The 142,578-nt window shown below is 50.2% G+C and overlaps 1 protein-coding gene across 5 annotated transcripts; it reads left to right on the top strand.

Annotated features, from left to right (window-relative positions):
- Positions 1-30,760: 30,760 nt before the first annotated feature.
- ELFN1 (extracellular leucine rich repeat and fibronectin type III domain containing 1) lies at positions 30,761-141,175 on the top strand. Of its 5 annotated transcripts, XM_072878195.1 has the most exons (5): positions 30,761-31,331; positions 54,988-55,100; positions 91,035-91,169; positions 132,268-132,426; positions 137,636-141,175. In XM_072878195.1, exon 5 carries the CDS (start codon positions 138,072-138,074, stop codon positions 140,460-140,462), a length of 2,391 nt encoding a protein of 796 aa, XP_072734296.1. In that variant the 5' UTR covers positions 30,761-31,331; positions 54,988-55,100; positions 91,035-91,169; positions 132,268-132,426; positions 137,636-138,071; the 3' UTR covers positions 140,463-141,175. The 5 variants fall into 5 exon arrangements, with proteins under 5 accessions (XP_072734296.1, XP_072734292.1, XP_072734295.1 ...); XM_072878191.1 differs by lacking the exon at positions 132,268-132,426; XM_072878194.1 differs by lacking the exon at positions 132,268-132,426 and having other exon boundaries at positions 137,633-141,175.
- Positions 141,176-142,578: the final 1,403 nt, after the last annotated feature.

Here is a 142,578-nt window from a genome sequence, read left to right as displayed (position 1 = left end):
TGATGAGGGCATCTGGTATAGAGGCCAAAATCAACGTGCTAAACCAGAGCTGGTACTGAATCACCCTGTTGTACATCTGAATGCAGACGGGGCTCTTGTTTAGCTATGTGGTGGTCCCACGTTTCGGCTGTGCCACCGTGTGAGCACTGTTCCTGGGGGAAGCTGGGCTCAGTGCTTGGTAGGCAGGTGTTTGGGACCACGTGCTGAAGACTTCACGCCCTCTGAAACGCAACACAGGGCTCCTTGGCAGGGTTCACTGGTGGGAGGAGTACATCTTGGCGTTTAGCCTTCAGGGAACCTGGCACTTCTCACAATTTGTCCTCAGGGAGGGCACTCGGGTGCCCTTGACAGGTGGTTTAAATGGAGAAAGCAGCACTTTGTGGCGGGGAGCCAGAAGAAAAAGCAGCTTTGGCAGGTAGCCTTTGTGCAAGGCAAGCGCTTTGCAGTTCTCCTTTAGAGGAGGGAAGCATGATGCAGTAACAGATAGAAGGGTCAGACCCACTCCAGCCCCTTTGGCCTTGCACTCAAAGTTGGAGTTCCATGTTCCCTCCCTATGTCAAGTGAGAAACACCTACCGTTTCTCCATCCTTTGAGGAATTCTTACCAAAATCCCCCCTGTATAACATATATATATGTATGTACATACATGTGTAAAATCGGTTACTGGAAGCAAAAGAACAAAAAAATTGTGAAAGTCAGCTGGATCCTCCAGAGAGAGAGATGCAAAATATGTATCCAATAAAGCTTTTCTGATGATACCCATAAATACAGAGCTGAAGTGCTGGCCCTGCTGTCCTCTCCAGTACCATTCCACCAGAAATGTGTAGCTCACATCCTGAGTCATCCCCAAGGAGAGCAATAGATGTTATACACTTGAAATAGTTTAATTTCTAACTGGCCCAAGCACAGTTCATCCCTCCTTCATCAGGCAAGAGGAAGATAGAGAATTTTAATATCTTCTGGTGAGATCATGGGACCTCTGAGTCCCTAGCCTTATTCAATGCAGTCAGTGCATTTTGACAGTTCCATGCAAGAAGCTGCAGGTGAGAGAGGTTGGGCTCCTAGACTGCACTGCAAGGACAGGAGAGTGACGATCATTGTGTAGAAAGTTTGATCTTTCTGGTTGCTCTGACTGAGCTGCAGGACCTTGAGATCTCCATTTTCAGCCGCAGGAGACCCTCTTTAGGTTTATAAGTTTGTAGCAAGGTACTCAAATGGCTTTATTTCCAGAGGCAGAGGTGATGAATTCCCATTTGAAGAAACAGTTCTGTAGGCAGATACGTTTGGTGAGGATCTAACACTTTATTTATCCTGAAGACCTTAGCTTTCTACATCCATTGCTTGCCTAGGGCCAGCCTAAGCATTTTGTGTGTAAACTGAGGCAGGGGAATCACAGGCTCTACTGTCCCCTCCAAAACAGTTGTCCCAGCATACAGAGAAGCGTTGGCTCCCAGGAACCTGCCCTCACCACACACCAATGCCTTGGGCACAAGTTTCCCTGGGAATGAGATAAGTGACTGATGGCTGCTATTACAGGAGGAGATCTTTGGAACAGATCTGGCCTCTTCTGTGGTGGAGTCAAAGGGCAAGAAAAATCTTTCAGACAGCCTACTGCTGCAAGGTGGCTTGGCTTTGAACATAAACAAGAAATACATTTTCAGAGAGCATGGAATCCACAAGCAAAAAGGAAAAAAAAATGAGGAAATCAGATGTCTGAATTACTAACTCATCAGAGGCCAGTAGGGACTGCGGTAATAATACAAGCTATATTATATTGTCAATATGTATTGTACATTTGGAACAACAACAATCATGTTGTTTTGAAATTAAGAATAACCTGGAAGGGGCAAATAAACTAACGGTGTACCACATATTGGAGAGTGAGAGAGAATTTGTACTTGTCAATAATCAATATTCATGTACGTCTTCTAATTGAGTCAGCCCAGCCTTCCTCTGGGATGTGACAGTGACAACTGAACTCCTCCTCCCGTTTGATGGATTTGATTGTGCTGCAGCTGTAAATAGGGGTACACGAAAAGTGGCTTTGGTTTGTCCTCAGCATCTGAGCACCAACCCTGCTTGGTCCAGAGCATCAATCAGCCAGTGAGGACGTGGGCACCGATGCTGTCTTGCCTGGGACAGTTTGAGGGCACAGCCAAGGATAGGTCCTGAGGACCTTTCGTAGAGGAGGGCCTAGTCTCCCCAGCTTTCAGCTCCTTTGCAAACATGTAGAGCAAGCATCTTCTTTAATCACATGACAATTCTGCTGGCTTTCTCAACAATTTGGTCCTTGTCATGTCTCTTAAAATAGTCTTTTAAAAATACTTCGCTGCCAGAGGCACTTGCGTGGGTTGGTTGATTAGCATGACCCAGTGCTTGGGGATCCACAGCTGAAGTGCATATTGTTCCTTTTCAGTCTGAGGTCCTCGCTCATGTGCACAAGTTTGTAATGGTTGTTGGATTCACGACTGGGAAAGAATTGCGTTGACCTGGGACTTTCATCTGGCATGTGTCCAAGGCACACCGCAGGCACCCTCGGCTCACATCTCCATGTCTTGGCATTTCCTAACTTGTATTTCTTCCTCTGTCCCTCTGCTATGGCTGGAGGCACATCCAGATTGAAATGAAAGGCTTTCCTTTTACCTCTTCAAACTGCTACTTGTGTTGCCAACTCAAGCTCTTCACTTGGTTTGTATTGGGGGATGAGTCAAAACCCTGGCCTATTCATATTTCACATCATGTGCACGTTAATTGGTGCTTTACATCCCAGGGAATTCCTAAGGAAGCACCAATTTGGTCTCCTAACAATTTTACTACAACCCATTTCCCCCCTGCCCCCTTCTTTTTTCCTTTTTGTCATAGATAAGATTCATTTTTTTCTGGACATGAATCCATTGCCTGAGGTTTCTCAAATCTCTGCTCTGGGACACTGAAATCTTATCTCTGAGGCAGAACGGGAAAGGAAAAGTAGTACATGAGGGGAACTGTGACTCATGCAGAAACTGAAATGATGAAGCTGACGCTGCTATTACGAAGACCCAGAGGTGTTCAAAGACCTACTGGTGGAAAGGCAAAAGCCTGGGCTTTTCAGCCTTGAAAGGCTTCTGCATATTGAAGCTTTGAGCACCAGCTGAGGATCGCAGACTGGTGAGCTCTCCGCTTGCCTGCTAAGTCCCTTCCATGTCAGCAGCAGTGCAGCAGAGCCGAGAGCTCAACTGGAGGCAGCACGCAGCAGATTTAAGCCTGATCAATAGAAGATTTGTTAAAACTTGAAATGGTGCTGCCTTCTTCCCCGCAACAGAAACTTTAATGATTTTTTTTTTTTTTCCCTGGAGGGGCTCAATCTGAATGAAAGAAAATTAGGAGAAAATGTGCCTGATTTTTCTATTTCAATGAATGAGCTGAAGGAAGCACCTATGTGTCTGTCATCCTGAAAAGCTCCTTGTTTTGATGGAGCCTTAATGGATTTTTCAAAAGAATCTTTGAATGCCTCGCCCAGCTCTGTTGGAAACAGTTATGCTTTGAAGCTGGCACCTTGCCATGTCTATTTATGTTCAATATTGCCTTCAAAAATGGCATCACTGCTGTCTTTTCCCAATATTCAGAGCAGTATTAGTACATAGGACAATGATCGGGCCTTGCCTCCCCTGTGCTAAGGAAAATACTTCAAGGGAACACAGACTAGCTCTCCTCCTTGAGGATAAGTAAAATTCCCAAATTCCTCTTGCCACACCGATGGAATTTTAGACACCACAGAAAGGAGAAAAGACCTGTAAACTAAGAGGAGAGAAAAGTTTACATCTCTTGTACTATTAAGTCCCTCGACATGGAGACTCCCCAGCACCCCAAGGTTATCTGCTCCAGAGCCCTGTTCAACAGTCCTCCGTGTCTAACCTGATTTGCTCTTACTGCAGTTTAAACCCATGACATCGTGTCCTGTGTGCTGCAGCTACGGAGAACAGACCGTTCTCCTCCTCCTGAAGGTTATCTTTTAAAGGCCTTAAGGACTTAGCAGTTAAGCTGGGGGAGAGACGAGGCTAACATCCCTCCTCTGCTGCTTCTTGGGCTACGTAAGGAGAGGGACCATTCCCCGAGCTGGAGCTGCAGGACTCCATGCCTTCTCATAACAGACCCTTGCCCTGTGTCTGCTGTTATCCCAGCTCCTTTCTGGAAGAAAGGCCATGCCTGCATTCATTCCCACCCTGGATGTGAGTCTGTGCCTCCTGCTGAAATGCAGTGCCTTGCTGTTGTCCCCAGTTTGCATTTCACCTCAGTATTTGGGGCCATTTCATCCAACTTGTCTAAATCATTTTGAATTCTAGCCTTGTCCCCAAAGTGTCCTTGCCATCTCTCCCTGATTGCTCTTGTCTGCATGCATAATAAATCTACTCCTTCATCCCTCACCCGTGTCTTCAATGCAAACTCAAGATGGAGCGGGAGCCAGGAGAATGTGCAGCCCAGCCATCCATACAGACACAGAACCATTGGAAACAGCAGGTCCCCAGGGATCTCCCATCCCATTGTGTGTGTGCCTGGGGCCACAGCCCTTTCACGACATGCTCTTTAACCAAGGAGCCCTGAAACAAAGGGCAGAGGCTTGTGACCCCAAAATTACAGTTACAATGCAGAACCATTACAGCATGTTGCTGAGAAAGTGGCAAGGTGAGTGGAGGGCTCTTTCCCAGGAAGATCTCCCCTCCTCTGTGAGCAGTTGGCTGCAGGACGAGTAAGGTGCCCAGTCATGTCCCAACTCCTGAGAAATCCATTATCACAAGCCATTTTTCCCTTCGAAGTATCCTGAACTCGATGAGCGTGCAGCCTTATCTCTCCCAGTGCCAAATTCTCCTTAATGAGGTTTATCCAGCTTTTCCAGCATGGCTTAACATTGTCCGTCCAGTCCGGCCAGAAAGGATCCTTTATTTTGCTAACATAATTAATAGCAATAAGCTGTCCATGGTGTGCGGTGATAATGGTATTGATGCTGTAATGCCCCGCAGACAGAGCTTGGGATTTAGAGAAAGTTTCATTCAGTGTGCAGCGTTAGCAATTTCCCCAGCTCCCTTCCTGAACAATTTCTCTTTCTATTTCACATCCTATGCTGGAATTATGCCTCCCGCTGTTTACATTAAAAATGCATTATACATGTGTTGAAAACATTGAGTTCTATGTTGCTGGCAAGGAAGGAAGCTGTTATGTTTAAGAAGCACTCTCTTATATTATTATCACTTTTGTTTAATTTAGTAGGATTATTTTCTCTAATTCCAAAGCTGGGAAAAGACTCCTGTAAATATTCTTTCCACTAGCCAATTTCTTTATCATCCAAACCCACGTATAAGCTGACTTGCTTATGAACTGTCACATCACCAAGTTAAAATGCTGATTTCCCTCTGTTAGCTTTCTCCTGTGCTTTGGATCAAAAATATACAAGGAAAGGGTAATGTCATTTAAAAGAGCTCTAAATGGCTTGCTGCAGCACAGGGGAGCTAGGATTTATGCTAGCAACATAGCAGTGCCAGGCTGGGGATGTATTGAGGTTTCTAAACTCCACAGAAGAGCCGTACGGACTAGGAAAATGTGGGATTGAGCGACTCTACACCTGTAGGGACTAGATGTTCATATGCAGCCATCCTCTATAAATACGCCTAGGAGGGATTTTCTATGGGACTTACTGCTGTCATATCTAAGCACCTTACTGTACAAACAGAATGTGGCAGGGCTGGGAGTTAAACCCATATCTCTCACACCCAGAGCTTTAACTACATGGACATTTTTATTCTCGATAATATAACTTGATCCAGGTAAATTAGAGGCCTAAAATGAAATGTAGTAAGAACGGGGCAATAGGACAATAGGACAGAAATGGTGACTGTAGGTTGAAAATCAGTGCATGCAAAGGAAATGAGGTATGAGAGAAAAAGAAAGAGAAGAAGAAAGAGAAATAAAGAGAAGAGAAGAGAAGAGAAGAGAAGAGAAGAGAAGAGAAGAGAAGAGAAGAGAAGAGAAGAGAAGAGAGAAGAGGAAGAAAGAAAAAAGAAAAGAGAAAAGAGAAAAGAGAAAAAAAAGAAAAATTAAAAGGAAAAGAAAAGGAAAAGAAAAAAGAAAAATGGAAGAAAAGAAGGAAGGAAAAGAAAGAGAAAAAGAAAGAGAAAAAGAAGCGTGAGAGAGAAAGAGTGAGAAATAGCGCAAAAAGGTCCTGTGGCAGGTGATGTGCCACTTGGAGGTTCTGCATGTAAAAGCCAGGAGCTGTTTTGCCTTGTACAGCACAGGGGAGATCACAGGGGAATCCCATCCAGCTTGGGGCATGGCAATAAGGCACCAGAGTGGGAAGCTGCAGGGAGGAGTTACAGGACAAAAGATTAAGGAAATTAAATCCATGGAGGAAACGAGGGGAGATTCAGGCTAAGATGCAAGGCTGTAAGGAGCACTGCCTTAAGGAAAGAAAGACATGATTTTCCTTAATTAGTGACTGACAAAACTGTACCTTGTGGGCATGCGCTGGAAGAGAAAAAAATCAATTTACATAACCAAAACCCACTTTTTAGCAGTAAGACTGGCTGGGCCTTGGGGCTCGGAGTGGAAGTAGGCAGTGGATTGCTCGGTGCACAGCACTCGGTGTGCTCAGCGGATCTCTGGTGTGGGCAGGAGGGGTTGCTGCGGATAATCGGTGGATGCTGTTGGTACAATTTGTATTTGTTCCCACAGCACTTTGCAAAGTGATGGAGGATTTGATGCCAGCATTAGGAAACAGACCTCTCAGGGGAGCGAAGTGGCAGCTGTGCAATGGCAGCTGGCAACAGCACGTTGGGAAGCCCAGCAAAGCCGTGTGTCAGCGCAGGTGAGCTGGGAGAGGAATGCCAAATATTGGAGGCTGGCCAGGGAACAGGGTCCCTTCCTTCCCAGGGCAAAGGCAGGGCTTGGGGTGACTTCCTTCAGCTAAGAGCTCCGGTTTGTCTTGTTCCAAACCCAGTGTGCCCAGCAGCACAGAGGCAATTAGAGACCAGCACGGGTTGTTGGTGATCCCTCAGCCTTCAGGAATGCAATAACATGTCTGTTAGATCTCCTTAAGCATTCTCCAAGTCACCACTCTATCCTAGAGGGAAATAACCTTGTGCTGAACAGTTTGATTGTCTAGTGCTAATATAACAGGAGAAAGCCTATTAAATGTTGTGCTGGAAGGGTCCTTTGGGTCTGCAATAGTTTTTCTCTTTTTTCTTTCCTTTTTCCCTTTCCTTTTTTTTATATTTTTCCCCTTTCCCCCCTTCCTTTCCTTTTCTTTCCCCTTCCTTCCCTTCCCCACAGACCAGAAATGGGCAACAGCAATGAACTGAGGGCAGGGAAGACAACGTCTGTATGAAATGAGATTGCAAACCAGCTGGTAGCATTGCCTGTGGCCATTCACCCGCTTACTGCTGGGGTCGGACCTGCGTCCTGCCTCCCTGCTCTTGCACCGTGCTGCACACTCATGAAGGCTGGCTCTCCCTCATGTCTTGCCTAGAAAAAATCCCTACCAAACATTTGAGAAGTTTTGCCAGCACTTGTGCAACAATTTCTTTCTTCTGCTCCTCACAGGAGAAACCTCTGCAGCAGGGCTGGTCCTGCATTGCCTCCTGCTCTCTGTGCACTGGCAGCTGGCCAAGAAGAGCTGACTGAGACCACCAGGCTCCCAGGCCCGGTCAGTACCCGACCAAGGCTCTGCGAAGACGAAGGCGTCCCATCCAATTGATGTGTTGGGCAAGGTAACATCTGGACCAGCTGTGGCTGATCTCTCCCTTGCTTCAGCAGAGGTTTCCTTGTCACAGCAGCACATGGCACTTCAAGGGGAGAGCCCCAGGGCTTCTCCTCTCCTGGCATTGCTGAAGCACCGGTGGTCTGTCAGAAACAGCAGGAGAGAGACACGTCGGACTCTACAGTGCATCTCCCTCGCAGGTGCGACTCTGAGCACTTGCTATTAATTTTAAGCGCAGAAAAGAACAAGAAGCCTATTCATTAATCACCTAGGTGAAACACCCAGTGGAGAAGCACCACACTGACAGTCCGTTTCCCCTGTGAGCTGGAGAGAGGCAGTTTTGAGGCCCATGCAATTGTTAAACCATGGACTTGCCCTGCTAACAGCAATGGCAGGAGGCACCCTGGCAGTCATGCCTGGGTGCAGGGCCCCCTCAGCAATCCTCTCCAAGGAGTAAGGAGCGTGAACAAGGCCATCACAGCAACCAGCTCACTGAAATGAAGGTGCATGAGCGCTTTGTAGACTGCGATAGAAACTGGTGCAGTTGGTGCTGGGGAAACGTAAGCCACTGGGGAGAGCACAGATCATGCAATAAAGTGGTGACCTTAATGTTAAGGTGGCTTTTTAAAGAGGTGATTCCTTAAATCAACTAATCTTCTGGGTCTCTGACTGTTCATGGCTCTTTGCACATCTTCCAGGGCAGTGAGAGATGCCTGTTGACCCTCTGCAATTAGTACCCCTGGCTTAATGGACTTCAGCATTCTTCCAGGCTCCTTTGAGATTAATGGCTCCATCTGCTAATCCAGGGCAAAGGCGGCTCTTCCTGAGATGCAGTTACAGCTGAGATGAGAAGCAGATGAGAAGCAAGTCGTGGGGCAAACCTCACACTCTTATCACAGCACATGCGAGGGAGAGCTTCATGGCTGCTGCCAAGGGGTGAGAGGCTCCTGAGACCCTGCCATGGCCATGGGCTGCACCCACATCGATCCCAATCGTCCAGTCCACTCCAGCAGCGATGTGGGGTGCCAGAGCCCTCGTGGCAAGTGCAGCCCCCATGGGATGCTTGGCCGCAGCCGGCAGTGCTGGCAGCCCGGTCTCTGCCAGCCCCTCTGCCAGCTCAGCCCATCTTGTGAGCTGCCGGGGCAGAGGCACTAGTGCTCACTGCTCCACTTGCATAACTGTATTCTTCACGTCTCAGTGACTTGCTCAGGGTCTGGGCAGGCGCACGTGAGCTGAGCTGCATTTGCCGCTGGAGCCTTGAGGGGAACCGGGGACATCCATGCATGTAAAGCCATCAGCTCCAGAGTGAAACCTCTGCCTGACCCGGTAATCATTGGCAGGGGTGAGCGGAGAAACCTCTCCTGACAGGCTTTGCCGACCTAGCTTTCTGCAAGGGATGCATTCAGAGACCCTAAAGACCCAACAGATGGGCTCTGGCTTCAAATAAATAATTCTCCTACCTTTGCTGTCATCATAGGATGTGATGAAGCCACTGTGGTGGCTGAGCTCCAGTCGCTGAGTCTCGTTTCATCCCATGTAAATCCTGCTGCTATGCTGTGCCTCAGATCCCCAAATGGTGTTGTCCCAGCTCCTGGTTTGGGCAAAAGGGACAAGAACTCCCTGTGTCTTGCCAAAGGCCCTGAGATGCCGCTTGGGTTTTTTTTGGGTCTGTTTTGTGCCTGCTTGGGAGCATGACCTTGCAGGAGGAGGGCTGCCAAGAGGATCTCCAGCCGCTGCTTCTGCAAATGCCACACACGCAGCCTGGCTGGGGCTGATGGAGGGACTCATGGCTGAGAGGAGATACTGAATCCAGACCATCTCCCCAACACCAAGGAGATGTGCTCCTGCCCACCATGCAGAGAAAGGCGCTTCTCCTATGCTGAGGTTGCTGGAGTTGAGATGTGCCCCAGGCATTGTCCCCTTCCCCATGGTGTACGTGCCTGGGGACCCCTTTCAGGGCAGTTGCTGACAAAGCTGTGGGGCACAGCAGTCAGTGTCACCCTTGGCTTGGGTACAGCAACACCCCACCGAGTTAGCCTGTGTTGGCATCCTGTGGCCCATGTACCCTGTCATGGGTTCCCAATGTTTCAGTGTTTCTGTGCCCTGGTTTCTCTGGGCACAGAAGGAGCTCAGCCTGGCCTCAAACATCCCAGCTCTTGTCACTCAATGCCACAAACTGTGTCAGTTATAGTGCCCACACTGCCTGACTTGCTTCTGTAGGTTGGTGTTCACCATATGTGCTCCTCCAGAAAGCCCGGGGTATGCCCGGGGCGGCCAGAAGAAGCAGAGCTCTTGGCTTTCATTCCGCTCCCTCCCTGAAATCAAGAGACTTTTAACTTCAAAAGAAGCAGGCTTAGGGCTTGCCGGGGAGGATTCAGCGGGAGCATGTCCTGGGAGCAGGTTCTCTGGCTGCTGGAGGAGCCATAGGGCTCGTCCTAGTGCTGTTCCTTCCAGGTGTGACAGAAGCCTGGAGTGACCTGCAAACAACTCTCTCTGCTCCAGCCCGTCCCACTTCAACACCCTTGAGCAGCGACAGGACAGAGGATGCTCATGCACAATTCCTCTTGAGGACTAAGCTAACCAGCCACTGGATGTCATTATTGCTCCAAACAAATACATCAAAGTATCTATTCCAGACCTCCAAAAAATGTGACTTTTCAGTATGGAAAGCTTAAAACGTGCTTCCTGAGGACACAAAGTCGTTCACCTCTCCTCCTGCAGCTCTTGCCTTCCCCGGCACACCTCCACGTGCCTGGGGACAGAGTGCCTGGGGTTTGGCACAGGGAGGACGCGATCCTGTGTGACCTCTCTGCCCTTCCCGGGAGCTCCTGCGCTACCTCCTCATCTGCGGGGATGACATCATGGCTGTTTCTGTAGCAACAGAAAGGGGCACCGCAATTACCGAGTGATGACACCGTAGCAGGATTGAGCAGGAGGGAGACAGTGTCCCATGGGTGCCCCTGACACAGTCCCGGGCTGGAGAGCAGAGCTGGCGAGTCAGAGGGCTTTTGGCTGCTGTCTGTTCCAATAAATCAGGGGGAAAGAATTTGGTTCAGGTCCCCCTCTCTCCTCTCCCCTCGTCTTTCAGCTAGGGACCACAGCTGTCTCACTGGACCTGAATTGAAATGTTTTGCTTTATGTTATTCGACCTGTCAAAAACTTTTCCTGCCTTCTTCCTGCTTTGGTTTTAAAGTGAGGTCTGGTCTTAAAAAACCTGCCTTACCAAAAAACCAAAGTGGAAAGTTTCATTTACAAAAGGGCAACATCTTCCCTCTGCCTTACTCCCCCAGGAATTTTCATTGCAATCTTCCCAAATTAAGCCTCATTTCACCAATGATTTTGCGTCTTGGATTGACAGTTTACTGGCTGGTTTGATATTCACCGAAAGCATTGTGCCTGGTTTGATGGAAGTAGGGGATCAGTTCAGCTGATGCTGGACCCTCCTCCCCGAGCTGCTCGCAGGTCCTCTCCCAGCACTCCTGATGTAGCTGTGCCGTCATGGCCTCCCATGAGCTCTGCCTATATCAAACGGGAACAGACTTTTCCCAACACACTGGGAAGTCTTGGGCATCTCTTCCTGCGTGTATGATCAGGACTTTATGGGGGAGTGGAGAGCAACTGCAGAGGAGGACTGGCGTTAGCACCGCAGTGCAGCGTGGAGAGGAGTGGACAATCCCTGGGGAAATCCTGGCACGATGCTTGCTGGGGAGAGCTTCCATATAGCCTCACTGATCTGTACTCTTTCATCTTTATGTGCCTGCTTCTAACTTGCCCTATTTCAGTTATATCCCTTTCATTGGCTTTTCTTCTTCCACCACAGCCATAAAACAAGCTGGGGAAACACCAGCTGCTGCAAGCCTGATGTAAAGAAATAATTCTGAAACAGCGGAGCCGGATGCACGTGGGCTGTGCCTCATCTCTAGCACTACCTCGGGTCCCACAAACAGCTCCGGCCAGCGTCAGCATCTTCTGCTCATGCTGCAAACCATTGCAGGGAGCCACAGCCCAAGGGGAAAAAATAATAAATCATTCTGCTCAGCCTTGCTCGTAAGCTTTTGCAAAGAAGAGCTCGGGATAGGCCTTGGGTGCATGTCGGCAGAAGGGAAGCCGTCTCACAGCCCTGGTAATAGTGCTCAGCATATGCCTGCGCTCCCTGCCTGTTTTGACTTGCGTGGGAATCTTTGCAATCAAAATGATACGACAATTCCAATCACTGTTGATCGCTTTAGGCAGGTGTAATTCAAGCTCTGGCTGCAGACGGTTGTCATTTAATTAACAAGGAAAGAGCCAGAATTCTGTGTAAGACTGGGGAAGGCAAAGAGAAGAGCCTAAGGGGGACTTGTGATAATAGAGAGTGGAGGATGCCAGCAGACTTACTCCGAGTTTAGCTGTTCACACAACCGGGTAATGCCGACATTATTCCCTGCGTCACAGGCAGAGACATGTGCTCGGCAAGCTGTGGTAGGCAACACAATTATCCACTTATTTCAGTCCAAATCATGGGGAATGACTTGAGGACAACACAGAGGGAAGCCCTGCGCAAATCTCTTCTTGGTATTATTACCAGCTCTAGGAATTCACAGTCTCTTAACCCTCTTTTCTCTTGCCGTTTTACCGCTTTGATTTCATTCCTGGCCCAAGCAGCACTTGCTCTCAGCCCTCCAGGGCCGAGCTCAGCCAGGGTGCAAATGGCTGCAGCTCTCTTTGGTCGGTGGAGTGGTGCTGGCCCTCCAACGGGGCAGAATTCATCCCCGTCGTGCTCCCTTTGCAGTTGCTGACTTGCCAAGGGTGGTATTTCTTTGCAGTTGGCTGTATACCGTGTGTGCCTCTGCTTTCCCTGCTTCCGACCCAGATTTCAATTTTCTACATCTCAAATAAAATTAGTATGTCCTGTTACTGCAGCGGGGGGAAGTAGTAGGCAGCGAAGAAAGTGCTTCAGTCCCGCTCATTGTGGGCAAATTGAGCATGTTTTGAAACCATTTTCAGTAACTTGTGTCCTGGTGTTGCAATGCTTCACCTTCTGCAGCAGCTGCTGTGCAAGGCTCTCTATCTTCTTGGTCACCAAGAGACCTCAGCACCTGGCTGTGGGATGTGTGTCCAGAGCTCACCTTCCTGGAAGGGAAACTGAGGCACGCACTTGGCAAATACCACGTGCAAGGTCACTGGATGGAGGTGAGCTCAGAGCTCAGTTCTGAGCTGTTTCAGCCCTTGGACCATCCCATTATGGAATAACTAAGCCAAAGGAAAAGGTCAATCTGTAAATATATAGGTAAGCCAGGTCACCTGGAGAGATACCGGAAGAATTTTGTGTCCCTGCTCCATCAACTGTGGCAACATCCCTTTGCTCACACAATCTCTATGCCTGGGATCCTGCCGGCTGCTGCAGCAGCCCACGCTGCCATGCACGGACGCTGCCATACTCAAGTGAGGGACCAAGGGGAAGACCTCCAGTGCTGGGAGGTGTTGAGCTGACAGAGGGATTTCCAGTTGCAGAGGTGGCAAGGAATGTCACTCTGCCGTCCCTTGGCCCGTGGGAGAGCCCATGTGCATTGGTACAACCTTGCACATGTGTGACTCAGAGTGTGCATCATGCGGGACTTAATCCAGCTCAAGAAACCCCCCCTTGGTGTCCCACTTGGTGTGCTGGCTGATGGTTTGAGGTTCCTGAGCTGCCAGGTCGTCAGGGCCTTGTAGTCTTTTAATTTAGTCCTGTCTCAGCAAATGGCTGAGAAACTAAGAACCAAATTTTGGAGAGAAGGGAGATGAAAATCCAGAGGAAATTGCTGGCTTCCTGCAGTGCTGACTCTGAGCTGTTTGATATTCTCTCTTTTTTAAGGTTTGCTTGTTTTAAAGCAACTTTAATTGGAAAGATGCTGGAGTGTCAACTAGAAACCACTCCCTGAATAACCTCGCTAATGAGCATGTTATTAAAGCAGGGTTAGGAGCTCCCTAGAGGGCTCTCGCTGGATAGGATTAAATTAAAAAAAAATAATCTAAACTAGAGAGAAAATCTCTGTTAGTCTGCAGTGATGAATATAGAAAATTCCAATGAAAAATGGCTTTGAAAGGTTTAAGCGTATGTCTTCCTATCTGGGACTAGTCTTCTCCATCCCTCAGGGCTTGCTCAGGCAGGGAAGAAGGTTTTAATGCAGCAGAGGGTGGAGAAGTTGCAGCTCAGAGCCTGGCAAGCCCACTCTCCAGGAGGTCACATCCCCATGCCCCTGGCACTTGCCCATGTAGGTCAGCAAGGGCAGTCCCTGCGTGCCACCAGGGTGGACAGGGTCTCTGCCCAAGCCACGTGGCTTGTAGGAGGCAAGGGCCAGCAGAGATGGAGCTGCTGAGGCCTTGTTTCAGGAGACGAGAGGGTGCCTGTCCTCTCTGCAAAGTGTAGCTTTAATCTGAAAGGTTTGCACTCACTCTGTTGCAGGGTTTCCCTGACAAAGCTCTGCAGTGCTGCGACCACCTTGATCCTTTGAGACAGCGGCATCTGTGGCTCCCCATTAATCTACCTCTCCCGTAGGTCTGGAAGCATCTGTGAGAGCAAGGAGACAGCAGTAGTTCTGGGCCAGATGGGGCCGTGGGATGGGGTCACACATCCACCCTCCCCTGATGGCAATGCGGGGATGCTGGTCCCCACCTCCACGTTCAGGCAGCAGCAGCGAGCACTGGTTGCTGGGGCAGCTTTGGGGAGGGATGGGGAAGGAGAGGCTTCATGGTGCCGGGTCCCTTCCTTCCTGCTGGAAAGAATGTGGGAGAATTTAGGGCAGGAAAACTGTTCTCATACTATCTGAAGACAGGCATGAAATGCTTAGCAAAGCTTCCCTGCAGGCAATGACGACTTCCAGAGCAACTCTGGCTTTTTTGCGGCTTGCCCTTGCTTCCCATGGATGGTGGGCAGGTCAGCCCTGCCCCAGCTGCAATGGAGGGGGGCTGGCTGTGGGACTGATTTACTGCACCTGCAGCCAAGGGGCTTAATAGCTTAAGGCCATTCCTTGCCTGCATTACTGTGGAGCATATTTTCAGGGGAAGCTTGGCTGCCTGAGCTGCTCCTGCCCAGATATTTGGGCTTTGCAGGCATGAGCATCTCTTCGGAGAGGATTTTGTCCGTGTGCAGAAGGAGGTGTATTGCCTGCCTTTGCAAAGCACCGTCTGACAGGCTGATGCAAAACATGCCAGCACCAAGCTGTGACTCTAAACAAAGAGAGGGAAAACACTGTATTTTTATTTTCTCTGCTGCTGCAGTGAGTTGGGATTTTTTTTTTGCTTTCTTCTTGTTTTTTATTGCTTTTTCTTTGCCTGAGACAGGTATTTGGATTCTCTGTGCTCCCCAAACTCTTTCCCCAGGCTGTCTCCAGCAATCAGACAGAGTGACAGCTCTGAAACTCTCCAAGTTAACAAGTTCAAGTGCTGATGATTAACTAGATTCACAAAGTTGATTGGAAAAAAATAGGGATATAAATAAATATTCCTGGAGATATTCCACCCCCTGTAGTCATGAACTTTGAATAATTGGAGGGAATTATGCTGAGTACTAATCAAAAGGTTTTTTTTTTTTTAATTTGCTAATTACTGCTGGGTTTCATCAGTGTCAGACTCTAATCATCTCAAGACATGTTAATTGACCCTTGGGAGTTGTTTATCTGATGCTGAAAGTTTTAGATGGGGTCATACAAAGAAATGCAATCACTGAGGTTACTTCTTGCCTGCCACTCAGCCAGAGGGAAGAGTTAAGGAGACTTTGGGCCACGAGGACGTGTGCGCTGCCCTTCCCATCAGCTGAGCTCCAGAACGGCTCCTCGTGGATACCGTGGCTTCCTCCATCTATTGGGGACCTTATCTTTCCTGTCCCTTGCACTTCAGTATCCTCTCTGTAGGCCTCCTTTTTGTTACACACACAGTTATTAACTTTGGTGATCCACATCCAGTGAGTGCTAATAGTGACAGCCCTCCGGGATGTGGCAATGCTGTAATGCTGCTCCTCACCATGGTGAAATCTGCTGGGAAGGGTTTGTGGTGCTCCAGGAGTGGGCTGAGGGTCCTGCTGTGGAGTGCAGGCATCGTCGTGGAAAGGTGTCTGCGAAGAGGAAGGTTTCAAGGTGTTTCCTAAGCAAAATCAGATTCAGACCTTTAAATCCAGACACTGCTTCCACCTCCTGAGAAGGCAGTGACCAGCAGGAGGTGGGAACGGGGAGTCACGCTGTGCCAGGCCATCGCTGGGACGGCAAATAGCTTTGGTCTGTCCCTGAGAGTGGCTGTGTGGACCCCTCCTCCCCACGGAGACAAGGCTGCTGAGATGCACACTTCAGAGTTGGGTCACCTTTGTGAGATGTGTGTACACAGCCCAGCCTCTTCCCTAAGCCGTGTCATCTTTTTCCATTATTACCCCAAAATTCACTTCCTGGGCAGTTTCACAGCCTGGCTGCCTCACCTATCTCATGTCCTGTTAATTAAACCAGAGGAGGGGTGAATTAGTGGGATAAAAGGTGGGGTGGTGTGGAGCAGGGAAGCACTGAGCAAAGGGCTGACAGTTCACCAAGTTTCTCAAAGACAGGTTTCGGGGATGACAATGCTTTCATCATATAATGTTTTAATTAATGACCTTGGCATGAAAAATAGTCTTATGCTAATGAAATGCTCTGGAGATGCAATGCTGGGAAGTATCCTCAATACAGAGGCAGGTAATGTCATACCAGAAGACCTGGGTGATCTCGACATGAGTAGAAGAGAAGTGATTAAATCTAAGAGTGCCAGCAGTGCAAGGTCGCACACGTAAGGGCAGATGATGAGAACTTCTGCTGCCAGCTGGGAACTGAGCAGCAGCTCAGGACAAATGCCTGAGTCACCTAGTTAATGATGGGTGACTACCATTGCGGAGATGCAACCCAGCCCCGGGACAGGTCTGTCATGTCCATCACACGGCGTCACAGCAAGAAGTGGATGTAAGTCAAAGCAGGAGGCAGAGGAGTATTCCCAGCTGGTGTGTTACCCCCATGGCATGCAGGGGCACCACCAGGAGCTGTACCAGGCTCACGGAGAGGGCTGAAGCCACCACATTGGTACTTCCAAGAGTGTGGCGTAATGGGGCAGTGGCCGGCTGCTGTAAATAATCAGAGAAATGCTCTGTCGGTACTCTGTTAGTGAAGTCCCAGCATGACTGCGATGGTGTTACTTTGAAGGGCTTTATACTGATCTGGTTCTTTGGCATTGCCCTGTGGAAAGAGCAGAGCTGGTACAAAGCACCTCTGATGGCTCTGGCTGCATCCGTGCTGCGCATTTCTGTGGGAGGAGGAGCTCTTAGGCAGGATCACGCTTCTGGAAGAAAAGAAATGGTGTTTCTGATTTACAAAGGCTTTCTGGTGACGGTGGGAGGTTGAGGAGCAGGGCTCAGGACCCTTGTGAAAGCTGGTAGCTGGATTTCCCCCAACTCACAAATGAGTCTTTAAAATGCATCATTGTGAAGGACAGGGATTTGCGCCCATGCCCCACGCTGCTGTGCCCAGCCACAGATGGCACCCAGGTGGGTTTGGAGACATGCAGGGGCTGGAGGGGAGACCACAGCATCTCCCGGGGCCCCTGGTACCAGCCCAAACCCTCGCGGTGGAGCAGCAGGCCCCGGGGCTGAGCTCTGCGCATCCGCTGGAGCCACAGCTTCCCGGTGACAGTGATGGAAGGACCCATGTTCCCATTCCTGACTGATAATATTTCACCACCTCTTTTGTACCCATTTTCATTTTGATTCCAGGATAATTTGTATCAGTTTATGAAATGTGGCCTTTCTTTCATTGCAGAAAAACACAAACCCAACCGCGACGTCTAGGTGTTATTGACTTAAGGCATATATATGCGTGTGTGTTTTTATCTGATCATCTTCATTATTCTAATTTTCCCCTTCCCATCTTCTTTTTCCTCTTTATTACATTGCTGGCGGTTGGAGGCCATTGGAATAGAAATAAACTTTCTAGGTAATATTTCTTAATAAAAAACATCATTTATTATTGTTTCTCCCTACCAGTAAATGCCAAGCTCCTTCTCTCATTTGTTATAAACCTAGTTTAACATCTTTTCTGGCAAGGCTGGGTTAGATACCTGAATACAACAGCACTTGTGCCCCCATCCTGGCTGTACCCAGCTGTAGGTGTGCTAACAGAGGTCAGGTCTCAGCCACCGACAGCGTGTCACGTGTGAAGACGTGGCAAGTCCCTGCTGCCATGGCAGGACACTAAGTGAGGAAGAGATTTTTTTTCAGGCTCCTGCATTTATCCGGTAGTGGTGAGAGGTGAGAGGCTCCCAGGAGCAGCGCCTGATCCTGCATCCCTTGTTATCATCAAGTCAAGCTGCTGCTTGTTTAATCTCAGCTCAGATCCTTCCCCTCTTGCTTCAACAGTTCATCTGAAAGTAGAGGTAGAGATGTCTCTGGAAGACACCTGAGCTGTTGTTTACTGTATTGCCATTTCAAGGAAAAGCCTTTTCTGTAAAATACAAGAAAATAACTAATGACATTAATATAAACATATACTTTAACTACTGTTTAAAGCTGTCACTGGGTTAAAAAAAAATACTGGTGCTGCATCCCAAATGCACAGTAATTATGTGGCGAATCTCTTTATTACAGGGTGTCAATCAGGCGACGATGTAGCAGCGAGTGAAATTGCTTTGTGTCTCCACTGATATTCCCAGCACGGAGCTGCAGGCTCCCGCCTCTCCACAATGCTTCTTGAGGTCTGCGTGCCTGTGCCCAGTACGTCTGATTAAAAAGTGACCGTAGGAAGGAGAATTGGGCACAGCATCTGCGCTTGGCTTTTAGGGAAGGAAAGGGTTCTGCGAAGTATCTGTCCATCTTCCTGTATCAAAGGAAAACACACACAAATACTTGTCCTAATTATGGGCATCGCCAGGTGATGCTCGCCGGCGACTGCACTGCAGGCCTCCAACCTGGATGTCCAGGCGGTTCAGGTAGAAGCTGGTCCTGCCTTTGCTAGTCCTGGCAAGCACAGAGCTGTACATACAGCCGCCCTCACCCGCAGCCCCGGGCTTCAGCTCGAGCGAAGCCACGGTGGTGCTCCCGGGAAGGTCTGCCTGCACCACCGGCCACGGCGCGCTGCCTCCCCTGTGCATGCACCGGCGTTTCTGGGACTGTCTTTTGCCGTTCCTCGCGCTGCGACAAATGCGTGGTGGCAGGCGCTGTCTGCCCTCGCAGGCATGCCGGGGACAGTGGCACGGCGCTGGAGGACTGCCAGACCTTGAGCGGAGCCGGCTGGTGGCAGCGACGGCATGGGGATCTGCCTGAAGGCTCCCGGCATCCCCATGCAAGGGCCAGGGGGGAGGTCAGGGCAGCCCGGGTTAATTCTGCAGAGTCGGGGTCTCTGGACCCGGGTGGGGTGGATTATTTGGGTTTTGGCCTGGAGGCTGCAGGGTTTGGGCTCCTCCGTCATTTGTTTTGGGAGAAAGCTGCTCAGTTTTGTGTCTAAACACAGTAGCGAGCTTCTGCTTTCCGTCACAGATCTGTACCCCCATCAATCCTCCCTTTTCTGGGCTGGGAGACGGAGAACAGATGCCAACACCTGAGCCCCTCGGAGTCAATGTGAGGGTGAGAAATGCAAGCATTTCCCCACCTGGCAAAGGGCTTTTGCTTCATTTTCTCCTGCTGCCACTGCTATCGGCTGCTGGGATCTCGTCTGCAGCTTTTGCAGGGAGAGAGATCCTTGGGGAGGGACATAAATGTGCATCCTCTGGGGATACATGGCTCAGGGACCGTGTGGCTGCAACGAGTCTCTCCCTCTCCCACCCTTCCTGGCTGTTGCTCACTGAGGGTAAACCTTTCCTTTGCTTTGCCTCTCCTAGTTTCACTCCTCCTCTCCTCCTGCTCCCCTGCCCCTCCACCTTTCATCTCCTCTTCCCTCTAACACCACCTTCCCTGCATGCATGCTCTAATATTGGTGGGTTAGGCAGTTTTTTGAGCAGAGGTTACAGAAATAACCCCAGGTTTTGCTGTGTGAGCGTCTTTCCACAAGGAGGGCTGGAGAAATGCATTTCCATGTGTTCTTGCGTGAGGATCAGGGATGGTGGCTTAGGTCCGGCATCTGGGGTGAACACAGGCTGCGTTCTCTGAGGAGAATGTGGGTCCGGTGCGGAGCAGCGAGGGATGGGTCAGGCTTGAGGCTGGAGCCGCTGCTTTTCCCGGGAGCCTCTGGTCCAAACCAGGCCAGGGTCAGAGTTTGCTCTGTCATCCCACCAAGCTAGACAGACAGAGCGGACTTTCTTGTATACTGATCTTTTGGGCAGGACCATAAATCCCACGTCCTTGCCGGTTTGCGAGGGTCTGAGGAACCAAGGATGTGGTTTTCTTGGTCCAAATTCCCCCTTTCCCCCACCTGTAAGTGGCGTGGTGGCTGCTCTGCTGCTGCTTCCTGACAGGGCCTATGTTTCAGCGGCTCTCGGAGGACATGATAGAAAATCACTTTGGGAACCGTTTGTGATAAAAAGTGCAATACAAACAGATAATATCATCATACTCCACTATTAACAGGCTTAAATCCCAAGGATGGGGAGAAGCTCCTGTAGAGAGCAGAGCTATCTCTCAAATACTTCTGCTGCAATTTAAAAGCACTCCCTAGCCTGGCAAGGCTAATTTCACATCTCTTTTTCTCCAGGGAATATATCTGGGTTCTCCCTGTTTGAGGCTGGAGCCCTCTGTGCTGATTAGATTCAGCTGGGAGTTTTAGTTATCGCTCTCCACGAGTCCCAGTGGAGCGTGATGGAGGTGCCCAGGTGGGCTGCATCCCACACGCCGACCTGCCTGTGCGTCGAGGACAGACCTGGGGTGGTAACTTGTCTCCTTTCACTGGACCCCGCTCAGCTCCTGGCACGAGGTGTCTTTGCAGGCATGTCCCCCTCCCCAGGGGAAAACAGCTCCAGGTTCCCACTCTCTCACCCAGGATTAATCCTGGGCCGTGGCCAAGTGTCTTTACAAGAAGGACACATCGGATGGTAGCGACAATCCCACTGCGGCCAAATCAGCTGTGAGCCAGGCAGAACGTGCTTGCCGAGTGGCGTCCCCATGAATGTGCCACCTCTGGGGAGGCTGGCTGCTGTCTGGCTTGTCCTTCCTCCTGCCCCAGCTCCCCACCTCCCTCTGCCCTCCCTTCCCCACAGGGTTTTGTCCCGAGCCATCAGGATGCAAACTTGAATTAGCACCACTCTTTGGTCTACGCCTTGCTGACCTGCCTCCCCATCTCCTTTCCCATCCTTTTGTGGGTCTCTTCACGTTCTGGTGGGGTGATTTAAGCCTCCTCTTTGCGATGTGATGGATGAGGCCACCTCTAACGCCCGCAGCGGCACAGGGGAGGGATAGCTTATGGGAGCACAGGGCTGCACCTCTCAGGGTGGGCACTGATGACAGCTGGACAATCATTGCCTGTTTTTATTTATTGCTGCTTCTATGGTCCTTGGCTGGTCCATATGGGAGAGTCTCATGGGTGAGGCAGGAGAGTCAGTAAAAATAAAATAGAAAAGGAGAAAAGCATGAAAGGCAAAAAACCTTTTCCTAATTAAGCCAAATGTCTCACCCTTTCAGTTTGCATTGAGGGATGGAAATTTCTTTCTCAAATTATTTCTCGTGGCTGAAAAGGAGGTGTTTATATCCAGATGTTGCTGGTGTGGATGGTGTCTCAATTGGGCTTTTTCATTTCGGTGGCCATTCTGGAAGAGCCACTTTTTCATACACTAGGTTTGGTTTCTGCTTTGAACGGTGACTTACTGAGCCTTAACCTGGGTCCTCTCCGGTGCTGCCCGTGGAGGCAGTGGGGATGTCGGGGATGGAGAGTGGGTGCAGGGATGTCCTTGGCAGGAGGAATAGGGGTAGTAAGTATTGAGGAGTTGTGCTACAGCTACAGCCCCGTAGTGCCTTTGGGAGAGCGTCTTCAATCCCAGCTGCTCACTCTCCTGCCAACACCAGCTCAATGCATGACTGGGCCCCAGTTCAGATACAGTTAGTTCTGACTGGTTTTACGTCACTGCACTTCCCTTCATCATTTCTTTTGCAGTGGGGGCTTTCCCCCCACTCAGTGTCATTTCCCTGCTCATCTCTGGCTCAGACAAGGCAGGAAACATATTTTCAATGTATTAATTAAAATGTCTTTGCAGCAGAACATCTGCATGGAGAGCGATAGATCACCGAAGTGTGTGTGTGTGTGTGCGTGCGCGTTGCAGGCTTCCAGATAATGCATTGCTTTGCATAATTTATTCCAGCCGGCACAGCAATAATTTTCATAGCCTGTGATCTTCAAATATGTGATTATCAATCTGAGACCCAGCTCCACGTGACCCAAACGTTAGATTATTGCCAGATAAACCTATCAGAGATGCAGGACGTTTGGATCTCCATCACCTCCAGCCGAATGGGTTGTATGGGATGAGATTGAATGCTCTGTTTTGTTAGATCCCACCGTGCCGAAGCAATGGGTCCTCTCAGGTATTCATCACTGTCAGCTATTTGGGGAGAGGATGGTCTTTGCCAATGATGCTATTCAATTTCCTGATTGTTCAGCTCATATCGGTTTAGCTTGAAAGATAATAAGATAAGAAACAGAGACTTCCCAGTCAATAAACGGAAACCTCAGAGGCTTTTTCCATCTTGTGTCTGTCATACTTTGTTGATATTTTAGCTGCAGAGCATTTGACAGATGCTTGTAAAACTCTTATTTCCTCCTTTGGGAAAATTAAATGAAGAACATTTAATTTATCCCATGGAGGTTTCCCCAAGTGACCCGCAGAACAGGTCCCTTTCTGGCAGCTGGACCAAAATGGGAGGAATTTGGAGCTTTTTCCACCTAGGGGAGAAAAAAGTGATTGCATTAATTCTCCCTTTCCTCTTTTCATCATCAAACCAATTCTGTGTTCTCCATCGCCGGTCCTGCCTCCCTCTGAGGACCACAAACCACCGCTGGCATCCGTGGGTCCAACCTGGCCCTGCCGGTGGCAGCCAGCACCTCCCAAGTGGAGATCTCAATGCAGGATTTAACTGGGGGCCATCCATCCTTGGGCACTGGTGCAACTGGGAATGGCAACTGGGAGCATTTCTCCTGCAACAGGCACATGGTGCTCCCCCCTTGGGACCACCTCGGGGTGGGCAGACACAGAGGTGGGTGCCTGGCCACATCACTCGCTACATCCCAGCCCGTTTAGCGGGTCAGGATGTTAACGGGCTAATGGTTAATGTCCTTAACCAATATCAGGCGAAGGCTCCCTTAACTGTGCCAAGGGCAGGCGGCTGCTCAAAGCAGCACAATAATTATGTATAGCCCAAGTAATTATTTTTGTCACATCTTCCTGGCAGGAGAATACCATTTGTGGGATGGGTTTAGCTACCTTCCGCAACACGCCTATGTCTTATTTATCCAGAACAATGTGCTCAGCGTGATTTTTCTGTCTCCTTTTTCCTTTTAACGTCGTTTCCAGCCCACACTGCTTTTAATTCAGCGAGGTAAATTGAGATTGGGAGGGGAAGCTGCAAAAATCCTCCAAACTCCCATTCTCCGAGCAAAATATTCCCCCAGGATCTGACGGCATTGCTGAATAGCAGGTCCTTCCCTTCCCAAGGGGCTTGTGAGTCTCAGTGGAGACAAATGCTATTTTGGATGGCTGTAGCCACTGCCCGGCCACGTCTCATTGTGGGATCTGCTTGCAGCTTTGCAGCCTCCCCGGCGGCTCCTTCCTTACCTGGGTACCTCTGAGTCAGCGGCCCTGCGTGCTGTGCTATTTTGAACATCGTGTCAATAAAAGGGAAATTACCCCAGCGCTGCCTTCGGAATCCTGGCGCTGTGGGTTGGTGTGGATGGAGGAGAGTTGCTCCCCACACTCTTATTTCAAGGCTGTGCTCAGCCTGCCTGGAGTCAGATAAAGAAGATGAAGGACTCTAAGGTCTCCGCTTCCGGGATCCTGGGGAAAAGGAGATGCACCGCATGACTCATTCTGAACCCATTTCCAAATCTCTTCTTGAATACGCTCGTGTTCTCTTGGATCTCTGGTCAGCCTTAAAATAAGAGAGGAAGTTGAGATGGTGTCATTAATCCCAGATTTGGTGTATTCGATAGCTGGATTCCCATCTGAATTTCCAGTTTGTCCACTGCTTTCACCCATCTTCGTTTGTTTCTGCTTTTCAGAGGCAAAGAGTTTAAGTGGCCATAGCTGTGGCCTAACCAACCCTGTCTTGTAGCTTCACCTACACATCTCAGCTGTTCTTTCCTTTCTCCCCATCTCCCTTTGGCCCAAAACACAACTGACCCTTAAATAGCCAGGTGGCCACGCACAGGAACCAGTAGCCAGTCTCCCTGGTGGCAGTCAGACTATTGCACTGCCATTTCCCCTTGTGGACATCTTGAAATTGCAGCCTGAAGGTCCTGGTGAGGTTTCCCTGTCTGGATTTAGCACCCCTCATCTGTTGTATCCGCTGTGGAGTGACACAGCCTTGAAAGACACACTCTGTTTTGCAAGGGGACAGTCTCCGAGACTGTTTAATCCATGAGTGCTCACTCAAAGGTGTCCTTTCATTTACTGCTTTCACCATCAGCAATCTATAAAAGTTTAGGGTGCCTTAGGGAATCGCTTGCTTTAACGTCTTCGCCTCGGTAACAGAGCGGCTGCTCCTGGTGTGAACAGGCATCTGCCGGCCCCCTCCCTGTCACGTCAGAGCATTGCCCATCCTCTCTGTCTTGGCTTTCCCCCTCCTCCTTCCTCTTCCTCTGGGTCTACTTGCAAAGTGTTTGCTGTAACTATTGAAATGGATATAGTGGCAGTTTGGGGAGAAGATGCTGTTTAAAGCTCTTTAATTTAAAGGATGCTAATTCACTCTGCTCCAGCCTCGGGTGAGTTACCCAGCTACATGGAAGCCTCCTTTTCTCTGGGTGTCAAATGGGAGGATGATTTTCCTCAGTCAATAGTTAGAGACTTTACTGAGCCCGTGGCCTGCGGGGCATCCCACCGAGGCTGGCAAGGGGAGCAGCGAGCTCTCAGGAGGCAGAGACACGTTGGGGCACCGTCCCCATGGAGCTGGGATGCTGCCATGGATGGTGCAGCCCTGGCCAGGGGTTCCCTGGGTCCAGCGCCTTCTGCTGCAAACTCTCCCTTGTCTGTCCTGCTTGGGGCCACAGCACAGAGGGAACCCGAGGTGGGGCTGCGTTCGGCAGCCAGGGATCAGTGTGAAGGCAGCTGCTGGGAATAATAATAAGAAACTTGGTTACAGATCTCCATCCCACAGCCACTGCTGGCCTCCAGCAGGTCGGGTGCTCCAAAGGCTGTAGCTAACCCATGTGAAAAATTGGCTAAAGACCTCCCTGCAAACCAGGTACTGCCTCCAAGACAAGCTGGATAAATAGCTCTTCAAGCCGGCGGCGGGCAGCTCCAGTGAGAAGCCGCAGGGTAATTCCCTGTGTTTAAGACTCCCCTGGCCACCATCCCAAATTATTCCTGTCCTGTGCCTGAGTGCATCCATTATCTCTCAGGTTGCTCCATGTGCCCCCGCACAATTGCTCTGCAATCTCCCCCCGTGCGATATTGCGGGATATTCCACCGCATTAGCAAGTTGAACTTGTTTTTACTGCCCAATGTCTCTCTATGCAATATTTCACTGTCTCGCTGGCTATTATCCTGGCGGCACAAAGTCCCATTGAAATTCATGGTGCAAGTCGCCCATTTGTTTCCTTTGAGCTTTGCAGGGTTGTTCTATGCAGCTTTATGCATATCATTTTTGCTATGCAAAGTGAGGGTAATGACTTTACCTGCTCTCTTTCAAAGCACTGAACAAAGCCTGTCCCCATGCTGTAGACTGATTTTGGAGTATTTGTTCTAGGGTTTGGGAGGGATGAATCAGAGCTCTTAGGGAATGTGCAATCTGATGCTCTGTAAATAAAAAGAAAGTCATGCTGCATCTACATGTCTCCAAGGCAGGCGTGTGCTCCCTGTCAACCTTTCTCGCTGGGGATCAGCTTCAGGGATGGCTCTGGCAAAGCAGAGTAGCTTCATCTCAGTGACAGCCCTGGAATAGCATCGCTTGGTTTGGCCACTGCCACTGCCGAGCCTTGAAACAGCTCTGCCTTTTGAGGGACAGATGAGGTCTCTCATGTGTGACAAGGTGAGACTCCTTGAGCCTTCGCTGGGTCTCAGCGTCACTGGAGATGTCCTTAGATGGACACCAGGAGTGTAGGAGAATTGAAGGCACAGCAGCAAAGGAAACGTTTTGCTGTGAAGACCTTCAGACCCAGGCTGACTTGCCTCCATCACTACCCCAAAGGAGACTAAACCTTGGGTACCAGTGGCATGCCTTGAATATCTTAAATGAGGCCCCCAAATCAGTGGCCACTTGTGAAAATGGGGTTCATAATGTCTATGCTTGGGTCTGTGCAGTGCGGGAAGGGCAGAGTGCAGTCTTTTCTCTCCATCCACTGATGTTCGGAGGTGACTAAACAAGCAGGGTGGATTTTGGACCTTGCCCTGCGACACATGGTTTGAAATGTATGTTTTGCTGGGCCATGGCCCAGATTGCAATTTGAAGATTTGATGACAGACTCCCCAGTTTGAAAGCATCCACAAGCTGAGAGTTATTCACCAAAGAGACTTGTGAATAACACCAAATAAGTGCATTGGAGAATTTCCCATTCTCTTCATGGACAGTACGTATATGAGAGGGGAAAAAAAAGACAAAAATCTTTAAAGAAATGACTCATTGTGAATTATTCACTCTGTTTACTCGCTTGGAGATCCTCAGTTGGAAGGCGCTGTGTAATCTGCACTACAATAGCATGTCAGCGTATCCAAAAGGAACCATCAACAGTGGGATGAGTCCCCTGGGGCCTTTGTGAACGACACCCAACCTTTGCTGCACTGAATCCAAAGTCATAGCTGTAGGATCCCTTATGCTCCGCAGGGATGCAAGCATGGTAGGGAGACAGCAATCAGCAGCAACGAGGAGGAACAGGACCAAATCAAGCCCATTTTCAAACTTTGGTGGTCAATACAAGCAGCCCATGGTGTAGGGAAGTGTCTCCACTTTGGGAGGTGGTTGAGCGGTTGAGTGTCTGCATGACAACTCCACCGTCCTCATGGACATCACTAGCTCCAGGTAGGAGGCCCTAAGCAGAGTGATTTGTGGTCCACAACCACTCTGCAGCTGGGCTGTGGGCTGGCAGAAGTCCCTCGTCCCCACCGCTGATACCTTTCCCTGACACAAAATTGACTTCAGAGTTTCAAAGACAAAAATGAAAAAGAAAATCGGAACAAATGGAAAGCTATAAAAACGCATCCAAGCTGCCAAGTCTACAGCAGATATGATTTGCAATGGATGAGGTATTAGCACCCTGAAAAATTGGGGTAATGATGTGCAGTAATATTTGTCATCACCAAGGCTGAGTATGTTAAACAAAAATGTTCTGAAATGCAGTTTCTGCCTGAGCCTGCTAACTCTTTCCCAGATGTAAATATCGCAATTGTTTTCCAAGCATTCTTTAAATACCATAAGGCCTTAGTCCACTTACAGCACTAACAGCCCGTAAAATGTCATTTTTTGTTTTCTAATTAGTCTGATGATTTTTAGATAGGATTTGACAACAACAGCTAAGAAGCATCGCAGGCTGCAAAAAATTACCCCTTGAATGACGAGTCACCCACAGCCACGCTGGTGCATCGCTGGGAACCGCATGGCAGCATCCCCTCGTATTGCTGGATGGTGACTCGGTGGTGGGGCAGATCTGCTCACCCTCCGAGCTGGGTTACACCAGCCGGTCTCGTAGGGACATGAAGGGGGCGATCATGCCCTTCCCGCAAGGATCGTTCTCCCTTTTTGCTGGTGAGAGCTCCCTGTCACAGCACATTTTGCAGGTGCCCGCGGCAGGAGCGGGGAGCTGCAGGCACAGCCCTCGTGGGAGCCCTGGATGGAGCGAGGCTGGTTGGACTTTCACCCTCTGTGAATGGTGGGTTGTTGCTGTTAGGGGTCTCACTGGGGGGGTTCAGGCAGTTGTGATTTTTAAGACACTTGACACCATTGCTTTTGGTGGGAGAGGAATGGTGTAACTGACCAAAGGACCCCAGACCTCCATCCCTCTCCCCACATGGGGTCCCACGAAGGTAGAGTGGGGATGTCCGATTCCCCCAGGCTCTGCACAGAGGCAGCCACAAGGCTGTCATGTTGCACCTTTCCCTCCAGACTCCCCTGTTTTTGGGAGCGCTTTCCTCTCTCGGAGGACACTGGGCTGCCGCCATCGCTGTGACACAAACAGAATCCAGAGTGAAGCCCTGCTGTCATGGGCACCGCACAGGGGACAACTCGGTCCCTGCCCTGAGCAAGGCCAGGAGGGATGTCGCTTGCCCAAGGTCACACCGCGTTTCAGAGCCATTGATGTCCTTATCTAACTTAATACCTCCCCGTTCTGCATGGACAAACGGAGTGCTGCCCAGCCAGCGCTCTGTCCCTTGGCCAGCATTTCCCTTCCAGGTGACGATACAAAAGGCAGCAGAAGAGCTCTCATTCCTGTACCACCTCCATATTGCTGGGAGAAGCAGCCAATGTTTTATTAAGCACCTCTCCCTCCCATACCGCTTGCCTAACTGGGTTAGGACTGCTCGAACCTGCTGTGTCAGACATCTTCTTCTGCTGGTCAAGGGGAAGGGCTCGCAGAGGCTCTCCTGACCCGAGACACCTTTCTCACAGCACTCCTCCCGCCGTCTTGTGTAAATAGATCAGTCATCCCAGCAAGGCTACGTCTTCTTTTACTCCTTCCTGTCTTTAATAATATTATCAATGTCTGGTTTAGATTTTTACTAAATATAGGGCCAGAGGCTGGGCTGGCATCACTTCCTCACAGATGAACTGGAACAGCTCGCTCAGAAGTACATACTTCTTTTATTAATTTATCTTGGTTTGCAAAGTTGTTTGATTGCACCAAGTCTTTCCACCCCCCCGTTGGCCTGGCAGCTGGTAGGAATGATGCTGCTTTAGAGCCTGTCCTTGATCCACGGGTGAGGCCCGAGGTCTGGGGGGGGCTGCCTCTCCCAAAGCAGCCCTGGAGAGTTGGGCGCTGCGTGCCAGTGGGCAGCAAATTTGCAAAGAGCCTTTTGCAAACCTTCCCTCGCTGCTGATCTCCATGACTAAAGACCTGCAATGGAGCACAGCACCGGTGGCATCCTGTCCCCTCCAGGCGAGTCTTCTTCCAGCTGCCAGGAGCCAGATCCAGCTCCAGGGCTGGCATGAACGCACAGTGTTTCTGGCTGCCCTGCAGGCTGTGAGGGGACTGTGCCCTGCACCCTGGGACACCCTGCTCCTGGCACTGGGAGGGACTGGGCAGTGCCCTTTCCCTGCCCGGGGAGATGTAACAGCCCGCTGATACAAGCCCTGGGCTCGAGAGCCTTCTCCAGCAAAGGCAGAGGAGGGATAGAACCTCTTATCTTCAGCCTCCCCAGGAAGACATTGACCCCAGAGCCACCCTCATGGTGGCCCCCTGCCTATTTCATGTCCCTGTCTGCACATTTATTAGTCCAAAGCAATTTCAACAGGAATTCCTTGACTTCAGGGCATCCCATGGGACATGGGAGAAAGGGGATATCCCTGCTCCAGGGAGGGAGGGGTCTCCCACGCTTCAAGGGCATGAGACCGGGTGGTGGTGGGGAAGGGGAAGGGAAGAACGCCAGAGCAACCAGCTCACACAGAGACCAAGCCCCACAGCCTCCCCGGCAGGTTGGGGGCCAGGCCAGGGCTGCGGAGCATGGGATGCTGGAGCCTTTCTCCTGCCCCGTCCTCTCCATCACGCAGGGCTGTCTCCCGCGTTTCCACGGGCGCTTCCCTGGGGCTGTGCGTCTAACGCAGCCGAGCGCCGTGCCAGGTTGCCAGCTGCTGTTTGGAGAGGGGCCATGGCTTGCCTGTTCCCAGGCTGTCTCCCAGCTCTATTACTCCACGCTTCAGGTTTTTTGGCTGTGGTGGTGGTGGTGGTGGTGGTGCTATTAAACTGAAAGGAGTGAAATTTCTCTCCTGCACCCCACCTTCTCTGTCTCTCCTACCACCTCCTTGCAGGGCTGCAAAAGGTACTCGCAGGCTCGAAGATGGTTTTGGAGATGGCTTGAGACACCTTGGGCCATCCCAAGAAATACAGTGGCCAGTCCTTACCTCAAATGACAGTGCCTGGGAAGAGAGAAGAATACTTTTATTCTCAGGGCCGGCTCAGTGCCAGCCACACTTTAATCACCCTGAAGTTGTGTGTTATGTTGCTAAAACAGCATAAACCCCTCCCCGAAAAAATGGGGAGGCGGGATGGCAGTCTCTGGGTCAGGCGAGGAGTGGTCTGGGGCAGAAGGATGCCTGGGAAGGGCTGAGCACAGGGGTTGGCAACCCCGGGGGGCTGCGGGCTGGGGTCCTGGCGCAGCCCCATTGCTGTCCCAGCTCTCCCAGCCAGCTCACCCCAGCCCCCGTGCTCCCAGCGTCACCTGGCACTGCCCAGCTGGGCCCAGTTTGACCCATGGAGGTTCAGGTTTGGTGTGAGGGGTGGGGGGGGGCTGTCATGCACACATGGGGACACACACAGATGTTCACATGGGTTCACGGGAGACAGACACATGTGCATAAATACAGACACACCCAGGCTCCTGCCCCCCCCCGGCCTGTCACACACACACACGCACAGATACCCCCCAACATACCCCCCCAACACATCCCTGCACCCGCCCCAAGGTGTCACCACACACACACAAGCACAGTGTCACACACAACACGCACACAGAGGCAGATACCCCCGACACGCACACTCACACCTTCACAAACCCCGACCCTCACCCCCCCGCTCTCACAAGGTGTCACACACACAGTGCCGCACACATGCAAGTGCCACACACGCAATGTCTCACATGCACAGTGTCACACCCAGTGTCACACACGCAGTGTCACACACACGCACACAGTCACACACACACACACATACACGGTGTCACACACACGGTGTCTCACACGCACACACGCCCTCCCCGCTCCCCCGGTGCCAGCCCGGCTCTCCCGGCCAAGCCGCTTATCGCTCCGTGCCGTGACAGCGCGGCCGGACACAGCCGGCTCGCACCGGGCGCAGGCGAGCCAGGCTCAGCCGAACCGGGCCGTGCCGAGCCGAGCCGAACCGGACCGTGCTAGGCCGAGCCGAGCCGGGCCGAGCCGAGCCGAGCCGAGCCGAGCCGAGCCGCACACCTCCGCCCGGCCCGCGCCGCGCCGCCCCACCGTGCCGAGCCGAGCCGAGCCGAGCCGAGCCGAGCCGCGCCGCGCCGAGCCGAGCCGTGCCCATCGCAGCCGAGCCGCGCCGATGGGAGCCCCCCGGGCCTGGCAGCGCTGCCCGGCGCCGCCTGCACGGGCAGGGCTCTCCGCCTGACGCAGTGAGGAGCTGCAGCCCTTCTCTTCTCGGAGGCCGGCTCCAGCGCTGGGATTTGCTCGGCTCCGGCTGCATTTCCCTGCCCGCCTCCTGCCCCCGGCCCGCCCGCCTGGAGGGGCGCGGGGAGCCGCAGCCGCGGGTGCGCCCGCCGCCCATCACCGCGCCTCGGGGCTGGGCGCGCCGCCGAGCGCCGGGAGCCGCCGCCGACGCCGACGCAGGTAGGTGCGCCCGCAGCCCCCGCCGCAGCCCCCCTGCCCTGCCCCCCGGCCCCGGCCCCGACCCCGACCCGAGCCCCCCGCCCCGGCCCCCGCCCGGTGTCTCCCCGCCGCCGCGGTGCCCGGCGCTGCCCGGGGGAGCCCCGCGTTGCCCGGCGAGCCCCGCGCAGCCCCCGGTGGCCGCTCCGTGTCGCCAAACTTTTCGCGGCTGCAACCCAGGTTGGGACTCCGGCGGGGGGGGGGACGGGACCGCGGGGCAGGCGGCGGGGGGGGAGCGGAGCGCCCTCCCTTCCGCGGGCGGGGGGGTCCCCGGGCTCGGCCGGAGCCGCTCCTGCTCCCCTCTTCCTCCAGGTGCGAGGAGGGGTCGGGCCCGGAGCGGCTGCCCCCGGCCGGGTTGGGGGCGCGGAGCCGAGGGAACCCCGCCGGCCGCCTGGCCCGTGTCCCCCTCCTGCCCATGGGGGATCCCCGTTTCGGGGTCTCCCCACCGCCTGCGGGGTGCGCCCGAGCCGGAGCAGCCCTGGGGGAGCCGCTGCGTGCCGCCGCGGCAACTGTTGCCAGCGGGAAGCCCCTGTACTGCGGGGGGAGAGCCGGTGCGGCGGGCAGCAGGGCCCCCCCGGGGGCAGGGGGCTCCCGCCCGCATTCCCTCCCCGCCGCACGGAGCGCTCGGGGGGGGGTCTCACCCACCACCCCAGATAACCCCGGCGGCCCCGGGCCTTGGGGTGGGGGCTGTGGTAGAGCCGCTCCCTGGCTCTGCTCCCCTTGCTCCCCCCAGTCCCTTCTGCATTCCCACGCCGGTAGTTTGGACCTGCCCCCCCACATGCGCTCCTTCCGCGGCTATTTCTGTCCTCGCGAAACGTGCCGCACCTAGAGCTTTAATTAAAGAAAATTAGCGGAGGAGGGCGGCGGTGGCTGGGGGGGGGGGGTGTCCGTGGTCCGGGTGGGGGACACACCGCATCCAGCCGGGGGCCGGTCCCTGGGGCGGCGGCGGCCCCGCATCGTGGCCCGGTGCGGCTGCGGGCCGGGCGGGTGGACGGCTGCCGTGGCTGATGGCTCGGGGAGGCGGGGGGCAGGAGCCTGTCCATGAGTTTGAGCCGCTTTCGCGTGCTTTTCTTTAAAAAAAAAAAGGTGGTGGGGGGACGGACGGGAGCGTGTTCCTGCCCGGTGGGTGTGTTGCAGTTTTAATTATAATGACAGATGTTGCTGTAAAGTTCCGTCTCAGTCCCAAATTCGGGCTGAGCCCGGAGGACCGGCGCACTCGCCAGTCGGCGGAGCCGGTGTTAAACCGCGGCCGGAGTTGCCAAAGAATTTTCTTGATTGCATTTTAATGAAGCCCGGCCGGGGCTGGGGGCCCGCGGGCGGCCTGAGGAGGGGTGCCCCGTCCGCTCCCCGGCGTGGGGCTGGGACGCTCCCCTCCTTCCCTGGGGGGGGTCCCTGTGCAAGGACCCCCCGCCCGGGTCCCGCCTGACGCTGCGGGCGAGGGGATGCCCTTGTGCCCAGGGATGGCAGGGCGGAGGGGGCAGACCCCCCCTCCCCGGGCAGGACCCCTCCAACCAGCCCAAACCCCCGGCGCTCCCCAGCCCCCGTCCCGCTCGATGCGGAGCGGGGCTGCTCCACCCGTGCGCGGCGGGACCCGGCCGGCAGCAGCGTCCCGGTGCTGGGGACGTGCCGGGCCCGTCGGGGTGTTCCCCCCCACACCCTCCTCTCCTCCTCCAGCTCTTCCCGGCCAGAACCCTCCGCATCCCCGCTCGTCCCTGCCTTCCCCGGGCCGGGCAGCCCGGGGGAGCCGCGATGCTGCCCACGTCCAGGCTGTGATTTGCAGCCCCGGGGAAGCCCAGCGGAGGGAGGGGAAGGGGGGGGGGCAACGGGACGACCGATATCAACAGGCTCCCCGGGGGGCAGAGGTAGCGGGGCCGCCGGGTTCAGCCGGAGGCAGCCGCTCCCGCCTTCCCCAGCCGGGGACTCGCCTCCTCCCGTCAGCTCCGTGCGTTTCGGGGCCGGTTTGCACTGTATTAAATATTTAGAAGTTTGCAGCGGTGAATAAAGCGATCGTTAATCGAAATTGATGGCAACGTTGCAAAGGGGGTGGCACCGCCTGTGGAAACGGCACGGCTCACCGGGGAGCGGGCGGGGCCCATCGGGGAGCGTTTTTAAGAGGTTTCACCCCAAATTAACGGTTAGTCGCTCGGAAGGCTCCGGCAGCGCCCAAACCCAGACGCTGCTCTTCAAATTTCCGACGGAGTCTTTAAGAGAAAAAGCGGATTTTTCCGCCCTGCCTGGCTGCAAAGAATAACCCCGTGCCTGCCCAGAGAGGAGGCAATCCCCCTGAAGTTTAGCACCTAAAATAACACCCCCCTCAGCACCTCCCGCCGTGCTGCCCGGCGCCTCGCAAGGCTTAGACCCCCCCAGACCCCCCGGTTTGCCCCGGCTTGGCGGGGTGTGCAGGCAGCGGGGTGCCGTCGGGGGGGGTGCGGGAGCGTGTCCCCAGCCCCCTCGAAGCGCAGCGGGAGGGCAGGCAGCGCTGGGCAGCGGAGGGACCCCCGTCCTGGGGGAGGCTGGGGCAGGGGTGAGCTTTGCCCGGTAGCCTGAAGAGCGAGCAGCCCCCGGGATGGGGACGTCCTCCCCGGGGCGGGGGGGGACGGGACCGGCCGGGGGGGGCCAGGGTCTGGCTGGCCGGGGAGCCCTGGCTCCCCACTCCGGGCTCAGCCGCTCCTCCCCGGGCTTGAGTCAGCGCTTTTGTAAGCCGCGTGGATCGGGCAGCGCTCCGCGGAGCGGGCTGCGGTCCTGCCGCGGGTGCGGAGGCAGCGGGAGAGGAGGAGGAAGGATGGGCTGGGCTGGGGCGGGGGCGAGCAGAGAGGGAAAGAGGGGGCGAAGGTTACCGGGGGGCCGGCCGGGGACTGCGGGCCCACCCGCGCCCTCTCCGCGGCAGCCGCTGCTCGGCGGCCGGGGAAGGGCCGGCTGGGAGCGAGCGGCGATGGGCAGCGGCGTGGCGTGGGATGGAGAGGGCGGAGGGCAGCACGAAAGCCCTGGGGGCGACCCGACGCCCCGGTGACGGGCGCCGCAGGCCGCCCGTACCCCCCCAGGGCGGGTCGGCGCCGTGCCCACGCCCGCCCACCCCCCACCCCCCGCGCTGGGGGACGCTCCCACGGCCCGTCGCTGCCCACGCGTGTCCCAGCCCGGCCGCCCCTCCGGGCTGGGGCAGCGCCGCTCTGTGACAGCAGAAAGTGGCTGGAAAGGGGCGAGGCGTCACACGCTCTGCCTCCGGGAGGCAGGGAAACGCTGAGGGACCGATGGGAAGGCATGAATGAATGAATCTCCATAAAGAGCCCCAAGCAGCAGGGAGAGGGAGAGAGGAGGAGGAGGAGGAGGAGGAAGAAGAAGAAGGAGGAGGAGGAGGAGGAGGAGGAGGAGAGGAGGAAAAGCCGGAGCAGGGAGGCAGCAGCAGACGTGACGCCGGCAGGTAAGGAGGTGCCGGTGGCCGCTCGGCCCCGCGGTGCCCGGGCTGGCAGGCTGGGGGGCACAGCCCGAGGGGGGGACAGGAGCCACCGGGACCCCGCGTGGGTTGCGGTTTTTTTTAGGGGGGATGTTTCCCTTGCAAAATGTGGGATTCCCCGAACTTACCGGGACTCCCCCTCCGGTGCTGCCGCCCCGCGTTCCGCTGGCTCCGGGGGGGGCTCCGCTCCCGGGCGCCGGGCTGAGCCCCTTCCCCGGGGCAGCCCCCTCCGGGCAGGGAGGCAGCGGCTCGGCCCGGCCGGGCTGTGCTCGGCGCTGCACGCCGCGGTGGGAGCCGTGCCCTGGCCCTGCCGAGCGGGGCGGCAGCTCCCCGGCGGGGACCGGCACCGGCGGCCGGACCAGCCCTGCACCGGACCCAGCCCCGAGCCGGGCCCAGCCCAGCCGGTGGTAATGCAACTGCCTCGGCCCGGCGTCTGGATTTACCTCCCCGGGGGCATCCGGCTTCTGCTCCGGCGCCCTTTGCTTTGGTAGGGGTTGCAGAGGGGAGCTCCTCTCCCCCCGGTCTCGGTCCCCCCTTTGCCGCTACGTCCCTGCTGTGGTTACATAAGGCAGAGGAGCGTGTAGCCAGCGCTAACGCCGGCCGAAGCATCGGGATCTCACCCAGGGGTGCCCAGAGCTGAGCCCAGCCCCGTCCGCCTGCTCCCCGTCCTTTGCCGCACCTGCCCCGCTGCCCGGGGTGAGCCACCCCGCTGCCTCCCCTGCCTGCCGCAGGGATTGTGCTTGCGGGTCACGCAGGCGGGCGGCTGAGGGGGGACAGGTACACACACACATACGTACACATGCACACCCCCTTCCCTGCCCTGCAGCCTCTGCCTTGGCTCTCGCACAGAGCTGCCCCGCACTCACGCTGCCTAAATGCATGTAGCCCTCGCTGTGCACACACGCACGCACACACCGTTTGATGTAGCAGCCTTGTTCTCGCAGATGGGTCCACTCCAAAGCGATGCACGCTAGAAGTGTTTGCACACAAACACACCGCGGTAGGTAGCACACGGGTCACGTTCTCGCACACACGTGGGCTAGTGCACGCCGTGGGTGCTCACCGGTGCCGGCACAGGGGTGGTGTGCGCTCTCCCTGCCTACACGCACAGGCAGGGAACTCACGCTGGACGTGGCCGGCTCCCAGCCCGGGCGAGCGCTGGGAAAGCTGCAGGCCTGGCAGGGCAGCCCCGGCTGGCTGCGGTGGGCAGCTCTGCGGCTGCCCGCAGCTTTCCCCTCCCTGACCGAGGTGCTCCGAGCAGGGATCAATAATGCCTTTCTGATTGGCTTCAATTCCCCATTCAAAGTAGTCACTGCATTAGGACTTGATTTTTCTCCCCTTTGACTCCCGGCCAGATTAGATTGTGAATTTGGCTGATTTCAAGCAACTGGGGGAGGGAAGAGTCATACAGCGAGTGAGAGAGAACTGAAATATCCTACAGGATCCCCTGGAGGGGAGAGAAATCAGGTCTAGATAAGAGCTTGTTCTCCCTGTCTGGCTAATGCTTTCCTGTTTGATGACCAGAAAAAACAAGATCTAACCTCTCACCAGGACGGCTTAACTATGAAAGGTCAGGCTTTTGGCTTGTTCGAGGTGCAAGGTTTATTATTATGAGCTATGGATTATTTATTTCGGTTCTACCATCATATGCTAAATATAGGATTGCACAACGCATGCAAACAGAAGGACGTGGCCAGTGCTTCGGAGGTTTCCGAGTCGAGCTCTGGATGTAGCGCTGAGGTTGGAGAAGCTGCGACAGGGACAGGACACGCAGTCTGTGCCCTGGAGAGCCCAGTGCTCTCCCGCCTGTTTGTAAAGTCTCAACCCCGTTCTTGGGCATTTTTTTCCAATGCTTATTTTCCCCATGCATGTGCTGGGGACAAGCGAGCGGGTTACATCACTGAAGCCCCGTGTCCGAGAGGGACACAGAAAGCAGCAGCCAAGTGCATCCCAGCTGCGCTGGTCCAGGTGGAGTTTCTCTGCTGGCTGCTCCAGGGTCGGGATTTCGTGCCAGTGAAAGCCACAGCAGCACAGCAGTGCCCGCAGCATCCCAGCTGCTGGCACTCAGCTGTGAATTGGTGTTAACTCCAGGTGTAGCAAAAGCCTGGGATTACGTGGTTTCTCAGCAAAGGGCACTGGGAAGCCTGGTGGAGCAGAGCAGCTTAAGAAGGAGCTGCTGCAGGGCAGTGAGGAGCCTCAGGAGGAGAGGATGTGGGGCTGGGGGCTTGCTGCAGGTAGGCTGTGCCTTTCTGAGCTGTTGGGGGGGGGGGGGCGGTGTGGGGAGGCAGCTGCTGGAGTTATCAGCAAGGCTTCGAGGTGGAGGAGGGAGGAAGCTACTCCAGGGGTTGCAAGGGGGTATGAGCTGGGAGCACAGCCTTGAGCAGTGTTTTGCATGATCTGGTATGGTTGCTGGATTTTTTGGTGTTATGAACCTAGGGCCTGGGGAGAGTCTGAGTGAGCCTGATGGCAGGACAGTACTGAGGCTGAGTGTCTGGGTGTGGTGAGATGGAGGTGTGGTGGTCAGCAGCAAATTGGGCCCAGAGGAGGCTGGTGGGAAGGAGAGGACCTGGGTGGGGCTCAGTGGGACAGCTATGGAGCCATGCACGGCCCCAAACTGTGGATGAGGAAGGAGGCTGAGCTGTGAAAGCGGTAGGGCTGTGGGGATCTTGGGATGAAGGGGCTGGAGTGGAGACCCTGAGCCTTGGTCCCATGTCTGCTACGCCCCCAGGAGAATGGTGGCAGAGGCTCAGTGCGGAGAAAGAGGAGGAAGAGCATGAAATGATACGTGAGGTGTAGTTTGGCTGCTAGAGTGGTGAACGTATGCACAGCCCCCAGCACAGGGATTGTCTGGGTCCCTGAGACATCCCTGTAATGGAAGCAAATAATAAAGATCTAAGAAAGGAGCTGTGAGAGTTAGCTCCAGGTGAGGGGGAGCTGGAGTCTCTGTGCACCATGAGGAGCTGGGGCAGGAGGGTCTGGAGGAGGTGGCACTGAGGGCGCAGGGTGCGTATCAGCCTGTGTAAGGGAGCTGGAGGGACACGGGAGGAGGCCAGGGAGGTGGAGATGGGAGTTGGTGTGGTTATGACAGCAACCTGAGAGAAAGCTGCATGCATTAAAAAAAAAAAACCTCAACAAACAAAAAATGCCCTATTAATCAGGGGAGGCTTACAGTCTGTTGTTTGGATCTGGCCTCTGTACCGCCTGGCGTGGTCCCCCATGCAATACAAGGTTCAAGGTATAATTCAGGATGACCCAGTGGCCGGAGAACCGCTGATGATGAGGAAAGCCCTCTGCAATCGGAACTGTGGCCAGCTGCCTTGGGGAGCAGAGCATCCCGCATTGCTGCCCTGGGAGCCTGAGCATGTTCTCCCCTCTGGGGACCAGTGGGGGAGAAGCGGGTGTCCCAGGATGGGGTCCAGACCTGTGACCCCTGTTCCTGCTGGGTGCGGTCCTGCCCAACTTGGGGACCAAACTGTTGGCAAGGTGTTTTGTTCAAATGCGCGTCGTGTCCGCTCAGGGCTCTTGGTGGGAAAAGCCAAATGAACGCAACCCCGCCGGCTTCCCTCCGCCCTTCTTGCCTTTGTGCTTAAGGGGAAGTGGAGGGGAAAACTCCAAGGTTTGCATTTTTTTTCACCCCCATTTCAGCATTTCTTTAGGAGCTGGACAAGGGCAATCTCTGTAGCTCACTCGTATTTTTAAATCAGCAGAAATAAGTGTATGGAAATGTATGTGTTTTACTGTATCAGCTGCTATCAGCTTTTAGCTTTATTACAGTAAGTGCAGAGTTTTTTGTGGGCCAAACTCATTCGTTGGATTTAATGGAGTTAAACTGCAGGCAGATTTGGCAACTTGTTTGTGTATATCTTTGTAAAATGGACAGGCAGAGATAATAAAATTTTATACTTTATATGGCATCTTTTAGGGAAAAGTCTTCCAATATGTTTTATAAACAGCATGCATATTTTGCTACAGAATATGCTCATACCCAAGTACAAGACACTTTAATGCTGCTGCTTTTTTCCTTTTCCTAGAGCTATATGCGTGTGAACTTGGATTTGCCTATGTTATTGTCTCATGCTGCTTTCCTTACAAGTGTCTTTAGCGGTTTTAAACAATTTCTTTGGATTTCTTTCTTTCCTTTTGCTGTATTTGTATCTCTTCCTAGAAATGCAGGTGTAGTTAAGAACCGTAAGCCTTGCTGTGAAGTGCTCAGAAGGAGGGAAGAATAATGTATGTAAAGCCTCTTGCTAAATACTCAAAGCACTAGTAAACTGTCCCAGCTGCAAATGCAATATCTCAAGACCTTTTGCAGGTACAAACATCTGCTGTGAAACCTTTAAGGGGCTGACTTTTTTCCCCCTCTTTCCTGAAACTTCCAAGGTGTGATGATATCTGTTTCTCGACCTATTCTGGGCCAGGCTTAGATCCTGCTTGTGCAGGGCCTTTCCCAGAGTAATGTGGAGTAAACTGACACTTGAGGCTGGAGAAAAAATGTATTTCTAGAAGATGGATTTGTTTTTTAATGAGGCATTTGATGTTTTTCCAGGCTCTAAACAAATTAGACCCAGACCTGTGGCTACTGGGCATAGGGAGGGGAAGCAGCTGATGAGCTGAGCTAATTTATTACACAGCTTCAACTTATGAAATAGTCATCGCTGCCCCATGTGGAGTACTTGGGTGTGTGGAATTGAGGAGAGAGGATATAGATATACAGGATAAATGCAAAACAGTGGTGAGTGACAAGGACGTAAATAAATCTGGAGACTCTGGTGACATTAAAATAAATTGCAGGTAGTGAGGTGTGAGATATATGTGATGTCAAAGGAACCCTATAATGTATTTATATCCCTGCTCAGGATTTGCTGGGGTTTCTAAATAATGCATTAATTCAATTACACATTCTTAATTAGTGTTTGCTCAAATTGGAGCAACATGATTAATTTACTTTTACTGCCTCTTATTTTTATTTTGCTGGTGTGGTGGGTTTCATTTTTTGACTCTGTCCCCTCTCTGCTTTGTGGGACTTGTAACACCCAGCCGTGATGCTCATGCCACAAACTGCAGCTTCTTTGGTAATACCAGTTTTCCATATTATGAATATTTTTACACTCACAGGCTGCACAGTACTGACCTGACCCTGTAATTGGAGAAAGAGGGAGAAAAAGAGCCCAGATGAAGTGGCTCCTTTCAGAGGCTGAGCAGCATCCTTTCTCAGTAGTGCAGGGCGATTGGCAGCATGCTAGAGCAGGATTAGGCCCTTTGGGCTCCCCCAGGCAGGGGGATTTTTGTGTGCATTTAATTGTTTTTTTTTCTCCCTGGAAACTCATGGTAGTTGCAGGGATGGGTGCTCCTGTCCCTCTGGTCTCTGGGATGGATGCGAGCACGCAGGGCTGCTCCTCTCTGCTGCTGGCACCCGAAGCTGCTCGGGGATGGGGAGGCACAGGGTGCTGTGTGTCATCCGGTGGGGCTTGTGTCTGTCTGCTGCTGCATGGGATGAGTTGAGGGATAATGCCTTCAACACTGTGCCCTTTATGGCTTTGTCCTGAGGGAAGACATGCTCTTGAGAGCTGCTCTTGGATGTTTGCTCTTCAGCTCCTCCTGGAAGGGAAAGCTGGGTCAGGGGCACATGTGCAGGGTGGAGGCTGGCAGCCAGGGCTCCAGTCTTCTGCACAAGCCAGGTTTGGGGTTAGCGCTTATCTTAAATAAACCAATTAATACATTTATTACAAATATAGGATGAGAAATAAGAGATGAGGGAGACTAATGCAAGCCAAGACTGCTCCCTCCAAGCTGTGCCTCCCAGGAGCGGATGAATGCTTGCCTCAAGTTTGCAGTGAGCAGGTTGGACTTTCCTACCCCCCACCCTGTTTCTTCCTTTTAATTCTTGTTTCTGGCTTTGCTTCTCTTCCCCACCTGCTGCCCACGCTCTCCTCTTGCTTGGAGGCAAGTGATGCAGCCTCGAAAGCCCCATTCATCACCGCCTGCTAGCGAGGCACTAGCAGTTGCCGCTGCTCCATTGATTGACTGTGGCGGTGAGTGAATTTAAAATCATTATGCTCCTGAGACAGCTTTTAAATATGACGAGATGAAAATCAAATCTGTAGGAAGCCTTGTGAAAGGGGTGTCTCCAGCCAGGGAATCCCATGTGGCCCCAGGTGCCGTTGGGGTCTGGGGGAGACCCCGCTACCCCAGACCTCCTGGGTGTCCCCATGTGAGACTGGACCGCTCTGTGCTGGTGAGATGGGAGCAGGCAGGTGGCTGCTGGCAGAGAATTAAGTAGAAATATTTCACTGTAGAAGAGACTATTGTGTAAAGCCATCCATCTGCTGTCTATCTAATGCTTTGCATGAATTAATGAGCTGATTGATTAGGAAACCCTTGCAACAGCCGGGTGAGGTAGATGATTCTTGTCCTCGTGTTACAGGTGGAGGGGAACTTGGAAGCACAGAGGTTAAGACTAAAGTTTCCAAGGTATGGGTTATTTTTTTTTGCCATTAGTGAATGCTACAGTTAAAACAAGACACAGACAAATGTCTTATTGATTGATCTGATTTTGGATGCTTTTTGGCTTCAAGAGCAGTTGTGAGAGCTCGGTATGGCTGCAACTCAGCCCTGGAGAGTCTCGGGATCTGATCTTCCAATGTGTTTGTGGCAAAAAGGCACCGTCTGCTACGGCTCTGAGGGCTGTGCTGTTTGTGACCGACAGTCTCTTCTCTTTCCACTAGATAAGATAAACTCTCGCCATTTCTTACAACATTGGCTGTTTAACACACCTTCCTCTTGCCCTGCAGCCTTTACCAGGCAAGGCTTTCCATCAGCATCCCCATATTCCTCAGAGTAACTCTCCTGGCCACCTGCAGCTTGCAGAAAGTCTGGTTGCTGATGGCTGGATGCATGGAGCATCTCCTTCCTCTATGCTACAGTGAGTGCAGCTTTTCAAGAATGGTGCATTGAGCAAATGTCACTCCACAGTCCCAAAATCTATCAAAGGAAATGACAGCGGCTGTAAGCATTAATCATCCAGTATCATCAAAATAAAGTTGTTGCGATAGAGCATTGTCAAAGGATAAATGTCTCAACTTCAGCTCAGTGCTGGCTCACCAAGGTATTCTAGCAGGAGATGGTAATTGCATGGCCCAAGTGCTCATCTTGTGACATTATTCATTAACTCTTCCCTCTCCAGGCTGGGCAGTTGGTCAGTCTGATCACAAGGAAAAAGCCTGGGACAGCTGAGTTGAAGTAGTTTATTTTCATCATTGAGTAAAAGCAGGGGTGTGTGTGGAGCAGCACTGAAGGGGCATTTCCCACCCACCCTTCTGAGCTCTCATAGCAAAAAGAGTAAAGTTGTTAATGCAAAAAAAGGCAGTGATTTAAAAAAAGGTATTGAACATCTGATTTGGGATATAAAAATACCTGCTGCTGCTTTATCCCTGCCCCAGGATGTGGCTTGGAAACAAACTCCATAACCCTCGTGCTGCCCCTGGTCAGCGTGTGGCAGGTACAAACACTGCGGGCAGATGTAGTGAGGGTGACAGACAGGGCATCCATCAGGGCTCGCAGGACGAGGGATGTGACCGCTGGTGTTGCTGAGCCAATTAACTCCTGGGGATGGAGGGAGGCCCTGCAGTGATGTCCCTTCCAGCTGCCTTCTCCTGGGAAGGTGGCACTGAGCAGTGAATTGCAAGGTCTGGCGTGTGGCCCAAGGGGACAGAGAGCTGCTGGCAGTGGCTTTCTGTTTAAAATCCAGGACTTCAAGCCTCTCTTGTGTTTTATGGCACCATTGAACTTTTATGCTGCCTGGGTTTGAGTATTTTTTTCCCTAGAGGCTGTGGGGACCTGGTCTGTGCTAGGAAAAGGCTCTTTGCAAACTGCACCACAGAGCAGGACACTGAGGTGGGCACGGGACTGAGCTGTGCCTCTGCCCAGCTCTGCTGTGCGGGCAGGTGGGAGTGAAACTGCAGGGTGCGAAGGGGCTGGGTGGGGATGGACACCCAGCTGAGCCCATCCTGTGTTGCTCACTCAGCCTGGCTCCTATTTACCTTGTCTAGGGAAATGTGTGGGCGCAGGAATAATGCAACTGCTTCTGGAGAACATCTACCACAGAGGAGTAAAAGGAAAACTTCAATAAAGCAACACGATTCAACAGCTGTCCCAATTCACAAAGGAGCAGAAATCAGGCTGTGGAGTTTGTGTAACTGCTTCATCTTTAAAGAAAGAAGGAGAAATAAGTCTGTGGGATGCGATTCTTAAAGCTCCCCAAGAAATTCTCACGAAGTGAACACCACCATCCTATCAAAGTTTGTCATGTTGTTTACTGCGTGGGTTAGCTTGCTAATCTTGAGCTTCGCTAATGGTTTTGCAGAAACATCCTCTTCTATATTAAAATCCTTTCCAGTTGTGAAATCAGTTGTAGGTTCTCTAAATGCCACATTGGCTATAAGAAAAAGTCCCAAACTTTCTGCATGGCTTTCCCCCCTCTCTCTCAATGAAGAATTACTAGTTCCTGTCCTGATTTTTTTTTTCCTCCTTTCCAGTCCCTAGCTTACTAACAAACCAGCCATAAAGCAGCATCATGTTGTATAGCCCTTAGGACAACACACCCTTTTTTTGCACTGGAACTTGTGATGGTGAAAGGAGTAATACACTTCATTTTAATTAGGCTGGCTTGGGAAATAAGTGTGTTTCACTTATTGATCTCGCTTTTCTCCCCATTTATTTTGAAATGCTGTTGTCTTTATTTTCAGCAGGCAAAATCTGAAATATTGTTGCAAATCCTGACTTTCTTCTGTGGTTTAGATTATAAGCAGCTCCTCAGAGCCAGGGCTTGTGGAGTTCCTTGGAGCTGCTGAGTTACAGGTGACCTGCTCTTCTGCAAACAGCACGTAAAGAGCTGGCCATGGGGACCACATGGGAAATAGCCTTCAAAGCTGGTCAGGTTTTCTGTGACCATCTGAGAGCCCCTTATAGCGGTAAAAGGGAATCGTGCCTGGAGAGCTGGCAGCTGCATTCAGTGGGTAGACCTGGAGGTGAAGTGACATGCCCAGGGTTACCTGAGGTGTTGGTGCTGGAGCCTGTGCTGGCACTAAGTACTTTGACACCTGCTTCTGCTCTAACCAAGAGTCTTATTTCCTTTCTTTGTCCTTAGTTTTGCAGCGCAAGGAAATTTTTGCTTAATTTTAAATGTTCTCCTAAATCTTGGTGACGGCAGATTGACGTAAGCATGTGCTGGATCAGGGCCTGTTCTCTTATGCATATGGATGCGTACACAGCTGTAAGCGTTTTCCATCTTCAGGCTTTTGCAATCCAAGGGAGAGATCTTCCCTCCCTGCCTGCGGATGTGTCCTCTCTCCCCTTGCACCAGGGGCAGCAGAGTTGGGTCCCCTGGCCTCCAGGGTGAGAACATGGGGCTGAATTTGGGTAGAATTGCTGGTTGCTTTGATCATTCATTGTCCATTGAGTTTGCTAATGAAGTTAGTGCATGTGTGCAGCCTCCTGGGACGCTTGGGAGCTGGGCATGGCAGTGGGATGAAAGCCTAAGCATTGTGGTAGGATCTGCCCTGGACCATGTGTGCTGGGGAGTTCCTCCCTGCATGATGCTCTTGGAGGTTTTAGGTTGTGTCTGAGCACATCAGCAGATAATTAAGTGTTGGTTGTGTCTTGTCTTCCAGAGATTGCCCTGGGTCTTGCTTTTACTGGTGTCACCAGCAGCTAAAATGCATCTGCTGCCTTGGGGGTGAGAGCAGCAGCTCCCAAAAAGGGTGATGCGAACAGGCTGGGTCAGGTGGCAAGGCAAGCAGTGCTTCTCCCAGCTGGGAAAGTCCAGGCTTTGCCTCCCTTTTGATATGTGATATCCCTTCAGCCACGCCAGCCCAGGCGCTTGCTCAAGAGAGAGCGAAAGGTGCTTCCTCATCACTGTGCAGCATCTGAGCTTTCCTAGAGGTCTCCATCCATTTACCAGCATGGATTGTGCTCCTGAAGCTCTGAGATCATGCTGGATGACAGCCTGATGAAACTCAGGTAGAAGATTAAAAAAAAAAAGTGGTGGAGAGATCAAGTCAGCCCAAGTCAGTTTATAGCAATTCCATCTTATTTAAATTAAAAGGGATAGTAATGTATAAACCATTTAAATATTTCATCTGTGGAAGAGCCCTGAATGAGCTCGTACTACATGCACATGTGTAATGCTTGAGCAGCGGTGGCGAGCGAGCAGGGATGGCAGTGGGGATGCCAGCCCCACTCGGGGCTGTGCTTATATGGGGGGAAGTAGCTGTGTCCCCTCCAGCCCCAGGCTAGCTGGAGGGTTTTGGTTAAAGAGTTTTACTTAAACAGGGGATTAATTTTACCCTGTAGTCAGTGAAAATTATGGGTGTGTTAATGGATTGGGTCTGGAGGCGAGGGCCTCATCCCGCTCCTCTGTGCGTTCTGCCTGCTGGGTGTCTGGTGACTCCAGAGGATGCTCAAAATAGCCCCAAATCAGAGCTGTGCCTGCCCAACCCTGTGGAAAGTCATGAGGTCAATGGTGTAACTGGGAGAAGAATTTGTCCTTTTACCTTTAAAAATAGCTGTATTTTCTTTAATGGCATTTTCCTTGGGGCAGCCCAGGAGCTCGCAGGAGTGTGCAGCCCAGTCGAGGTGCTGCTGAGCAGGAAGGGGTGCCAGGACACCCCAGTTAATTCCATTCCTAAAACGCATTGCTCTCTAAAAATGAACCAAAATATGTAAAACTCTGTGGGTTTCTTCTTCCTCCCAAAATATTTAATTTTCCTGGCTTCCTATAGCCAGGTTGAAGTAGATGTTTCCTCTGCAGAAAATGCTCTCTGATATCACTAAATAGGATTCTGTAATTTCCAGCAGCTAAACTGTTTAGTTAGGGTCCAAGGGTGGGGTACTTTTTTTTTATCCTGACTGTCCATCCTTACCAACGTGCGGGGTTTCTAGCAATGAGTGATTTGGGGCTTATCACGGGGAAGTGCCGTGAATGCCAGACCCATGCTTACATGGGGAGAGAAATGCATGAATTTTTCCACATCAGTAGGAGCTGAAGATTTCGCTAAAGGTGTCTCCAGCTGCAAGCAGTGAGATACGGCTCTGCTGGAGAGCTCTGAAGAGGCAGAAACCTGTGTAGAAAATTTAAATGTGGATTTCATGCCTCGGAAAACCATCTATAAGGAAAGATGCAGGTGTTGGCTGGCTCTTGGCCATGCAACAGGTAACTCGGGCTCCCTGATAGCAAGGTTGCTGAAGCACAGACGTGGCTGTCTTGACTTCTCTGATCTGACTTTGGAGATATTTGTTAGGGAGCCCTGGGCTGGATGCTGGCTGGGCTGGGCTGGCTTGAGGGCTGTGGCATGGCCAGGTACACATGGGGATGGGTCAGCACTGTCCCTACGAGTACCTCTCCGCGCACTGGTTGCATGGGGTCCTGCTGGGTCGGCTGCTTCTGTCTCTATTTTTATATGTAAAAGCTCTGTTAAAGGTTGTCACGGCCTGGGATGCTATGGTAACACCGGCCGCGGATGGACCTGAGACAGACTGACCGCAGCCAAGGCAAGGGCAGTCGGGACAAAGTTACCTTCCCAATTACAGCCTCTGGCAGTACATGCTGAAGGAAAAGGAAAAGCAATAAGTAAATCGAGCCTCTGTTTGTTGTCCTTAAGGTCTGTCTGTTAGCTAATGAGGCAGACAGCTGAACCTCTTATTAAATAATACTACCTAGCACTTTTGTAGAGTTATAGGTAGTAACTTGGTTAAACCCAAGCTCTGTATCGACAAGGGATTGAAAACAGCACCTCCTTCTGTTGGTGATTTGATTTTGGTGTGGAGCCTATGCTGGGTATTCTGGTAATGAGGGCAGGCCTATGCCTCGGTGAGCTCTGTGGAGCGAACCCACCCTGGGAAGGAGCATCACCTCTGCTGGGCTCAGTCCTCCAGGGCTTGGGCCCTGCAAGCACGGGGCTGAGCACCTCCTGGGCTCACCCGACTGTGGGCAATGGTCCTGGCCATGGTAAACATCTGCTACGACCCCTCAGTCCAGCAGTGCCCTGTTCATGGGGTCCCCGGCAGCCCTCTGTGCCCCCAACTTTGCCTGCTGCCCTGTGCTCCCCATGCAGCATCGTGTCAGCTAACTCACTGCTCTGCCTTCTGCCTTGCTCCCCTCCTCACACCCCATGGAGCTGCCATGTGGTTTTGGTGCTGGGCATGTAGCTATTGTCTATTTGTAAGACAATACTTCAGCATTACATGGTGAAAACACAGGCAGTGTTGTACAGCTGGTAGCAACATTGATTGAAGTGATATTTAATCCAAGGAAAATACATGATACATAGTCTATGATTCCTCACTTATCCATCATATAATGTAGTTCATGGGGATTAAATATCCCTCCTGTAAAGTTGTTTGAGATCAGTGTTGTTATTTGTTTTGCAAATGATCCTGACAGTGATGCTGAGTGCTATTGATTACCAATGGTTCTTTAAAAATTACTATTATACTGCAAATTATGAACCTTGGGGGTATCCAGTTATACAATAATGGAAAGGCATTGGTGTGTAATGACACATGCATCATAATAAATTTGCTCTTCCTATGTAATGGAGATTGAAAGGGACATGATTTATGTCTGATAGCATTAGCTGCCTGCCATGCTACGTCCAAGGTAACATGATGGAATTGCCTGGTTGTTCATCGTGGCAAGAAGTACTAATGATTAGGAAAGCAATTTAGAAAAAACCTGAAGAAAAAAAGCCCTTATTCTGAGTAAAATCTCCTCTATCTTCCTGTTAAAATATGTAAACCACTCTTCTAGTTCATAAATAGCTAAAATCCCTCCATCACTCTCCCATGCTCTGCTCCAGAAGTATCTACAAAGCCCTGTACAGATGAAAACCAATGCTGCCAGTCCTAGAGGAACTCCTGGGCTTGCTCGCAAAGCCTTCGCGGAGCTCCTGGCTGTGGCTGTGATGAAAGTGCAAATGAGAGCCCTGAATCAGCTGGGAATTTCAATGTGTTGGTGCCCTTGAAGCCAATGGAGGACACTCGTGTTGAGTTGTGTGCTCTTGTTCCTGATGATGAACGTGTGATAAGGCAACCGCTTGTCTTCCAGGCTCTCCTGGTGTTTCCCAGCTCCATAGCTGAGGACTGAACACTTGATGTGTTTGAGGGGAGCCAAAGGGCTGCTTTGGGCTATGGTGGCTTGAGTGGTGTCCCAGGAACCTTCCCCACCTTGGGGACAGTGCTGGGTGCTGTGACCTTCCCCTGGCCACATGCTCTGGGCAGTTGAGAGGTGCTTTCAATTGCCTTTCTATTGTGGCATGGCATGGAGGGCTGGTAGGGAGGATTCAGTGCTAGGTCTGCAATGAGTAACGCGTTCAAGAAAGCGTGTGGTGCGGAGGTTAAATCGGATGCTTTTTACCATGGCCTTTCTGTGCTCTTGGCATCCTGCTGCAAATACCAAATGACAGCAATGCAAATAAGCCTTTTCCTCATCACGCTGCTGATCTACAGTAGAGCCCACAGACAGCGAATGCCTGGGTCTGTGCTTCTATATTATCATGCACAGCAGTCGCTGAGCATAGAGAAATACATGTCCAGGAGCCAGTGCCAGCAGAAGCATGTGTAAATCAAAAGGAAGGGAAAAACAGTTTCCCTTCTTCCTCTGGCACCTTCTCAGCATCTTTTGTCATGAAGTCATGTATTGCACTAAGAGTCACTGGGCTGCCACAGTGGAGAAATACCCATGCTCTCCCTGAAGTGCCCATGGGCAGGAGACCTCCTCCATAGATACTGATTTATTTTCACCCTCTGTTCATTTGTTTCTGTGCTGCAGTAGGGACACTTGCAGGGTAATTTCTTTAAAGAGACTCAGCACTTGATGACATGGCACTTCAGATGAGGGAAGAAGGAGGTGTGTGCTTGTTTAGGTATTAGTCTGAGCTGTATGACATCTAAAGATCCAGCTCCAGCCTCCCATGAATTCCACTAGCTCACCTGGAAATGAGATGAAGGAAGGTTGAAATAGTAAAAGGGAACTGGGAGCCCACGCGCACTAGTAGTTGGTGGAGGCTGGGTGCATCCCTGACCACGAGCAGGACTGTGCTGTTACCCACCTTACCCAGAGGAATTATTCCCCCTGCCTGAAGTAGAAATAGTGCCCTGGGATGAGGATGCCAGGCTGTGTCCTGTCAGCCCAGCTCCTCAGAGGAGGCTGGGGATGGCTGAACACCTTCCTCCTAGAGTGACGAGAAGCAAGAGCTCCTTGAGCCAGCACCGTGGAAGCAATTTGCAACATAAACGCCAGTGCAGAGTAAATAAACCCCCATCCCTTCCTCCTTGTGAGAATGTTATCAGTGGAAATGCTGCCCCTTGTTTTGCAATAAAGTAATTATTTATCATGCTGTTTTCTCAGCCCAAGTTCTCTGCAGGTTATTGCATGCTCTACCCAGTCTCGTGACCTGTTTGTAACCGCACTGTGATTCAGGAGTAATCGACAGCTACAGAGGTGCTGTTTGTCATTAGGGAATCATAGAATAGTTTGGGTTGGAAGGGACCTTAAAGATCATCTAGTTCCAACCCCCCTGCCAGGGGCAGAGACACCTTCCACTAGACCAGGTTGCTCAAAGCCCCATCCAACCTGGCCTTGAACACTTCCAGGGACAGGACACCCACAACTTCTCTAGACAACCTGTTCCAGTGTCTCACCACCCTCACAGTGAAGAGTTTCTTCCTTATAGCTAATCTAAATCTACCTTCTTTCAGTTTAAAGCCATTACCCCTTGTCCTATCACTCCATGCCCTTGTAAAAAGTCCCTCTCCAGCTTTCTTGTAGGCCCTCTTCAGATACAGGGAAGGGCCATGCACAGAGGGGGCTTTGGTTTTGCAATAAAAATTAAATCCCAGGGTTTTGTCAGTGCTTCAGATATGGGATTCTCTGCTTATAGCGATAGAAAGCTTTTCAGAGGAATTGCAATTTCAAGATTGTGGAGGAGGGTGAATCCAGGAGGGGAGATCACAAGGTGGGACTCAGAAATGCTGGCACAAGGGACCTCTGGGCGTCTGCAGTCCAGTTTCCCCCTTGAAGCAGGACTTTTGCCAGTGATGTATCAGGCTGGTGTTGACTCTGTCTAGGCAGGTCTTAAAACACCTCCCAAGATGGATGTAAATGATGGGTTGGCTGCTCGGGTCCCTGCCTCCCTGGGGGAACAGAGGTATTTGGGGGTACAGGTCACAGGTTTCATCCTGTGACTACATGGACCCAATTCAAGATTCTCTGGCACTTCAGAAAGGCAGGGGAGGACCCAGGCTGGAGAAGTTTTAGCAGATGGAGGAAAAGCCTGTCTCTGGCTGTTTATTCATCATCTTTATCATGCCCAGCTGAAGCTGGGTCAACATATGGAACTGGACAGGAGATGCCCTTACCAGGAGCATGCTTGACCTCTGCAGAGATGTGCACAGATGTGAATATGCTGGGGAACAAGGTTTTCCCACCATTACCTTTGTAGGTGACCTAAACTGATGTCTCTGATCCAAACCCTCCCAGGAGAGAAAGCTCTCTTCCAAGAACTCTTTGAATAGCAAACACTTCACAGCAACACAGGGGAGGCTGGAGTGGGAGGAAAAGAGCCCTTGTCTGTCTCGGCTGCGCTGGGTTGGGTGGACCTAAAAGTAGCAGGTATGAATGCTATTGGCACTGTCATTACCTTAATGCTTTGTCACAGCTATAGCGGGATATTGTCACATGTATGGATTCTGGGAGGTCTTTTGATCCAGCATTGCATCGCGTTTTATGATAAAAATCAGTGTAAAATGGTTGTGATGGGAGCTGTGTCCTTCAGCCTAGTAACTGGCTGTATAAGTAAGTCACCAAGTCAGTTTGCACAGCAGCAAAGCAATGCATAATTCAGGGGGTGACACCGGGGACGTAGCGGCTGCACGGCTGTCACCTCGTTGTGCAAAGCAAGGTGGTTGAGGTGAAGGTGAGAAGTCCTCTCTGTTCCCCTGTACGCCTCAGGCAGCACCTGACTATCCTTAGAGGGACCAGCATCACTGGTGGTGTGGTGTGTTGCATGAAGGTGAGCCACGGACCAGGGCAGGATTTACTTCTCTTTGGAAGGATTTATCTGGAAAACGTGGATACACGAGCATTTCTAGGGTATCTGCCATGACCCCTCCCCACCCTGGACCATTTCCAGTCCTTACACAAGCGCTTGCGTGTGTGTCAAGCAACACCTTCCTGCTCTGATAGCATCTCGCCTATCCCCTCTAAAGGGGGCCTCAGGGGTGATGTGGCTGTGGTTTAGAGAAGCTTGTAAGAGATTTGATCCTAGCTTAGGAAAACTTTCTCCCTCTCTTGTGTGCTAGCGTTGACTTTCAATTTGTTATTTTCCCTGCCGTCGTAATGAAAGTGCAAGTGCTACACAACTGCAGAGATCCTGACAGTGGAAAGCAACAGCCAGCATGCACCGTTTCTCTGGAAAAAGGGATCCATCCAAACGGTTCCTTTATGTCACGCTCTAATTTTGCCACTGTTGGTTTATTTTTGTTTTTGGCTTCTTTTTTTCACTGTATTCTTATAACTTCCCTTTCAGGGCTTAACAGCTTAACCATTTCAAAATCATGCCAAGCGGAAATGTAGCATACGATTTTCTCGCTAAACATTGTGCTGATCGCTCAAATGTATTCTGGATTTGTAGAAAAGCTGCAAAAAACTGGGCTGAAAGAGGGTGAGAATTAGCACTCGGATGAGGAGCCAGGTCTTTGCATGCTTAGGAAAGATCTGGGTAAGCGAAGTGCTCCTTGCCACCTTCTTGCTCTGCAGCATCTTGTATTGGCGTGGCTCACAGCAGTAGGGTGGGCAGGTGTGTGCTGAAGCACAGATCTTAGTCCTGAGGCTGGTACAGTCTTTAAACATGAGTCTTGGTCCTGGTTGTTGGTCCCTGATATCTGAATTATGCTCTAGGCTCTGCTGCTGGATTCCTCTCTGCGTTTCAGCAGCTCCCTCAATGTCTTGGGCCTCCCTCTCTTTTCCACAGGAAAGGGATTATAGTACCAAAAATAGCCTGTTTTCCAAGGAAGGGCTCTTTGTGACTCTCCTCTGTAAAACACGTCTTTCTCCCTGTTCCTCCAAGTGAAATACAAAGGAGATGTGATTCACCATCAATGCTGAAGTGCCAGAGCCAGCAGGAAAACGTTACTGCTGGCGTGCAAAGGACGCTTTGCACTTGCACACGTGCCCTTCTGACGCCCTGAATTTCTGCTGGGGTTGGTGGCTCCCCGTTCTGCTTGTCCTGCTGAGATGCTGGAGGATTCAGGGTAGAAATGGCCCTGCTCCTGGTCCGGGCTGGTACTGCGGGAGCACCTCTGTTGGGAGCAGATGCTGCTTTGGGGAGGTGAGATGAGTGTTACCTGATCACAAGGACAGTCCTGTCCCATGAGAACTCATTTGTGAAGGATCTGTTGTGACTTTTGTTTGGCTCGTGCTCCTATGAGACTGTAGAGAGCTGCATTTTCCCAGGGAGGAAGAGGGCAAGGAACACTTCTGGAAATGCAGGCTTTCCCTTAGAGATAAAATGGGTTATCACCATCTAATGACTGCTGTGACACAGGTCACTGTGCAAACCTGGGCTCTTGGGGTGATGATATGGGTGCAGACTAGGACGCAAGAAGACAACTTGGTGTTGCAGAGCTGGGAGGTTGGTGTGAGTCCTTCTTTCCAAATGGATTTATTTTTCTGCCATTTCTGGCTTTTTATGGTTAATCACATTAAAAGACCTTTGAGGTTCCTCACTAGTTGCAGAAAACGCCTGTGGCCCTGAGCTGCAGAGCTGGGCTCTGGATCACGGCGGGCTCTGGATCACGGCAGCCTCTGTTAAAGATGCTCTGAGCTGGAATTGACTCTTTCATTATAGCTCTCAGGCTTGCAGGGTGAAGTGAGGGACAGCTGATGATTATTAGTAGCTTTAAAATTAATAATGCTCTTTATTATGTTTAATCTTTCATTAATAATAAGTATAATACACTCTGTGTTGTACCTAGACCGAGAAATGCTCGGGTTCCTGCAGTGCTACAGCTTGGGCAGCTGGGAGCTCCATGTTGATGTGAGCAAAGCTTTCCCCAAATCAGGCCCATTAAGTAGAGGATGTGGGGAAGGGCTCAGTTTGATTTTTCACAGCTCTCGCCTGTGTAAATCCTGGGGCAGGGGACAGGCCGGATCCTGTGCCCTGCCAGTGCCGTGTGCCTTTGAAGCAGCTCCAAGTCCCTGCTTGCATCACCGAGACCAAGAGCCGAATGTGTCCCTGTGATTTATTTATAATATTCCTAGAGGGAAGGGGAGGGCGTGTGAAGGTCTCTGGGCTGCAGGCAGAGGTGAAGAGTGTGGCGTAGATAGAAACCACAGAGTGATGGTGCAAATTGTGGACGTGCAGTGAGGAGGGTGGGCGGGCACATTTGCTGCTTACAAAACCTCTGGCTATTTGGGGTGCAGGAGAAGGGAGGAGAGGGATTCCTCAATGTCTGTCCCCTCCTCTCCCAAGTAAATCCCTGCTGGCTGATGGGGTTGGCACATGCAGAACAGCTTGGCTTGATGCTTCAGCGGATGGTCTCCAGCTGGTGCAATAGTCTGCTCGGAGCTGGGAGGTGAGGAGCATTAAGGAAGTTGGGGGGCAAAATACCTTGCCATGAACTTCAAGGAACAGTAATGCAGAGCACTTTCTGGTATTGTTCGTATTGTAGGAAATGTTCCCCTTCCCTTTTCAATTTATAACCATTGGGGGAAGAGACTTTCCTAGCTTGTAGGGGAACAAAACCAAAGAAATCGGTTGCAGTCATGTTGTTGGAGAGTGTCCGGCTCCACTTGAGTTGTTTTTCCACTATTTGGGTAAATAAGTTAAGACAATAAGAAGGGCTGCTGAGATAGTTGGCAGTGAAATGAATCCCCCCGGGAGATTGGGGCAATGTTATTTATTGGTGGGAAGCTGCCTGTGCATGAGGGGTCAGTCTTGCAGTTATGTAGAGAGAAGGGAAACAAACGGTCTCTGTTTTAGCACTGGATTCATTGCAAGGAGATATGCCAAGGATCATTAGTGCCACAGCCATCATTATCTTTTGCTCGGATTAGTTTTTTCCATTTTTCTTTTTTTTTTAAGGCAAAAATAATGGCTGGTTCCCGTTAAATCAGATATGGACAAAATAATAGCGGTATCACAAAGATTGAGGTCTGCAAGATTAAATTTGAAAGGGAGGAGAAATGATAGCTTTGGCCCTGCTTGCTGTTACACCAGCCGTACGGATAAATGACTCTGTATGCAGATAAGCAAGGCAAAAATATAAGGGATGCTCAGGAAGAGATGTTAAGAAAAATAGGAACTAATCAGCAGATTCAACCACTGTAATAATGCAGTAAACATGGAAAATTGCATTATATTAGCTCCTCTGCTTCTCATGGTATATATTAGCAACAAAGTCACCGATAGGCAGTTTGCTGTAAAATGCAGCGCTGCAGATATTGGAGCTCCCCCCTCCTGGGGGAAGGCATTTGCGATGCTAAAGGAGAAAGTTGTCTTTCAAACTGTGTAAGGAAGAAGTGATTCAAGTTGAGCTGAAGAAACGCTTACAGCTCTCCGAGTTAAAAACCTGCTCTTGAGAAAAGGACGGCTGGTCTGTTTGTCCCCAGTGCCCAGGCAGTGGTAGCGGTACATGCTGAGGCACGGCTTCATTGCAGTCCTGGGACATTCCCCTGGTGCGGGAGAAATTGGTCTGCTGCAGATTTTTTTAATATATATTTTTTTCTTACTAGAGAACTCGATTTCCATTTTGTTCAATTTCTCACAAAGAATGACAAGTAGCCACTGCAGCCTTTTCCCTCGAGTTCAAGTAAAACCAGCATGTAACATTATTTGCAAATTAGCTTCATCCCTCTGGCTCCCAGTTAAAGTAGGAACTACTCAGTCCGGGGTCCCTCTCAAAATATCCATTTAAGCCATGTAATGATTCTGACTGCCTCATGCATAGTAGATGAAAGAAGATCCGTGATTTATTTTTAAAGCTTTGAACCCCAAACATGGTTAATCATAGAAAAAAAGATTAAAAAAAAGAGAAAGTCATGCTAATACAAAGCTGGAAGCAGCCCTACACTTCACAGTAAAATCTGTTTTCTTTGCACTTTTTTATTAACAGCTCCAACTATGATCAGTGCATAAATCTACCTGCAACACAGGATGTTGGAAAATTACCGAGAGACAGCAACATCCTCCCGGCTGCTTGGTGAGAAAGGAAGGATGCACCTTCAGGTATGGGCTAGTATATGGTTTTATCCTCTGTTCCCCAGGTTTATCCACTAAACCTGCTTGTTGCATTGACTAGAGGGGGGGAAATAAGGTGTTTGCAAGGGGGAAACTTCAGAAGTGATTCTCTAAACTTGCCTCAAGCCGCAGATAAGTTGTTTGCCTGGGACCTGCTCTGCCTGGCTGGGCAGAGGTGGTTAATGGTGGCATTTTGTCCTGTCCTGTGTTTGCTGTTGGTCTTAATCTGCTCCTGTGGAAGGTGTCTTGTCCAACTCCTCTCTGATAAGAGGGTTAGAGTAGCGCTGGGTGCTCCTGCAGCCGGGAGCGAGGCAGCTCTGCTCTGCGGGGCTCTCCTCCCTGCAGCAGCATTGGAAAGCAGAGCACATGCAACTGCCCCCTCCCTGGGTCAAGTCGAACATCGCATATGAAATCGCCGCTTCCCTGGCACCGTAGCGGCTTCTTAGAGATTGCACGAAGGGCTGAGCAGGATGAAGCCACGTTGGCCGCTGCTGCTGAGCAGCATTTTCAGTGTAGGAACAGAGCTAGACACTCCTCCCAGGCTTTCTTAATCCAGCCTCAATCCAGGCACTTCAAACAGGAGCCTTGTTTTAGGGTTGTGCTGAGCACTCGAGTCTCCCAACAAGCTGCTCTCATGCCGGTAAGGGCCAGCAATAAGCCAAAAAGCCAGTTTTACTTTGCTGTGAAGAGGATGGGGATTGTTCCCCGTGAGCAGGGGAGGAGAGAGGGGAGCAGCGGTTCCCAGGACAGGGAAAGGGGGGGCTGGTGACTTTCTGAACATGGATTTTCTGACAGTTGTCTGACACACTGGGCTCAACCCTGACAAGCCACTGTCCCTGAAACACTGTCCCAGCATGGCAAGTGGATTATAGCCATCACATCCATCTCCCTATGGAGAAAAAGAGAGGTTTCCAGCCACAGAGGCCAGTTTAAAACAAGCCAGCCTTCTCCTGCGTGTAAGGTGATGTGCTTTCCTAAATATGTGGTCCTGGAGCATGCAAGGACCTAAGAACTGCTTAATTCTTGGCAACTGGTCAGCACTGCCATGTTGTGGGTTGGGGTTTCTCATTTATCTGTGTTGGTTGGTTGCTTGTTTTGTCTCCTGAGCAAGTGGTTTGAGGCAGTAACATGAATTAGCCTATGTTATCTTGGTGTTTATAAATGCATGTCTAATGGGACTCACCGCTTTCAGTAAAGCCCTTTCTTTTCATGGTGTCCATCGCTCCAGTTTACATTTCCCCATTGCCATGCTTGTGTTTGCTCCCTACAGCGACCATTTGGGGCTTGCAGTGGATAGATTACTCTCGCTGGGGCTGGCTTTCACCTAGGGCCTCTTAGGAGATGGCTGTGTGTGAGCATTGGGGTCCCCAGTGTGTAACGTGGGCTGCAGAGGAAGCCCGTGGTGGGACCTGGTGTCCTGAAGTCTGTGTTAGAGCGTGGCCATGCTGGTGGGTAAATGGGGTGGAGCGAGATGTGCTGGGGATTGGAAAGGAGTTGCAGGTTTTGTTGCTTGAGTAGGTCTTTGTTGCATGCATGTGTTGGCCAGCACCAAGGTTTCCTTGTCTGTGGGAAGGGCTGGGTATCTTAGAGAAGCAGCTTAGAGTTGTGACTGCTGAGGGCTCTTGGAGTGGTATTGGGTCCTGTCTGGATCTGGATTAGTTATACAGGTACTTTTATACATATTTTCCAAAGAAAAAGGTGAAGAGGCAAAATGGGGGATAGGTGTTAGAAGTGGGGTGGGTGACAAAGCTGTTCTCCTGGTGCAGGGTAACTGTTGTGCTGAGCCTTCAGCTGGTTTTCCAGCTTTCTGCCACTTCTGCCTCAGCCGTGGTGCTTCATCAGCACACATTTCACCATGATGAGCTCTCCCCAGAGCTCCTCTGCAGCCAGGGCTGGTTTATGCCTTCCCCTTTAGCCTCCCCTGCACTGAAATGCACTGTGCACAGGCGTCAAAGCCTGACACCACATGCCAAGAGATGCTGCAAAGGTGGGGTTTGCTCCCTGCAACCTGCCATTCCCACACCGCGTTTTTTGGGAGCTCCGGCATGCCACCAGGGCCATAGCGGAGTTACTTTTTCACCCCTTGCTGTCCTATATGTGACCCCTTGTGCTGTGGCACATCCATGCATGTCTCCCTTGCACTGGGGAACCCCATGTTAGCACAGGGAATCGTTGGGTGATGCTGCACACTCAATAGCTCAATCCTCCAGAGCAAGACGAGGGCTAAGCATAACGCCTTTTAATGTTCCTTCTCCTAATTATCCTCTTAATTACTCAATGAAATGCCCAATAAAACAAATCACTATAATTTCTATTTTATTCTCTGCCTTTCGCGGTTTACTTAAGAGCGCAGGATCCATTAAGGAGGCACTTTCTCATGAGGGAATACTTTCCAATAGATGATACTTACAAAATGGTTTTGTATTTCATCCTCATTTTCCGTGCCAGTTTGGTAATTACCGGAGACACTGGTGGTTGGGAAGCACTGCCTCCCTTGCTGCCGATCCCTGCCGTGGTGAAGTCACAGTGCTGAGTTTGTGACATCCCCATGGCAACGGCCCGTGATGTCACTAGCGGGGATTACAACTTTGCGAAGCATCCAGGCGCAGGCAGCGGGGCTGGAACTCTTGGGCTCTCACGTGTCTTTAAATAGAGAGGAATTAAAATGTGGGGAAGTCTTTAAGAATGCTTTAATTTCCCTTTTTTTTTTTTTTTTCTTCCCCGAAGGAGGGAAGGGTGGTGACTGCGGGGCTGCCACCAGCAGTCCCATCCCCTGGCCCGCAGCAAGCCTAGCTCCCTCTGCAAACTTGGGGTTTGCCTGGGGGGAGCTGAGCCCTCCAGTGGCCCCGGTGCGGGATCCCGCACCAGGTGGGGGATGGCCAAGGGCTGGTGCGTTGGGCATCTCCCCAGTGTCCCCCACCCCACGCAACTCCCTCTGCCTCTGCACTCGTCAGTGATACAGTGAACCTAAAGCAGACCTGGGTAAGACCTGGGTTCAGCAGACCTGAACCCCTGCAGCCCCCCTGCCCACACTCTGCCCCCAGTCCAAACTGCTGTCTCCTTTGGCTTTCTGTAGTGCTTTTTGCCTAATACTCATAGTATTAGCATAATAAGATGCTGTTCATGCACAGACAAGCGAGGGAGGAAGATTCATGTGCATACTTCTCTAGCAACAGGAAAATCACGTAATAACACTTTATTTTTCACCTGGGGAGGAAATCTAGCTCACGTGGCTGGTACCACAAACTGTGCAAGGCGTTTAAACCAATGGCCCCAAAACTTACACGGGGAAGCCGCCTGACTGATATTTATGTACCTTATTTAGCCAGCAGAAGCAAATCAAGCAGGCGGAAGAATCAATCTCTTTATTTTAGTTTTTCTAAGGTAGGAATAAAAATGATATTTCAAAGGCCAATGTGTCTCAGCCGAGCGGCGGTGGGGAGAAGCAGGCACCGCAGAACATACTGTCCTGTCTCCCGGTTTCTCAGATCATAACTTCTAAGCTGGATTCAATAGAAATAAATGTTCAGTAGTTCCAGTGGTGGCCTTTGGAAACAGAGCTAATGGAACAAGACAAAAAAATCGTTACAACATTTTGACAAGTGCTTAAATATTTAATGCTATGCACAGCACAGCCCAATTGTGGGGAGTTGGTAGTGCACCCGCAGGAAGCTGTGCCCTTCGTTAGTGAGAGATGGAGTCCTCCTGCGGACGGGGGGAAATTAAGCAAATGCTATTTGAGCTGTGCATTAGTAAACAAGCTGAGGGCAGCTATGGCTTCAGCAGCCCTGTGCCGTGCAGCAGGCAAAGGGCTCGGTGGCATATCCTGTGCCGGGGACGTGTGGAGGAAGAGGAGGGTGGCCAGTTCTTGGAGAGAGCTGGCCGAGGAGAATGTGTAATGTTACCCCCAGCCGAGATGGGGGAGATGAAGAGGCTGCAGTGATTAAATAGGATCTGCTGAAATCCTTCCAAAGCAGGCTTAAGAATTAAGAGCCATCAATGTCACATTGAGGGTCACTCGCTGCAGGACACCTCCGGCTGGTGCCTGGCCTCCCCCTGGGCCGCTGTTTAGCCCCATCCGAGCGTGAGGAAACGCATCCTTCATTTTGGGGCCCACCCAGCCGTTCCTCTCTGCCACGGAACAGCGAATCTCAGCGAGGAGAGCCTCTAAAAAGCAAACTTGTCCAGAGAGGAAGGATCAGACTGCGGACACTGAGATTTGCTTTGAATCTGGGGGGTGTTAGGAGGTTAACGATGGGGGAAGGTGGTGGGGGAAGAAGGCAGCGAACCTGCTGGCTGGGTTTAGATCACCTTCGTGCAGAGGACTGATGGCTGGTCCCCCATCAGCAACAGTGATGGAGACTGACCTGAAGAGCCTGAGCCCTGCTCAGCCAGCCTGCAGTCGTTGGGAATGGTGTGGTTTGCTTGCTCAGATCCTTCTTCCCACACCCATGGGACTCGTGGTGAAGGCACTCTGCTGCATCTCCAGGCTGGGGGTGCTGGCCATGCCCTGCCTCTGCCTGGGGCTGGATCCCCCCTCCCGCTTGCTGCAGGGTCTCCTTCAGAGGAGTCATGGCCTTGAGTGGTGCTCCTGCAGCATGGCTGTGCTGTGGCAGCCTGCACATACCTGCAACAGCCTGGTCTCAAATAATACCCGCCTCAACACCAGCATGGGAGTATTGGTAGGACTGGCCAGAGCTGGGATGGAGCCCATCATGAAACCTGCAGGAGTGAGCTTCCAACATGGCTCGGACACTTTGATCCTGCACTGGCCGCACTGATCTTTCTTTCATCTGCCACCACGGAGCAGAAAGCCACCGGTGCCACATACGCGCGCATCCTCTTTAGTATTGCAAAGCAGGGCTGCCTCTCCCAGCCACACGCAGGCAGCGAGCGGAGCCCCGGAGGGACCGTCCTGAGTGACAAACCTCTGTCTGATCTGGGACTCCCACTGGAGGAGTGTGGTGTGTGTGGTTTTTACTTTTTTTTTTTCTTTTTTCCTCCCCCTCTGTCTTTCTCCTTATCTTACACAGCTGGGAACGACTGGTCACAGCGGGGAGATTTTCACACATCATTAGAGCCAAGTGTCCAACTCCACACAGCCATCAACCCCAATCAGAGCGATTTAAAAGGCAGCGCTTCCTTTAATCATCCGGGGATGCTCAGATTTGTTAGTGTGAACCGAGTGCTCCTGTACACATGGGAGAAGCAGGGGGATGGAGTGATGGGAAATGATGCTGAGATGAGACCCATGGTATTAAAAAGCAACAACTCCTCACCTATGCATCAGCCCGGGGCAGACCTGGAGGATTAGGTCCTTCACTTGCTGTCTCTTCTCGTTTTCCTCCATGGATGACTGGAGATGGCCATGGGTCTCTGTCTGCATGAGCAGGGCCTGCGGAAGGGCTGCTGTCTGCAGCTGAGACCTCGAGCAAGAGGTGATGTATAAAAATATTCAAAAGCAGGAGAAAGCCTTGGCACTGGCATTTCTGGCTCACAAGGTGGAAGCATTCCTCTGCACAAGGACCTGAGCATTGGAGGTGTCCGAGAGAATCTTGGGTGCTGCATCAACCTGTGGCTCCACAAATCCCTCCAGAACGAATGAGTCACCTGAAATGTGGGAGCTGTGCTTCACCTCTCACCATCCCAGACAGCAACCCTGACCCCAGACAGCTATAAAAGTGTGTCCTGGGCTTCATGAAGTGATGTAGCTCTGTGTCTGTGCAAGCACCAGGAGACATACAGGCACGAAGTCCCTACATCCACAGCCCTGCATGCCTCTAAAGCCATGCAAACACGGCACTGCAACGTGCATGCTGTTTTTTTTCCTAACTGTGTGCAACCATGTGACCTTCTCTTGGCCTGTAGCAGGCATGTACAAGACATATAAAAACTCATCAAGGTGAAAAATCTATATAGAAAAGCCTCCTAGAAAGAGGAGGAGAGGACCAAGAGGGAGGGACTGAACCTTCAGAGGAGCAGTGCAAGCACCAAGAACTCCCCTGCATTAGCAGGGGGGTTAGGAGCAGAAAATGCAAGTGAGGATTAAATGTGGATTATACTGCAGTGATGCTGAAACATCATCAGTGCTGAGACATCTAGCAAAGGGCTTTATTTCCTCAGGAGAAGATCTGCTGGACCCAAAGCAGTCCTAGACATCACTCTTCAGGTGTTACTTGTGATGAGGTGTTGAGGCAATGTGTGTATTGGCTAAGGCAGCGTGCTGTGGCATCTGGTACCTCCGGGAGCCCTTGGCGATGCAAACTGGTGGACCTGCTCCTCAAAGCCACATGTAATATGGGATTTTGGCAACCGCTCCTCCATCAAACACTCCTTGTGCTCCACCAGATATCAGAAGAAAAGGTTCACTTAAAACCCTTCAGTGCTGTTCAGTGCCAGGTAGAAATGAATCGGTAACACTGGCATTAAACTGGTTGCCGTTCTCCTAGCTCTATTAACATCATTAAAATAATCCAGGACCTTTGGTGTATGGTGCTCCTGTCTTACTGGGATTGGAGAGGATGTGGTTCATGATTTTTGGTCTGTTCTCAGCCAAAATGAAGGCTTATGTGTAGGAGCTCCTTGGGCTATGCAGTCAGCTAGCCTCAAGGCTTTCTTGGTTTTGCGATCTCAGCTGAACACCTCCACAGGGCAAGCACCAACTCAGATCAAAATTTGGCATGTAGAGGTGGATGATAGGAATGGATTGACTAGCTCGCACTGATTGAGATGGCAGAGGCATGGAAATTAGGATTTTACTTGCCCCCAGATCCTGCCATGCTCAACACAGGGCAATGGGCAACTCTGGCCTCCTCAACGTGAAGTCTGGGTCATGCTCTGGTTAGGCAAAGGGAGGCGTTTGCGGTCTGCTGAGCAGACTTGTCTGGTTTCTTTCACAAGCTGAGACCCTGCAGGGGTGCAGGCAGGAAGGGGACAAGCCCTCTGCTCCATAACACAGTGAGCAAGGCGGCCCTTGCACCCCGTGTATGGCAATGGGGCACCCGTAGGTCCCCTGGCAAGAGCCCTGGGGCTGGGAGGAACAGAATCATAGAATCGTTTAGGTTGGAAAAGACCTTTAAGATCATCGAGTCCAACCGTTAACCTGACGCTGCCCACCGCTAAACCATGTCCCTAAGCACCACATCTGCACGTCTTTTAAATACCTTCAGGGATGGCGACTCAACCACTTCCCTGGGCAGCCTGTTCCAATGCTTGACAACCCTTTTGGTGAAGAATTTTTTCCTAACATCCAATCTAACCTCCCCTGGCACAACTTGAGGCCATTTCCTCTCATCCTATGGCTTGTTACTCGGGAGAAGAGACCGACCCCCACCTCTCTACAACCTCCTTTCAGGCAGTTGGAGTCTATCTGTCCATCCTCTCCCACCACATGAGCCTGAGTTAGCCTCAGTTACTTTTGGCAGCCCGATTCCGTGCTCCAGCAAGTGCTGAGCTGCTCGGGAAGCGGCAGGGAGAGGAACACTCTGTTCGGCAGCTGCACATTCCATTAATTTAATGAGGGTTTTTTTTTTTTTTTTTTTACAAGGCAGATGGTAAAATAGCTATTTTCTGTTGTCTAATAAATGCCATCAGCAAGGCAGAAAATGTGCAATCTCACCAAGTCTTTTCTGATTCCTCGCCCTCCTGTACCGATGCATTTCCCTGTTCTCTGCTGGCAGCCAGTGGAGCTGGGTGGTGGGATGGGAGGGAGAGATGGGACACCAAAGGCAAGTCCGAAATTGCTAGTGGGACCCGCGCGATAAAACGGCAGCTTCCCCTGATTGGGCAGAGCCTCTGTGTCCTGCTGGGAGAGCTGCGCCCTGGCAGCCTTTGCCGATCCAATTCTCACTTCATCTGATTGCAGTAATAACAACTCGCACAAATTTCCTGCCTCAACCTGAAATCTTCCAGCTCTGCAATGCAAATAATATAATGTGTGATGAGGAGCCCGATGACGGGGATGATAATAATAATAGTGATGATGCCTTTATTCAATGAATGAGTGAATCAAGCAAGCAAAAATAAATGGCATTCAGAGCCTGAAAATCAATAGGAAGAGAAATCAGGAGGAAATGCAGGGGGAATTGCATCTCGGGGGAGCACTGTCCTTAGGAATGGCATGAAGGAGAGATGAGCAAAGCCCTTTTGGGCTGGGCACTCCTTGTCAGCCCATGTTGTTCCCGGGCTTGCTCCTCTCCTGTGATTATATTACATTTGCTGAGCTCACTGCTGCTCTATGCCTGGTCCCAGCCTCTCTGTGATCTCTTTGCCCCCCTTGATTTATGGCTCTCGTGGGCTCTCTGATTGTGTCTAAGCAGTTGGCAGGCTACAGACCTGACCTGGGGTTGGGTAATAACTTGTCTTTTGTCCCATGCCCAGGAGGTTGGCCATAAAAAAGCTCCAGACATCAATTTTCCTCTCCACCGGGGTGGAATTGCGAAATGATGAGTTGGTCTTTGCCCTCATTTATATCTTCTTTCCATTTCTCCTCCTCTTTTTCTCTTTCTCTTTTCTCCTTACCCTACTGCTCAGTGCTCTCTTCTTCACCCCCCTTCCACTATCTCCTCCATCGTTTATCAGCATCCCTCCCCTCTGCACATCACTGCTTCTCCTCTCTCCCCTTCTTGCCCTCTTCTGCCTCATTTTTTCCATGCATTTCTTTCCCATCTCAAAACTTCCATGCTTTTTCTTGCTGTGCATAGGAGTTTGATATCCTCACCCGTAATAGCCTGCTAATACATTAATTCTACAAGAGACCCTTTAAAAACCTAAAGCCTTGTCAGGCAGTAAAACTCACCTTTTAACTTGGCTTCCTTTTTATCAGGGATTCATTTCAGACAGGATTTCCGTGTGCACAGCTCTGCCACTCTCTGTTAGTAAAAAAAGGATTAATTCCTGCAACAGGTGAGTACGTTTCACAGCTCTGATGAGCAGGATATATTCCCCACTTCCCGCAGGTACATGGGGGATTTAATCATCTAACACGGTGCTTCTCTTTGTTGAGCGTGTGCTTATCGGGTTGTGTTACACACCTGTATCGGTGCAGGACCTCCTGGGGAATGCCCTCTTTCACCAGTGGGGTATTCCCATGAAACCTTTGCATTATCCAAGAGATTTTTCCTCTCTCTGGAAAGATGCCGTGTAGCAAGTTTGGAGCTGACATCGTGCTCTCTCAGGTGGTGCTGGCATGGGTTGAGGTTACTAAATGCTCTACCCCAGCATCCCTGCTCTGAGCATCTTGGATGCTTGGACCTGATGGCTGAAGCCTCCCGTGCTGCCCGTCTGTCCCTCCAAGCAGTGCTTTTTCAGGCGAGGGGCTGGCACAGCTCCTGCCTGGAAATGCTCCTTCTCTAAGCTCTGAGAGTGGCGTCTTCCATAAGCATAAAGAAGAAGGACAAGCTTCTCCTGCCCTTTCCTTTCTAGCCTCTTTTGATGGTGTCTGCAGCTTTGTATTGTATTTAAATCTATGCAAATCTGTTAGTGGATAAAATATGCAGAAGGCAACACTGGGAAATTGAATCTGAATTGCAACTGTGTTGAGAAGAGGCACTTGGTAAACTGAATCAGACTTTTCCTCCCTTTGACCCAACACCTCCAGCAGGACCTGCTGTAGGGCAGTAAGGAAATATCAGTGTCCTAAAGTCCTCTCCATCTCCACTGCAATATAGACGTGGGGATGGGAGGGATGAAGAAACCAGGATATTCTCCTGTATTGCAAATATTGCAGAAGGACTGACTTCCCTTGGGCCCTGCCAGTGTCACCCAGTCTCCGTGCTGGTCTCCAGGTCGGGGTGGAATGGGCAGCGTTGGATGTGACATGCGATTTCTCTGCAGTAGTGGCTGAGGTGGTGGTGTCTTGGGGCGAACATCGAGTGTGATGGTAATAGGCAGTGAGCAGCCCTTGGAGCTGGTCCCAGAACAGCAGGCAGCAAGTTACTGACTGCCAGTTCCTGGTTTGGGGTTGCCAGCTAATCCCAGGATGGAGAGCACAAGTTCTGTCATCTCTAGTGGGTTACTGAGCAATGGGGCAGGAGATGGCAATGAGCGGGGAGACGTGACTTGCAAATCTTCCTGCCAGGCTGTTTTCTGGACAGCACAAATCTGGAATAATTCCCTTTGCCAGGCCGCCAGCTTTATGCACAGGAGATGAGGTAGGAGATAATATGGCTTGTATAGTGCCAGGTATTCAAGAATTTCTAAGTACGTGGCAAACAGGGAGCTACAGGGCAGCATTGCTCTTTCCATTTCACACACAGGAAGGCCCTTGAAAAGTGGTGAAGTTTCCTGCCAAATTGCCCCAGGGACCATAATCTCCGTTTTATATTTATAAAGCTTTGGGACAATGGTTCCCTGTGCTCCACTGGCAAAATAGTAGAAATCATTAGTCTTTTCTGAGGGAAGAGAGCCTGATCTAACAGAGATTTCACTCTGGACTAGATAAACCTCAACAAAATGGCTTTTTTCTACGGGAAAAGCTGGTCAGCTCCACATGAGACAGGGTCTTCAGTAAACCAGATGGCCAGAGCGTGAGGAGAGAGTCTGCAGACAGAAAGGAATCGAAAGATTACTAGCTGAGCTGTGGGGTGTCCTTCATGCATTGCTGAGTACAGCAGTGGTTGCGGTCTGGTCCACCTTCATCATTGTACCGATCCATACCAAAACAGTTGTGAAGGGTCAAGGAGCCCTGTAGGAGGGACAAGTGCCTGGGCAGAAACTGGCCCAAGGAAGTCTGTGGCTTACTTTATAGTTTAATGTGGTGCCAATATGTCCTTCACCAGCAGTGTCAGACCAACGTTTCAGAGCATCCAAAGACTCTGCATCCTGATGGCCAGCAGAATCTAGGTTTGAAGGGCAGCATTAAATAACTATAGCAGCTTGGACAGTGCTTGCAACGATGATAGAGCCAAACTCTTCTCAATAGCAGCAGGCAGCCTAACGGGGGGCAATGGGCATGAAAGCAGCTTGGGATGTTCAGGTTCAGGATATTCAGAAAGAGATGTGTGCTAAGAGTGTGGTGCAGCACCAGAATAGGTGGCCAGAGAGGCTGTGAGATCTCCATCCTTGGAGGTCTCCAGGACTCAGCCACACTAAGCCATGGCTGGTCTAATGTTGCAGATAATCTTGGAGATAACTCAGAAAGGAGCTCGCTCCTTCATCCGAAGGACAGGGGACTTTCACCTGCCTTTCTCCTCAATGACATGCCTGGAAGAGACTTGCCACCCTAAACCGTTGTGTACTTGTGTGTTGAGAAAAGAGCCAGGCTTGAAATGTCACCTCATTACAGCTGATAAGTGAGGTTTATTACAGAAAAGAAGGTCTATCAGTCTCCTTGCTCCTGAGGGGACTAGCTCTTCAGCAGGAATGGCTGGGGGATTTTGATGGAATTAACTGAAATTTCCACCAGGGAGCTAAGATGTTGGCATTTAGCTGAAAAGGAGAAAACATCTGGTTTTCTTTTGGGAGAAAATTCCTCAAAACCCAAGAAAATGGTATTTTCTCAGAGTGGAAGGAGGGAGCTCCTGCCACCTTGGATTCCTGCCTGAATGGAGGCTGCGTGCCTGGGATGGTACGTGTGGTCTGTCGGGGTTACAGCAGATGGACCACCTCTTTCATTTTGTCGAGGGAGGTCTGGATAATTTGTGAAGGAGATATTTGTGTGCGTGTGATGGAGGGGTGACTTTGTGTGTTTAGGCCATGTAACATCAGTTCCCTACTTGCAGAGAGTATATCTCATTCCAGAAATTTTGGGGGCTGATGTGCAAAGCGACGGTGACTGGTCTATGGTGGCCGGTGTCCCCAGAGAAAGAGCAACGGGTGCATCTCAATAAATACATCCAGAGAGTCCCGCTGGCTGCTCTATCAGAAACGGCACCGCTTTTAACTCCCTGCTGGGAGAGGGACACACATGTTCTGGTTAGTTGGCTGCAGCCCATTTCATAAGCGTGGAGACACCAGGCGTCACTAGCACAGCAAACCCCAATTAGTTCTGGAAGCAGCACACGCAGGATTGAACTTGCTCCCCAAGGCGACAGCGGGCAAACCAGGCTTGAAAAGTGGTTGTTTCCTGGGGCAGGCACGGAGCGCGCAGCCCTGCGCCCGGTGCCTGCGCTTGCAGAGCCCCGTGGCTTCCCCAAGAGGAGCAGAGGCTCCAGCCTGCCCCAGGAGGGTGTTTCTTTGCTAATAGATGGTTCAAGAGACCAGAGCTGGCAGTGCTGCGGCGTGATAACTCCATGGTGGTGCTGTAGATGCCAGCAAGCTCTGTAGATTAAAATCCCAGCCAGGTCCCAAGCCAGCTGTTAAAGCCATCTCCAGCAAGCTCCATCCTCCTTCAGGTGCAGACACCAAAGTCCCCACTTGCAGCTACATCTCCACCTTTACCAGCTTGCCCCTAGATGGGTCGATAGTAGCTTGCTAGCACATCCCTGGTGGCCAAAAAGCCATTTTCAAGCAGGTTTTGCTGCTGATACTGAGCTATGCACTATCCTTGCTTCCTGCCTGGTTGTCCAAGGTTACTCTGGGTCTACCTATAAGAGCTGCAGTCACTGCCAGGACAGGCATGTTGACCCACCCTTAGCCATCAGTCTTCTCCTTCTCTCGCCTGGGTGTGAAACTCTTCCTCCAGATCAGCTTCTGTCGTCTTGGCTGCAATGGGAAACCGGAGGAGCAGAGGGGATGCTTAGTTACAGAACAAATCCTTTACTGGGAGGCAGATTCAGGTGCAGGTGAGATTTCACCAAATAACACTGAACTTCTGTGTTAAACAGCATCACCCACCGGGGGTTGTTTTGCTGCAGATGCTCCTTCCCTGCAGCAACAGTACCCACCTGAGCCCCAACCCCAGTCCTGGCCCAGCAGCTGCTCTGCCCTCCGGCTCCCCACTCCAGGGGCTTTGCTTCATTAACTTTCTGATAAGTTGAGAGTTCATTGCTGAGTCTTGAGAAATTGGCAATAATGCCAAGCCTTCATACAAGGGTAAAAATAGCCCTAATAATTTAGGCAATTAGTTAATTGGCCTCATTTATTTGAAAGCACAGAGTGGCGTGGGAAGACTTCTCCACTGTTTTTGTTATGCTTTTTCCATTCACTTTGTTTGCTTTTCTCTTGCCATTTTCTCTGCTCCCTGACATAGATACAGGGACCCAAGGCACTTTAAAGTGGAGTATGCAGGGAAGGGAACGCAAGTCAGGACAGGATGCTGCACAGAGCCGGGGCAGTGCTGCAGGGAGGCAGGACCTGGTTCTGGGGCTTAATGTAGCATCGCGTCATATTGGGAAGCAGGTGGCTTCTTTCCATGCTGTCCGTGTCCCTTCTCTTCCCATCCCTGACCTCTGATGCTTCATCACAGGTAAATGCTGTGGCACATTGAGGATGACTCACAGCTATTTGGCAAATAGCTAAGGGGCCATACTCTGCACCTTGCTGTTTGTAGCATCCCCCGTTTGTGCCCAGCTAGGGCAGACCGTATTAGTCCTTATGTAGTCCTTACACTAGAATTGACTGACAGGCGAAAGGAGGCAAGATAAAATTGGCATTTATTGTGGGGTACCGGGGTGCTAAAGTAGAACAAGACTCAAGGCAAGGGGACCGGGTTGGTCCTTACCTGCGCTGGCAGAGCGGCATCCTGCTGTCAGCCTGCACCTGCTAGCCCTGTGGTGACTGCATCCCGTGGTCCTCACTGCTCCCACCCATCCCCTATGGACCACACGTGGCCTCCAGGCAGAGCTGCTCAAAACCTTCGTCTTTGCTCCTTGCATGGTTGCACAAGCTCACCTGGTTTGGGGAGAGCTAGTGGTCGGATCCCCTCCATCCTCCTCTGGCTCACGAGTCCCATTCATTATTCACCTGGGGAGCTGAATGAATTCTGTCTTCCTGAATTATTTCTGAAGATATTAGATCTTCTCAAATTGTTCATCTTCCCCGAAATGACAGCTCGCAGGCACCTGGGAATAAATGGTGCCTTGGAACAATTTCATTGTTTCTATTCCAGGCAACAGGAATTCCTCAGATCTCGACATCAGTCCCCAAACCCTGGCGTGTTAGCATAACCTCCAGACAGCTATGAGCTTCTTGACCCAGAAAAAGGATGAGATTTATTATGAACCCTGGGAGTCCGGTGTCCTTGCAGCTCGTGTACCCTAATGGTGTGCAGCATATTGTGTGCTCCTCTGGCTGGAATTTTCTTGTCGAAACAGCTCTCTGTCAGCAAATGCCACTTCCACGAAATGGGCTTTTGTGTGTGAAATCAAATCAATGTTGATTAATTTTCATTTTGGAAAATAGGAAAAAAAAACCCCTGTTAAAAATGTCAAGATGCCTTCTCTCTTCATTCTCGCAAGAAGGGCTTCAATTCTTTATCTCTTAATGACCTTTTGTTTAAAGCCTTTGTGTTTTATAAGAAGTATTCAAAAGGGATGAAGCAAAATGAAGTGTTAAATATCTTGTGAAGCAAAATTTGTCCATTTCCATGAACTTCTTTTTTTATTTAAAGGGAGGCAGGAATCACACTTCTTTTCTCTCTGATTTTTTGCCTTTTTATGCTAAACCGAGCTTACTTTCCAAGGCTCCCAGCTCTGCCCTGGCTGACACGTGCCGGCCTCTCCGACTACACCGTGCACTGCAGGGCCAGCTCTGACTCCTGCCTTCACCCTGCTCACATAATCAAATCTCCCTCGAGGCGATGGTGCTGGAGCCGAGCCTAGAGTTCAACCCTTTTAGCCCTGCTCGAGGCTGACACTGCTCTCTGCAGCATTGGAGCCGCGGTGGTGACCTGCAGGCACATCCCCTCTCGGCTCCTGGAGCTGCTACGAGTGTTTTTGTCAGCTCGGGCTCCCTTGCTGCACCAAACCGGGATGACGGCATCCCAGAACTCTGACTTGAGCCAACGTGCGGGCACAGACACGGTCATGCTGTCAAACCCTGGCTGCATCCTGCTGCCCTTCGGTCAGCAAAGTGCTCAACCATCCCGAGGAGCTCTTAGCTCTGACTCCCTCTGCCTGTCTCCTCCCTACCTTCACGGGGACGTTATCTCATGCTGAGTGCAGCATTCCCCAGCAAGTCTACCTAATCAAAAAGCTTAAAAAAATTTTGCCTTAATTGCTCATTACTTTTTTTAATTAGTGTCTCCCATTTGACTGGATAAATTGGACCAACGTGTAGCACAAAGGATCCTTCTTTTCTGCAAGCCAGGGGTGAGGTATCAGCATGTGTGTAAGACACTGAGCTTGCTCACCTAGCCCTGGACTTCTGCCTTTGTTAAGAGGTGCAGGGCACCAGGATCGCGTGGTGGAGGATGTGTTCATGGAGAGAAGGCATTTGCACTTGTGCAAAGTGGGTGTAAATCATCGTGGGCCGTAGTGCGGCCCTGGTTGTGTAGCACACACGTCGTGCCTTGTGCGCTCTGTAGCTGCAAGAAAGGCGGGAGAGGAACGCAGGGCGCTCAAGGCAGGAGAAGGTGACACCAATGCGCAGTCAGTTGGGGCAAAGCTTTATATTGCTACCGTAGCTTATTTTTAGAGCTGGTCCACATTGTTTCACACACATTAAGGGTTTTTGTTTGGGTTTTTTTTTTTTTTTATCCAGGGAAAAAGGTTTTTTGACCTACATAAAAAGGTTTGCATAAAGCTTTTGCATCTTTCAAAATAATTCATAAAACTTTTTAAAAAAAGAAGAAAAAAAAGTTATTCATATTATTATTTCATATTTCAAAATATTGTTTCAAGTTATTTGAAACTAATGGGAAAAAAGTTCTCTCTGATTTTGTTAGTTTTCCTTCCCTCATTTCCTTTTTTTTTAAACTCTAAGTAAAAAGCAGGGTAGTGGGAGAGAAAGGAGAAAGGAGTCATTAAAGAAAACTGAACATTTCTACTTTCCACTTGAAAGAACTAGAGTTGAACTGGAAAATGTTCTTTCAACTTAAAGAAAAAAAAATCAGGAAAAAGTTTTGGCTGAAGGGTAAATATAAATGTTTCCAGTGAAAATGTTCTGAGGGGAGAACAGTTATTTTGGAGCATTTCTCTTCCCCACCCCCATGGGATGCCCTTAGTTTTACACTTAAAAATGTGAGCTGCACAGATCACAGCCAGCGATCGTTTGGGTTCCTCCTTGGGGCTGTGACTTTCCTGCTGTTGCTTGGGGAAGCAAACTCTGGATGAGGGACGTGGAGTTAGCACTGTTTTGCTCCCAGGCTAATGGACCCACATGGACAGTTTTAACCTCCGGAGCTGGAATTTCGCCTATCGGCAGGGCACAAGCACTCGCTTTCATGGTTAATGAAATCTCCTGTCTTAATTAAGGCTATGAGGGACAGTTTCAAAGTCATCGAGCCTTTATTAAATCTGCATCTCTTTCTGTTGCATGGAGCAGAGCTCTCCATGCACGCGTCGCTTTTTGTTTTCCTGGCACCACATCCCTCTCTGCCTTCCGACACATATGTCTCTCACTGGAATTTCTTCTCCCAGCCTCCAGCACTCGAACAGCCGAGCAGTGTTTGTGTGTCTCCAACAAGTAGCTGCTGAGCCCGGGAAACGCATTAGCTGCCTGACCTGGTTCCAGCCAGGTGTGAAAAGATGCAGAAGCTCTGGCTCCTCTCCACCTTTTCCGACCATGTGAGGAGAGGCAGAAGGCTTCTCCTCTCTCCACCAGTTCGCATAATTCACGTCTACTTAAAAAAAAAAAAAAAAAGGGATAGGAGTGGCGAGGGGACAGACAGAGCCAATCACGGGGAAAGCTGGGCAGATTAAAAGGCATTTACTGGGCTGTCTGTACTAGAAATGAAAGAAAAACCCTTCAATTAGCCGTCTGCCCGAGGAGCTGAGCAGGAAGGGATAAAAGCTGAGATGCTTTTGCAGGAGCAAAGGGAAATCGCCAGCTATGAGACGGTTTGTGGGCTCTGAGTCAGGCGTTGTCGTCAGAGGGGTGTTTAGTGTGTGGTGCTGCAAAGGGGGGACCTTCCCTCAGAGGGCTGGCAAAAGGCTCCATCCAGCTCTTCTGCCTTCCTCTGCTTTCTTCTGCACCTCTCCTTCTTGGGGACAACCCGCTTCTGCAGTCCTAAATTTGTGCTCAGAGCATGGGAACTTCACCTTGGCAAGGGCTGGTGCTCATGTCTGGAGCAATAAGCTTGCTCGTGCGCTCAGGGAGGTGATGTGGCTGCTGGGCAGCGTGATTACATCTCACGATCCTCATCCTCCAGAGCCAAGGGCCTCCTGTCCCCATACCTCCATGTCCTATGTATCAGCACACCCAACCCCCTGGCCAGTGCTTTGAGTCACTTGTCACCATTTTGCGAAGCAAACGGGACACCCGGGAAGGGAAGAAGCAGCCTTTCTGCCTCCCCGGGCTTCGAGCATCCGCTCCTTGCACACATACACGTGGGCTCCCTTTACCTAACAAACAATTATTTAACAGAGTATGCAAATAGTATAATTACTGTTATTTGTTTAGCTGTTACAAGTGTTTGAAATGTAAATGTCAACTTTGGGATTTTTGCAGGGTATGTGTGTGTTGTTGTTGGCTTTCTCTCTCTTGCCCATGTTCTCCCTGGATTGCAATTTGATGAATTTCTCCTTGTCCTAGGGAAAAAAGCTAATGTGATTTCTCTGCGATTACAGCACAAGATGCCGAAGTGGGGATTACTCACAGTAACTCCTCTTACTTAGCAGATCTGAGTGGGAGGCAGGATTCATTACACCGAGCAGAGAAACAAAGAGGAAATGTCTTTCAGCCGACTGCTTGTGTCTGCCAAGGCAGCATCATTGCTGGTGCCAGGGCTTCCCTCCCTGGAAGGCAGAGGGTCAGGCAGGGCAGCGACGGCGATGTCGGGACCTTGGCAGCGGGCTCACGGGGACCTGTTCCTGGTCTGCCACAGCTCCTCCATGCACAGGAGGAGCGGCAAGTCTGAACTCTGGTTTTCTAGGAGGTGATTTTTTTCTCTGCAGGAGGCTGGAGAAATAGAAATCGTGTTACAGCCACGCTGGTATGGATCCACCTCACCTTTATCCTCAAAGCAGAGCCCTGGTACTCAGCACAGTGATGTTTCCTAAGGACATGCCCCAGGGTTGTCTGTCCTGGCTGGCATTTGGTATAAATTGAACACTGAGGAGATGATCATCGGTAGATCACAGCCTGTAGTTCATGCAATTGATCCAAGGCTTGTTACCATCGCCCATGTAGGACCTGGGGAGTCAGTCCATACTCTGGATGCTGTTGAGTTGCTTTTGCAGTCCAGTCTCAGCAACTGGTCCATGCTGGGAAGGCTGTTACAGGCAGGGCAGGGCCTCTGTAACTGCAGCACCTCTGCTGATGTTTCACAGCATCCCATGCCCACTGGGGAAAACCCAACCGTGCTTGGACTTAAGAGCTTTCTCAGATGCACAGCTCCAAGATGAATCCAGTTGGATTCATCAGCTGGCAGCAAGCCTGGCACCAGGTTTCCGTTCAGTTGGCTCAAAACCTAGCCTGGGAGTTGGCACGAAAATGGAAAGGCTGCATCACTCCCGTGTCCCACCCCTCCATCCCCTTTGTGGCCCCTGTCCACGCAACATCGCAGGGCAGAGCTCATGGTTTTCATGTGAATCCCAGGGTGGGAGAGGGATAAGAGGTTTTCACCTCCAGTGTGAACCGGGGGAACTGGGAAGAGCGAGGCGGTAAACACAACTAACAGCTCAGCTCCCGGCAGAGCAGGGAGAGCTTCACGCCCAGCTCAGCACTGCGAGGTGAGCCCCAGAGTGTGGGGCACAGCCAGGGCACTCACTGCTTGTGGCAGGAGGGGGGTCAGGACTTGCCCACGTGCAGATGCTGCTGCTGAACCGGGTGAGTCCATGCCCAGCATGGATCCAAGTCTATTGGGATCAGTGATTCCAGCTGAGTATGGGTTGGGGCGTAAGCTTACGCAGGGCGGTGGTGAAGCCCTGTGGTATGGCAAGAAGATGCTGAACCAGGCTTTCCTGCTGCTTGAGGTTTCCCCTCTGCTCTCTGGCAGGGCATGAGTGGCTGGCGCAGGAGCACTTTGGTGTGCTGGCTAAATGCTAGGAGCTGGTGCATGGCTCAGACACGCTCATCTCCAAATGGGGCTGTCCATGCTCTGTGGACTAGCTTGTTAGTGCCCTGTCGGTGCAGGTACCTACAGCCATGAGCGATGCCGCTGGTCCCCAGACACGTGCACCAGACAGTTGGGCTGTGGGGTGGAGCCAGCAAAGCCGCTTGTTTCTTAATTGCAAAGAGAGGAATCCAATGACCTTTGGCAGATTGCATAGCCCAGCAGGCTTGTGTAATTGAAGCCAGTGATGATTTGTCATGGCTCTAGGCTCTCCCTATCTATTTCATTCCTGCTTGCTCCCTCAGTCTCCCCTATTCCCTCTTTCTCTTTCCTTCTTTGTGAACTCATTATCTCTCTGCCTCTCTCTTTTACTCTCTTCAACTGTAGTGCTTCCCAGCATGAAGAGGTACCTCAGGATCTATTCATCTTTGAGGGATTTAGGTTTTGTCCCTCATGCTATTTTCTCCACATCCATTATCCAAGAAAACCTCTTTCTTCCCATGGCCAGGAGACCTGCACCCACTAGAAAATTCCAGCCCATTCCAAGAGTAATCATAAATAATGCATTGCTGCGGTCAGTACCCCCAAAGCAGCCATGAGCTTCAAATCCCAACTTCCCACCCCCATCAGGTGAAGGTTGAAGCGACATTATCGTTTTTATTTAAATTCCCTCATAGGTGGCAGGTTCAATGCTATTAACATATTTCAATTCAAGCCATTCTTATTTTAATTAGCCTTAAGTAATTAGTTCTAATTCATTGCCATTTTTTGCTCTGCATATTTTGGGTTATTTACTTCCCTTGCTAAGTAACAATTTGATGTAATTATGTGCTACTCATTCTTTCTATTTACATATGCTCACTCACTCAGATTTCCTCGTTGAAATTTCAACAGATCCTTTGAATTCCCTCTTGAATTGTTTTCTGAGTTGTCAGTGGTGTGGAAATTGTGGGGTGGAAAGAGAATTGATCCTCTTCTCTGGACATCCCTGGTGCCAAAGGCAGTGACAGTGCATGTGAGCACCTGGGCTGGCAGTGGGCTGCTCTTGGCAGGGAAGGTCCATTGCCAGGCTTTGTTCCTGGGAGTCTGGATTCCCATATGAAAGTAGTTTGGGGACTGTATCCAACTCTCTCTGTCTTCCTCTTCGGCTGCTTTAGCCCAGATGCCAAAGGGACCAGTCACTGTTGCTGCTTCCCTTCATTTTCTTTGTGCAGCCAAAGATGCTTTCAAATGCCTTGGCTTTCCAGAAGTGCAGCACCTCCATTCCTCAAAAACTCTGCGCCCTTTAAAATGTTGTGGTTTTTTAGACATTTTGAGTACTTTGAGCAAATTTGCCTCATTTATATATGGCAGTTTCTTATCTGGAACGTACTTTTATCTTAGCAGCCATTTTCCTAAATCCTCTCAAGGACCATACTGTTGTCTTCATCTTCTTTCCTCAAGGATTCTCCTTCTCTTAGCACCTTCTCCGTAGCTGAGATTCTCAGAGGATTGTGGTTCATCCATCTGAGGCTATTTGCTGATCAGCTGCTCTGAATCCATCTTTTTCACTCCCTCAAAACTTGATTCTGAGAGGCCTTAACGTGACTTCCTGCAAAAATGTGGATTTCATGCTCATATGGAGCGTGTGCATACCTGTGTGTATATGCCTAGCAACTTTTAAGTGCATTATCCAACTCCAGCCAAATTTGATAGAGGGTAGCAGTCTCAAAAATAGCAAGTTCCCTCAAGGTTTGAGCAGACAGGCAGAGGTAGAAGAGAAATGCCCTACTTCTACTGAGGAAAAAGCTGCCATATTGTGCTAAGCCTTTATGTGATGCCGGCAAATCCATTTGGGAGAGAGCACGCATCTTGGCACCCCACCCACAGGAAGGACTTCAATCAGCTTGCGCACCTTCTCAGGCGCCCAAGTCAATCAAGCTCAAGGAAAGCAGGATTTCATAATTCTGGTGCTTATGGAACTACTTGCTATTTTCAAGTAGCTTTTTCACTAAAATCTTATCAGCCCTTTGAATCCATGTACCATTAGCAAATGCTGCTTGCTTCATGAATATGCACGTTCACAATGTGTAGCATTGGCTTAACCGCTCCCATTGAAGTTGATAATAAAACTCCTGCTGACTTCAAAGAGAACAGAGTCAGGCAATGCTGAGTACTTTGGAAAATCCCACCCATAGTTGTTATTTTATTTTTAACACATCTACTCAGGAGCTGTGGGATGGGACTAAATACTCAAGAATGAGTAAAGAGGAAAAAAAGAAAAGATCAAACAGCCGAAAATGAAAATCTAGATTCTGAAGTAAATATTTAACGACCTGTTCTTGGATCTAAGACTCACAGTGGGATCAGTTCTCCTTTTGTGTGAGGAAGGGTCACAAACTGGTGTCTCGAGGCAAGAGAGAATTGTTGTGCACCACACACTGGCCTCCATCCATGATCTTCTCATGAAGGCCATTGGTGGAAGTTTAGATCTGAATAACACAAAGCTTGGGACCTTCAAACTGTGTCGAGGCTACACATGCTCATGGGTTGGAGTGGAATTGATTCCTTAAATTCTGACCCTACACTTGGTTTTCTATGTCTGCGAGGGGCCAGAGAGGGACTGGTCCCCTCTGCAGGTACCAGGACAAGGCAAAGACCCAAAGCATCCCATGGGTCATCAACTCTGCAAACTAGCAGACTACACATCTCTTCAATCCCATCTTAAATGATCCATTCCTCCACTCCTCTCTTGCTGTATGTTGTGCATGAAAAAGGCACTGCAGTTTTTCAGCTCTTCAGCTTGTTTTCAGGTGAATTACGTTCTCAGGTCTCTGTTTTCCCCATACGTGGTTCCATAGCTTCCAAACTGCCATGGGAAGGTGAAGGATCCCTACTGCCACCCAATTTAGCAGAGCACTATGCATCCAACTGGGGAGCATAAACATCCTTAAAATTGTAACACACGAGTGATTTCAACTGGGCAGAACTCCCTTAACGAAGCACATATTTACCTGTTTTGCTGAATCAGGGCATGTTCTCCTTACAGGGACTTTGTGTTTTAGCGTCAGCTATTTTGGTATCTTCTTCTCCTAAGATTATTTCCCGTGGAAAGAACACAGTATTTTTCATTCCAGCAGTATTTTTGGTAACAGTTACTATTTCCTGACAATATGTCTGTATTTTAGGACAAAACCAAATTACATGTTGGAAGCTCCTTTTCCCACTGCAGTTTCTCCAGCACTACTCATGAGCCAGTAACATCAACACCATAATCTGGAAGAGGCACAATAGACGCTATATTAAGTTTTATACAGACTTGCCATCAAATTACATGCAATAGCTACTTGATCATGTTATATCAATCCATTTTTGCCTGTCCATTTGAAAAGCAATTGCTTTTATCTTGATGGCTTATTTTTGAATTCAGACCTTGCAAGGATTTTACCTATAGTTTTTGTCTGATGACAGCAGAATTCTCCTGTTCATCTGTTTTAGTACAATATGATTTTTTTGTGGCATAGTTGCATGGTAAGGGGTATAGGCAAAAAGGGCCCTCTCACTGTAACTAATTTTAATTATTTTTCTGATTTTTGTCTTTTATTATCTGTTCCTTAAAGTGAAGTCTATAAAAGTCTTGACAGCAGTTAGAACTCAATGCTGTAAAACAGTTATGCTAAAAACAGTGTCAAATATTTATTTCTTTTGCTCTCCTGCCTGCCACTATGCTCCAGAAGACTGTAAATTTACCATCAAACTTCTGCAGAGTTAGCACCTGTCTTTTCAGCTCAGTAGATCATAGGTAAAATGCTACTCCTTGACTACACCGTATAATCGTTATTACAATACAAATCCTAATTACTTTGCCTAATCTTCTAGGCTGTTTTCCTAATAAACAAGTGCTGTAGGAGAAAACAGGAGGATCATAATTGTGGGAAATTGTATTATGGTGCATCTTTTGCCCATTCCCTGAGATCAAAAGGGTTAATTTTCCCTTGCTCTATACCTTGTACAAACTTTGTATCAGTACAGTTAATGCAATTTGGTGTAGGTCAGCACAGAATGAAGCGTTATCTTATGGTGTTACCTTACACTATAGATTCTTCTTGATGGTTGATTCCTTAAACTTGGTTGTGAAAAGACCTACAGAGGTTGAAAGAGTCTCCAGTTTGGATTCAATACAAATTATTCCTAACTTGCATCCCAGGTATCTATTGTTCTTCTGGTCAGTACTTCTACTTGAAGCTTAATACTAGTTTGCTTTAAAAACAGTTGTGAAGAACTATGCTTGACTCAATAGGTTTTATTATTAAAAAAAGCCTGTAAAGTTACGGTTGCACTTTTTTCTAAGTGCCAAAGAGATCTCAGATAGTTGCAGAAGTAACCCACAGAATGAGCAGAAATCAGGAAGAAATGAGTTCATACAAATGTTGCATTATGTACCTAGTTGGAACCTGCATACTTTGCTCTAGATTGCAGTTTTGTTCTGAAACTTATATAAAAGCACCTTATGGGATGAAACTTTTAGGTGTATTAAACCCATCCCATAATGTTTATTTTTGTATATGGACAAGAGATTACAGCTTTTGTTTTGAGCTTCCAAAGTCATCATGAAAAACAATTGTTACCTTTTTGAATACTTATTTTGTAGTCTGGTATCTGTCCTACACTAGTTAATTCATGTAAATCTAAAGAAATGGTTGCAGGCAGGATGGCATCAGAAATATGGAAATATAGCATCTGGGTAGAAAGGGTTGGGTTTTGCAACATTTCCACTGAAATTATTTTTTTCTGCCAGATGAACAGATGCAGTGAAAACAGACAGTCTTATCTGCAGCCTTTCTTTTGGGGAGATTAAATGAGTGAATCATCTATCAAAACATTATTTCATTTGATTAAATAGAAGATATTTATAGCATTTCTAAATATAAACCAAACTGAGACAAAAAAGGGAAGGTTCACAAGGAATGGCCACTCTACACAGTCAGATGCCTTTTCTGTACCCTGTTTCTTCACTTAGGTTGGGTGAATGCAGTTCACTGTGCACTGAGGGTCTTTAACAGACTACAATCCTGATGCTCATATTTTGGTCTGATTCTGTGGGCTGAAGACAGGTTTGCTTGTAGATTTCCCTTTGTTTCACATTAGAATAACAACAACATACCTCATGGCTTTCAAGAGTCTGCCTTTTCCTTATGTTTCAATACAAGTTCTGGAATAGATACCTGGAAAGCCTGAAAATTTAGCAATGAGATGATAGAAGAATTTGTATCTTGCAGGAAATGATAAGATTTTGACATTTTTTTTCATTCTGAATAGAATATTAAGTTAATATTAAAATATATTTCAGGTTAATGTTAATATCATTTAGATATGAATGTTTGAATATTTTCTTATGTGATAAAAATATAAATGAAAAATTCTCCTGAAGTCTTGAAATGAAATGTTTGATTTATCAAAACATTTCTAATTTTTTAAAATGGGATTTTACCAGAACTAATTCATGTCAGGAGAAATTTCAGTTTTGCTGAAATGTAACTTTCTGATGGGAGAGTGACTCTCCCATTAATGTCTCGCCAAGACTGCCTGACTGTAGAGCCAGCTGGTCACAGCCTTCACCAGGAATTAAGTGTTTTTTAGCCTTTGACCATTGGTAGGATACTGCAGTGTTGGGCTTTTTGGTTTTTGTTTTTTCCCTGACTGAGCTACATCTTCTTATTAAAATAATTTTGCATTTGTTCTGAAAAATTTCCATATTTTTGTACATATATATAAACTCCCTTGTAAGAAGGAAAGACAAACTCTTTTATCTTACTGCCCCTTTCATGGAAGTCTCTTTTGGCCATTTTTATTTGTGATTTTGCCTTTTCTCTTGATTATGTATTGAAATTTCTGTTAGACTTTTTAGTATTCTGTCTTGCTTTTGGTTTACAGTGTTCATCTTTGGAGCCTGAAGTCTTTGTATTTCTTTATCAAGGGAGTCAGGTTTTTTATAACTATATTTTCTTTATATTGTTAGCAATTCCAAGAACTTCCCTGAAATAAGAGCTTTTGCTGCTTCTTGTAAGATATCATCATGAGTAATCCTGAGTCATTTAATTTTACATATTCTAAAATATCTTTTCTAAGATGGTCATACTGACATTTGTGTTCTCTGTCAACATAGTATTTAATACTGAGTCTAATGCTGTGTTTTCCCTGTTTTCCAGTGAACAGTCTGAACCCAAAATATACCGTTATCTGAATGTTTTCGATCAAATATTTAAATGCTAGTATGGAAGATAGTTATTGACTTTTCAGTTAAATGATGTAGTCTTCTGCAGAAATCAATTTTCCTTATATATTCACCAGCTGTATTTAAGAACTAGCATTTGGCTAGCACTTTTCAGGATTTAAAATAGAAAAATCTCTCATGCGGTGTCTTTCCTTAAGAGATCTCCAACACTCACAGTCACATTATCCTGTTTTTAAATACAGGAAAATTGAGGCACAGCTGTAGAAACTTGTGCCAGGTCACTCAATGGCTGAAGCAGGCAGAAAAGGAGAAACCAAGCCATTAGAGCTGTATCCGTCCTGCTGGACTGTCATTCCACTAAGTAAATCTGTTCAATTCACAGGAGTCTATATCACTAGGCTCCAAGAAGTGCGTGTGTTGTGCATTTGTGTATGTGCCTAGATAGACAGATAGATGCACAGATCACGTCTACATTACTTTTGGTATCGCACTGTGAACTGAAGGTCTTGCTCAACCGTCTCTTGAACACTTTCCCATGAGCCCTGTGAAAATCCCCTGAAATAAATATGATCCATCTTGATTTTCCAGACGAGTCAGGAAAAAACACTGGCGTAAGCCAATTGGTATAGAGAACTGAAGTCTCCAAGGCATTTCCCTGGCCCCTAAGGAACCCCTTGGCTTCCAGCCATCAGCTTTTTGTTGTCAGCTGCATTCTGCTTCTGGCAGTAGTACACCCCAGGAAAGAGCACAAAACTTTCTCCTTGTGAATTAAAGCCCACAACTCTGGGTAGTTAAAAGTCCTCCATCTTTTTCTTTAGCCTCATTAGTTTTATTCCCACTCTTCCTGCATGTTTGTTGGCTTTGGAGAAGGGTCCTGACATGCTTTTTGTAATTTAACTGCCCTGCTCAGAACCAGTTGCAAACATTTCCTTTAGAAAGCTATTTATGGATGGCAGTCTGGCCTTCCTCTGGTAACTTCTTTCATTTATTTCTCTATTTCTATTTGATTTTCTCATGTTGATCTTTGAAGTTGCCATGTCTGGTTTTCCTGTAGAGTTCCTGGATCTCCAGTCCTGAGCTTTGCGCAGATAACCTGACCCATGTTGTATTGCAGGAGTGGAAGCTGGAGAGGCTTGGGTGTGATGGCTCTGAGAGGTGTATAGATCTTGCTTTTCTGAGAGGACTGAAAAGTGAAGTCATGGCAATAATAACCTCATTGGCTTCTGGAAGACTCATAGCAAGAAGCCCTCTAGCAGACAGTGGGATTATTTTTGCAGCGTGGGTCATTAGCATGACTCCAGACTACGGCAAAACTGAGATGTGGAGCCTTTTGTATACAAAATAGCTCTCAAGGTTGTAAGCAAACTCTTAACGTTGCAAGGCATAGCTGCTCAAAACTGAGAAGATGGGTACAAGAATAGAGCTGATTTTTCAGGACTAAATTGTGGAATTTTGGATGCTTGGGATTGCTAATCTCAGGAAAGCCTAAACTCAGTAAAAGGCTTGATCTTTTTGAAAGACTACACTCAGCTGAGAGACCAGTCCCTGCTTTCCTCCCAGGACTGCAAAACTACAACGTTCAGGCCACACTTTGGAAGGAATTGCATGTAATCTGTACCTTTTGCATGACATAAATGAATTAGATGGGATGATCAGGCAGCAGAGTGTCCTCGGGTCTCTGTTAAATATTGAGATCACCACAGTGTGTGCCTGTGATGAGGAGAGAGGATTTGTCCTCATCCATCTCCTGCCTGTGGAGACCACTGCTTCTCTTGTGTCTGTTCACTGTAGGTGTTGGCCAAGTGTTCCCAACCTACCATTGCTATGACACCGTATTGCCACAACTTGGGTTGCTCTCACCAGTCGAGCACTGCCTATTTTAGCACTATAAAAGTTAAGTGTCTAGGCTAAGTTCATCATCTAGACTCCTCCATAGTCGGTGGAGAAAGTTCAACACCTCCAGAATGTAATTCATCCCATCCAAAAATAGATGTCTAAGACAGGAAGAATGAATCACTCTCTGGGGGCTGGTGTGCATCTCTCTGTTCACTGATGATAAAAGAAGTCTAGACAATTACCTTAACCTAGACATCCAGCTGTAAGACACCTTCAGCTGTGTGAGATCTAGCTATGCTTTCAGGTCCCTAAAGGCAGATTTCAAAACCCCTGTTCAAATGTGAAGTAGCTTTCTGATTTCCCTGCAGCTTTCAAACTGAAGTCACTTTTGACAATCAGACTTCTTCTGTCTCAGTGAGACACATATGGCAGTTTTAGCATAACTGAATAGCTTTTTAATGAAAGGGTTTTTACCCTCAGTCCCATCTGGGAGTTATCCATGAGAAGTTGATGATGGTTTGAGGAATATTTCTTTCTATTACTTGCTGAATCATTGCCACCATTAAATATTGCTGCATAATTTCCTCACAAGGAGTTTGTTCCATATAGATAATATTCAAAATGTGGTCCCCATTGGTTACTTTGATTGAGCATGTGCCACACAGCAAGTCCTCCCTGAGCAGGGGCACAGGTCTTCAGCTGGTTGGTTGCAAACACTTACATTTGTGAGTTCATTTCTCATGGTCTGAAATTCATCTCTCACCTTCACTCTTGCCTTCCTATGAGATCATTTGTTAAAGTGTTTGGGGAAAGGCAGACAGGGAAAGGCAATGGATGACTACAGAAGGAAAGGGAGAAGGAAATAGAGTAACCAGACTGGAAGGAGTTGCAGTGTGTGCTGGTTTTGACTGGGATAGAGTTAATTTTTTCCATAGTAGCTAGTATGAGGCTATGTTTTGGATTTGTGCTGAAAACAGTGTTGATAACACAGGGATGTTTTTGTTACTGCTGAGCAGTGCTTACACAGAGTCAAGGCCTTTTCTGCTCCTCATCCCACCCCACCAGCGAGGAGGCTGGGGGTGCACAAGATGTTAGGAGGGGACACGGCTGGGACAGCTGACCCCAACTGACCAAAGGGCTATTCCATACCATATGACACCATGCTCAGCATACAAAGCTGGGGGAAGAAGGAAGGGGGGGACGTTCGGAGTGATGGTGTTCGTCTTCCTAAGTAACCATTACGTGCGATGGAGCCCTGCTTTCCTGGAGATGGCTGAACACCTGCCTGCCCATGGGAAGGAGTGAAGGAATTCCTTCTTTTGCTTTGCTTGTGTGCGTGGCTTTTGCTTTCCCTATTAAACTGTCTCTATCTCAACCCACGAGTTTTCTTGCTTTTACTCTTCTGATTCTCTCGCCCATCCCATCGGGAGGGAGTGAGCGAGCGGCTGGGTGGGGTTTAGCTGCTGGCTGGGGTTAAACCATGATGCAGTGCAGCCCCGGAGAAGGAAGTTGCAGTGGAGGCAGCTGGGAGGAGGTAAAGCCTCTCACATTGGACAAGCAACGAGCTGCTGTATCCACTGTTGCAGTTCCTCACTGCCCACCTTGCCCCATGGAGATGACCGTTGCAGGAGCAAAACCAGCAGAGCAGCCCGGGGCACCTGAACATCAGCTGCTCCCCTTTCCAGCCCATGTCTTAGAGCAAAGCCACCTTCAGCTGGTGTTTCCATGAAGAGAACAGTGAGTGGAGGCAAGCACAGCCCAACCTCAGTTCCAGGTGGTTTTCCTTGCTCCCAGGGTGGTGATATCTGTTCCTGTTTAGTTGCAGAGCAGATAGGTGAGCATGATGATGTCTCCAATGGGACAACATGGTTCACCAGCAGAGGTGGGCAGACATGTTGCTCTGTGGGCAGGGTGGACTGTTGGAGGGGGGACTTCAGGGTGCCAGTTTGTGTGTCTAAAGCTTATGTCCCAGGCAAGTTAGAATGAGGAGAGACTACTCACCTTTGGTGGCTCTGCAGAGAAGAACATCTCGGTTCACCTTGAAATACATGAAGATTTAATTCCTTTGATTTTTGCTTTTTGATTATTTTTTGCCCTTGTCTTTTTAAAAAATTCAATTGAACATGGAAGCTTAGTCTTCAAGGAAAATACTGAAACACTTTGACTGTTATGGTTAACAGAAAACATTCCCTTTTTCAAGATGCTCCTTGTCCCTCTTTTTGGGAGGGGGCAGTAAGTTTGGATGAATCCTGAAATGGTTTTTTTTGTGTGTGTATGTGAATTTTCTAGTTGCCAGAAAAAATAATTTGCCCAGTGATGTTACAGGTGTCTCTTTGCCTCCCCTGCCAAGACATCTGCCCACTGCTGCCTGCGGGAGCCCTCTGTGGAGTCCGAGCTGAAGCAATAGATGTGTTTCTCTCTGGGAGTTCCCTGCTTCAGTCCTTGCTGTGTCTGCTCTGAACATAGCCTGCCAAGATTCAAGCAAATATTCAAGAAAAGGTTGAGGTATTCACCGAGCTCAAACTATTGTACAAGAAATACCCTGAAGCAAAAACAGAGCTATGAGACACCATCACACAGAGTCGCTTCCCCCACCCCGGCAGGCACCATGCCGTACCAGACAAACTCCTCCAGATAGGATCCAGGCAGAGATGTTTGCTTAACACAGCAGCTCTTTGAAAAGGCAAATAAATGGACAGTGAAGCTACACAGACATGTCACTGTGCAGCGATTTCCGTTTAGCATTTACGTTTAGTGCCAGGAAACCCTGACTCATGAATATGAAATCAGAAGGAAAGGAAGAAAGCAGTTGTTCATTATTAGAGCTTCGAATTGGGCATGTGGTGGAAATTAGCATTAAAAAACACATAGGTTAAAAAGAGAGGGGCTGGCTCTGATGGTCCAGGAGGCTTGAAGACCCCAGCTCTATGACCAGGGGATGTCTCTGCTCACAGGCTTTGCCCACAGGGTGTTACTGCTAGAGAAGAGCCCTGAAGCTCAGGGTTACCCATGATGAGGCTCTTGCTTGCATAGAGGTGGGGGAAAACAGATCCTGAATATTCTTGGAAATCCTCCAAATTTACACCAAGGCAATGGTGAGCAAAGGCAGGAAAGAAGAGCCACTTAATAATTATCAGAATGAGAGAAATAACCAAGAAAAACCTCCAAGGGAAAGGAACAACCTCAGATAGAAATCCTGAGGTCCAGAAAAGAAAGTTCACATTTAATTGAGACTCAGTTGGGTCAGAATGAAGGAGCCCACAGCCTCGATCCTTCTGCAGGTGGGATGCCCATCTCTGCCCCACACCTGCACTCCAGAGCTGAGACCAGCCTCTGCAAGCCTGGTGCAAGCCTGGCTCACTTTAACATGAGCTGTCTTTCTTCCAGCCATGTCGGTGGGACACCATCCTTCTTTCTGCACCTATTTCCCCTTGCAAAAGATGAGCTCGTTCTGCCTTGAGCCCCCAGTGCCAGGCCCCAGGGAAGAATGTAGGTCAGAAGAGCGGATGCTATTGCAGCAAATATTTTTGATGGTACTGGGAAGGAAGAAGGAAGTAGAGACATTGCTGCAGGGTAGCAAGGGCTTGATTTCCAAATCAGCTCTTCGCATATAACCCTGGGAGCAGCAAAAAGCAGCAAGGAATCATGCTATCCCCACTATTGTCTTCATCTGAAGCTGCCCAGCTGTGCTGTATAAGTACCCCTCTATTTCCTTGCATCTTGGTAATTCCAGCGCCCTTAAAATACTACGAGAGCTAATCTATCAGCATGGGGCACAGCAGCTCGCAGCAACAGCAAAATATTCAGCAGATACTCTGGGCCTGGAGCGTGCGAGGTGCTGTAACGGTGACCGCAGGGCAGGCGGTTGGATGGTGGGTTGGGTGGGTAAGCAAGTGTGCATGGGACTGGGCAGATCTGCCAGGGGCTCCTCACCCAAGTGTCCCGTGCTACCTCTGCCCTCGGTGACAACACCTGATCATGTCTGTTTTGCAGACCCAAGCTTTGCCGCGAGGCCGGGCCATGGGAAGCTGCCTGGCAGGGCTTTTCTCCACCCTGCGCTGGCTATGACAGCTTCAGAGAGTTGTTAGCAAGCAAGGCGTGCTTGACGTGAATAATTAAAATACCTGCTGTGCTTTTAAATAGTTCAGAGCCAGCCTTGGAGCTGCGTGTGTGAGCAATGGCTGCTGTCTTTGGAGGAGGCCTAAGGAAAGAGGAGGGTTGATATCCAGTGGGAAATTAAGGGCTCCTTCTGGCAGGAAGAGGGATGGTGCTGGCAGCTCCCATAGGGTTGCAGTCCCTACCCCTGAGTGGAGACTGGAGGCTGATACAGCTCGCCTTGCTGATGAACGGGCATCTCGGTGCAAAACTCTCCAAAGCCTCCTCTCTGCCAAAGGTTTGAGAGGCATCTGAGCTCAGCACCTGCCCTTCTAGCTGGCCTGGGGCTCTTGCCCTGGTTCAGCTCTCCGAAACGGCAGGATGAGGACATGGGGTGAGGGGACAGGGACAGCACCGCAGCTTTGGGGGCAGCAAGTCGCTCCATCAGCGCAGGCAGCATGGGGCACCTCGCCTGAGCACGCACAGGCAGAGTCTGGGGACAATGCGCTGTCTTTTCCAAAGATGCCATTTCCCCAAGATATCAATTAGACACCGAAATGAAAACAGTTTCTGCATGAACAATTAACAAAGAGTTTCCTGCAGTTTCTCAGCGGCCGGACTCCCTCTGTTCCTGCGATGCTGTCGCTACCCCCAGCTGCCTTCGAGTTTTTATCACAATAGCACTGAAGCGCCTTGTCCCCCACTGCTGAGGAGCTTCATGCAATGGGGGAAGATATCAAACACCACGTCGGTGCCGGTGCTGCTGGAGTGTGGAGCTGGGAAGCTGTAAATCATCTCTTCTTGCGAAAAAATGGGTTTCTAGGCAGGGGATGGAGGGAAAAATGACATTCCCCATGAGTTAGTTTCAGATTGAATTAAACAATTGGTTGACCATAGATATATATTTTTTGTTCTATATATACTTTGCTGTGGAGAGCCTGGGCAATTCCAATTTGGGGTCGCTGTGCAGTGATTTTTTTTCCTCCATTTTTTGTAGTTCAGCCAATGATCCAAAAAATCGGTTATTTTCACAGCTTTGCCATAAATACCTCCAGGGCAGGTGAAAGCAGAGTTTCCAGTAGAGACAGGAAAAAAAAGGCTGTCTGGGGACTAGGGCATGGCATGGTGAGGAGGGAGGGAGGGAGAAGTGTGTACCGGCAGCTTTGCAGCAGCATGCGAAAGGTATCCCGACGTCTGGTCCTTTCCCCGGTCTCATGTGGGGAGTGGGAGCTGCCACCTGCCCCCTTCGCCCGCAAAAGGTGAGGGCTCCCGAGCTGAAGATCAACAAATTAGTTGTCTTCTCCCCTTATTGCTGAATGCTATCCATCTAAAGATTTCCTTTAAATTAGAGCCGTGTAGAGTCTGAAAAGCCCTTCAAGTTCACTTGGGCTGATGAATTGGTAATTGAGTGTACCTGGATGTTGGTGCTGTCTCTGCCTCTCTCTGCATTTGTATCGGTCCGTGTTTGTTTTCCCGAGCTGTAAATCACTCGGAGCTTGGAGAGGCTTTTATCAAATCCTGCTAGGAGCCAGTCGCTTTCCCTTTCACAAACACATTGCTAATGCCACGTGGAACCCACTGGCTTTGCTGCTCATTTAAAAACAATGAGGATGTTATTAAATCGAAAAAAAAAAATTCCTTAGCAACAGGAGGAAGGAGGAGGAACAGAATTGCTCCTGTCTCTCCGGTGCTTGCTCCTTTGGTCTAATATCTGTCCCATTGATCTCCTAATATGCTCTGCTTTGAAAGCCTGATTTATTGCCCGGCGCTCTCTTATCTTCCTGCGTGTCTCAGTCCGTTAGAGCACACATTGTTCTTGGCTTCATTAGCAACCAGGCGGGTTGGCCACCAGCCCTTGGTCCAGCCTCACACGAGCAATGTGCCACCTCCTGGGCTGCAAACCGGTGCCCCTTTCTCTGCAGGATCTGGCCCAGCCCTGGCCAGAGCTGGGCATGGAGAGTTAAGCACGCAGTTTAAGGGAGCCAGGCTCTTCATCTTAAGGTCTCCAGGTTCTCCAGCATGTCCTTGGTGTCCACCTCTCCAGTGGCCTCTGAAGTTACCTGGCCCTCTTCATCAGCTGTAGAGGGACCACAGCCGGCTGTGTTCCCACGTTACCCATATCCATGGCTGATATTTGGTCCAGTGAACGTGCTCTAATGCTGGCAGGTTTGGCAAAAGGGAATTTCAAATGAGAGAGGTAACAGTCCTGATTTCCAGTTGTTGGAGCCGCTCACCCAATGGGGGAACTGAAACAGCACCACGTGGCCAGCATAACCCATCAGCACAGCCTACGTTTTGAATATAGATTGTTTTCAATGAACTGTTGTGGTGCTATTTGCTTAGGGGAAAAAATGGCAAGTTATTTCCATTAACAATGTGAGAGCTTTGCAATCTGCGTGTGAACATTTCGTGAGCATAAAATGAGGTGAAGTTTGCCAAACAGATTATCATTAAGAATTGTTAATTCAGCTCTAATTGCTTGAGTCTAGCTGTTGTTAGAAGGACTGTGTGACACCTTTGTAGTATTGTAGGTAAGGTCAGAAAAGTGTTGGTAGAAATGACTTCACATTAAGTCAAGCTTTTCCTTGGGTGTAATGGTACTCTACTGCTTAGCTTAACAAGAGAAGTAAATGATGCTGCCTGAATTCTTGTTGTCACTGTGCAGCCCAGATAGCTAACAGAGAGTGAGTTGTGGTTTATTGACTCCCACTTTCTCTGTAGAAGAAATAAGTAAATTCACTTGCAGAATCCCCATCTTCTCATGCATGGCAGCGTGCAACTTCTCTGCATCTTAGCTAACTAGATTAGAGATTACTCATGCCAGGATCGCTGATGAGAAAGCACAAGCTAGAAAGGATCTGGCTTGGTTTTCAGATCCCAGCTGGTATTTGCAGGACGTACACTTAGGAAAAGCATCACTTTTTTTGCTTCTGACCTGACAAACTTTGTCTGGAAACCCAGAGGAACAAGCAACAGGGAGCCCCACCGTCTGTCTTTCAACAGCTTTTTCTGAAATGGAGCTACACTTTAAAGTCTCGCCAGTTCAGCCTTTCACTTTACAGAATATGTGTCCATCTCTAAAATACCAGGTTGTTTTTTCTTACTCCCATAATATTCTCATCCGACATTCACTCTCCTGGAAACCACCAATCCAACATTCACCTATCTACATTCAAATACCTGTCATTGTTCTTGCACTGCTGTCCTTCTCCTTCCAATTTAGAGATTATATTTCATAACTGACCTCCAACTACCTATTGCCTCCCCGTGACACTTCCCACCCTTGTCTACCTGATTGATTAGTCTATTATGCTTTCCACCCTCATGATGACTTACAGATTGCCTGGTATCTGTCACAGGCTTGCTTTCGTTCTGCAATATTTATTCTTGGAGTTTTGCAACGCCCTCCGGCTACTATTCTCTCTCCCCGTTCACTGTCCTCTGCCTCTCTTGTGAATGTCTAGTTTGGAAAAAGGAGAAGAAATCTTTTGCGAAAAAAATCCTACCTGCTGTGAGTTCACACATTTGCTGGTTAAAAACCACGTTTAAGATACTGTCCTTTTCAATGGGGCTCTTTATTTTCTTTGCACCATTTGGAGGTGATAAAATGTCACCAGATCAGAGTGTGATCGGTGACATGGCTTGGAAGGCAGCTTTCTCCAGAAAATTTTCCTCACCTGCATAAGTCAACGAAACAGCGACAGAGCAGGGAGCAATGTTGTGTTTAAAGATGCGTGTAGGTAGGAGGGTTCTGCCTCTGCCGGGGGAGAGGTCTGGGATGTGTCCCAGATCCATCCATCTCCCTGCGCTTGTCAGAGGTTGTCCAGCTCTCTCATATTGTTCCAGGCTTGTCCCAGCTCTGTCCATCACTCTGACGTTTAATTAACTGCCCTGTTCTCCTGGATCTTGCATTGGATTTGTGTTGTTTTTCTGAAATACCTCTTAGGTCATGTCTGAATATTACTAACAGGAGGAATAATAAAAAGGTTGTCACTAATATTGCTATTATTGTTATTATGTTGATGATAGTAAAACAAGACATTGAATATCACAAAGATGAGTACTGTTACGATCAGTGTCGCTTCTTCTTGCTATACTGGTTGTCTCGCATCACAGGTGAGCAGGAGCTTGACAGCAGTGGTAAGCATAGAGAGCCCTGGACAGCCAGGCATCCAAAACTAAAAGAAAAGCAGAGAGGGGGTTGGAAGTGACCAATGAGGACAATAAAATCACACTTAAGATTTAAAAACACATTTATGTGACCAATACCCAGGTGTAAGGATGATTATTAAGCTTATTAAAATCCATCCATGCGGGGTGGCTGGTGGTGGCAGTGGCTCCTCTCTCCTCCAGGAGCTCTGTATTGATGTCTGTCTTGTACCATCTGCCCTGTGCATGCCCAGAGCTATCCATCTTCCCTGCATCTCTTTCAGTCCCCGTCTGGCATTCGTCCCATTCTTCTTACTTCAGTCCCAGCTCCCCTTCCAGCACTTCTTACAGTCCATCCTCCTCTGGCGGGTGGATTTCTTTTCCCTTTTAGTTACTATGTTGAGCAGCTGATCTAATTTGGACCTCTCCTTGGTCCTTTTTCCCGTTCACATCTGGTCCCTGCATCTCTGTGTCTGATCCATGACTTGAGTAGCTGTGCTGTCCCTAGGATGGCTTTGTGTTAATCAAGCCATCAATCAATCTTTTATACCTCCTGATGAAACTTCCTCTTACGTTTTCTTTGTCTTCCTTGCAGTTCAAGTACTGGGCCTGGTGATCATCCTGCGGGATCCTGAATGCTGTGTCCAGTGTGCATCCCAGCCCCTGCAGACAACAACTAGGAGACGTTCATGACTGTGTCAGGAACCAGCAGCGACACACAGGTGCAAAGGTAAGGGGTGACCTTTCCAATTGCATCTCCGGAGTGAGAGAAGTAGCTGGTGTGAGGCCATGGGAGAGAGCCAACGGGGATCGCGTGGATGGAGCAAGTCTCTCTGGGGAGGGTTCAAGTACCTGGAAATCCTCCCCAGGTGTGGAGCACAAAGGGGAGTCTCGCGGCATTCATTTCCAAGAGGGGAGAGGCTGGTGCGGACATGGATAATGATCTAGGGTTGTGTTTCTCACATTGTTGTTCCTGGGGTGATCTCAATGGGCCTCTTCTCTGAGCGCTGGCTAAACGTGGACCTTCCCAGGGAAACCCTGAATGGCTGAGCTGCAACTCCTGCACTCCTGAAAGTGTGGTAGCAGTGAAAGTCATCATAGGTATAATTTTTATTTTTATTTTTTTAAGACTGAATTCACATTCTCCTGTTAAGATTTAAGGAATATGGAAAAAATGTACTTTTTTCCCCAGATGAGAAGTGCAATATGTGCCTCCATCCTAACTTCTACAAAATTGTGTTTTACAAAGCAGAAAGAGAATATCAGGTTCATGTTGGTGCTGTAATTTAGTTTTCTAAGACCAGAGTTTGCCATGTGTGTCCTCTTGAAATGACTAGCTGTGCTGGGCACTCAGACATTTTCTCCCTGTTTCTCATCTCTACCTTGACATTATGAAAAGGGTTTTCATCAATCCATCGAAAGAACAAGATAACTTTTGTATAAAAGTGCACAGTCGACAGGGTTGAGTTTTTTGGGTAGTGTATAATTTTTTTTTTACACTGTTATTATTTAAAATATGCTTTTTAAGAGGACAAAAGGGAATAGTTTAATGGAAACAAATTTCTATAGCAAAATGTGCAGCTGGATAAAAAAAGATTATTTCTGTTATTGCTTGGGTAGACAGGTGAATTTGGAATTTGAGTACAAAAGGTGTTAGAAAGTATGCTTAAACTTCTCTTCAGTGTGCTGTTGAGCCTGAAAAGAGTAATTTTCGGAGAAAAACTTTTCTCCGAGCCTCCATTTCCAGCATTGTCAAGTCTGTAGCAGCGGCCTTTTCCCACAGCTATTATCATGTTTTCACCTTTTCTTCTTCTACCTCATTTCTCCTTTTTTGAAGAAAATGTAGTACTGGTGAAAGGCGTGCAGGTCCATGGGCTGGAGCTGGTCTGGAAGGGAGGAACAGCGGTGCTGGAGGTGCACGGGCATCTCTGAAGGCCAGATGGGATATAGTCCCTGACAAGAAGGAGGGAAAGATGGACAGCCTGGCCTGGGGGTAGTAATTTTGTAAGCACCTACAACTCTACAGCTCTTAAGACCCCCTTTCCAAAGTGACTTTTAACCAATTAGGAGCCTAAGCATCATTGAAGAAAAGCAGAGCTTAGGTTCTCAGGTCCCTCTGGGCAGACACAAATATATGAGCAATGTAGACAGATAGATAGACAGCGTTGCCTGTCCTGATGGATCCAGACCCAGAGCCAGGCAATGAATTACAAATATAAGTGCCAAAACAGCAAGCTTGGGACACAAAGGATAAAAGACAGTTGTGTTATTTCAGCTGATAAGTCCTGCGTCTCAAAGATGCTTGCATCAAAGGCTCCTGCAGGGTTTTCACAATTGAGTGTTATACCATCCAGCACTGAGTTACCAAAGATGTAAAATGGGACTTGCAGAGAAAGCTTCATGCCTGCCACAAAGGAGCAGAATAAGAGTTTGTATTGAGAACTATTAGGCTGAATAATTTGGGATTGGTCTCCGTGGACACAGTGAGATATTGCTCCCTGCAGAACAATGATTGCCATTAATGTCTCAGCTCCCTGCCTCCTTCTTCCTTCTTCTCCCCAACCTCTGCAAGGGCTGGGTCAAATGCTGCCCAGCCAGCATGAACAATATTTCCCCCTTCTTTGGTAATTATTGTCCCTTCTATTCATTTCTCAGAAGCCTTTTCACAAGCAAGAGGTATTTTCAAGGGTTGCAAGCATTCATCTCAATGTACATTTTCATGGCTATTCTCCTTGGAAGAGCTGGAGAGCTAATTTACTTTATTAGACCAAATGAAAGGAGCTTATGAAGGTAGCCTGTGCAGCATTGTGCAGGGGGTCAGGGAGCTAAAGAGGAGAGTCTTCTGAGATTGCCACTGAATTTCTTGCAGAAGCTGAAAAGTAGGTGTTGCTGTTTAGTTTGGCGCTGTTCTTCACATCATGTAGGCTTCCCTTCAAACAGCCAATGCTGAGATCTTCTGCATGGTCCCATCGTTGGTCTAGCCATGAAGGCTTAAGAGCAGTCCCATTTGTAGGGAAGAGTAACATCTTTGGATTGGTAAGCCTGGAGGTAGCTGTGCTCGCAGCACTGGATTGCTCATGCAGGGAGCAGGTGCCCAGGTGACTCTGGTGAAGGTCCACAGGATGGGGAGCCCCAGCCAGCCTGTCCTTGATGTGGGCAGGTAGGAGGTGACACCTGACTGCGTGGACCCTTCTCCAAGAGGCTTCATGCAATGAGCAGATGACTAAAAATTATCTCCTGGGAAATTCACTTCATTCATCAATTAAATTGTTTGCTGTGAACAGTTTGGCCCCATCCAGCTCCAGGATTTCAGCCTTGTAATTTAGCTGGCAGAGGACAGTGGCGCCATGTCCATGAAATCTGCCTGCCAACTGCTTCCCCTGCTAAGCATTTTCTAGGCTAACGATCCCGAAAACCTTGCCAGCAGCCCCAGCTCTGTCCCTTTCAGGGCAAGCCACTCATTTAAACGTGAGCACCTCTAAATGACTCCATCTGCTAAGTGACGTTAGTAAAAAAAAGATTATAGCAGGAGTTATTGCCGTGTCCTCGGGTTATAACCCTGTTATAAAATGGGCTGGAAGAACAAGGGGACTCTGAGGAGCCGAGGCTCAAAACCACCTGGGTGACTGTCAGCTTGATTTATTTTCTTTGCTCATTAGATAAATTAGAAAACTGGCAAAAGAAATCGTTGCCCACTCTGAGCTGCTTGGTAACCTGCCATGTGGCATGAGATGCCAGCCGCAGGGAGACGCGGCTCCTTCCCACCTCCCCAGCCCCTCTCCCCCAGGCACCCCGGCACTGGGGCAGGAGGGCAGGGACGTGGGATGAGACTTGGGGCTGCTGGTGCCACACATCTCCTCGGTGGTCCTGTCATCCCAAACCACCTCACTGACCCATCTGGCCGACCACTGCCAACCACTGGAGTTTTGCTTTTCTCTAATACTGTTGACTTTTGAATAGCAGCACTTTTCTAGGTGAAAACAGCGGTACCAGCCTTGCTTTTGAATACTAGCTTTGACCTCAGAACTGTTCATTACCTTCATTTCACAAATCAGACAAACTAAAGCAAAATAACCCGGTTTGTGGCAGTATCATCAGCCAGGACCTGCTGCCCTTCAGAGATGCTGGTCAACATTTTGGTCTTTGGTATTCAGGTGACTTGTGATCAATCTGCCTCCAGCAGCTGCCCCTCTTACTTATGAACCAGGATAATTTTTGTCTGTCAGAAGGATGGAGCTTAATGGTCAGACTTGCTTTAAATCCCTGGGTAAAATTCACTATCCAGGAGGTCAGACTACAGTTACAGTGCCTTCTAACCTAAAAACTTAATGAAATCTTCAGACTACATAACAAAATGTTAAAATTGGATCATTTAAGCCATCTTCAGTATGTTTAGCTGCATCTGATGCACTTCCATAGCATGAAATGAGGCCACTGTTATACACATAGTATTTACATACGAGGAAAAGCTTCCAGCCAGGATGAGCTATTAAGAGACTGTAATGCATTTCTCAGCCAACGTGGAGGAATCCCCGCTGCAAACAGATGCTGAAACTGGGGGAGAAACAGGGCGGGGACCTCTCAGGGATGGAGGGAGAGCAGCATGGCACCTCGGGGGTCCCAGCACCGCTGCGCCTGTGCAAGGAGGTAGGGCAATACCTGCCCTGCAGACTGTGGTCAGAGCAGATTTTTGCTGCTTCCCCTGCCCTTTCTTCTGCCTATGGGACTTCTGCACTGCCTGCACAGGGTCCTTGTCACCCTGTCTCTGGCAAGTGTCGGGACGCGTGTGTCCCCATGGCTCAGCCACCCGCCAGGTGTGTGCCCATGTGGGCAAACGCTGCCGGGCGGCACAGGGCGGAGGAGACGGGGCTAATTCCTTCCTGAGACTCGCAAGGAATCGGCTTACGGCCCGAAGCTCTGATTACTCTTATCTTAGCCTGCGTGGTGGTAACCACATCCTGAAATTACCCGGCTTTTTTCGAAATCCAGGGGCTGGTCTGGGCTCACCTGACCGACATGAGCAAATTCCAGCCCTGCTTTTGCCCACAGTGGGTTTGAGGGGCTGTGAGTCAGGCAGACCCAGGCCTGAACCCGGGGAAGAGGTCTGAAACTCCAAATGCACCCGATGGGAAGCGCCTGGGTGCGATGCCTGATCCCACCTGCCAGACCTGATGGAGCCCAGTGCAGCGCGGCACTGTCAGCCCCTTCCCAGCTGCCGCGCTGGAGCTGAGCGCTCAGGCAGACTCACCTGCTGGGATCCTGGCATCTAACGTGCCTCTGAACTGGCCGGCAAGGGACAGAGGCTGTCAAGTAAAAAATGGAGTGAAACGTTTGGCTGATGGGATTAAACTGCGAATCCCACCCGTCTGTGGCATGAGATGCGGCACCACATGCTCCCACCCGCTGCTGCTCCCCATCTTCCACTGCTGCCCGCCAAGCCCACCCTGCTTGGAAATTAAAGTGAGGAAATCAAAGTCCTTCTCCCCTGGCTCCTGCTGTGCCTCTCAGCCACTGACATTAACACCGAAATGGCTGACATTAGCTTTGAATGGATTTTAATAACCCCCTTGCGAGCCTGAATTACCCGCGCAGCGTGAGGTCCAGTGTGTGCTTGGAGACCTGGCGATGAGAATGGCATCAGGGGCTGGATTTGCTCCCCAGGCTGTGGACACAGGGCCAGACCCACTCGAGGAGCTGCGATGGCTTCTGCCGATGCAGCCCCTGGCACAGGACCCCGGCAGCTGCCTGGCTCCTGGGGACCAGCTGCTCCGGCACCTGCTGCCAAGCGTCCTGCCAACAGCAGGTCCGCAAGGGGCTTGTGAGCTTCCCGACACTGGGGATGCTGGTCCAGGTGGCCACGTCCAGGGAATGTTTTCCACTCTAGGGCAGGGTATGGGCTGCTGCGGGGCGGTGCGAAGTCCCCTGGTGCCATGAATGAGAGTGGCCCCAGCCCCTACCAGCACGTGGCATAAACTAACAGCCTTGGTTTAGCAGAGCCATGTGGATGGGACACTAAATGAGATCATGCCTGGCCCAGCTGAGACTCCGGACTAGTGTATGAAAATCTAGCAAGAAGATTAAAAGGTGTCCCCAGGCAGAAGAGGGTATTTATTTCTTTCTTTGTAGCTGAGATGCGCGTGGCGTGGGAGTCACAGGGCCGGTGACCTCCCCTGAGCACCTGCACGTGGGCAGCACCATGTCCCTGAGGGGGCTGATCTTTGGGACGAGTCACTGGCCAGAAAAGCTCCTTCTGAGACATGGGTGGACACGTCCGATTTCCTCTCTTGTGCCAGGGAAGGGCATCCTGCCCGAGCTGCGGGCTTGGCATCTTCACCGCTAGCCCTGCAGCTCCTCCACAAAGGGAAAACCCCACATTTTCCTCCTCTTTTACAAGAGGGAAAGCTAACAAAGATTGTCAGGTGTTTCTCACATCTTCTGGAAGATTAATGGCCTGGAAACATGCTCTGAAGTCACTTTTCCTCAATCAAAGGTCCCAAGATCTGACTGAGCGATGCAGCCTCCTTGGCCAGTCACAAAATCTCAGCATAATTTGGGTGAAGAGTGATGGTTTCTAAGTGCCATTGAAATCCACATGTATTTCCAATACGGAAACAGGAATATCCACAGAGATACGGGCACTGGCTCACAGCTGGGGTGGGCCAGCAGCTTCTCCAAGTCAGGCTCAACAGGGGCTGTGAAATCATCAGGCACTTTAAAGAACTGAGGACTGAAAACAAGCCCTTAGAAAAAGTCCATGATAATGATTGAATTATATTTAAGAGGCTCATTTGTACTAAGTAAATGCAAATAGTTTACATGGAAAATATTTTCCGTTAAGCTCATTTTTACATAAAATGCTAACAGATTGAGATTATGACTCTAATGATTATTTTTGTTGCTGGTTTGCATTTAAATGGCATAATTTTTCCCCGACTGTTCTCTCTTTGGGTTAAATCAATAAAACCTATTAAGAAGGTTCATATTCCTCTAAGATTCCTCCCTCTCTTCTTTCTGTCTCATCTCCACTGGTGCCCTTTTTATCCACCCACCACCAGAGATTTTTCAGAGCTGCCTCCATGATATTGGTGCCGAGGATTTGAAAATCCCCTTTGGCAGAGCAGAGCAAATCCGGTTTTTGCCGAGACGGGGTACTACAGAGCAACTCAAGTGCTGTTTCGTTTCCTCAACTTGGGCCATATTGCAAGGAGATGCACTTAGAGTCAGCTCTTCTCTCCTCTTAGCCTCTCTCCTGTTTTAATGGAGAAACTATACCTATCTGTATACCTATACTTCCTCAGCTATGGATGCTCTTGTCGTGCTCCTTCAAACAGTGGCTGTGTCTCACTGAGCAGGTGCTGGGTTTCTGTTTGGAGAGGAGTTATCCTGGTATATACACAGCGAAAGCCGTTAAGACGCTGACCTTTAAATTGGGCTTCTTCCTGCTCATGTAGAGAGGAGGTGGGTTGAGTGCCCAAATCTTATTCATTTTAATGACAAATCCCTCACATGGAGGCTTTGAAATGCTCGGCTTTAATGCAAGTCGCCTCCCCCTGCTGCAGCTTGGCTTTCCTGTGCAGGGGATGTCTCTGCTTCCCCTGCGTAATGACAGACCCCATAGATTTGCTCCATAACTACGGTGCCCGGGTACCATTGTGTATGGATTTATGAGCTTAGGGCAGTGCTAGCGCAGGGATCTCCATGCTCCTTAATCAGTATCGCTGACCTTTCTTTCCTCCATTACTCTCAGCATCACTTTTTTCTATCTTAATTTGCATAGGTTTCATGTTATCCATGTTTTTGCTTTGTCCCTGTTATCCCATTACCCTGGATAATCAAAGTTGTCTGTAATAGAAACAGCAGAAACAATTTGCTTACCCTCCTATTACAAGATATTCCCTCTACTAAGTCTGAGAATACCTGCAGTTCTGTGGTAATGCTAATTAACTGTGCATACATATAGAAAGTAAAGCAAACGGCACCGGGATCCTTTGGGATGGTGGGGATTAAAGAAAGATAAGATATTATTCTCCTCTTTCTCTGTGCTTCAGTGTCCCTACCCTCAATGGAAATTGCTTTGCGCTTATAGAATAAAATGTAATACATGGTGGGGGGAGTCACTGACTCTGCAGAGAGGTGGAGTTGGAAGGAGCAGATTTCCCTGCTAGCAAACCCACTATGAAAGTAATGATCCTCCCTGATGTCTTGCTCCTTGTCCCTGTTCCCAGAGCGGGGGTTGATGGGGCAGTCTTTACCCCATGCTGGTCCCCACACCTCAGAGCCTGGTGGTGCTGAGTAGGGTTGTACATAAGCACTGATTCCTCAGGGCTGCAGCTATCCCCCAGAGCTGGGCTTCAGCATCATGCTGCTGGAAAAGCTCCTGTCCAGCCTCAAGGGATGGTTGAAATAGTGGCTGTAAATGTGAATGCCCATTGCAATGGAGGGTACCTGCTATTGGCTGTTGCAACCATGAGGATGCTCCTGTATCCTTCCCACATCTCGGGCAGCTGACACAGTGGCAGTTTCAGAGCAGGCCAAAGTCCTGGGGAAAATAAGGAAGATGGTAATGAGAGAAGGAAAATCATCAGGAGAGGGGAGATGCAGTGGCAGGACAGGTTGCTGGTACTGTCCCAGCCACCCCTCTTCATTTTGCACTGCATGGTGTCACGGGCTCAGGCTCACCACAGCCCATCCGTGAGGATATGTGGGGCAATCTCCCACCATTTGCATGCAACGGCCTCTAAAAGTCTCGCATGAGGCTTTCTCCTGAGTGTCAGCCAAATGAAGAGTGACTTATGCAGCCAGGCATCCGTGGAGGACTGTCAGAGCTCTCCATGCAGGCGAACTCCCACTCGAGTCCACCCACCAGCTCATCGCCAAGCTCCCCAGCTCCTCTGCCAGCAGCATGGACAGACACCTTCAACGCACCCCAATGGAGCATCTGGGATGGCCCTGGAGCCACGAGCACAGACACAGTGTGTCCCTGGGTCCGGACCCCACGCTACTGCCACCCCCCTGGGATGAAAGCTCCAGGAGGGTGGTTAGACAGCCCTAGCTCCCCCTCCGCCCCCAAAATTGTGAGGAAGCTGTTATTTATCTGCATTCTGATAATCACCGTACCTTTGATGCAATACTCGTGTTTGGGATTTTACCACGTCTCTCATCCTCCAGGTCTGTCAAGGAGCTTTACGCAGCCGTGATTCAGAAAGAGGCGTCAGTGGAGAGAGTCTGTAGATACAGCCAGCAGCTGTCATGTGGAGCGTATAAATAATGTATACGCACGTATATATGCATGACCTACAAGCTCAGGACCTTCCCGTCCTGAATGGTAGCAACTCCTTTAAAGGATCCCTGCATCATGCCATGGCTCTGGCCATGCCAGAGGGCTCAGAATACACAGGTGTCCCCCACATCTGTCCGAAGTATATGGGGCTGGGCAATAAAAGGGCTGACAGGGGTGAGGGCTCAGTGCTGCAGGTCCCTCCTTGCCTGCTTGGAGCAATGTAATAACACCTTCCCTATCACTGAAACCTTCATTGCTTATTGCTCACCATCATTTCTGTGTGCGGTTTTAAGACTATAGCTACCAAAATGTCTTGCTCTGCTCACAAGCCTTATGGTCAGTAAGATGCTTTGAGACTGCACCCATGGTATTCATCCTTTAAAGCAACCCAGGTGCAAGTTGTTGGTACAGGGAGCTGCAAAGGGCTTTTAAGGTGCTTGGGTGCTAGCCAAAGAGATTTGCTGGTGCAGTCAGGGCCCAACCGGCTGCACACTGAGGGGCTGAATGGAGCTGTGCTGCGCCTTGCACTGCAAAGATGCAGGTGCATCATCCCAGCAAAGAGCTCAGTCCTGAAATACCTGAACCTCAGCAGAAGAAGTGGGGAGACTCAGATTTGAGTGCTGGCTGATGTAATCCCCTAAATCAAGCCCTTTGTCTTATTGCCAGTCATCTGAAACATTTTGGTTCTGATCAGGCAGCAAAAGCTTTAATTGTAAGAGTGGGTTTAAAAATGAAAATATAACATGAGTTTGACTCGTAGGAAGGGATGCTTGGGATGGGAGATGGGACACTGTATCACTGTAGGCAGTTGGGAATTTCTTGTTGGTTTTACATAGCTGAGGCAAAGGTAAACTTCCTATTAACTTCCCTGAGCGAGTTCATAATGATTTGACCCTTAAAATTAAAGATCTGGAGCTAAGCAGCTGGGCTACTGACTTCAGCACAGCCTCCGCTGGTGGAGTTCAAGCAGGACACTGAAATAGCCAGCAGCTTTTGACAGCAATTGCACTCAGCGCTGTTCTGTCTCTTCAACTCCTGACATCGTGTGGGGGGGAAAAAAGGCAAAGGTTGAATTCACAGGCTTTGTTTCTCCGCAGTTCAAAGGAAACAACAGCCTGGATTTTAATTGGCACCGAGTTCTCCGACTGGTACCCGGGACAGTCCTGAAGACTGACACCCAGCCAGGCAGGCAGAGCGGCAGCCAAGGAGGGAAGGCTGTCTGAAGTGCTGGGTGCCTGCCACCCATCTGCAGGTACTCAGAGGTCTTCTCAACAGCATAGCACTGATCCAGGGGCAGAGGAGTGTTGATTCATTTCTGATCATTAATGCAATGGTCTCTTCTCCGGTTTCCTTCCACTGATCTTCTCTGTGCACAGGCCAGGGGGAGCCACATTGAGTGGTTTGTGCTGGAGACCACAGCACAGAGATAATGAAGGTGTTTTCTTACCCTTTGTGTTGCCTGATGGTGCGTCTCAGCCTGGTCTCACACCTCTGCCCAGCGCTGGGTCCGGAGCCCGCAGGAGGCGGTGGAAGGCAGATGCTCTGCAAGCTGCCGGCAGTGTGGGCTGCGTGCCTCTATGGAGAGAAGCAGGAGTAGCTCAGGCTGTGGTCACCCTTGGCTTAACCCCAACACCTTGGCCAAATGGCAGTCATCAGCGCTGACATGCAAACCTGCTCCGGTCTGTGGAGTGCAGGAAGCTCTTGGGATGGAGGGGGTGTCAGCTGGGGCTGGGAGCTCCTCTGGCAGCCGAGGGGTGGGTTTTGCTAGGGCAGCCCTGGGAGGTCAGGTCCCAGCTGGTGACAGTCCCCTCCCTCCGAAAAGGGTCACGGGGAGATGGTAGCACCATGCAGTGATGCATGAAGCACAGGCTTATTTCAAGCACAGGCAGGGTGGGGAGCAGAGTAACCCACTTCGATAGCCACTGTCACTTTCCATCCCAATGGGGCCTGGGGCTTTCAAATCCCTTCTTGAGATCTGACAACAGCAACTTTCCTGGCACCCTTCTCCTTTGCCCGGGGAGCAGGAAGGCTCTCTGGACAGCAGCTCCAGCTGATGGTTTCATTAATGCTTAGAATGGGGTCCCACCTGCTCCTCTCTGCAGATTCAGCATCACTCCCATCTTTCTAGTTGCCTGCATTCCTTGACCTCACCTCTCTTTCCTGAGCTGGCTCATGCCTTTGCATCCCGCAGGCTTCCTTGTCCCTCCATCTTGCCTGCTCATCTATGATTTAACCCCAGGAAAGCACTTTTACACGTGCCCTCTGCTCTGTGCTCATCGTGCGCCATGCAAATGCCTACTTTGCCCCAGAAGCCTTTATCATTGCCACCACCACAGTCTCAATAAGTCCTGTGCAAGACAAAAACCTCAGCAAAGCATTGTCAGCCTGCTTGTCCCAAGCCAAGCTGTAGCTATCAGTCCCAAAAGCCCAGTGGGGTGGACATAGTTATTGTTCAGAAGCTTTATATTTACCACGACCTTTCTGACATTACAGTAAATGCATTTCAGAGCCTGAGAAGTGTAAAAATAAACTGCAAAGAAATCAAGACAGCTAATTAGCCAAAGGTTACTGCTGGGCTCTGTTACTGTCAGCCCTTTTGAAGTTCTCCTTCACACAGGCAGATGTGTGTGCAACGCTGCTGCTCCTTTGAATAAATGTCTTGGTTTCCAGAGTGGGTTCATAGCTGGATGTGACTAAACACATGTGAGGCCTGTCACAGCAAGCCTGGGCAGAATGCTCACATCCTTTAACCTCGCACTTCTCCAGCGCTGAAGAGCATCTCATCTTGTGGAGTGGCTGATCAGCATTGTGCTACTTCCCAGCACCTCGTGAGCCGGGGTGAGCTGGGAGGTGGGGAGAGGCCAGAGAACCACCTTTCTGCACAGTCAACCCTCCATCTTGGAGGTGCTCCTTCCCTTCTGGTGTTCCTGCCCTCTGCACTGTGGTCACAGCAAAGGAGATTGCTGGTCTGCTTGGCTCTGGCTGGGCTGAGGGCTGCACCGGTCATCCAGGGTTTGGATGATGCCATTGCGGTGCTGCTCCTTGGGGATGAGGAGCCTGGGGAGTGCTGCAGCACATCCCCCAGAACATCATGGTCTCACCCCACATGTCCATCATTCCTCAGTATCTGGTATTTTCCTGAGGATAAGCATCTCGCGTGGAGTTGCAGATACCCAGACACCATGAGGGGAAGGGGTGAGGGGGTCCTAGCTGAGCTGAGGGCTGAGGGAGGGGTAAGGTTGCCATGCCAAGAGAGGCTGAGCAGGTCATGATGGAGGCCTAGGTGGACTAGATCACGGTACTGTGTCCAGAGGGATGTTTTGTTCATAATTGGGAAGGAGAGCTTTGGAGCAGCAAAGGACCCCTGAGACTTTGAGCCTTGTCCCTCCAGCCCAGCCATCCCCCAGCCCTGAGCTGTGGGAGCTTTCTCTTCCCGTGCTCTGAACTTCTCTGCACAGGGACCGGGGAGAGTTTGGGCACAGCAACCTTGTAGGTAACACCAGCATCAGTCATGCTGTCCCCTCCCTTCTCCTTTTGGGTTTTCCTCCTTCCCTTGTTCTGCTTATTTGGAGCTCCATTTCCCCATGGCAAACTCTCTTGCAGCTCCCTCCTCCCTCTCTGCAGGTTTCTCCTCTTTTCCTCCTTTCCTCCTGCTGCTTCACTCCCTCCTGCTTGCGGCTTGTGCTGAGCGTCGTGTGTTTGCTCGGCGTCGCTCCTCCTGGAACGTTAATTTGCTGCTCGTTTCCTTACAGACATTACACCACGAGCTGGGGCTTTGTGTGCATGTGTGTATGTGATTCAATTAAACAAAACACAATAAAATCAGGGAAAACAGAGAGAAACACAGACAGACAGCAATTCCCCGCTCTCCGAGGGCTAAGCCTCTCTGCCTGTGAGCTCGGCCCCAGCACAGCTTGCTCATGTTGCCATGTAGGTTTGCTTGTACCAACCCTCTGGATCTCGTGCTTGGGGTTTCCATCCCTCTGCCGGGACCCTGGGATGGCAGCTATTTCTGCTCTGCTGTCAGGAGCCGGGGCTGCTCCATCAGATGAGAGGTGAACCTCGAAGGAGCTGGCTGTTCACTTCAAATAAGCCCTGAAATGCTGAGGAGTCTCCAAATGCTCAGCCTCCTCCATCCTTCCTTTCCCTCTGCACAGCTCAGTCCCTGCAGCCCTTGAGGTCCTCCCCCTTCCTTCCTCCAAGCCAGCAACTTCCCTGCTCCCTGTCCTGCCCTACCCACGTCCCTTGTCACCCTCCTGGTAGCAGATTTTCCCCCTGCTAGGACCAACCTTTCTCCCAAATCACATATTTTCCTTGCAGTGCAACCTGAAAAATGTACCCATGCCATGGTGGGGTTTGTTTTCTTGGCTGGATGGTGGGCTTCCCTCCCGCTGCCCTGTGCCCCTCTCTGCCATGCCCTTCCCTCCCTTGCTGCCTTCCTGCCTCATCTTCTTTTCCCTTTCCCCATCTAATCCATTTGTACTGTGAACATATGCTTTCTTAGCATCCTTTGCTCCCAGTCATCTCCCTAGCAGGTTTCTCACCTCTCCCTGTGTGCGCGGGTGTGGGTGTCTCTCTCCTGGAGAGAGACACTGTTTCTGCTCGCTCGTCCCCGGCTGGCTCCCTGGCTCTGCAAATTTATTCTGTGAATTCAGCCTCTTTCCCTGGGTGAGCCGCTCAGCTGTAGATGTGATGGTTAAAGTGGGTCAGTGCAAGTGGAAGGAGGTGGTCCCCCAAGTGGGAAGGGCAGAGGGAGAGCAGGCACGAGGGGCCACCAATGCCAGATTGTGGGGCAGGTGGGAGAGGAGAAGGCGAGGGCGATGTTCTTAAAAAGTGAAGATTTCAAGGATTTTAAAAATGCATATGAAATGCGATTAATGAAATCCTGGCACTCAATACCCTCTCCTTAGCAAAAAATACCGACAGCAGAAGTGACCCCCCCCTTCCCAACAGCAGCCCCCACCACGCAGAGCCCTCCCAGGGATGTGAAAGGTTGCTCTGTGCCATCTCCACTGGCTTTAATGTCCCTCTGAAATCCTGGAAGAGGCCTTGGGCTGCTGGAAGGGAAACATCCTGGAGGAAGGCAGACCCTGATGCATTGGGGATTGTGCCTGTTCAACGGGGCAATTGCCTCTTGCCCAGATACCCACCAGCCACCCTTGGGGTGGGCTCCAGAAATGTTGTAGAGAGACACTATATGCTTTGAGCCTCCATGGCCTCAGTCCCTTCCACGTAACATCAGAGCTCCTTCTTTCACATTTGGAGGGCTCCTTCTAGTACGAAGGGCTGTCCTTAACGGAGGGGCTGTCCTTACCTCTGGCTGATCCGATGCTTATTTAAACAGCAGGAAGAGGTGTTGCTCCTGTCCCTGACTCCTGTCTCTGGTGACTGTATGCCCAGCAGAGGCAGGATAGATGTAATAGCATGCCCCACCTTAGTCTTGTCTCCTGGCTTTCACAGGCTGCGGCTGTCCTGTCACTTAGTCAGCGTGGACCTTCTTGCTGAGAAAAGTCAACAGATGAGGTCAGCTTTCCTGGTGCGCAAACCCAGGCCTGCAGAAAGGAAGGTGAGGAGCTGCCTTGTGGAGCAGAGAACCAAGGGACTGTCCACCTTCCTCCTGAGCTTGACCAACACCTGCACGTGAGGACCCATGGTCCCCACACTTTTGTCCTCATGGACCACATATGTCCACCGCACAGGAATAAATTCTAGCTGACAATGGTTCTGCAGAATTTCCCGTGCATGCAGCCAGCACCTGGAGCCGTTCCCAGATGTCTCTCCTCATTAATGCCCCCTTAGCAATTTTCTGAGGACCAGCCTCCATCTCCAGCATTAAAAACAGTCCCTTCCTCTTTGATTTATGGATATTAATCCATGCCAGCAGGCAAGAGGCATGACATGTCTACATAATATATTCGTTATTAAATTGGTTTTGTTCCTTTCCTTTCTCCTCCACCTCCAAGGCTGCACCTTTCTTATCTCTCTGTAACATTTGAACCTGCATGCTGCACTCAGAAGGACAACTTCCAACATGGAGCAGTCAGCATCACTTGGTAGGTCAACCTTGCAAGTCCCTGCTTCCTCCCCACAGGCCACACTCAGACTCTGGCAGAGAGAAGACCCTCTTAGCCCCATCTCCAAGGGTATGCCCTCTCCAGCTCTGTGCTTGGGGTAACTGCTGGTGTGGCCAGGACTGTGGGATGCTGTCAGTCCCACGTCACTTGTTCTGATCATAACACAGGACAGGCCAACTGCATGAGCCTGCTGGCAGCTGTGGCTGAAACAGTGCCCAGGCAGGGATCCAGCAAGTGTGAGTTTCTTCTGCAGTCACTCAGATGCTGGCTCCAGATCAGTATGGCTAATGCTGTCCAGCCTTCTGATTCAGGGACCGAAACCCAGATGAAATAGCGTTAGCTCCACCGGCTCCAGTCTCCCACCTGCTCAAGCCATGCGCCTGGCTCTGGGTCAGTGGCCACCTTCACAGCACGTTGCTGACTTCCGCAGTGCCATGCTGTTCCCAAAGTACGTGGCAGATTAGGTTTAGCAGCCAGCACTTGGCTCCTAGTGATCTCACTGTACTATAGCCTGGGAAGAGAGGACAGAAAGATCGCAGGACCTTGGCATGGGGCTGCTTTCATTTTCCTTTCCCATGTCTGTGCTCTATGAGAACTCAGCCTGCTCTGTACCTTCTGGACAGCCCTTGAACTCCTGGTGGTGTCCAGGATGATGTTCCTGCAGGGCATAAATCTCAGCCCGCCACTCTAAGTGCAACCTGCCCCAGGGGCAGCACCCTGCAGGAGTGACGGTTATCCCCCTCCTGTGCTCAGCTGCTGTGCTCTCTCCCAGCCCTGATGCCTGGTGGCAGTGCTCTTCATCCCACAGAGATGCACCCTGCTCCACGTGGCAATTTCTGCAGACCCATCTCCCTGTTCCAGTTGCTTGTTCTGGTCAAGGAGTAGAGGGCAGGCAGTTTTGGGGATCCCATCCCTCTACTTCCAGGCTTTGCAGGCCCCTCAGCACATTCATTGCCCATCTCTGGTCCTTGCTATTGGCAGGGTGACAGCTCTGATGGGATGGTGAGGTAGGGTTATCTCAGCTGTCCCTCTTGATAAGCCAAATCCAAGAAGTCCCTGCAGATCAGATTGCCTGCCCGCCAACCTGCTGTGGACCGTACCTCTCAGCACAGTGCCTTCCCAGTGGCAGGTGCCCACTGTGCACTCATGGGTTCCGTGCACAGCAGGTCCTCTCTGGAAGTTGTGCTTTTCTCCTTTGCTTACTAGGAATTGAAAGACAAGCTTACCCGAATGGCTGTGCCTCTTGCAACGCAGCCTGCCCCATCCCTATCCCCAGCTCCACCTAGGCTAAGCCACTGGTTTCTCCAGACCTCCTGTCACCCTGTGGTAAAACAGCAGTTAGAAGAAAAGAGTGCAACTAAAAACCAAAGGCATCTCTCTCTCTCTTTGAAGCCTGGCTTAGCCGAGCCTCCCCCCAAGGCACCTCCCTCTCTCTTGCCCCCAGCCAAAGGGATTGTCTCCGCTTTGCACTGCCCACACGATTCTCCCCCATCCCCGCTGCGGCTCTGTGCCTCCTGCGGCTCCCCAGGACAGAGACGAGGGGAAGCAGCAGGACGTTAGCAACTTCAGGAGCTCAAGAGCAGCTTGAAAAATATTTGTGTTCTTTTGGTAAAAATGAATCTGTCCCAGTGGTAATAAGGCTGCTTTTGTTCAGCAGGCTCTTAGCAGTGATTATTGTTGTTTTTCAATTTAAAAACCAGACCGTCTATTTATAATGTATAGTATGTGGAGTGAGATTTTTTTGTTTTCTTTATCCAAGCCTCTAAAACATGCTCTCAGTTCCACTATTGACAGTCCAAGGAAGCAGAGGGGGATCTGTTACCTGCAGACCCCATGAGTGAAATGATAAAGCAAAACATAGTTAATAGAGCAAGGCTGCAGTGATGCTTTGGGGAACCAGTGGAAGATGCCAAATGGGTAAGGTCTGGGGCTGTAGCGGGGAGATGCTTTCAGTGGTGTTGGAAGGGCTCTGGACACAGGTGTGGAGTACTTGGCGTATCTACAGCCACACCGCTGTCTGTCTTTTTCTCTCTTGTCCAAAGCGGAGGTTGATCAGAGCTGACATCGGCACCATCCGCAGTGCTCTCAGCACAGAGACCAGGAGAAAAGCCAAACTCTGGTCTTCAGCCTGGCACTGGCTCCAAGTTGGCAAAGACCTCTGAAAAGTAGCTAATACCTATGGGTGCTGAGGTGACAGTGAGAGGGGCAGTAGTCCAAGGGGTGCATTAAGGGATCCAGCAGAGCCCTGCTGTAGGTTCTGGCCTGGCTGACAAGCTCTTGCATATGTAATATGAACATCTCTACATGCTTTTGGCATCCGCCCAGCGTTGGCCTGGCATGGCCCCTTCCAGTCTAACAGTGTGGATTACTCTGGCATGCCAGCCCTGAGTGCTAGTCAGCTAGCAGGGCTTGCTTTCATTTGCCAGTGCAAGATATTTGGAGCATCCTGGCCAAGGATGCTTTAGCACAGAAACGTCATAAGATGCAGGCACCAAACAGCTTGTTGTAGTAGCATCAAAGGCACTGCTTTGGGTGCTGTTGAATGCTCCCATACAGGGCATGGGCTGCTTTGGCACATTGGTGCATTGCTTTCCATGCGTAGTCCAGCATCACCACCAGGACTGAACAGGAGGGAAAATTCATGCTTGCATGTAAATGACCCGGTCCCTGTTGGCCAACCTTCAGCTCACCTCTTGACCCAAGAAGCTGCTTGTGGCAGACTTTGCTGTAGACAAGACTTCTGCAGGCCAGGTTGCCTTGAGTTCATGGCCAAGCTGGAGGCCGCGGCTCTGCTGCCTCTGTCATGCTGAGGCTGCCATTTGTTCCCCTTCTTACTGCAGCTTATCTGACAGTGTTTCTGTCTCCATTTCCCCACACAGCCCCTTTTGCTCCCACCATTTAGCTATTTTCTTAATTAAATATAGATTATGGCACTGGGAATATGGGATTATTACTTATTCATAAGCTACTTAGATTTTAAAGTGTGTGCAGAGCAAGGCTTATCACACGTCTGTGTCTGCATTATTACCATGTCAAGGGCCAGGGTGAGCTCCTATGGCTGCCGGGGCTTCACCTGAACTTCATGCTTCTTCCCTCCCCATGTTCTCCACACCTGGAGGAGCTCTCCCATCTCTCCCCTGCTGTCCCTTTTCCAGTTAAGGCTTGCCAGCCTTTTCCCAAGGAAACTATTTTCACTGCCATCTCCCAAGCTGTTCCAGCCCCTCCATTACACCTCTGCTTTGCCCCCTCCCCAGGTTTGTTTGCATCTCTCTTCTGGCGATTTCCCCAGTCCTTCTGCTGTGCCTGCAGCTGAAGCTCAGCTGTTTGTTCTGCCCCCCCGCCCCCCCCCGCGGAACAACAGGGACTTATCAGGAGGCAGCTCCACAGGAGGTGCTTTTTTGCAAAGTTTTCTAAGAAATTCCTCCCAGTACCTGGGTAATTGTTGCCTGGACTTCAGCCTGCCCTAGGGGGTAGGAGGGGGAGACAGGGGAAGGTGCTGTTGGCAAGCTGATGGGAGAAGCAGAGGAAGGAAGGTGGGGTGGGAAGGTGGGTGCTGTTGTAGGTCCAGAATGCTCTCCCAAAGCCTTGTGCTTCTTCAGTGTGCCCAAGCAGAAGGATTAGGAGCTGCTCCCTCCACCCTGGGACAAGCAGCAGCTTCCCAAGCCTCTTTCTCTGCCTTAAACAGTGGAGCACTCCAACCTCTGGGCAGTGATAGTAATAATAACAATAAAAACCTCTGACCTGGTTTGTGCACACCAGGGTGGATGCCTGTCTCCATCTTAGTCCAGTTTGTGCTGTCCCCAAGTAGTGCCATTAATGCCCGGTGCTGTAAGGCTTCTCCTGGTCTGCTCATGAGCCCCGAGGGGGGAATGGGACAGCTCATCACATGCTGACCTGAAAAGAAAGAGGGAGCATTAAATCCCAGTGCTCCTCTCCCCTCCATCCTCCCAGCTCCAGGGCTATCCCCGGGGCTGCAGCAGGGTCCCAGCATTTCGCAGCAGGCAGCCCCACTCTCACCCTTCGGGGACCCATTAGCATTTCCATCATGCTCATCCCATCTCCTCCTGTTGCTTCTGCACCTTGCCTGGCTGAGATGGCAGTGTGGGGCTGTTTCTGTCTAAGCCAGCCCGCCACCTTCGTCCTCTGCTGTCCCAATGACTCCCATGTGGTTCTTTCTGACTATTTTAAGGACTAATGCAAAGTCCTGGCTTGATAGCCCTGAGGACTAAAGACCTTTTGTCAACAGAGCAGATACAAGACAAGCTGCTGCAAGATTCCTCAGAGCAAAATGATCTTGATAAATTGGAAGAATGACCTGAAATCAATACAGTGAAATTCAATAAAGTCAAGTGCAAAGTGCTTCACTTAGGAAGGTGATATCAAAATCACAGATATAAGATGGGGAAGAACTGGTAAGCCAGCAGGAGAGTGGCTGAGGCTCGAGCAGTGGAGTAGCCCTCAAACTGAGCAGCAGACAATAACCTGATGCTTTAGGAAGGGAAAGAAAAGGCACATCTTGCCCAGAGATGTATTAATCGTTTCAGATGGAAGACAGCAAGGAAATTTATTTGGCTCCATTTAGTGCTAGTGAGGCATCAGCTGGAGACATATATCTCCAGGTTTGGGCATCACAACTTTAAGAGAGATTCTGACAAATTGAGGGAGTTCAGAGAGTTTGGAAAACATGCCCTGGGAAGATGGACTGAAGGAGCTGGATTTGTGCTCCAGGACAGAGATGACTGAGGGTGGGGGGATGCGTGACATTCATCCACTGTGGAAAAGACAGTTATAAAAATGACGGTGATCAATTGGTCGAGGGTTGGACAAGCTGTAATAGGCTTAAAATGCAGCCAAGAGGCCTTGGGGTAGATGCTCAGGAAAAGCTTCCCAAGAGCAAGGTTGGCTGAGAGCTGGTGCAGGCTGTAAAGGGTGTGTGGGAGCCCTATCCCTGGAGGGCTTCAACAACCAAGTGAAGGAGCATCTGCATGGAGTGACCTCCATGCAGGTTCCACTCTCTCTCCCACCACAGGGATGAGGTTTTGCCAGCACCCTGAGCAGGATTAGCCATGTCCTTGGGGTTACCAGGCTGAGACAAGCAATTCGATTCCTGCTGTCTCATGACCTCTTACCAGCCATACCAGGTCATGGCCAAACTCCCAGTGCCTGCAGGGGCAATGTCCCTGGTGTGCCCAGTTCATCCCACCCACCCAGGGTCCTGCCAGCTGTGTCCCTCACACTCCCGGGCAAGATGCTCCCAGCCACACTTCTGCTGTAGGACCATTATTTCATTTCTGTCCATCGTGGAGATACCTAAAAAGCCTGTTCGGGGTCTAAGACTGGGGAAGAAGATGGAGATGAGCGTGACTTTGCAGTGAGCACATTACCAGGTTGAGTTGTTCCTGTGTCTTACAGTACCATCTGAGAAGGGTCTGCACCACCCATCCCTCTGATGTGGCCACAGTGACTCCATGCCTGATCATGCTGAAACCTTTAGGATTTGGCTGTCATGACCAGGGGCACCTAGATACTTCTACATACACATTAAATTCATCCACTCCTCTTGACTTACACCACAGGCTGGAAAAGCCAATAAAATAAACTAGAGACTGAAATGATTAAGCCAGGGTGTCTCCAGGGATGCTTTGCTGTTTGGACCAGCCACACATCCCCATGGCCTCAGCCCCCCTGACTTGGTTTTTGGTTATTTGGTGGCTAGCTGCAGCCCTCCTCCAGATCAGTCCCTCTCGGTTGCATTTTTTTAATCATAATTAATGTTTGCTGTGTAATTACATTGATTTTTTTTAATGTACTCTGAGAGATGAGGGGAATTCATAGCCTGAACGCGTGAACAAAGGAGGGAGTGTGATGTTGAAGCTCACTGAGCCAAAGGGGAGAGCAGCAGGGGCTGCAGCAGCGATGTACAAGGGGAGGATCTGCTCAAATACCCCATGTTACACGGGGGCTTTACTGAACTGCAGCAACAAAGGGCTGGGTATGGAAATGTTTGCACTGCTGCTCCTTTTTTCCCTGGCCAAACCAATCCACCAGCCCCTGCTCTCTACCAGCCAACCCTGGCGAAGCCCAGGGAGGGGAGTGCTGGTTGTCTGCAGCCCCAGCAGCCCTGTTTCCACTACCGAGCTCAGCAGGGAATGGGATTTTATTTATTTACCAAGTCACAGTGGGAAGAGGGATTTCAGAGCAGCCTGAGCTTTCCAGAGCTGTGAGGAGTGGATAAAACCTCCTCCAGCTTTGTGCAGGGAGGCTCCTGCAAGTAAGAAACCTCAGTCTGGGCACAGCCAGGGCTCTTTCCCCCCTGCTCCTTGCTCACTCATGCTACCAGCAGCTTTGTCATGAGCATGTATAAATGTAAGAGGCACCTGTAAGCCTCCCAGGCTGCCTTGTGCTTTCTGAACAGCCAAACTGCTTATAGCCAGCACCTGCGCAGCAAGCCCCAGGAGATGCTGTAAGGAGGCAGCTTTCGGCAGGAGCTGCCTCAGCACTCAAGGCTGTCAAAACCATGAGGATCTGGGTAGCAGCACCAGCAATGAGCTTAAGGATCCTCTTACTCATGGTAAAAATTACCTGGGGGGTGCTGGGGCTCCAGACCTCGCGATGAAGGAGAAGGATTTTGGGCTTTTGGCCATCCAGGGGTGTCTGCTGCCTTCTGCGTTTGCTGTGGCAAGGTCCACAGCTGGCAGGCTTGCAATGCCAGCACCGCAGCGGCTCCCTGTCCTTCATGCAGCAGCACAGGTGGTGACATCTCCCAGCCCGCATCTGGGATGCTGCAAATGTGCAAATGTTTGCTAGAGCGTGGAGGCACATGGCGGGTCCCCGCAGCTATTGCAGAGCTGCTGTGTAAATGGCAGAAGGGCAGTTTGTGTTCACGTTGCCGACAGCCCCCTCGGCCTCGGCAAATACCAGAGTAGTAAGTCACTGCTGGTGGCACATGCTGCTGTAAAAGGCTGATGTAGGGGGGGACGAGCCTTGCCTGTGCCCTCAGCAGGGAGCAGGCAGCTCCTGGGCAGGAGCTGGGTGCAGCCACAAGGTGGGTGCCCGGCAAGGACTGGGGTGCAAACACTGCCCACAATGCTGATGGAAAGGGCAAATCCTGACTGCACCCCCCTGACAGTAACACCAGAGCCGGGTTGGCAGCCTGGCTCTCCACACGAGTGCCAGCCCATGTTTCTTTGGAAGAGGCATCGCAAACTCATCACCTACTCATCTGCAAGCTTTCCCCTTGTTAGAAGGGATGTCTCTCATATTTTTTTCACGGCATCTTGTTTTGCATTGCCTGTTAATTACGTAGCCTCCAAGGATCATTCTTGCCTGAGCAGTTCAGAGGAGGCCACGTAGCACCGGCTCAGCATAGCCCAGATGAGAACACTTTGACAATCACTGCTGAAAAGCAGCCTTGTTGCACACAGGTGTTATTAAGCAGCCACAGCTGTTATACATTTTTTCAATTAAAAAACCGTAAATTAAAAAAAATAATGAGGCAAGCGCCATGCTCGGCAGAGACAAAGGAGCAAGCCGTCAGTGGCATTGTGCTGGGCGTGCTCGCCGCTCTGGGCGGCAAAACGCTCAGCTGGTCAAACAATGCGGCAGCCGAACATCTGTGGGGACTTTGTGTTACAGCACTGGTGCGAGGAACATTTGATTTCTGCATTGGCGAGGGGCCTTTGGTCCCACTGCTCCCCCCTCTTCCTGGCTGGCACTGGGGAGAGGTAGGACCAGTCCTGGAGCTGTGGCTGTTGGCGGCCACTCCTCGCATTTGGGTGGATGTTGCAGGAATTGGAAATTAGCCCTCTAAGTAGGCTGCAAGCCCATTGGTATAACAAAAGTTTTGTCTTCAGGGTTTGAGAGCCGTGGTGCATGGAGGTGGCTCTCCCTTCTGTGTTGTGTGCGTGCCCTAAATGCAATTATTTGGCTCTTACCATGTCTGATATTATTATTGTTCTTGCTAGCTTTGGTACTTTTATGGTCCCATCACCATAGTAACTGAGCATCTCAAAACCCTGTGAGGAGGGAATAATATTATTCCCATTGTAGAGTTGGGGGAAGTGAACAACAGCAAGGCGTAGAGCTGGAGATGCAGAAGGACTTGGACAAGTCTGTCCATGGCCAGGGACTTGGGGACCATACTCCTGCTACTTCCCATTTCAAGCAGTCACCCTAACTTTTCCTGGGCAACCCTGGGCCACATTTCCATCCCACTTCTCTTTCTCCTGTCTTGAGTTAGCTAAATAACAACCTCCCACCAGGAGCTGCTCCCTCCTGGGCTCTCTCTTGCTGCGCCCCTGCCCTGTGGACCACCAGCTGATGGGCACTGCCCAGGGCAGGGGCTCTGCTGAAGACCTTTCATTTTGCACAGACTATTTGAATGGGTCTCAGGCCAGCCCCTGCTCAAACGTGTCTTTAAATATTGAATGAAAATCAGAGTAGCGTCAGAGCAAGACATGCCAGATTTTCTTCATCCCTGACCTATTCCAGACCAATTTCCACCCTGGGTGTTTAGCCGTTTTTTCTGAGAGACAGCTGATAGAGATTCAGAGAGAAGGAGTTGAAACAAAGTCTTCTGCAGCACAAGCAAATGATTCAACAGGCAGGGGTAAGCCAATGTGGTGGCCAAAAGTCTGACCTGCATGTCCACCTACCTGCCTCTGGCCAGGCTGTTCTCCCCTTCCCTGGGCACCTTCTCCCAGCGGGATGAGGCTGCTCCCTCCCCGGCTTCCTGCACTGCCAGCTCCCGGCTCATGGCGTTGCCATCACGTTCCCCGACACGCCGGCTCCTCACTGCCTTCCCTGCCTCGGGTCGTTCTTGAATAAAACAATCTTCAATTATTCCTCTCCCTTTTTTCCCCTTTTGTGCAATATATCATTTTTTAATTAAAAAAATGCCTTGTGGAAGTGTAACGGGCTATTAAATGTTTTGGTCCATAATTAACATCAAACCCCTGACTTAAAATCTTTATGGATTGAGTGAGCTCCATTAGCTGCTACATGAATAACGCTGTGCAACTCTCGGAGGCCCACGGGGTTCAAATCACCCCGTTTCCCCTGCAAAGGGGAAAGAAAAAAGAAGGCCCTCGCCGGGGACTCACTGCTCCTCTCCCCGCAGCCGCCACATCGTGGGCCACCCTGGGGTAAGCAAACGGCCCCTGTACCCAGTGCTTCCCCCGGGAAGGATATCAGAGCCCTGTGACAGCCGGGAGTCCCATCACTTTGCGCAGGGGAAGGCAGGATGCGACCCTGGAGGAAAGTTATCTCCCTGCACAAATCGCTCCCTGGTAAATACAGCAGCGGCAGCGCAAGCGGCAGGGTGAAGATAATGCCACGCTATCTCTTGTGGGGATTGGCACGGTGGCGGCAAACCCCAATTGGCAATGACAGGCACAGCTGATGGGGTGCTCTTGCAAGCAGGCAGGAGTGGGCATGAATTGTTGGGGACCTGCAGCACATTTCCCACCCTCCTTCCCAGCTCCCAAGGGAAGGACGGGAGCTGGAAGGTTGTCTTATGGTTTTACGCTCATGCCAGCAGGTTGGAGACAAACCCCATGCATGGAGGAGAAGACAGCAAGGTCCTGTGTGTTGTCCCTGCAGCCCAAACCCAATGGGCACCATGCTTTGGCTTGTGCCAGAGCTGACCCCAAATTGCTGCCCAGTGCAAGCTGCTCCCCACCTCCAGCCCAGGTTTAGAGTGCCCAAAATGCAGGTTTGGGGCTGCCCAACTTCAACGGATCATTGATCATCATTACTGATGCACATCCCAAGCATACGCTCGCCGCCTTCTCCAGGGGACTTGGGGGTTGAGGAGCTTTGAATCCCCATGATTCAAATGAAGATTCTCAGCATTTGCTATAATTAATTAATTGCATTTCATACCCCTGGATTACCGTCCGGTGTTGGCTCTCAGTAGCAGCGACACATCTGTTGGGGCTGCCGGCAAATTTCAAGCGTTCCCACCCATACTTTAAGGTGGAAATAATGTTGGAGCTGAAGTACTGGTCTTTGATACTGCTGGATTATGGATGACCAGCTCCTTTTTGAGCTGATGAATGCAGCTGCCACCTTGCCAATTTATGGTATTATTCCTTCTGGGCATCTCCACTGGCATGTTCATTATGGCCATCAGGCACAAATTGACTCATTTCTGTATTCTTGGCTTTCTGAATGAAGCTGGAGTTAGGAGATACTGGTGTTCTCATTAGGTTTTCACTGTGTACTTAGCTATTAGCCTGCTCTTGCTAAGCAGCTCTGGACTGTCTTTTGGGCTTTGCTTGTACATGGAATGAGCTGTCAGTTCAAAAAGTCTTGGCTGTATTTCATAGCCTGGCTGTCACTCAAATGCCTCATAACAGCGAGGACATCAGAAGCAGACACTCTCCAAGGTATGAGAAGATGGTTGACTTTCAGCACTCTTCTATTTTTCCCTTGAGCCTAACATGAATTTTTCCTTGAAGTAAAGGAATCTTGGTCCACCTAGGACAAGATCCTACTGCAATCCCCAGTGCCACATTGGCATGGCAGCTTGGCCATCCTCCATGACCCATCTTCTCCTTCCAGCTCCAGGTCTTTGATGAGGAGCAGAGCCTGAGGTCGAAGGCCAGGCTGTAGTGCTGTGGAGGAGACACTCACCTCCCAAGCAAGAGCTCCTTGGGACAGCACCGCTCTGTGAACACAAACAAGCAAGACGTGCTGCCATTGTGCCCAGAAGCCAGGCACAGGCACAACTAAGGCAATTGCAACGTGGGAAAAGAAAAGCAGAAGCAGGCTTGGCACCACAGGCCATGTTAAAATTAGTCCAAGTCCTGGAGTGCCCCTGTTGTGGTGTGGGAGGGAGCTGCAACCATCTTCCCCTGGGCAGGGCTTGCCTGTCCCAGAGCATCCTGGGGGGAACCAGAGTGATATTTTAATAAGCTTAGTTGCGTCCCCAGCCCCCTCCTTGAGACTGATGCTGGGCAGTGAGGCTGAAAATTAATCGCTTACAGGGTTTTCATTTTTTTCATTATTTCTTCCTTTTTCTTCTTTTTTTTGATTCCCATCTCAGCTTGTATTAAACTTTAAGTCAACAGAATATGGGATACACAGCAGGGAGTCTGCCGGCTCCCTTCTGCTCTCCTCCACTTCACCAGCCCCAGCCCTGCAGGTCAGCAGCAAGGTTTGCTGCACATAGCCAAGAGCCTGTGGAGAAAACAAAGCCGGGGGAGAGTCCAGTTTCTGCTGCTTTGTTTTCAACCCTGCCTGGGAGTGGTAGAAACTCAAATAGGCACTGCTTCAATCAAGCTAGCTTCTGCTGAGTCAGCTCCATTTAAAACTTGGCCTTTACGAAAGACCGCAACTCTCAGAAACCCCGGCCAAGATTTTATGGGTAAATATAAAATGAATTAGGAGGTGGGTTTTAAAATAAAGGATTGCTCTTGGAAACCAGGGGTAATAATAATTTCTCCCGAGAACGCAGAATCTCTCAATCTTTAGCCCAAAGGTGCATGCTCAGCAGTGCAACACAGGCGCTGCCAAGTGGAAGTGGATCGAGCAGCTCTTGGACACCTTGGTGGATTCCCCCATACTGGCTGCTGGCACACCAGTTGCTGCCCAGCGTGGGCACACCTGGGTTGGAAGGAGCCCTTTTTTTGTTTTCTTTTTGCCTCTCTGGTACCAACAATCCTCCAAGCTGGTTGAAAAACATCTCAAGGCAAGTCTATTCACTCAGAAACTGGTGATTCAACTCCCCCTAATTGTTTGGAGGGGAGAGATTGATTTCATTGATGTTTTCAGCAAGGACATTATCAAACAGGTTTCATTTGGACGGTGTCATTTCAGCTTGCCCGTGCGGCGTGGCTGGGATGCTCTGCTTTGTTTGTGTTGCGATAGAGCAGCTGCAAGAGGGGGGTGGGTGGGGGGGCGATCCATTTTGAAGTATTTCTTTACCACAAGAAAAATAACCCAAAATGTTGACTTGTGCCCCCAATCTGCCACAAAATCAAATTTTGCTATCTTGGAAGTTCTCACAAGCCGAAGTGTGTGGGATTCGTCCAGCCAGCTGTAGTGATTGCTGCAGGACGATCTTGCTTTGGACAATCCAGGCGCACCAGACCTCATGTTGAAGGCACCACAGGGACATGGAGAGGTGCAGCCCTTCCCCAGCACTTCCCCTCTCCCCATGGAAAGCCTGAGAGATGTTTGCCAACCTGTCCCCAAGCAGTGTTTGTGTGTTCATAGTGACAGAGCCCCTCCACCTCCCAGGTAACCCACTGCCATGCTCCACGAGCCATTTTTGTCCTGGTGTCTAACCTGATTTCTCTTGCTGTAATTTAAGCCGATTATTTCTTGTCCTGTCCACCATGGACATAAAGAACAGATTATTCTTTTCCCCTTGGCAGCATCCTTTTAAGCACTTGAAGACTGTTATCACATCTCTTCTTCCATCATCTCTTTTAGGCTAAATAACCCAGTTCTTTCAATCTTTCTTTGTAGGTCATGTCTTGTAGACCTCTGATCATTCTGTTTCCTCCGCGCTGCCTGCAGCAGCGCCTCCTCCTTTTTGATACGAGCTGCCAATACCAGAATCTACTCTAGCATAGACCTCACCAGCCCTGAACGGATAAGTAAGATGATTTTGTGAGTCTTGTAGGCCATGCTGCAGCTCGTATATCCCAGGGCACTGTCTGCCTCTTAATGTGACACTGATACCTTGTGTTTGGCTCATGACCCACTATAATTCAAAGGCCTTTTTCTGGAGAACTGCTGCTGATTGTTTGTAGGCTTGGTGTTTCCCATGGGGTTTTGAGGTGAAGAGCAAAAGGCAGGAATGAAGCATCCTGAATGAAGGTTGCATTCTCTTGTACTTGTTGGTCTCCTCCAGGTCCTGATTTTGATGTGTTCATGTATTCCAAGTACACTTTTGGTCAGGCTTTTGACTAGGCTGTGTGACACCTGGGTTGGATGCTATTCAGTTCATGCTGATGAGGCTTTATCTATGATCCTTTAAGTAGCTGGCTCCCATTGCCTCATAATTTCTAGTGTTTTATCTCTTTCATGCATGTCCTTTCACGGTCTAAGACATGGTTGTGTTTAACACTGGATAATCAGCATTTTATGCAAAAAAAAGATGACATTTGTAATTTTTTGCAGCCCACAGGGCACTGAAAAGCAGACCAGAATGGCCTGTCCCCATCCCCCAGGAGCTATGTTTAGAGTGAGCTGGGCATTCTTCCATGACTCGATTTTTTTCCTTAGAAACTGGAGGTTTCTGTTCAGAAGGACTCACTGGTGGAAAGCTGAAGGCTGGTCCCTGGGGCTGAGACCTAAAGATACTCAATGCGAGGACTCCAGACAGTCCTAGGGGAAGCACTTCGTCCACCCAGCCATGGAGTCAGTCTCTTGCTCCCAAGGAACATTTAAAGTCATTTGTGCAATGTGGAAAAGCCACAGCCCCAGAGATGGGGCAGGACCGATGATGATGCTCAATGAGACAAGAGGAGAAGGAGGGGAAGGAAACCCCCATGCTCCAGGTGAGCCTCTGAGCCTGGGCCGGAGCTGACCTGTCAGCAGACCTATCTCATTGCCTGTCCTCCTCCCCTGGGGCTATGCTGGCATTAGCTTTATTCTCCTGCAGGCAGCAGCACTGGAAATCCCAGTCATGGGAAGGGTCTCGAGGGGAGAGAAATGCAGGTCACTGCTGGGACAGACTCTCCAGGCAAGGGAGCGCACGCAAAGGTACTTGGGTTATGACAGTAATTAATGTGGACGTTGCTGGTAATGGCAGAGCTGGTGCTTCAAGTAAGTGCACGGAGGCAGGAAATGAACCCCATCAATTTTTAAGATGTCAGCTGGTTCATGGGGCAGCTGCAGAGATGGGAATGGCTGGACCTTGGTTTGTTAGGCAGCCCCTGCCCACAGCCAGCAGCTGGATGCAAACACGCTCCTCCTGTGCCATGGGATGGACCTGCCTAAGCTGCCTGCAGGGAGAGGGCCCTGGAAAGCTGGAAATGGTCTCAGTTCAGCGAGTGTGTTAGCAAGACTATGGGTGACAGTGGGATATTAGGCCATTCAATCGGAAGGTGCATTTACATGATGATAGTTCAGATGAGGGTCTCTGTGTTGCTGGTTGCAGCTGTTCAGTCCATGCTTGCAATGGGTCCCAATTCAGCAAAGCACGTTTGACTACAGGTGATTTGGGCATTTCCCCACCAAACCCTTCTCATGCAGCGCAAGAACCCTTTTTTTTTTTCCCAAACCCTTCTCATGCAGTGCAAGAACCCTTTTTTTTTTTCTTCAATATTTGGGAAACGGCCCTGTTCCCACTGAAAATCAGGAGTCTTTTGTCCCCAGTTTCCACAGAGTCAGGATGGAGACTGTTGCAGAGCCGGTGTTTTTATGGACTGGCTGCTCTCTCCCTTCACAGTTCTAATTACATTGTATATTTTGGAAATAAAAATGTCCTTTTTGATGATATCGGTCAGGAAAGCTCTACAGCATTTCCAAGTACAGGGAGGGGGAGAGGCAAGTGATCAAAGGCAGGCTGTAATGAGCTATCGGAGGCAAGCCCAAGGTCACTGGGGTTCAAAGGGCCATCGTCACGCTGGCTTGTGATGCTCAGCTGGCTCCCCACTCCCACAAGCTCCCCTGTCCCCATCATTGTAGGTGAGCGTTTGGGTCTGCACACCCTAAACACACACTGATGGAGAGGGACAGTCCCGGCCATGTGGGCACCATGGTTTAAATACACATGATGGGGGGGGATGCTTACCTCACTTTACAGATGGGACAGACATGCCAAGACCAAGGCCCTGCTCCCCACAGGGGTGAAAGCATACAGTTGCTCTTGAAGAGCTGAAAGCACTGCAGGAGTTGTCTGCTGGGAGAAGCATGGTCTCTGCAGCAGGCAGAGATCTAGGGCACTGATGAGTGGAAATCTAGGGCATCAGAGAGCAGAGATCTGGATAATCAAGGAGCAGAGATCTAGGGCACGGAGGAGCAGAGATGTAGGTAATCAAGGAGCAGAGATCTAGGGCACGGAGGAGCAGAGATGCAGGTAATCAAGGAGCAGAGAGCCAGGATGTGGAGAAACAGATGTAGGGCATGGAGGAGCAGGGTTGTGGATTATCAAGGAACCAAGATGTAGGTAATGAAGGAGCAGAGATCGAGGGCATGGAGGAGCAGAGGTCTAGGTAACCAGGGAGTAACGATCTAGGCCATCAAGAAGGGTTGCTCTAAGGCATCGAGGAGTGGAGATCTGGGCCACTGAGAAGTGAGACATGATCTATCTCACAGGGATGCTCCCAGAGCACCGGCATCACTCCCGGGCTCACCGCCTGATGCTGAGGGTTGTGCAGGAAGGCAGAGATGGGACTGACACCTGGCTGCGGGTGCTGGGTGGAGCCATGCCCAACCTTTCATAGTCCAGGGGAGAGGGGGACAAACTTCCACGAGAAACTCCATGAAGTGTAGGGAGCTCACGGGGTTGTTCAGGACATTTGAGCCTCGACTGGCAGCCACAGGCTCCTCCGAGGGGGAACCACAGAGTTGCTTCAGCTGGCAGGAAGGAGCCTGCCTCCATGTCACCAGCAGCAGTAAACATGATCTGTCTGAAAAATAGAGTCACATTAACAGTTATTGATCTATAACTTTTAACCAATTTCTTTTTTACAATATTGGATTGCATCCTAATTTTAGCTTTTTATATTCGGCGCTAGGCAAACTCCATCAGCAAAAAACAGCCCCCGTGGGCCAATCTGCACCTTCCATTGAGCTGAATGATAGAGGACTGGAACAATATTTTTCGACAGATCAGTTCCTGTTCAGGGTAGCGGTGGCCATTATGCAAATCGCGCTATAAGAAGTTTAAAAGTCTGGAACCATCATATTTCTTTATTTCATTAACATCAATGCGGGCAGGCGAGTTAATACAACAGAGTGATCCCATTCCAGGGCTTACACAAAACGGCCCCCCCATCATTTAACAAGACTGGTGATTTCTCCTAATGGGTGCTCCCAGCAGCTGTACTGGGGGCACTGAGGCATTTTTCACAGCGTGCAGCTGGGCGAGGGGTGGGTGACAAATGTCTCTGAGCAGATTAGCGTGCAGGAATCCTCTGTCTGAGCTGGCAGATGGCTGGGAGGGCCCTGCTCATGGCAGCAGGCAGACATCCAGGAGGATGGGGGACAAGCAGGGGATCAATTACAAGGGCCCAATTTCCCGCTGGCTCCTTGGGGATTTTGCTCCCCCCTCAGAGCACCTGCACAAAATTTCTTATGTGGTGTTCTCACCCCTAATTCACTGCATGGGCCAGGAGAAGTTGCTTGGGTAGAGATGCTCTGGTGTGCACAGAGGCACGGGCAAGCTGGATTCGTAGGGAGCATGAAGAGAGTGGTGTTGACTCCATCTCCTCCTGCTCTGGTGCTGGACATACACATTTTCCCAGCACAACAGCGATATGAGGAGCTGCAGACTGATATAATGCAGGCATGATGTTACAGGGCAGAGAGATTTGTGCTCCAGCACATGCCCTGGTGCCCAGGTGGTGACCATCCCTTCTCCTCCTCCATCATATTAGCATTGTATCAGCACCACCACAAACATATGCCTTCACAGTCACCTCTATCCCCCCATGTATCCCCCACCGTCACCCCACCAAGGCATAGATACATTTGCTAAAACAGCAATGCAGAAAGACATACGTCCTTCCTTGTGGCCCCATTCAGCTGAGGGTATTAGCAGCCAGCTCCTCTTTACAAACAGAAAACTAATACACAGTGCTATCACGCTGGCAAGAAAATTATGGGGTCCTGGGACTCAGCCCTTGCATTAGTGTCTTAAGGAAGGGAGTGGGTGATACCTGGCCATCCACAAAAGCCAGCCTGCCCTATGTGGTCCAGCAACCCTGTGAGAAGCTGACTCTCTTTCCCATACCATATACCCTCTTCCAGCCATATAACTTAAACGAGAGACACAGACATATGCACACTCACACATATGTATGTATTTGCATAGATCTGGAAAATAAAGATCACAGCGTGCCATACTAATGGATCCCAGCACTATAATAGCTCCATTATAAATGGCAATGTCTCGGAGCATTACTGCTAAAGACTCTACCTTTTAGTGTTGAAACTTATAATTGATTTTAAAATACACAATCAATCACAGTTAATCAAGGAATCATGAAGAAGCTATCGTACACAAACACACAAAGACAGCATATAAACCACAATTAATGACCACTTAAACAATGGTAGGAATGAAAATAGGATTATTTATTAGTGTTTATGAACAGTAATGGATAAAGTAATGAAGCAGTAGCACAGGGGTGTGTTAGAAGCCAAAGTTTGCAATATTTAACACCAAGTGGCCATAAGTGACTTTTCAGTGAATGGGTCAATGACACAATTTAGAGCAACCTTTCCAAAGGAAGGAGATACCATTTTCCCCTCCTCCAAATGCTACCATCACCCCGCAGTCACTGGTGGAGGTGATCTGTCCCAAAGAAAGGTGGGGACCAAGCTGAGAGCAATTCCTGGGTTCTCACTACAAACCCAGCCTCTGTCCTAGGGCCGGGCTGCAAACCTGTCAGGCACAGCCTTGCTCCGTGGCAGGGGAACCTGCAGCACCCTACCAAAAATGCCTCTGGGCTGCCTTTAGCCAAGTGTCCCTCCGTAACCTGCCAGGGAGGCTGTCTCTCCTCCCGAGGGCTGTCTCATCATACACCTCAACAGCTCTGGCTTTAATATGAAGGAGAGTGATTAAAATCCAGCCAGGTGCCCTATCCCAGCTTTGGAGAGCCAATTCCTCATGTCTCAGGGTGGCACACAACCTGACAGACCAGAAAAGAGCGAGCAAAGCAAGGGGGTTATTAAGCCTGTGCCTGAGCCAAGGATGGTGAGCTTGGGCAAGGCAAAGGAGGTGAATTCCATGGAGGCAGCTTGGAGGCCCCCAAGATCTGTCCTTGACCACAGCTTCAGGTGGTCTGTCTAGGATTTAGTACAAAAGACTATTTTGCCTAAGCTGGCTTTATTCACACCCATGTAGCAAGAGACTCACAAGCCCAGAGCCATGCACTACCGAGGCACACACTGGTACAATCCTACCTATGCTGCCTGCAGACCCATTTTGCTCTTTGCTGTGCTGGATCGAGACCTTCCCATGCCTGATTGCAATGCCCGCTGTCCCCAGGGACAGGCAGAGGCACAGTGATGTGGCCTTCAGCCAGCAAGCAGTGGCAGAGCCCTGCTCCCTCCTATAATGCAAGTTTGCAGCTTTGCAACCAAAGCCATTTAGTTCCTCTAAATGAAATGTTTCTTAAATTAAATAAGCAGCACCCAGGACCCCACTCCTAGCTGCCTGGCACATGGTGCAATGGAGAGGCAGTGATGAAGTGACTCCTGATAAAGAGGAAAGGAGAGTCCAGAAGAAACCTTTTCCTGTTACGCCATTCCCTTGAAGGCAAGTCTGATCTAACCCCAAAACACCACCAACACATCACCCTAGCTGGTGTCCCTGCAGAAAGTGGGCAACTGGGTGACTCCCTCTTTCCCTCCTGGGGCAGGAGCATGGGGATATGCTTCTGCACAGACATTTCTGTAGTGAGATGGAGGTTTCAAGCTTGACCAGGGACAGCTTTTAGCACTGGACTTAAACTCCTATTAGTCATCTCAGATCACAACCTTACTGCACTGTCTAGGCTTGGGGCTGGAGGCCTGAAAAGGAGCTGACAGCAGGTCAGACCCCATAACTGCATCTTCCCTGGGGTTTTGGTGTGGGGCTGAGGATGCTGCAGCCCCTCACTTTGAGCCCTGCCTGCAGCAGCCTCCCTCTCCACAGTGCTTGGGCTCACTCACACAGATCAGCGCCTTCCTCTCCTTCACAGTCTCTTTTATTGCCTTGCAAGTTGGCCCCAGGATGTTTTATCACACCATAGCACATAATACAAATGAAAAACAAAGGGGAAAAGTTTGAATCATTTTTTTAATATATTCATCCCTGTGCAGGGGAACAATGATCCATCTGATTAAATCCGCATGCTAGAGTTTATTAAACCAGGTTGGCCTCTCACTTTCTCTCTCCTTTAGGCAGGGACAAGCTCATTAAAATGAACATGCTCTGCTCCCTCCCTGTTGCAATCCCACTTCACACCATCTCTGTGCTGCTGCTATCTTGTAGGCATCGCCAGGAGCTGATGATTAGGGCTCTGCAATTCAGTTTTCTCTGGCAGGAGCACAGCAGCTGAGCCTTGGTGTGGCTTTTTTGGAAAAGGGTAGGAGATGCCTTCAGCCTACCAGTGCCTCATGGCTGCTGTGAACATGCAGCCAAGAGAATTTAAGAAAAGGCCATTAAAATTGAGAGGGAGCTGGGAGGGCAGAGACTGACCACCTCACTCGATCCCTGCCCCAGCACCTGATGTGTCATTTACCTCCCTAGGAGCTCAGTTTCTCATCTGTGAAATGGGTTTGATAGTCACTGCTTCCCCATTAGGATAATTAATGGCTATAAAGCACTTTGGATCCTGCACTAAGAATAAACCCATCAGTAATGCCAAGGTGACGGATGGCCATCTAAGACAGTCTCTCCCCTGGGACCAGGTCCCTGCGCAGGCTCCCCAAATCTGCCCGCAGCTGCCCACCCTGCAGTCCCCCACTCTCCTTGGGCTACCCCAGGAGGGCCCCCAGCCCACCCAGCCACCCTTGCTGGGGAGGCATTTCCAGCAGGCCAATATTTGCTGCAGCAACTCTTCCTCCTCAGCAGCCCTTCATATGCAACCTAAGTCTGTTACACCCTGGCAATAACAGTGGCTTAGGCCATATAATCCCTCCTTTACTTGACTTTGGGTTATTTTGAGCAGGAGATTAAAGGAGATTATCTACATCACCTGAGACATTGCACTTTCTATCTCTACCCCCTTCCCTCCATCCCCAGGGCTCACCCAGTCCCAGGCAACAAAAACCCTCCCTCCTTCCCGTCCTCTGCCAGGCTCTTGTCTTGGGGCAGCTACCTGGCCTCAGGGCACTGCCATGTGGGGGTCCATTGTCAGCCTCATTTCCTGGACCCAGCTTCTCACCTGGCCACGCATGTATCCTGCACACCCACATCCTGAGCCGAGTCCAGAGATGCTCCACAGCAGGGGAAGGAGAAAGGAGGGCATGCCAGCACACTGTAGCACTAATTGGGATTAGCTGTTCAGGGGGCTTCTCCTTGAGAAGGAGGTGGTGGCAGAGAGAATAAAGAAAATCCCCCTTCAGGTACTAGGAGCTTGCGGCAGGGACTTGTGGGTTCAGCAGCAGCCACTTGTGTCCATGGCCAGAGGATGGAGAAAGATTGCCTGTTCAGAGCATCCCACACTATTAAAAAAATCACAACAACATGGGAAAAGCACTGAAAAATGTCTATGTTTCATGCCCAAGGAGGAATCCCCATCACCTGGCAGCACCCAGCCACAGGCATTGTCCAGACAGGGCAGGGAGCTCCTTCCCATGTTCTGGGGACCCCATGCTGCTCTCCAGCTCGCTTCAGCAAAGCATTTAAGTGCTCATTTGAGTTCCTCCCAAATCCTTGCTGAAATCAGCAGCTTTGCTGAATATGATCAAGGTCTAAACAGGCAGAGCTACTAGCAGTGACCAGGAAAGTTAGTTCTCCTCCCTATCCAAGGGAGAGATGCTCAGACATCCCAGAGGTGGGGAGCAGCTATCGAGAAGCTGTAGTTCCCCTGGAAAGCCAACACCTACACGTGGTGTTCCACCAGCACACGTGTGACCTGTGCACACGTTCACAGGAAGCTCACACCTTTCGTGGGCTGTTTTTCCTCATTTCAGACTACACCAGGCTAGAATCCATCTGCCACCCTGGAAATTAATAGCAATCATTAAACAAAAAGAGCTGGCAAAAAGAAGCCTGAGGTGAAAAGCAGCTATTTCTGCCAGAAAAAAAATTAAAACTATTTAGACATACAGAAAGTCATTTATTACTGTGAAGTCCTCCCTCCACCTGGGGTTTAAATCTCATTACAGTTTGTCCAAAACAGATGTTACCCTTTTAGCAGTAGATTATTAACGATAAACTCCATTCCTCCAGAGAGGGTGGGTGTTCTGGGTTCACTTGCTTTTTCAACTTGGGTAACCTCCACATGAAATATTTATGAAAAGGACAGGCAATCCAAATCCTGGCATAGCTCCCTGCTTCTATTGTCTTGGACTTCAGAGTTTTTCCTTCCACTCTCCACATCTTTTGGAGGTCTCTGGATGAGCAGGGAAATACAGCAGCCCTGAGGGTGGCCACAGACCCTGCTGAGAAGCAGATATGATGTTGAAGGAAGGGCTTTCATGTGCCACAAGCCCATGCTAACACACCAATAGCTCCTACTGCTGCTTTTCCCCCAGCAGTTTGGCATTAACTACGTGTCAGACAAACAGTTTCTCTTGGATTGAGCCTGGCATGTACATGACCCATTTCTCCAAGCTTCTCTGTTTCCACCCACACATTTTTGGGCAGAAGGTCATTTGGTTGGGTTTTAGGCTTGCTGACCCCATAGAGAAGAACAAATTGTCCCTCACACCTGTGGCTGGGCATCCTCTATGGGCAAAGATGGGTTTTGCTTTTTCCCCACAAGTGCACAGGCATGCTTCAGTGGGAAATCAGCTGGCCTTGAGAGGGCCACTAGCACAGAGTTTAACCAGCCAAGCCCCCAGTAGAGCCATATCTTTGTTCTGTTTAGATTTGACATGATAAAGATACCTGCTCAGGAATCTAGGAGCCATCTTAACCATGCTGTAAACACAATCAAATGAGACATTAATATCAGCTCCACAAGAAAACGGCCATCTGGCTGCCCAAGCCATCTCCCTGACCATTTCAGGTAGGAGGAAGCACATCCCCAGAGACCCTACTAAATAGATGTTCTCATGATGCCTCTTGGAGCACGCCTGGGAAGCAGCAAGTACTCAGCTATGTTGGGACTGTCAATGGTGAGGCCAGTACCAGCACCTCAGGGCTCCCTCAGAAAACACTTTTTGCTATCTGTACAATTTTTTCCACACCCCAAGGGAAGCAGCAAGAGCTCTGCTGCTGGCCATGTATGGCTGTGAGAGCTCGTTGCTGAAGGAGTCATTGCCTCAGCACAGCACATCCCAGGCTTTCAGGCTTCATGGCTCAACCAAACCCTTCATGGAGCCCTGAGGGACCCAAGGGGAACCCCAAGTAAGCAGTGTACTCGCCTCCCTAGAGGTGCAGGCTATCCTTGGGATGAGTCCATTGCACGTCCATTCGTGTTGCGTCAAAGGCATGGCAGAGTAACTGCAGGGGCTGTGCTGGTGGGAAGAAAAGGCTGTAAGTTCATGGCTGAAATTAAGCTGTTAAACAGCAGAGGTGAATAAACACCTACAGCCATCTTATGGGCTCTGCCCGAGGGTACAGTCACTGCTGTCTCACATCCCTCCACAACCTCATGTGCTAATCTGCATCAACCCTTCCTCCTCTCACACCCATCCCAGACCCAGCTCGAGCACAGACCTGCAGCATCCAGGACCACAAAGCCACCACCACCAGGCTGGGACCACTGTCCCACATCCCTCAGCTCCAGCTCCTCCTCACACTGCAGGGACCTGGTGGGTGCGGTGGGGCTGAACACCCTCCCTTCATGGGGGCCAACAAACCAAGGTGCTTGTGGCATGGATATTTGTTTGTAGCACAGGCATTTGACCCATGAGGAACATCCTATAAAATTTTAGCAGGAAGGGCGAGTGCATATTTTGCTGCTGAAACAACAGACCCACAGCCTGTTAAAGTGTTTTTCTCTAGAAACACAGCATCTGTTTGGGTTAAGAGGTCAGGACATAGGCAGGGCTCGAAATGTTGCAGCAGACCTGTCTTGACCTAGGGAGGAGAAGAGGGTCCCTCCTCCAAGAGCTGACAAACCTGGGCTCCTCCAGCAGAGCCATGTGCAGGAGCAGGGCCGTGCTGGGTAAGCTGTGCATGGAAGGTGGTCATGCTTGGTTTCCTCTGCAATGCTGTTATCCTGAATAAACATTAGATTGGTTTTGGAGAGCTGCCCAGATGATCATTAACCTTCTCCCGGCCCATGACAGGAAGCCGGCCTGCAGCACTGAGCTAAAATTAGGCCTGTAGGGCACTGGGGCTTGCCAGATATTGCTATATCTGGGCAGAAACCCCCTTCAAAAAGTGGACAGCCAGAGGGTTCAGCCTTAAGCTGGCCTCCTTGGCTCCAGAGAACAAGAGCTAGATCATTAAAATCACAAAATAATTTAGGTTGGAAGAGACATCTGGAAGTCTTCTCCAACCAGAGAAGCAGGACCAACTTCAAAGGTGAACAAGTCAGTAAGAGGTTAGCAGAGGTGTTTACCTACAGCACAGCCGTAGTGATTCCTGTGTGCAGGACACTTGCTGATGAAAAGGTGAATTCCTTTTTGCCTACCCGGAGATCACAGCAGACCATTACCATGAAGTCCTACATGTGCTGTATATTTTCTTGTCCATCTGCCAACACTCAGCAGTACAGTCCACCTAGAAACTGCGACTGAGGTGGGCACTGGCCAGAGACCCACACGTCCTGGCTTGAGACCCCTTCACAGGGGAAGGGTGGGACAGAGAGGGAAGAGTCCTTTCGAAAATATGACCATAAAAAAAATTAGAGCAAACAAACCATTTGCACCTCAAAGTAATTTCTAACAGAGCTAACCATTTCATGGATCTACCACCAGATTTCATCCTGTATAAAACTGAATTTTTCTGTCTGGGATGCAAAGGGTTATGCAGGCCTCTTGCAAAAATAATGAATGAAAGCAGTAAAACCCTCTTCCAAATAGCAGCAAAGATCTGAGCGAAGATGACAATGCAGCAGAGGCAAGGCACAGTTCAGATTGTCAGTGCTGAGGAACACCAGCGGTTTTGCTTCCCAGCGCAGGGCTGGCTCCCTCCATTGTATCGGTGCTGGAAAAAACACGCTTTGATCTTCAGCACTGTTTACAGGGGTGGGGAAAGAAACAGAGTCCTGCTTCCACACCAGACCCCTGCTTTCCCCTAGCCTAACGTCAGCATAACCGGAGCTGTGATTCAGGCTGATTATTTCTAAGGAAGAACCCTATCAAGTAAATACTAGAGAGGCTTTCTCCCATGGAAACACACTTTTCTTATTACTACTGTTGTACCCGATCAGAGCTCTTAGTTCTCTACATCCCCTAAAAGTCTTTTTTTCTCTTCACCTTCCTCTAACTCTGCCCCTCTAATTGCACTCCTTGGCTCTCTGAGGGCTCAACTGCACTGTCATGAGCTGGCGCTGACATTTCATATCTGCCCATGCTGATATTTCAGAAGGCTGGTTTAATGCACAGGTAACCCAGCTGGGCTTAAGAGGTTGTTCACCAGGAAGATCATTTATGCATTTAAACTCGGCAGAGAATTTTGCTCAGCGGCCCACAGCAGCGTGCGATAGGGTTGTCATCTCGATAGACCCTGGAAGCTAAGCAGCATGAGATGGATGTAAATGACTTCAGACTGCAGCTGAGTGAAAAGCAGAATATACGTATTTCCTGAAATCCCAAGAGCTAACCTGTCTTGAAAATATTGTCATCTTAACCCAGAATTTATTTTTCCATAGAACAAAAAGGTTCTTAAAAATGTTTGTGCAGACAGGTTTGTTTTGGCCATTCCCAGACTGCAGCGCTGGCCTCAGCCTGGCTGGTGGAGGCACAACAGCGTTGAACTAGGGCTCCCATCAGACACTACAGCACCCACAAGCTTACAGCTAAATTGGCCTGAATCTCAACTTCTAAGAAAGATCATAGCTTTTCAGCCAAAAGTTTAATTTTGCAGAAAGTGCATTTTACACCAGAAAACCATTTTACTGGAGAATTCCCCATGCGACCAGCTGCAGAGTGAGCTGTCTCCTATGGAAATCCATGTCAGGCAGCAGCAAGGGCTGGCTGCTCAAAGGGAAGGCAAGGCAGGATCCAGGGGTGACCACCACAGAGGGGCTTCCCTCCCCACCCAGGGTAGCATCTTCCAGCACATGAACACAGCAGGCAAGGTGCTGGCAACAGGGTTCATCGACAGTCCCAGGCAACACAGGAGATGAACCTTATCCAGGGTCCATCCAAGGAGTCCAGCCGGGAGCAAAAGGAGATGGGGCCAGAGGCAGTACTAGACAGAAGTTACAGCGCATGTCTGAGGGGTCCATCCAGGAGCTAAGCCACCTACCACACAGGTCTGAGGTCTGTCTCAGAGGCAGGACCACAAGCAGGACTGGAGACAGGCACACCACCAGCAGAGCTCAGGAGAGGGCTAGAGGCCCAGGGCTGAGCTTATATGGAGTTCCTGAGCCCATGGGCAGAGGGTGTGGGTGGAGACCCCAGGTGAGGCTGATCCGGGTCTGATTAGGCTGATCCGGGTCTGATCCGAGGCTGATTAGTGTCTTCACAGGGCCTTGACAAACTGATGCATTTCAGGCTCCTCAGATTGACATTAATTTGGCCACTGGTCTGCAGAAAGTGTCCCGTGCCTCCTGCAAAGGGACTGCAAAATGATCCAGCAGCCAGGGAGTCTGTGGACACTGAAGAGCCATCAGTGTCCTGATCTCTATTGACTTGTATTCCCCTTGACAGGAACAACCCAAGGAGAGAAACGTTGGCCCTAAAACCATAGAGAGCCCTTGAGTGTTGATGCACTGGTAATAGTAATGCCCCTGTATAGACACCAAGCGTGTAATTTCTGTTTGTTTCTCCCAGCCTACCCCAGAAAAGTGATCTCTTCCCCATCCCTCCCACCTGGCTACTTGTCATCTAGTCTGTGACCTCCCAAGGTCTCAGTAAAAGCTATCCTGTATGCGATGCTGGGCACTTCTCTCTCAGCCCTCCTTTACCTCTCTGCTTCATTCCTTCTTCATCTCTCTTCAAACTTCAGTGGAAAATATATCTCTTTTCCCTTGCCTGTTTTTCTTAAATAATAAATAATAGCAGGAGAGACAGTAGAATTGACTGGAGAACTCTATTATCTAACACTGTGAGGCATTTGGGAATAAGGTTGGGATGCACAAAATGCTGCCTTAAACCCTGTCTGTGGGGGCAATATTAGTACCAGGACCTCTGGATATAGAATGAACTTGAATTTTACAGGCCTGGGCATCTTTCTTATTCAGCGTGGTTGTGATTCTGACTAACATCACCTGGCAGGAGGCATGTAGCAAACACCAGGAATACGAATGAGCAGAAAAACCTGCCTGGAAGCCTCCTTTCCCCACCTGACATATACAGGAGGGACGTCAAGCCATTTAGGGGAGACGTCATCACTAATAAATATTTTCTTTGCCATCTTGGAGCTGCCTCCTCAGATTATTTTACACATAATGAAGAGCCAAGGTTCATTTTAAAATTTGGTGCCTGTTAGCCAAATTTTCCCTCCCCACCTCTTTGGGTGACTAAACATTTATCGTTTGTAATGTATCGCTCCTGTTTTGCTATTGCTCTCTTTGTAGTGGGGCTCCTTCATTTATTGATAAAATGGCCTGAGCAGCTGTGAAAGAGGGTCTAAGAGAAGCTGAAACACGGCCAGCTGGAGATGGAGCAGCTATTGGGAGATTGAAGGGAGATTGAAGTTACAGAGATGCAGAAATGCCAAGGAGAGGAGCACCGTTGTACGTATGCGTGTATACGCACGCACACACGTGCATGCATGTTAATCTGGCTCCTTGCCTTCACTCAGTAAATCTAATCCACAGTTTGAAATAACTCATTCGGAAGAATAACAAAATTAGGAATTGAGTGCCAGGACAGCATATTATTATATGTGCTGCCCAGCTCGCTCTCCCTCTACCTACCCAGCCCCCATGGCTGCTTTGTTTGCTTCCTTGCAGCTGCTGCTCTGGTTTAATTTACTGAGATGCCATTAGTCGGGAGATAGAAGCAAAAACTTACCAGCCGGCCTGCACTGTTTTTTGGAGCCCCAGCTTTGCCTTTTCCTTTCCACCTCCCTTGCTGTGGGTTTTCAGCCAGGACAAGGTTGCTGCTCCTCATCCAGTGCAGGTCCCAGCCTCGTGGACATCACAAAATCACAGCAGTCCTTTTTTGCTACTGGGTTGTTGATGAGGACCAGGGCTGGAGAAGCAGGGACAGGTAGGAGGGGAGGACAACCCAGGTCAGGGCTGAGGATTAGCAGGGTGAAGCACGGATCCAGGCTCCAGCAGGGATACTGGAGATCAGAGGCAACACATAGGAGCAGCAAGGAGTGAGGGACTTGTCATTGCCCCTTTGCTGGCCTCTGTAAGCCACGTAAGCCCGACATCTCAGCTGGTCAAACCATGCTGCCTTGTGAAAGCAGAAGGAAAGGGAAATACAGCAGTGTCTGCAGCACACAGGTACTCTGTGCAGGAATGACATAAACTCTGTGCAGGAATGATATTTCCTGCAAGGTACTGGGTGGGTACCATGGCCTCCCCATGGATGTGGCCTGTTGTCATCGTCAGCATGGTGCCATAGTTCAAGATATCTTTGACTGAGATTAAATTCATCATTTCAAATAATTGCTTTTGTTATTCCACACTGTCTTCATTCCTCTGTTTTGCGTCTTTCTCAATCAGTGAAGGAGAACCCCAAATCTCCACTTCCCTGGTTATTTTTCATGTTAGGGTTGTAGGTGGTTTGTTCCCAGGTTTTCCCAGGCAGCTCTGTGAAGGGTCAGAGGACTGGGAAAAGTGGTCTGCAATTGGGTTACCAGGAGAATAAAACCAGGACAGCTGGGCTAAAACACTAGCTTTTCTTACTGATTTTTATCCAGTCTGTGGGAAAGAGGCAGGGGGGTCTTTACCCTGCTCTCCAGAGCCACGTCCCAGCTGCAGGAGGTCAGGGACAGCAAAGGCTCCTCGGCCGACCAGCTGCTCTATTTCTAACCTGCAAGAATCAAGCTCAGGATTTCAGAAGCAGCAACGAACAGAAAAGGGAGATTAAAGGGGAGGTAAAGGTTAGAAAAGGGAAGAATGAGAAACCTCCTGGACGTCTATCTGCTTGTTACAGGGAGGTGAGTCGGGAACCACTGCGAGTGCCCCTGCTCCCGTCCTGCCTTGCGGGATGCTCGGCGCTTGGCTGATGTCGCAGCGCACACACGCAGGCGCACACCCACACACACTCGCGTCGGCGTGATGCTGGGAAGGAGGCTTTCAGAAGCCTACAAGATGAACAAATTATCCCTTCCGTGCAAAGCACCAAGACCCACTTCTCCACTCCCCAGTTATGTCCTGGCAATCTAATAAAAAGGGAGATTAGCCCCTCTTTCCTCTCTTACATCTCCTTAATGCTGTCATTTTATTCACACTTTGCAAAGCAAATAAACCAGCAAATTACTTGCTTTAATGAGCTGAAATTAAACTCAGGCTGCTGATAAAATGCCTTTTCTTCTTTCTGTTGTTGGGAAGGACTCGTCTGATAGGCAACGTACAGGAAAGAAGAGAAAATACTCAGCAGGAGCCTTATTGAATGTGTTTGAGTCATTTACTGTTGCTCTTCTTCACCCCTGATACCTCCAATTAGATGAGGGAGGCACACAGGTGATGAGAGGCTATAGGGGATCAGCCTGGCAAGGTCCGTGGAGGGTCTGTCTTTGCTCATGGGATGGTCCCGCTCCACTAGCTAATGCCCTCTGACACAGGCTGCAGCCCACACCATCCCCAGGGATGAGTGACAAGAAACCTTCCCCTGCAAGAAAAAAGCTGGTTTGGCTCTGCGGAGCAATCCGAAACACGAGCTTGCCCAGAGAGGATGGTTGGGTCAAAGTGAGAGTTAGAGGAGACAGAATAAGTGCTTGCTAAAGAGAATATGCCAGGATGCATCACTCCCTGCTGCCTGTGGTGTCTCAATTTGGCAGGGCTTCCCCTGCCTGCAGGAGGTCCCTGTCATGCACAAGCCCATGGAGGAGGGCAGGGAGATGCTCATACCAAGAGCAAGCGCTGTGGGGCAGCAGGCAAGGAAAGCACCCTCCATGCCATCCCAATGAGACAACTGGAGCAACCCATTGCTGACGGCTCTGCAGGGCCAGGAATACCCATCGCTGCTCTTCTCCCGCACCCTTAGGGACAACGTGCACGCCCGTTGGGAGGCAAGCTGAGGAGCTGGAGACCAGGCTGGTCCCCATGGCAGCGGAGAGCAGGCACATCTAGAGCCCAGCTTGCAACCAGAGGGAGCAAAATTCTCTACCTGCAGCACAACACATCTGCTGGGATTTTCATCCCAACAAGAGGAGCTCGGGGCACTTTCCTTCAGCCTCCTACAGCCCCGTGAAGCGCTATCATTATCTCACGGTACCAAAGAGGAGACTGGAGCGCAGAGAGGTTAATTGAGTTGCCCAGTGCCGGGAGGGATGTAGCAGCAGACAGCTCTCAGCCTGGCACTGCAGCCTGTGCCTCCCCGTCAGCTGGGGACGGTAAGGGGGGGCACTCACCTGCAGCACCCCAGGGAGCACAGTCCCTTTTCCTTTCCTCGCCAGCTCCAAGGACTCAGCTATGCCAAAATGGGCTGCCAGGTCCTGGTAAAACAGGGAAGGAACAGCACATCCTTGCAAATATGCTCCTGCCAGCGCGGCAGGTATAACTCCAAAGTGGGGTTACCTGCAATATCAGTATGACTGTGGTGATATAAGGGCTTCAGCTGGGATAGGAATGTAAAAGCATGCTAAAGTCCAGGTTTTTAGCCCCAGGAAGGAGGAGACCTGAGATTCAGCTGCCTTGCCCTCAGCATCTCCTCCACCCAGACCCCAGTTTCTAGTAAACTTTTGAAAACCTGGTGGTGTTGAGCTTTCTGCCAAATGTAGCTGGGATAGAACAGCACCAGGCACTGGGGAGGCAGAGAGACCTGCAAGTACGCAGGCAGGGCCCCACAGAAGCATCATATTAGGGCCAGTACTTCTCACCCACACACGCCTGCACACCCGCCGCAGAGGGTACAGTCTTCAAGAAGGGTGTACGGCACACCCTGCCCTTGGTGGGAGCACTGTGTGTCTGGCTGTTGGTTTCCCCTACAGCCTCACCTCCCCTAGCAGCTGGTGGGGCATCTGCTGGAGGACAAGGTGGCTGGAGAGTCTCACGTGCAGAGAGCTGACGTGAGAGCAGATCTTGTTATTCATGTAATGGAAACCCAACTGTGCCACCAGGGAATAGACTTATTGTTCACAATACAGAAAGAACAAATAAACTGTTTTACTGCTTGTTATTACTGGCCTGTTTACCAAGGTATAAACTGTGAATGGCTAACAGGAATCTCCGCAGTGAAACATGGTCTGCTTCATTGCCTGGTATCATGGGTGGAAAAGAACCTGGTTTCTTCAGGACAAAGGTGAGGGTATGGCATCTGCCTCTAAACGCCCTTTGAGAATCAGACTCACACGATTTTCAGGCGTGCAGCACCCAGCACAGTCCCTTCACTGCCTGGGCACTGGGAAATGGTTTGGAAACCAATTTCTGGATTTATACTACTTTGCAAATCTAATGACAGACAATTTAGATGTAAGATGTGCCCCTATCTCCTTCATGGATGTCCAAGAAACCTCTGGTTCCTACCAGCTGTGTTTTCAAGGAGTGCTGGTGGTGTCTTCCCTGCCTCCTACGGTCTGCCCTGGGACAAGGGCAGTCCCAACGAAAGTCCTAAGAAGGATTTTTCTGTATAGGCCATGATGTTTACTCCCCATTTGTGGGCAACTCCATCTCTGCCACAACACCTCACTGCATCTATCCTACCAGCCCAGAGAGCTGTTTGGCAGTAGAGATGTCCATGGATGATATTTTCAACATCTTGTGGAAAAGCATGACCCAGGAGATGCTGATGCGCATGCAGTTCCCTCCTCTCCACTTCTGCCTTCCTGTTTCCCTAAGAAATTACAAAAGGAAGTAGAAGTGCTGTCCATGGACATTTATGTTTAGTCAAAAATGCAGGAAAAAATAATGGAAAATGTGAGCCAGGAATGAGAGTTTTTCTTTGGGAAGTGAGGCTGCTGGCAGCCCCATAGCTTTCTTTCCCCATTGGTTTGTGTCTAGTGAAGACTCTTCCTGGTCTTTGAACGGCTGTTTCTGGCTGAGGAGGGAAGGTCTTGTCCCGTCTTCTGCAAATACTCTTGTTATGCCACTGAACGGTTGAGGGTCCTCCCCACCTCTGCACCATTTCACCTGGGATGGGGAAGAGAGGTCTGGGAGACAGGCAGCAAGCCTCAACCACAGACAAGGACATCAGATGGTGGACAAGCATGCTAGCATGTTTTGTAGTCAAAGAGTGCCCTGAAACTACTGCTCAGGTTCCCAGAAACAGGACAGGCGCTTGATGCTGGGCTTTATCCTAGATGCTACGCAGCAATGCAGTCAGAGAGACACAGTGTCCTCAATCAGCATCCCCCTCTGTGGGCACTGCTGCTGCGCACATCAGCACGCGAGACAGTTAGGATTCCCCTCAGCAAAACGCTGCAGCATCAAATCTACATCAGAGCGAGTTGTCTAGACTTCATCTGCTCTCAGTGGAGAGGAACAGACACTTCTGGGGCATCACTCCTCTCCTCCTAAGGTAGGTACCTAAATAGGTCAGACAAATGGTGCCCTGGATGTGCGTTGGTCTCTCCCCTGCCCATAATGTGACGCTGGACAACGTGCTTAAAGGAGGGTGACCTCCATGGTCAGTGACCACCTTCCTTGTGCTGCCAAATGCTGCTGGCGGCAGTGCCCAAATAAACCAAAAGCTCCTTGAAAGGTGGTAGCCAGAGTTGGAAGGCAAGTGCCTAACATTAAGGGGGTAGTTGGATGCATTTCCAACACCTCTGAACGCTGACTGTCTTTCCTTTGTGTTTAGTTTGTGCTTGTGTTTTGTTTTGAGCAGGTGAGCCGAGGGACCTAGTAGGGACAGCCAGACCCACAGAGGCAAATGGAGATGGGGACCAGTGTCACGATGGGCAGCAAAAAGAAAACGAGATGTACTATAAAAAGTGAGAGGAAGGCTTGTCTCTAAGCCAGAGGGACTCCTCCATACGGGCACCTAACTTCATGACTCCCTCCCCGAGATGCCAGAGACCTGGTGATGTGGGACCAGCCTCAGCCACCCAGGCCTTCGTAGTAGCCCCTGGCTGGTGGCTGCTGAGTACCGTGGGCACCAAGGTTCGCTTTCTCCACGGACACTTCCCCCCCGTCTCCAAGCCATGAGGAGAAGGGAGAGGCGAGCGAAGCTGCCGAAGAAGCACTAGCCCAGTCTTCCCGGCCCCCATCCCGCTCCCCGCTTCTGGCAGACCAGGAACCCCTTCTCCGTGCCGCCCTTCCAGATGGCAGGTCGCCGGTGGGCCGCGACGTCAGCCCTCTGCGTGTGCGTGGCCGCCGTCTCTCTCCTGCACACTGGGGGGGTGCGGGCAGACTGCTGGCTCATCGAGGGGGACAAGGGCTTTGTCTGGTTGGCCATCTGCAGCCAAAACCAGCCTCCCTATGAGTCCATCCCCCAGCAAATCAACAGCACCATTGTGGACTTGCGGCTGAACGACAACAAGATCAAGAGCGTACAGTATGCCTCGCTCAGCCGCTTTGGCAACCTGACATACCTCAATCTGACGAAGAACGAGATCTCCTACATCGAGGATGGTGCCTTTTCAGGACAGTTCAACCTCCAGGTGCTGCAGCTGGGTTACAACCGACTGAGGAACCTCACCGAGGGCATCCTCCGGGGCCTGGGGAAGCTGGAGTACCTCTATCTCCAGGCCAACCTCATCGAGTCCGTCACCCCCAATGCCTTCTGGGAGTGCCCCAACATAGTGAACATTGACCTGTCCATGAACAGGATCCAGAGACTCGACAGCAACACTTTTCGGGGCCTAAACAAGCTCTCTGTCTGTGAACTGTACAGTAACCCCTTCTACTGCTCCTGCGAGCTCCTCGGCTTCCTGCAATGGCTGGAGGCTTTCACCAACATGACACGCACGTATGACAGGATGCAGTGCGACTCCCCACCCGACTACACGGGCTACTACTTGTTAGGCCAAGGCCGGACTGGCTACCGCAATGCTCTGAGCATGCTCTCTTCCCTTTGCACCGGTGGCTCCTACACTGTGATCCCTCGTTTTATCCCTCCCAGGTACCAGGTGACCACGGCACCCTCCGAAAGCCCCTGCTCCGAGGAGGAGTGCTCCTCCGGCGACGGCACGACCCCACAGTTCTCTTTCTTCACGCCCATCAGTGAAACGGAGGTGCGCCCCAACATCCAGGTGAAACACCTCAACCACAACTCAGCCGTCCTCACCGTGCAGATCCCCTACCCCTTCAGCAAGATGTACATCCTCTCCCAGTTTGAAAACGGCTTCTCCTCCATGATCACCAAGCTCAGGAAGAAGGAGGAGAACATCACCGTGAGCAACCTAGTAGCACAAAGAGATTACACTTACTGTGTAGTCTCTGTCCACCAATACTCCAAGTACAACCACACCTGTGTCACCATCACTCCCACCAGACCCAACCGCAAGGAGCCAGTGCCCACCCCTTCCACTGCCACTCATTATATCATGACAATCCTGGGCTGTCTCTTTGGCATGGTGATTGTCCTGGGCGTTGTGTATTACTGTCTCCGGAAGAGGCGCCAGCAGGAGGAGAAGCACAAAAAGGCTGCCGGCAGCATGAAGAAGACCATCATCGAGCTGAAATATGGGCCAGAAATGGAGACCACCAGCATCACCCAGCTGTCCCAGGGACAGATGCTGGGTGGGGAGACGGTGACCCGCATCCCTTACCTGCCTTCTGCTGGCGAGGTCGAGCAGTACAAGCTGATTGACAGCAGCGAGACCCCCAAGGCCACCAAGGGCAACTACATGGAGGTGAGGACGGGTGAGCAGCCCGAGAGGCGAGACTGCGAGCTGTCCCTGCCGCCGGACACCCAGAGCTCTGTGGCTGAGATCTCCACCATTGCCAAGGAGGTGGACAAGGTGAACCAGATCATCAACAATTGCATCGATGCCTTGAAATCTGAGTCCACCTCCTTCCAAGGGGTGAAGTCGGGGGCAGTCTCCACGGTGGAGCCTCAGCTGGTGCTCTTATCAGAGCAGATCCCCAGCAAGCACGGATTCCTCTCCCCTGTCTACAAGGAAAGCTACAACCATCCTCTCCAGCGACACCACAGCATGGAGGCAGCCCCCAAACGCTCCAGCACCTCTTCCAGTGGCTCCATACGGAGCCCCAGGTCCTACCGCTCCGAGGGATCGGGCCACAAATCAGAAGCCAAATACATCGAGAAGACGTCCCCCACCACTGACACCATCCTCACTGTGACACCGGCCGCGGCTATCCTGCGGGCAGAGGCGGAGAAAATCCGTCAGTACAGTGAACACCGGCACTCGTACCCTGGCTCACACCAAGGGGAGCAGCACGACAGCATGGCAGGGCGAAAGCCCTCCATCCTGGAGCCTCTGACCCGTCCTCGCCCCAGAGACCTGGCCTATTCCCAGCTCTCGCCTCAATATCACAACCTGAGCTACACCTCCAGCCCAGAGTACACCTGCAAACCATCGCACAGCATCTGGGAGCGCTTCAAACTCAACCGCAAGCGGCACAAAGATGAGGAGGAGTATATGGCAGCCGGCCATGCCCTACGCAAAAAGGTCCAGTTTGCCAAAGACGAGGATCTTCACGACATCTTAGACTACTGGAAGGGCGTCTCTGCCCAGCAAAAGTCCTGAGTCCTCACACAACTCGTGACTTAACACACTAACTGGACCAAAAGAAATCCGCAGCAGCTATTTTTATTCAGACTGTCTTTGAAACAAAATAAAATTTAAAAAAAAGAATTAATAAAAATAAAAGAGAGAACAAATTATGAAAATCTATAAATATTCTATATAATATATAAAGTGAGATATTAAAATGTCCTCACATTGGTGAGACACACACCAAATTTGAACACAAACTTTACAAAACAAACGAACTGTGGAGTGAAAAAAAAAGTTTTGTTTCATTTTGTTTTTTTTAAAAAAAATAAGAAAAAAGAAAAAATTGAATATAAAAAGAAAGTGAAAGAGTGGGCAGAGAGCTGAGGTCTGGCGTTTCCCAATATTGCATTGCATGAGTCCCTATTCCGTGATTTTGTGGATTCTTTGTGAACAGTTTGTGTTCTTCCTTCCTTCCCTTCCAAAATCAACAGCAACAAAAACAGCAACAAAAAACCAAAAAGAGACCAGAAGGAGATCCATCCTTTGGGCTGTTTTTGCAAACGGAGTCTTCCAGTTTAGACTTTTACCCGGTTGAAGGCCCGTTCACATTTTCACTCACTGAGAGGTTTTACCACACATTGCATTGTAAACCGAAGTCGTTAATTGTACAGAGAAAATTTCTATATTTGCAATGTTTGCTGTATAATGAGAAAGAGAGAGGAGAAAAAAAAAAACAATACTACATCTACTAAATATATATATATATATATATATTCACCTGTTTGTACCAGGTTTTAATCATGGATTTTAGAGAAAGAGATGGAGTTTGGTTTGAAGGACTTTTTTGGTGGTTGGTTGGTGGTTGGTTGGTTGACGGGATATTTTTTGGAGGGGGGTGAAGTGTTTGAGTTTCTGAGTGTTTCGTTTTGATTTCTCCCAACAATTGTCTGTGTCCAGGTTCTCATCACTTCCAAGTACATAGAGAAAAAAGGCACATACCCAGAAAAACAGAATCCCCCGCCTTATTCCAGGTGGGAGACCATCACCACCAAGAACAGGGAAGGGGATGAGAAGTGAAGGGCTCTTGGTTGAGCAGGTGCCACCATGCAATGGGATTTCTCCTGCAAATTAAAAGGTGCTGAGGGGTTGGTTATCCCCTTACCTTTCAAGGTGGGGAGCCGGCAATGAGTTAGAGCAGAAAGCCTCTTGCTGCTCTCCAGAGAAGGACATCATTGAGGGGTGATTTTTGCTGAGGGAGAAGACACTAAGGATTTACAGCTTGCCCACATTGAGAGCTGTAACAGCAGGCACAGGCCCTGGCCCAGGGATCCTGCCCCTCGCTCCCGGGACTCCCACCACCGCACGTCTGGCAGTTCCCCCATGGGTAACCCCAAATGCAGCCACAGCCTCAGGCAGGGAGTGCAGCACCTCCTGCCTGCAGCCCTAGCACTGCCCACGGGACAGTTTGACTCCCATTTCACATGAGTGGCTTTGGAGATGGACGCCCTGGGGAGCCCCTGAACAGCCCTTGGGACTCCAAGACTGGAAGGGAAGGGGATGGCCCTGTGTTCATGTCTTGTGTCCACCCAAGTAGCCACATGCTCCTCAACCATTGCTCTCCAATGCCTGTCCAAGACTCAATAGCTTTTTGCCCCATCTCTAAAATACTCACAGATGATGCCCTACTCATGGGGTGAGGAGGAGGAGGGAGGCGTTGAGGCCATGAAGGCAATCCCAGGCCATGCCAGTGGCTGAAGGACACAATTTTGCCCCGATTAACTCCAGCTGAGTCGCAAGCTCCCACGTCTCACCCCATAACCAATACGAAGTGGGGGCCACATGAGGGTCAGGGAGCTGCTCTGCTCCCCCAGTGAGTGTGGGAGCCCAGCAAGCCAGCACAGCAAGGCGATAAGCTCCCCAAATGCACCCTTTGGGGCCCTGCTGCTTGCCAGTTTTTCCCTTGCATCCTGCTCCCAAGTCTCTTCGGATGGACATCCTGAGTCCTGACGGATGAGCACTAGGGCCCAGGAGCAAGCCATATCCCATCCTGTTACTTCAATATTTCAAAGCGATTTTGACAGGTATTCTTGCAAAAGGTTATGTTTGTTCAGAAAGGAGCTGAGCCAGGAAGACAGGGAGCAGGCTG

The sequence above is a fragment of the Ciconia boyciana genome, chromosome 13 (assembly GCF_034638445.1).
Source record: "Ciconia boyciana chromosome 13, ASM3463844v1, whole genome shotgun sequence".
NCBI lineage: Eukaryota > Metazoa > Chordata > Aves > Ciconiiformes > Ciconiidae > Ciconia > Ciconia boyciana.
The sequence above is the reverse complement of the archived record's forward strand: the minus strand, read 5'-3'. Positions and strand labels throughout refer to the sequence as shown.

Coding starts and splice junctions, on each gene's coding strand:
- ELFN1 (XM_072878196.1), top strand. CDS start 138,072: ATGGCAGGTCGCCGGTGGGCCGCGACGTCAGCCCTCTGCGTGTGCGTG.